At 43.9% G+C, this 144,179-nt stretch overlaps 2 protein-coding genes across 5 annotated transcripts; both read left to right on the top strand.

Moving 5' to 3' along the window:
- Positions 1-17,829: 17,829 nt before the first annotated feature.
- Positions 17,830-118,817, top strand: LOC125351788 (kalirin-like). 4 transcript variants are annotated; one of them, XM_048346796.1, is made up of 26 exons: positions 17,830-17,914; positions 47,337-47,620; positions 48,894-48,998; positions 52,538-52,633; positions 62,277-62,407; positions 66,515-66,581; positions 68,557-68,660; positions 68,830-68,899; positions 70,653-70,739; positions 71,453-71,545; positions 72,472-72,522; positions 73,348-73,425; positions 76,930-77,115; positions 77,496-77,667; positions 79,878-80,116; positions 80,855-81,111; positions 84,392-84,515; positions 98,100-98,127; positions 98,772-98,943; positions 100,830-100,951; positions 101,633-101,764; positions 103,810-103,974; positions 105,629-105,707; positions 109,406-109,606; positions 110,788-110,926; positions 112,036-118,817. In XM_048346796.1, the coding sequence occupies exons 1-26, from the start codon at positions 17,830-17,832 to the stop codon at positions 112,579-112,581; spliced, it is 3,813 nt and encodes a 1,270-aa protein (XP_048202753.1). In that variant the 3' UTR covers positions 112,582-118,817. The 4 variants fall into 4 exon arrangements, with proteins under 4 accessions (XP_048202753.1, XP_048202754.1, XP_048202750.1 ...); XM_048346797.1 differs by lacking the exons at positions 84,392-84,515; positions 98,100-98,127; positions 98,772-98,943; ... (5 more) ...; positions 110,788-110,926; positions 112,036-118,817 and having other exon boundaries at positions 48,897-48,998; positions 80,855-81,115; XM_048346793.1 differs by lacking the exons at positions 52,538-52,633; positions 84,392-84,515; positions 98,100-98,127; ... (6 more) ...; positions 110,788-110,926; positions 112,036-118,817 and having other exon boundaries at positions 80,855-81,115.
- Positions 118,818-125,987: 7,170 nt separating this feature from the next.
- Positions 125,988-139,556, top strand: Umps (uridine monophosphate synthetase). Its single transcript, XM_048346799.1, has 6 exons — positions 125,988-126,196; positions 129,863-130,016; positions 131,564-132,235; positions 134,313-134,488; positions 136,162-136,276; positions 138,504-139,556. Exons 1-6 carry the CDS (start codon positions 126,041-126,043, stop codon positions 138,686-138,688), a joined length of 1,458 nt encoding a protein of 485 aa, XP_048202756.1. The 5' UTR covers positions 125,988-126,040; the 3' UTR covers positions 138,689-139,556.
- Positions 139,557-144,179: the final 4,623 nt, after the last annotated feature.

The raw sequence follows: 144,179 nt of genomic DNA on the forward strand, positions 1-144,179 counted from the left end.
TGGGGGATGAGGTCAGAGACGAATCAGAAACACAGCTGACTTTATGCTGAGACTCAGTGCTAACAACTCAACATTCCCCTGGGTATGAATAAGTGTGGTCTTAGAACCTGGTGGAGAATTGAATTGAAAGAAGGTTAAGCATGCATAGCGGACGGCAAAAATATATATACTATGAAAATAAAAGGGGATCTCTGTGGATGGGCAAAGGGAAGAAAGGACACTTGTCCTGCACAACACCAGTGACAGCAGAGGATGCTTTGGCAATCAGACCATTATGCCTCAGACCAAGGATGCCTGGGATAAGACAAAAACAACAAAATGAGGGGAATGGTAGAGAAAACAGAGTGTTTGCAGTGCAGTGAGTAGAAAGAGTGGTCTCAGTAGGGTTTCCATCTTGAGAATATTTGAAGAGGGCTAATGGCTGGCTTGTAGTTTTTGAGGATCAATGGGACTCGGCTCCATGGTGAGTAGAAGGACATTTAAGATGAGAACAGTCCGCCCCAAAGGTACTTGTGTTTAAAATCTGGGTGGGATAACTTAGAGATGAAACCTACAGGTCAGCTGGGGATGGCTGTGTCCCATATGGTATCTATGGGAAGGGCACTAACACCAGGAGGAAGAGCCGGTGGCTGAAGCATGTCGTGAGGGCTACAACTAGGATGGGAACAGCAACATCCACATGCAGAGCTGCAGAAAGGAGAGGAAGTGTGGGTGGAGGCTGGTGAGAGACCCCGAGAGGAATTAATTGGCTATTAAAAATAACTTATGCCAGTGTCTGGGAGATGGAGAGGAGGTTGGGCTTAGGATGTCTGTGCCACCTGGCTGGAAATGGTTCTACTCTGGAAGGGCTCAAGAGATCCAAACACAAACCAGCCAGGCATTGGTGGCTCATGCCTAAACCCTCACTACTCAGGATGCTGTGATATGAGGACCACAATTCGAAGGCAGCCTGGACAGAAAAGTCCATGAGCCTTATCTCCAGTTAACCTGTAAAGAGCTGGAAGTGGAGGTGTGGCTCAAGTAGGAGACCACCATCCTGAGCCAAGCAAAAGCACAAAGCCCTGACTGAGTTCAAGTCCCAGTACCAGCATAAAAAGCACATACACACAAATCAATGAAGAGATATGGGAAGACATGGGGAGTGGTTTCACAGCTCTTTGTCTCTGTCCAGTGGTGATGAATCAAGAGAAAAAGGAGAGGCAAGCTGTAGGTTATATCAGGCCACATAGGGTAGTTTCGGAAGGAAAGCTGTGCTCATGACCAAGAAAAACTGGAAAGCACAAAGAGATGTCAACTCAAAACGCATCTTGTTCCCAGGAGAATCAGAGCTAGATTATTGCAAGTCAAATATAAGTGGCCATGCACCAAGAATACAGATTCCAGTTGCCCTGAGCAACATGCATGTTTGTGGGCAAGCCCTTATAGTCACAGAACAAGAGAAAGTAGTAGATTAACCCCTTTACAAGTACATTGGTGGGGATATTCCGCCAGTCACAGACAACAAAGACGAGACAGAAAGAGAAAGAACAGTGTGCACTGCTAGGAAATAATGGTATAGCATTTGCGAGGGAAGTTGGATTGGTGTGTGTGTGTGTGTGTGTCTGTGTGTGTCTGTGTGTGTCTGTGTGTCTGTGTGTGTGTGTGTTCTTGGGGCTTGGACTCTTTCCCTGAGCTCCTTTTGTTCAAAGCTAGTGCTCAACCATTTGAACCACAGCTGCACTTCACTTCTGGCTTTTTTTTGGTAGTTCATTGGGGATAAGAGTCTCACAGACTTTCCTGCCTGGCTGGCTTGGAACCTCAGTCCTCAAATCTCAGCCTACTAAGTAGCTAGGATTACAGGTGTGAGCCACTGGTACCAGGCTGGGAATTAAGATTTTATTGACTAATAAAGAGTGCACTCTGGATAATTAACTTTCATTAGGTGTGAGTCCCCACAATAAAGAAGGCTCAAAATGCACAGTAGAACAGAATCACTTTTTGAGATTGAAGGTAAAAGTCTTCTCAGTGTGCCAAGATCTTTACACCTCTCTGCCCTTGACCTCAACCCCAAAGCCTGAGCTGACTTCAGTTCCGAGTTCCCAAGATAATCAAGCTTGAGCTCTGAGTTTCCTGAGCTCTCTTAACGTTTCCTTCTTGCTCTGGGGAGCGGCTAAGGAGGGAGGAAAGGTTGAGGAAGGAGAAGATGAGGAGGGACTATGTGGATGCAGGCCTATCAGCCTAGGTCTGTCCATTTTTCCTAACCCCCTACTAGTATTCTTCTTTGGAATTTTCTTCTCACCTGGGGCAAGACCTGAAGTAGTCAATCTTTTTGACTAAGCCATTGAGGTGAGGCATACCAAGACATTCATTCTGTGTTTAAGTCATCATGGTTTTCTTGGATGGATCTTTTCTTGAATGTGGTTAGGTGTGAGCTGGGAAGAAATTGACCATTGATCCTCTTCCCTTCCCACTGTGTCTGTGTGGAGTGGGCAGTTTGCAGGAGGCAACACTGCCATCTAGTGGTGCTTCTCTCCCGGCTCTGGAGATCTTGGTTTGGTTTTGTGGTACTGGGGTTTGAACTTAGATCCTTGCTTGCTAGCCAAGCCCTGTACTACTTGACCCATGCCTCCAGCTATATATTGTTTCTCCTTTTCTTTTCTTTTTTGTTGTGTTTTGCTTTGAGGGGAGGAGTTGGCTTTGCAATGTTAGGGAAGAACTCAAAAGCCTTGAACATGCTAAGTAAGTGCTCATCCACTCAGTTCAGCCCCAGCCCTTTATCTTGAATTGCTGACACAGCGCCTGGCTTTTTATCCTCTCCTACTCCCTTCCTCCCCAACCTTACCCTTCTCTACCCACCCTGACCAGGGGACTTGGTATAGCTTGCCCTAGGAGGCAAGTTACCTCTGTGGCATGCTTGACTACTTGCAACCAGATCCTCAGGTCCCTTTTCTCTGCCTCAACAGTCACAAAAAGGGTACAGCCATCCCTAGACTCAGATGTTTCTGCCCATATGTATACTTGGCCCCAGGAGAGAACCACATTATCTGGCGTGGAACAGAGAAGCGGCTCCACTGAGACACAGACGCTCAGTGACAGAAAGCCTTCCTCTCAGAAGGAACCTTCATGGTCCTTTAGGCCTGCAGTCTACTCCAGCTCCAATGTAAGCAGCAAAAAGTCAAGCTGAAGGTGTGGCTCAAGTGGTAGAGCGCCAGCCATGAGCAGGCATGCAAATCAAGAGTGCAAGGCCCGGCTACCAGCAATATAACAGTAATAATAACCTTCACTATCAAATGAGGCCAGAGTAATGAAATAGACAAAACTAATAAACATGCTCCCTGCCTCCTCCCCCCACCTGCCCTCCCCACTTCAGTCCCATAAACTTACTTTTCTGATGGATGTGTCCAGGCCCCAGCACTATGCCTGCCCCTGGGATGAACCAGCACAGACTGCTTTTCAGCCCTGCTCTGGGGCTCACAGTGATACAAACAGACAGCATCAATCTGTCTCATCCTTTTAACCCTTTCCAGCCCACTCTGATGGACACTCAGGTCCCTGTAGAGCAAATGTCTCACTGTCCTGAAGGTAGTTTGGGACCCCATAGGACTGTGCAGCTCACTATGGTACCCCCTGTCCTGTGGCCAGCAGAAGCTTCCCATCCCAGGATGAGATGGGTGTGAACTAGCTACAACTGGTTAGGATGAGCTGCTGTGCAAACAGCTGGAGCCCAAAGTCCTAAATCAGAGCAGCAGAGACTAAAGTCCAGAGGCAGCACACACTTTCTTTCTGCACTGCCCTTTGGGATGAAGTTCAAGAGATTAAGTTCTGTGAAGCAGGAAACTCCAAGCTCCTAAATCTGGCTGCCTCCCTCTTCCCTTGCCATTCTTCCCGAGTCCCCCAGCGGCCCAGCCAGCGGAGCAGCTCTCTTCCTCCCACACTTAGGGTTTTGCTTCCATCTTTGAGTGGAAGCCCCATCCTTTTGGGGGATACATGCAGCCTCTGTTTGTTGGCTAGTGGCCCCAGGGAGAGGCCAGGATGGGGCTGGGGCTGGCTTTGGGGGTTAGGGAAATTGGTTGTCTCTTCCTTCATGATGAAGAGCCAGGTGAAGGGAATGGGTTAGAAATCAGTCTGCGCAGCTGGAGTCTGGGCCTGGGTTGTGGGGCTGGGGTGGGGGCGGTGGGTTTGGGGGTGGGGCAGAGCCCTGGGAGGGAGGGAAGGGATGTATGGGGTAGGGCTTCAAGGCACCGCTGGCTGCAAGCCTGGCTGAGGAGTATGGAAAGGACTCTAAAGAGGCCAGAAGGAATTGGAATAACGCCCCAGCTCTGGGCAGGCTCCAGGCTGGCTGGACGTTATGAGGGGCTGAATGGCACAGTGCTAATGACTTCTGTTTCTTTTCTTTCCATTCCCAACTCTCTCTGACCCTCTTTTCTCCCTTCCCCCTCTTTCTTTCCATCGTCTACATTCCCTCCCCTGAAATCCATCGTGGCCCTTTTTTTTCTTCCTTGTCCTTCTCCTCCCCTCCTCGCCCTCCTCCCTGCTTTCTCCCATCCTTTGGCTCCCCTCCCCCACCGCCTCCACACTTCCCCCACCTCCTTCCCCACCCAAGCTCTCTGGCGGCTGCGAGCTGACCGTGGTCCTCCAGGACTTCAGCGCGGGCCACAGCAGCGAGCTGAGCATCCAGGTGGGCCAGACGGTGGAGCTGCTGGAGCGGCCGAGCGAGCGGCCTGGCTGGTGTCTGGTCCGCACCACTGAGCGCAGCCCCCCGCAGGAGGGCCTGGTCCCCAGCAGCGCCCTGTGCATCTCGCATTCCCGCAGCAGCGTGGAGATGGACTGCTTCTTCCCCTTGGTGAAAGGTAGGGAGGATGGAGGGGGAGGACTGCCAGGCAAACGCCGACCTCACTTTGACTGCGAGCAGTTTCTCTGGGACTGCGCAAAGAGAGACGGTTACCAGTTAGCTGTGTGGCTTGGGACACTGTTGAACCTTTCTGGGTCCATCTCATCTTAAATATGAGGGTTAGCGCCATGCATAGTGGCCTTTGCCTGTAACCCCAGCTAAGCAGGTGGCAAAAGTCTGGAGGGCTGTAGTATAAGGCCAACCTGAGCAAAAAGCAGATGACCCCACCTGAAAAATAAAGTATAAAAAGGCCTGGGAGTTGGGCTGGGAATATGACCTAGTGGCAAGAATGCTCGTCTCTATACATGAAGCCTTGGATTCGATTCCTCAGCACCACATATATAGAAAAGGCCAGAAGTGGTGCTGTGGCTCAAGTGGCAGAGTGCCAGCCTTGAGCAAAAAGAAGCCAGGGACAGTGCTCAAACCCTGAGTCCAAGCCCTAGGACTGGAAAAAAAAAAACAAGGTCTGGGAATGTGGCCCAAGTGGTAAAGCACCTACCTAGCAAGAAGCCCTGAGTTCAAGACCCTAGCACCATTAAAAAAAAAGTTGAACTAGGTGATCTCTAAGATTTCTCCCAGCTTTCCCAACATTTCATTCTGTGTTCAGTAAAATCTTTCTACCTATGGCCAAGAATGGCGTGGAGCAAACCAGAGAACCACCAGCAACATGGGAGGAGGGTGGGGGAGCTTGACCCTCCCCTTTTCCACACACCTGAGAGATGGAACTACTACTTAGCATTCTCCAAAGGTGGTTTCCCGATGAGCAGCTTCTTGGGATTTGGTTAGCAATGGATGCTTGGGCTGGAGGCCTAGTGAGTTATGCAAAGCCAGGTCACTTCTAAGCTGCTTTCTTGTACCTCATCAGATTTGTGGTAGACATTTATGAATAGGGAGGAAGATAGGTATCTGGTTCTGTTGGAAGCAAGGACAAAGTGTCACCAGGAGACCCACCCATGCAGACTTCTTAATAGCACTGGCTTGTTAAATGCTCAGGAAGGGTTCTGCTGACATCCCTTCTGGCGGTTCTCCTAAGCTTGGCTTCCTGCTTGTCTCCACTAGATGGCAGTAGCAGCTGCAGTGATGGTGCTGCCTGCTCCCTGCCATAATAACAGACAAAGTGGCTATAGGTGTCATGTGTCCTCCCCTCTTTGGCCTTCTCTGGGGTCAGCATGATTCATGATGGGGCTGGTGAGAAAGATCAGGACTGTGTGGCCAAGTTGGGGTGGGGGTCTGCTTTTCTTGTTACTTTCCTGTCACCCTAACATTTGAGGACTTGGCCTAGGCTGGGGCGGCCCTTTGGAATCTAGTCATTCCTTTTCATGGTTGCCTCTCTCCTCAGCAGCAAGTGTTGGTGGCCTTCCCTCCTGTGGGATAGATTGTTGTGGTTTTCAGCTCTGGATACTTTGCTCATCCACCTCAAGGAGATTTTTTTTTTAAACACAGTCAATCCCAGACCAATTAATTCAGGGCCCATCAATTTCCTTAATGATTCTGATGTCCGATGAGAGTTGAGAACTACTGCTTTATTGGCTCAGCAACCCCAGAAGGTAAAGGATTAATATCTATATCATACACACATGCACACATGTGCGCGTGCACATGCACACACACACAAAAACTTTCACTCAGGAGCAAAAAGTGCAAACAACTGGATTTAAAAGGGTTTTTTTTTCTCTTTTCCTTTTGTCTTGTTTGTTCATTTATTTGTCTTTTGGGGAGAGCAAGGGGTCACAGAAATGGAAGGACAAAGGGTGAACAAATGCAACAGTGGTACTCACAAGACATTATGTTAACTTGTGGGCAGAGACAGGAGGGGAAAACAGAGAGTGATGGAATGAGTGACATTGTCCAAGATGAAATGTATTCTTTACCTGACTTATGAAACAATAACCCCTCTATATATCACCTTTAATAATAATAATAATAAAAGTATTTAATAATAAAAAAGAAAAGTAGATAGACTAGAATAGACATTTCTTCAAAGAAATTACACAAATGACCAATAAGAACATGCAAGGATTTCCACCAACACTCCAACACTGGGAATTAGGGAAATGTAAATAATCAAAATCTCAGTGAGAAACTACTTTACATCCATGGGATGTCTGTTAGTAACATGCATTGCATGGCAACAGAACAGACAGAAATATTGTTTAGGATATAAAGAAACTGGAACCCTGGTACCTTATTGGTGGGAATGTAACATGCTGCAGCTGCTATAGAGCACAGTATAAAACTAGAATTATCATATTATCTACAGTTATCTCTGTGGTGTGTGTGTGTGTGTGTGTGTGTGTGTGTGTGTGTGTGTGTGTGTGTGTGTGTATCCCAAAATCTTGAAAGCAGGAACACAGTTATATCAAACATCCATGGACAGATAAAGGAATAAATAGTGTGGTATGTATATACAGAAGAATAAACTCAGCCTTTAAAATGTACATACTGATGAATGTTTCTTAGCCTTAAAAAGGAAGGAAAACCTAACACCCAGCTACATCATGGACAGCCCTTGGGGGCATGATGTTAAGTGAAATAAACTAGCCACAAAAAAGATAAGTACTTTATTATTGGACTTATATAAGATATCTTGAAGAGACAACTTTACTGAGGTAAAACATAGGTTGGTGAGTCCCGGGGACCAGGGAAAATGGAAGTTATTTCCCAATGAGAAGAGACTTTCAGTTTTGCAAGGTGAAAAAAGTTCTAAAGGTAGATTGTAGGAAGGGTTGCACAACAAAGTGAATGTACTTAATCCCCCAGAGTTTTACACTTTGAAATGGCAAAGATAGTTTAAAACAAAAAGTTAGTCCTAGATCCCTCTCACCCAAGTTCCACAAACAAGTCCAGTTAACTCTCCACATCTAGCACATCTGGGTTCCTTTGCTTTTCCTGCATGCTTTCTTTCCTGGCTGGGGTGTAAGGATGCCCCTGAGTGAAACCAAACCCAGGCTTCCACCCTGAGCCCTGGAGGATGTCCTGAAGACCAGGGGCAATGGCTTTGTGGTCCTGGTTGCTCAATGGTAGTCCTCTCCTGGGGCTTTTTGCTGAGATCACTTGGCTGCCCTGAGGAAAGCTTGTCCAGGCTGTGGAAGGTGCATAGCACAGAGGACAATGCATGGGCTTGGGAGGCAAACACCACTGGCCTGAGGCCGCTGAGCAAGCCTGTGATACTGTTGATTTAGGTTTGTAGTCAGCTTCCAAAAATACCCAACACTGATGGAGCCTTACTGTGGAGTGGGTTCAACTTCAATGCCTTAGTACTACTAAGTTAAATTTTCCTCATTTTGTGGACAAGAAGCTGTCAGAGAGATGAGGTGACTTGCTCAAAGCAAAGGACATGGATTTGCATGAGCTGCCTACCCCAAGGTCTCATTGTGCCAGTGCTCTGCATGCCTTCTGGCAAGGCTCTCTGTACTAGCCAGTCTAGCCCAGGGACGACTTGAAGAACTAGCATGTTATTGTTCTAACATTGCACACACATCACTCTGCCTCTCAGCTCTAGCCCCCCAATACCCCTCTCTCTAGAGCAGTAATCAAAGATAGATTATATCCTGTGTGTGCTCAGCTCAGCAATGAGATCCTGTGGGCAGGAGGCCTCTGCCCAGTGATCTGGACAGCCAGCCAAGCTCTGGAGCTGCTCCTGCCTGTTCAACATACTTTTTACAGGATGGGAGCCCCCAAATGCCATGAAGTTCAGCTCTCTGTTTTTCTTCTTCCCTTTAATCTGAAATCCAGAGATTCAAAGGCACCTCTACCTGCCAGCAGTTTTCTAAACCTCTCTCCCTTTCATCTATCAATCTGTGTGTGTGTGTCTGTCTCACACACATACAAAATTTTTTTAGTGTAATTCTGCATCAAGAGCAGCTAATCTCGGGGTTTTGATGTACTCTACAATGCCTAACACCATAGAAAACTGAAAAAATAGAGGCTGAATCTTCCCAGAGCAAATCCTACCAGGTATGAAGTACCTCGCTGCACACTTCAGAGGGCTGCTCTACAGTCCTCTTCGCCAGTACAGGCTGTGTCTGCAACTGACCAGATGTGAGAGGGCCGCTTTGAAATGTGCAGCTCTCCTCCTCATCAAGGCAAATTACACATAGGAGTATGATGAATGAGAGTGAGAATAGCTTTCTACACAAGCCCACGAAGTTTTAGTTTATAGTGCCCTTGACAAGATATAGTGTTTCACAATGAAAAAATAGTGGCGAGGAATTTTTTTTAAGCTACCACACTACTGAATAAGAGTAAATAAAGCAACTGGGCTCTGGTGACTCACACCTGTAATCCTAGCTACTCATGAGGCTGAGATCCGTAGATTGTGGTTCAAAGCTAGCCCAGGAAGGAAGAGCTGTGATACTCTTATCTTCAGTCAACCAGCAAAGGTTAGAAGTGGAGCTGTGCTCAAGTGATAAAAGCATCAGCCTTAAGCAAAAAAAAAAGAAAAAACAAACAAGCAAGAGCATGAAGCCTTGAGTTCAAGACCCAGTCCCAGCACCAAAGGGGAAAAAAAGTGAAGCAAAAATAATGATGCATTTGAATAAGAAATGTAATTCAACTGAATGCTAACCCTTATTTTGAGTGGAAAATCAATCTTCTTGAGCTGTTTCCACTTTGTACAAAGAAAGCCAGTGAAAATGCTCAAGGGTAACAAGGTTAAATAAAGGTGCATTTTGACCTTTGACATTGGCTTTATGGTGCTGTCTGTACAGAATCATTCTTTTTTTAATTGTTTTTTAAATTACCTTTAAGTACTTGTACAGAGTGCACAGGATTCTCAACAATGCTTTTGAATTGAGCATGGCTTTGTCATAGCATTTAGGAAGCCATAGAAGAGATCATGATGAGGAGTGCTGGACAAACGAAATGTCTTAGAGTAAAAGATCAGAGCCTGGATCCTGGCTCTGCCACCGACTAGCTAATGACCTTGGCCAAGACACTTAGAAATTGATCAAATTGGTTAGTGGGTGCCTACCCCACTTGAGATAGTTCACCTCCCCTATGACAGCCCTCGTGTGTTACACTAACGGTAGAGAATTCATGCTAATTTCCCTGCCTAGCCCTTAGTCTCAGTTCTGAAATCTCTATCAGCTGCATCTAGGCTGTTTGCAACATGATCCTCTCCGGCGGTGTTAGACGGGTCAAGGCCTAGATTCTAGTTAGATTTTTTTTTTTTTTTTGCCAGTCCTGGGCCTTGGACTCAGGGCCTGAGCACTGTCCCTGGCTTCTTTTTTTGCTCAATGCTAGCACTATGCCACTTGAGCCACAGCACCACTTCTGGCTGTTTTCTGTATATGTAGTACTGAGTAATTGAACCCAAGGCTTCATGTATGTGAGGCAAGCACTCTTGCCACTAGGCCATATTCCCATCCCCATCCATAGATTTTTTTAGAGGCACCAATATTGTCTCCTGTCCTTACCCTTTCCCTTCCCTCAGTTTCTCCTCCTGGTCTCAGCTAGGCCCTCCCCCTAGGCAACCAACAACAGGCCCATCTGGCTCCACAATTTCCAAAAGAAATAATGGTTTATTCATCTCTTCTCTTTTTTCACCTTCTACCCAGAAGACTGGGACCATATCTGATGTATTTGAGGTGAAAATTCCAGTTTTCCCCTGGCTTTCCCCTCTGGCATCTCTGAGTAACCTATTCCCTCACCAGTGAATTTAACTCATTGAAGTCCGTTTCTAGACTATGTCCCTACATCTTCATGTGTTGGAGGACAGTGCTGAGACTGTTGAGTGTTGGGGTTCGGTTCAAAAAGGAGTCGAACAAAGAGAAGTCTTGTGAAAACGGCCCTTCATATTTCTTCTTTTTACTGCTTTGTCTGTGTGAGGATGGGCCAAAAGTGACTCCCTGGTCACAGGCCATTAGGTTGGGAGCCCAGGTGGGAATCCTCCCCATATATGAGTCCATAAAGAGGGAGGCAGTTTTGTTTGTCTAAGATCTGAGAGGATGAAGGACAGTAAGTGTGGTCAAAATACTTAATGTACATTGTGAAAATAGAGCAGTGAACCTGGTGGAGCTTGATTTAGGAAGAAGGAGAGAGAGAGGAGGGGGACAGTGTTAGAGCAGATGAGCATATTAAGGTACACAGAATGCAGATACAGACACATCAAAATGTAAATGCCCAGAACAGCTAAGGGATGACAAAAGAAAAAATGAACTCTAATTTTTGTTTGTTTGCTTCTGGTGCTGATACTAGGGCTTAACCTCTTGCTTCCTTGCTCACCTTTTTTGCTTAAGGCTGGTACTTAAGCCACGTCTGGCTTTCTGATGTTTGGAGATAAGCCTTTTAGATTTAGCTACCCAGGCTGGCTTCAAACATCAGTCCACAGATCTCAGCCTCCTGAATAGCATGAGCCACCAATGCCCAGCAAAAAAAAAATTAAACGTATATGTGTATAATATAGAACATATTAATATGAAATATTAATAAAATTGTATAATCATATATATTTTCTAATGTAACAATAAGGGAATGGCAAGGACAGTTCCCTAGACCTTTGCTGCTGTGTGAGATGTGAGATGTGTCACCTGTGGAACATCAAGTCTGATCTCTAAGGTCTGGAGGGACCAAAGACAAGTCAGGCCCTTCCTTCTTGCTACACCTCAGTGTGGTCTGCTTCTCAGCAGACCTCAGTAGCAGGAGGTCTCCAGTTACCCGGGAAGAGAGTTCATCTCTCTGGCGCCCCCTGGGAAGATCTCTCCGTTTTCTTCATAGTTTTCCTGATGGGATTTAGCTATGTCAGCCAAAGGCCAAATTCAGTAGCATATGCCCCTGCCTGCTGGTGCCCACTGTAAGTCTGTGACAGCTACATGCTGGTGATGGTGTTCCTTCGCATTCAGAAGGGAAAGAGAAAGAAGTTCACCTGTGTTCCTTGGCCCTGGAGCCTCAGGAGCCAGCTGATGGAAGCAGAGTAGCACCTGTGGGCACCTGTGGGCACCTGTGGATTTGGTCAGTGGTAGAAAAGCGGCCATTGACTGTGCTTACCGGGAGAGGTGGAGACAATGGAAGGGGAAGTCATCCCAGCCAACAGAATGTCCCTCAAAGAAATGACACAATTTCCCCTTGCTTGGATCTAGTTGAGTGGAAACTGCAGGAGGAATGACATGCACAAATGTGGACTGGGAGAGGAGAAGGCACAGCAGGGGTCTGAGTAGCTGAGGATGGGCCCATGTGCTCTCTGCTCTGGGAAAGTTGGAGGTGACAGTGCTTCAGGCCCTCTGGGGCTCCTGCAGGCCCCACCCTGAGGCGCTCCCAGGGGAGTTTGCTGTTGCTGAGCAGGATAGGGTGAGTGCTGAGGGCTCTTCTCACTGTCTGCCCCCGTGTTGCCTGCACCCCAAGAACTCACTGAGGTCTGTGTAGGACTGATGATGCAGCCTTTATGCAGCCCTTCAAACAGGACTTGTTTTTGGTCCCTCCAGAGCTTAGAGACCAGACTGATGCTCCACAGGTGACATGCCTCACAACTCACAGCAGCAGAGGTCTAGGGAACTGGTCGTGTCATTCCCTTAAGGATACATTAAAATATATTTATCACACATTATATATGATTATACATCATATAATATACTATAAATATATTACATAATTTTATTATTAAACTTGGCCATGCCTGTAATCCTAGCTTCTCAGAAAACTGATCTGAAGATCTTAACTCAAAGCCAAACCAAGCAAGAAAATCTGTGAGACTCTTATCTCCAATTAACCCTCAAAAGGATGGAAGCGGAGTGGTGGCTCAAATGGTAGAGCTTTAGCCTGGAGTTAAAAAAAAAAAAAATCCAAGGAAGAGCTTGAGGCCCTGAGTTTACTCACCAGTATCATTATACACAAGAAAAGAAACTGATTCTGATACTGTATTCTCTGACCTTACTTTCCACATGGCCCCATAGGCCACTGTAGGAAGTATGGGTGTCTAGTTTGAGGTCCTGGTGGGCAAAGAGATGGTTGCATTACCGGTCCCCAGCTGCATGGAGTATGTTGAGCTGAAGACTATTCTGAGCTCAGAACACTTCAAAGTTTTCTGTCTCCCTTTGAATAGAGACAAATTCCTTTCTCTGACTGCAAAGAGAACCAATGCCCATTCTGACGTTATCTCCTATGCATTAGATTGCCGATGCTGTTGTAATAGATTATCACCAACTCGGGTCACTTTAACTGACCACACAAGTTTATTACCTGCAGTTCTGTGTTAGAAGTCCACTATGAATCTCTGTGTATGCACTCAAAGCATTGGAAGGGCTGTGTTCTTTTCCAGAAGGGCTAGGGAAGAAGCACTTTCTCGCTTTTTCCAGCTTCTAAAGGCTAATTACTAGCTTCTTTGGCTTGTCTTCCCTTCCTCCCTTTTCAGAGCCATCAATATGCATCTGTCTGATCTTCCTTCACAATCACATCTCCCTCCCACCACAGCAGAGACAGTCTTCTGATTTTAGGAGGCCTGTGACTGTTCTGTGTCTACATAGACAACCCAGGATAGCCTCCCCATGCCAAGGTCCTTCTCTGAGACTCATCTGCAAAGTCTTTCTGCTGTGTAGGGTGGCATAGACACAGGTTCTGGACTTGGACATATTTGGAGAACTGTTTTCTTTCTACTTCATCCTAACCATTCTCCCAACCAACCTGCCCCACCAACGTGTAATCACCAATCAAACTATGTGTATTCAGACTTAGGGTCCAACATTTTGTTCCCTCTGCCTTGAACACCCCAGATTCTCCCAACCTTACATATCTGCATGACTTGTACCCCACTTCCTTCATGTCTACACAGATGTGACCTGACTAGAGAGGGGTCTCCCTATTCCCACCCTCTCCATCATACTGCAATCTTCTTCATGCTTTGCTTCCTCTTCTTCATCACCCTCTGGCATTTGTTAATGTGTATTGTTCAAGCTCCTCCCCACAGCACAAGGATTTCTTACCCATTTTGATCACTGCTGCATCTAGAACAGTGGCTGACACAGAAGAAATGCTCAGTATGTATTTATGGAAGGAAGGAAGGACCATGCACTGAGGACCCTGAAGGGAGCCTGTGTGAAAGATCAGGCTCAGTGTGTTGGCCATCCCCTAAGACCTATCAAGGAAACTGGCAGAAGCCTTGGCAGAAGAGCCTAAAGATGGAAAGACCTTTCCCTCTGATGGAGGAGTTCTTCAAAATCCTTTTTCCTGGAAAGTCTGCTCTGAGAGCACATGGGCTAAGCAACCCTCATTTATTTGGAATGGTTGAAGACAGAAATACGAGGATAAGCAATGTCTTTCTATTCCTCCTACCATTGGAAATCTTTAGGAAGCTGACCAGAGTTACATCTAGATAAAATCCATTTTCCATTTAATGCATTAGAGCCTCTTCATTGGATCCCAGGAAGCCACGTGCAGCTGCAGCTGCTCCTTCTGCCTGTGGGAGGGAGAGATGGAATTGACAGGCAGAATTAAAATGCCATCCCTAGTAATGGACAGGACAGTCATAGGCCTGCCTAAATTGAAACCCAGTCAAAGTGATAGACTAGCACTTCTTCTTGCTCTCTTTTGGGAACACTTTGTCCTACATAGAGGTAAACATTTTTGGAAAATAGAGCCTGGAGTGGGTTGTTTTTAGCATCACTAGCTATAGCTATCTTTCACTTTGATAAATAGCTCTCTCTTCCTGTGCTCAGGTGAGCTCAGGGGCTGGTTGGCACAGGTCTCTAGGAACCTAATATTCTGCTAGTAGCTCTACCTCTCTGTCCTTGTAGACCATTTGGGGGGCGGGGGGGGGGAGCGGGCGGAGGGGACGGACAGACACACTGAATCCTCAGCATCTTCTCACTCTCTTTACTGATATTCCCCTCCCCAACTTGAGCCTCAGATGAACTGAGGCTTAACACTGCTGGGGGTGGAACAGTCAGAAGAGACAGGCAAGTATCAGGTAGGCATGGTGTAGAGAAACACATTTACAGGGTAGTGGTTGAGCCTGATGTGTGATGCAGTAATCCTAGCACTCATGAGGCTGAGGTAGGAGGATCAAAGCCAACCTGAGCTACATAGCCGGACCTTACCTGAGAGTAGTTACCCATGTAGACATTACACAGTTGTGGAAGAAACATATACTTGGGGTTCAAATTAAATGTAAGAACAGTGTGCATATTGCTCTTTCTGTTTCTAATCTCAAGTATTTGTAGTTGCTGATAATTGTGATCTCAGTTCCTCTACCTTGTGCCCCATCCTGGTCTATTTATGATTCCTTTTGTCTTGTCTATCTGCCACCCAAAACTGAGCCAACTATGTCTCCTAGAATTCACCATATTCTTTTTATCTTTGCCTTGGGAACGTGTTTGACCCAGTTTACATTATATTTACCATAATAACTCACATTCTGACTTTCAGGTAGTAGATATTCTGACACCAGCTACTTGTTGAATAAATGGTCAGGACTTGTCAAGAATTATATAAATTTCAGCCACAAATGGAAGACAGGACTGTGTTACTTGGAGAAAAGTTTGGAATTATTCTGATGTCAGCAATCTAGTGGATCATAGGTCAGAAATATACACCTCAAAGATGAAAATTAAGGAATATGCACTTGTCAACCAAAGAACATAATAGGAGTGAATGTTGGGCATAATGACATGCAACCAGAGCCCCAGTTGAGACCAGAGGACACTTGGAGGAAGTTCAAGGCCATTTGGGACAATGTAATGAGATGTTTAAAAATGGAAGGGAGAGAGAGAAGACAGGAGGAAGGGAGAGAGAGAGAGAGGAAGGGAGAGAGGGAGGGAGGGAGGAAGGGAGGGAGGGAGGGAGGAAAAGAAGGAGAGAGGGAGGGAGGGAAAAAAAGACATGAGCTGAAGAATGGTCAAGGGATCAGATGTTAGAGTTGGAGAAAACAAAGATATTATGTCTGAGTGCTTCCTGAATTCTTCCTACTGAGTCCAATGGATGTTTGTAGTTCTCAGCCCTCTATTCATACAAAAACTGAATTCATATTTCAAAACCATGGCTCTGGCTCAGAATCAAAATCTCTGAGTGGAGTTAGAGGGGAGAATCCCCGTGGAAGAAGAGGCAGTAGAGTGTGCCTGAGAGGCACAGGGCCTTCCCTCCATGCTCACCAGGAGTCAAATTCACAATCTCCACTGGCTATGTTTTGTACTATACTTGGCACAGAAAGAAGTGTGACTCTCTAGACCCAAGTAGAGGCAGGGCTGCTATTCTGTCTCTGGCCTGGTTTCATTAGAGGAAATGTGATCTAGAAAAGTCTTGTGCAGGGCTGGGAATATGGCCTAGTGGCAAAAGTGTTTGCCTCCTATACATGAATCCCTGGGTTCAATTCCCCAGCACCACATATATAGAAAATGGCCAGAGGTGGCACTGTGGCTCAAGTGGCAGAGTGCTTGCCTTGAGCAAAAGGAAGCCAGAGACAGTGCTCAGGCCTGAGTTCAAGGCCCAGGACTGGCAAAAAAAAAAAAAAAAAAAAAACCACAACTCTTGTGCCCTAAATCTGAAGACAACTCACCTAAAGGAAGAAACAGAACATTCATCCATTGATGGAAAGGCCAGATGCTGAGGTCATGGTCTGGTGTGTATGATCTGACAAGGGCAGGGATTGAGGTTGAGGATTAGGGAGAAGGGCAGTCACACAAATGCTTTATGCCATGCCCAACACAGCAATCCCTTGCCTAGCCTAGTATATCTGCAGAATCCAGGGAGTCTTTGGGGTTTGCTCTTGTGAGGAATAGGGCTCAGCTATAAAATGGACTTACAGGTCAGAAGGAACAAAGCCTAATGTGTATAAAATGGATTTAGGCACCTGGCATCTCTGAAGACAAACTATCATAAATAAGAATGAGACTTAGCCATTGTGGAATTTAAGAGCAATCTCAAGATACCACTAGGGGCTGGGGACTTAGCTCAGTGGAAGAGCGCCTGCCTGGCGCGCGCAAGGCCGGGAGTTTGGTCCTCAATTCTGGGGAAAAAACAAACAAATAAAGATACCACTATAGCCCAAATGTTTTTAGCCTAACTTTCTGAAATTAAAGGCTTATCAAAACCAAAGGCATGCATTTTCTTTTGTTAATTCCAGGGATAGATACAGCTTTGGGGAAAAGCACCTCCTTTCTCAGATGATGTCATTAAAATATCATTATCTTGTGCTCTCTGTCTCTCTGTCTCCCTCTCTCTCTCTCTCTCGCTCTCTCTCTGTCTCCCTCAGCTCTCCAATCCCCTTCAAAAGAGTGAAAAGAAGTGAAATTACTAGTTAAGGTCAAATGTCTGTGGGTGGCAACATCCTAACTTTGAACTTTGGTCTTTTGCTTTCCCCCATCCCTCTGGTCCGGAAGCTGATAAAAGAAAGGGGGCACCGTTATCACGATTAGTCGTCAGCTTTAAACGGAAGGAAAGAAAAGGGTTGGGTGTGATATTTTTAATAGAGAGGCGGTGAGGAAAGGGCAAACCTGTTAGGGAGAAAGACGTGACTGAGCTTTTCGAACCATCCAACTCTGCTCCTTTTCCACCTCTTTGACCCCCGCATGTTTGAAGCAGAAGCTGATGCTAGTGAGCTCTCTGTAAAGTTGCCCAGTGTTTTGTGCTGGAGGGGGCTGCGCGGGAGGAGGGGGGCGGTGAGACTCGGGGTGACCATACTCCCAGCGCCTACCCCGGTGCGCACAGCCACACGCAGCATTGCGTAAGGAGGTCCTGCGCGGCTGGGTCCCTAGCAAACAGCTGGACCTTGGAACTCCGCCCTCCGTGGGCCCTCCCCCGCCGCCGCCGCCGCCGCCGCCGGGCCCTCCCCGCCTCCCCTAGGTGGCCCGGAGCTGCGAGGAAGTCGGTCCGTGGCCGACGCGGGGACTGGCGCGCGCTGGCTCCCGCAGCAGCGGCGCTCTGAAGTTTTCTCCGCTGCGCTCGCCCGCTCGCTCGCTCGAGCTCACCTCACCCCGCCACGGCTGGCGCCCGCCCGGGCGGACCATGCGGGAGCGCTGGGGACGCGCAGCAGCATGAAGGGCGGCGAGCGGGCGTACTCCCGAGGTCCCTCTGTGGGGTGGCTCGTGGCTAAGTGCTGCTGTTGCTTCCCTTGCAGAGGTGAGTGGCTATGGGCGCTGGTCCCCTCCGGAGAGACCGTCGGGCGGGGTGGGGAGGCTGTTGGGGGCCCCCCTGGGAGGAAGAGGTGCGGTGGGGAGAGGGCGCATGGTGAGCCGCCTTGGTGGCAGTTCTCCCGGGAAGCAGAACGCGCGCGCGCGATGTCTCTGTCTCAGGGGAGCTGTTGACTTTCGGATCTGCAGTTTGGGGACGCATTTACTTCCTCGCGCCATCGGATGTCGGGGTGCCAGCCTGCTGGGAGTGGGGTGGGGTGAGGTGCAAGGGCGGAGGGTGTGCAGAGGGTCGTGGGCTGAGTGTGGCTGGGGCTCACGGCGAGGCTCCTTCACGTATGGACCTCAGCCGGGACTCCGGTGTGATTCCTGCCTATAGGAATGTGTATGACACTTGTGTCCACACTAGGAACTATTTTTTGCCAAGTGACAATTTTCTTAGGGGACTGGCAGCTGGCTTTTTCTCGGCTGGGGAGTTCATGGGCCAGGGTGGATTTGCAGCTCTGGGCGGGAGTGCTCGGTTCTCATTAATTAACCGAGAAGTCTCTTTGTACCCAATTAGGGCTGTATTTAATTATTCTGCTCGTTGTAATGTCGTTGACGACACTCGCAGGAAGTAACCAGTTTCCCCAAAGCAGCCTGCAAACCCGTAGGGTGAAAAGGATCTGGAGCTCCGAGGAAGGCGGATGGATAGTGTGGCTTCTGAGAAAGAAACTCCGTTGATGTCACTTTACCACTTCAGCGGGGAGCCAGGCGAGAGGGCAGGTTTCTGTGTGCTTGGAAGTGAGAACAGAGCCTCCTTCTGGACGTTCGCCCTTTTTTTTTTTTTTTTTTTTTTTTTTTTACAAAGTTTCACCTCTGGGATGTCTGTCTCCACACCAGGTCTCCACCACAGCATCTATGCAGAATCCTGATGCAACTTCTGCTCAGTGACCCTTCACCATTCTCTAAGCCCCACAACATGACATAACCCTGGCACATCCCCCCTGCTGAGCAGACTTAGGGTTACAAAGACTAATTAATCTCACCCATCTTGTCCCATATCGTTATGGTTCATAAATCCCAGTATTCAGTTTTCTGTCTTTTCATTCATTAGAACATCCTAGAAGTTTGTGCTACCCGCAGGCCCACTTTAGAAGGAGGTGGCTGGGACACTGGGAGCCTGGCTGTGAGAACTGAAGGAGTGTCAAAGAGGAGGAGAAGAAGCAGGAAATGGCCACAGGGAATCTGAGTGGGTGGGTTTGCTCTGAAGGCTGTGCTGCCTTGAATGAAGGGTTTCCAAGCAGAATTTTTTTTTTCTGGATCCCATTTCCGGTCCAGGCAAAAATGTGGGGGTTTGGGCTTCACTTTCCCAAGCCCTTGCAGCTGTCCTCTTTCAGTACACAAGCAGCAGCCCCATTCCCTACAGGGTAATGGTCCCAGGGTCTCCAAGGCCCAGCATTTGTGGATTGCACTGGCCATCCCACAGTCTCCAGCTGTTGGAGGAGCAGTGGGGAGTCAGTGTCACCTGGGGACCAGGAACATGATGGCTGCCGGCTCTGTGGCAGGACTGGGGCTCCTGAGAAGGGGATGATTGCTGGATCAGAGCTGCAATAGATCGTGGACCCGCTGATGAAGATAGGAGGCTGGACAGTGAGAGCAGTTTAAAGGGAAAATCAAAGGGTTACAAGGCTCTATTTTCTCCTAGCCTTGCTCCTTACTCTTCTTTAGGTAAAAAGGGTGAATATGGAAATCTGGGGCTCAAGGCTGACATAAGTAGAGGGGGGGCTGGCAGAGTGATAATGTCTGAGCTGTGAGGGTGCTCATTGGGTTCCCCTGCAGTCCAGATCTAGCAGAAAAAGAAATGAGGCTCACCCCTCAGCCTGAGGGCAGCCATTTTCTGAAGATCAGGTCTGGTATCTGCTCTGCTCTGCTTTGCCCAGAGCACTCTATGTGGTTAGAGCTTGGGCCAGCTGCAGAGAGGGTTGCGGGGAAGTCTTGGAGGTGACCAGAGCTGAAGGTGTTCCCAACAGGGAGCCCTCAGCCTCCCTTCAGTAAAACCAGTTTCTCTGGTCTTTCAGACATACAATTGAGAGGCAGTCTCCTCACTCAAGGGCTTTAAATAAAAGCAGCTAGTTGTTTGGTCTCTATACCTGTGCCTGAGGGAAGTTGGCTTTCTTCTATATTGCCTGAGTAGTTTCCTTCCAAGCTATGGGTCAGAGACCTCTGCTGTGAATCCCGGTTGCTTGGCCTCCAGTCTTTTGTCCTGTCTGGATATAAAGGAACACCTTCCTAAAACCTGGAGAAGCATAAAAGTAAAGAAACCAAGAAACAGAATGTTCTCCTGAGGAGAGGGGGGTTGCCAGTACTGGGTCTTGAACTCAAGGCCTTGCTCTCCCCTTTGGCTTTTTCACTCAAGGGTGACACTCCTAATGCTTGAGCCACAGTCTTTTGCTAGCTAATTGGAGATAAGAGTCTTGGATTTGTCTGATATGTCTGCTCTGTTGTAACTGGGATTACAGGTCACAGTGCCTGGCTATCTGGTTATTTTGCATTCAAAGCTAAAGGATCCATGCTGGAATTTCTCTGGAGAATCCTAATTGGCTATAATGTTATCACTGAGATTGTCAAAGATTCAGGGGCAGTACCTTTGCAGCCTGTAAATATTACGTCTGGTGGAAAACTGTATAATACAGTCCAGCTTGTTTTTTGATTTGCAAAGGTGGCTTTCTTTTCTTTTTTGGTTCTGTTGAATTTGCGAATAGTAAAAGGGTTTAAGAAAAGATAGTCTGTCTTGAAATGGGTGTTGAAGGAGGAGAAACCTGAAAAATAAGAGTAGAAAGTAAATAGAGAGTAGGTGAGAAGGAAGACAGAAGACAAATACTTTTACAACTGCCTCTTTAAAAGTGGGAAAACAAGCTAAAGTGTGATAGATAGTAGCCTGCTTGTGTCTGGAGGAAGATAAATCATTGCCATCACACTCTTTGGGGAGTATGGAGACTGCTTTGGCTTCTCAAACTGTCCTTCAAGCCTGAAGAAGTGAGGCAGTTCTGGAGACTAGTTATCTTAAAGTTAAAAACAAAAAAAGCTTCTTTCAGAGTGACAAAAACTATTTTCAAATCACTTGTGAGTTGCTAAGTTATAAGTCTTGTTGGAATGGGTGATTTCTTAGATCATAGAGTCTAGATGTTTTCTGACCAGTTTTAGAACCCTTCAAGTCAACTTGCTATTTTTCTTTGTCAACTTGTAATTATCTTTGGAAATGTGGAAGTCTTTCCTGCCCACCTTCTTCTTTTCCACTATGTGCATGGGATTCATTTATTCTTGTTTATTGCTCTACCGATGTGCCCTCGTGTTTCTGCATTTACGCATTTACACTGAGAGAGTTCACTAGTCTGAGCAACTCAGGGAATGGAGAAAGGGGCGGGTGGCTTGGCTAAGCTGAATCACTTTACCAGGGAAGGTGCTGGAATCATGTGATCATGGTCCTTTCACAGCAGGGATGGTTGGTTGCTTTCTTGACTATAACTGAAAGAGAGTGCTGACAAGACTGGGGGCGGAGCACAGAGCCCCTAAAATCTTCCTCATCTGTAACTGATTTCTTCTTTACCTTTATCTAACTAGGAGCCTTATGGCTTGATGTGAAGTTTTATCAATACATCTCATTTTATAAACTAAATTTAATGTGTGAAACCAAGACATTATGTACTTTCAGAAAGGTGTTGGTAACCTTGAAGAGGTGCCTTGTAATACTGCTGCATACTTGAACTAAGGGACAAAATACCTACAGGACAAAATCCTTGATACCTAGATGCAAGCCTTTTTGTTTTTATTTCCTAATCTTCTGAGGAGTACCTTGACCGTAGTAGTAACAAATAATAATACTCCTTAATTGGCCATTTGGCATGTATTTGGGGTTTTTTGTTTTGTTTTGTTTTGTTTTGTTTTGCCAGTCTGAACTGTCCTTGAGCTTCTTTTGCTCAAGGCTAGCACTCTGCCACTTGAGCCACAGTGCCACTTCTGGCCTTTTCTGTTTATGTGGTACTGAGGAATTGAACCCAGGGCTTTGTGCATGTGAGGCAAGCACTCTACCACTAAGCCAGTTCCCAACGGTTGGCATGTATTGTTTTACCAGTAGCTCTCTCCACCTTTCTTTGCCTCCCTCCCAAGAATATACCCTAATCTAGGGAGAAGTACCACACATTAAACACATACAAGCAACCACATCCTATGCTGTCTTCCCAGATCTGCCTCTCCTAACTAGTAAGGAGTGTTATCCAGTTATTGTCTGTATAACAGTGTTGACTGCTGGTTAGGGTATTGTATCACCTAATAAAAATGGGACCAGAAAAGGTGTGGGTCTGAAACCTTAGTAGAAGGGGTTTCTCAAGCCGAAAGTACTGCTGGGAATTAGACCAGAAGTAACCTTGGGATTCTTTCATCATATCCTTCTTTTCTAAAGGAGGAAAACAAGGCCCAGCCATTACTCATGAGTGAAAACTAGAATCAAGTCCTCAACTCCATTGTAGTGTGTAGCATGTAGCATCTCTTCACAAAGGCAGAGCTAGCTCTACTGCAAAGGGCAGAGACTATTCCCAAGCAGAAGCTGTAGACTTGACAGTGGAATTATTTGTTGCTCTTAGGAGGTGGTTATGTTACCTGCCTACTCTCCTTTTTGATCTATTTTTCTTTTAAACAAACAGGGTCTCTGTACTGCCCAGGCTGTCCTAGAACCCCCAAGGCTCAAACCATTCTCCTGCCTCTTCAAGTAGCTAGTACCACAGTCATGTGGTCACCTTACCTGGCTTGTCCCTGCTGTTGATGTGTGCCCTGTCAGGTGGAAATGAATCCATGAAATGCATTCCTATCATTCCATCTTTGACTGTCCCTGGTTTTTATGCAGCACATAATGTTTTCATTCATTTGACAAATGTTTATGAGCTGACTGTGTGCCAGCCCAGCCTAAGAGAGGATGGAGATCATAATGGTGCTTACTCCCCTGGCCTGCCAGGAGGATTAGTTAAGGTAATATCTATAAAAGGTTTAGCCAGGCACATAAAGTGCATTTAAAAAGTGCTGCTATTAATGATAACAGTAATTCTAGACTTAGACCCCCATTCCCCAGAGACTCTCAGCTAACTAATTCTTTGTGGGTCCTCTGGGTGGTAATATTGGTAAGTTAATGGTCTGGGCTCCAACTGCTGTCAGTGTTGTGCCTCATTGTGAACTTGTCACTGGAATAGAAGAAAGTTTGCCATTTCCTTTTTTTTTTTTTTTTTTTTTTTTGGTCGGTTGTGGGGCTTGTACTCAGGGCCTGGGCACTAGCCCTGAGCCTCTTTGTGCTCAAGGCTAACACTCTACCACTTGAGCCACAGTACCACTTCCAGGTTTTGAATAGTTAATTGGAATCTCACAGGGACTTTTCTGCCCAGGCTGGCTTTGAACCACAATCCTCAGATCTCAGTCTCCTGAGTAGCTAATATTACAGGCATGAGCCACTGGTGCCCAGAATCCATTTCCTTTTTGTAAAAAAAAGCCAATGATACACACATATGTACAAGCAAACACATACACACACATCACTGCTATTATCATAATCCTTGCATACCATAAAAGAAGATCAAATGGGAGACTGGCAAGAATGGCATGTCCCCAAGTTCCTTCTTCTGTGAGGAAACAGAAAGTATAAGAATCTGAAAATATGCTGAGATTGGTAGATCAAGCTACTTTGGAGGCAGAGAGCTCGATTTGAGGCCACTCTGGGCAAAAAGTTTATGAGACTCCATCTCAACCAACAGGAAGATGTGGTGCTTAAGTGCCTGTTATTCCAACTGTGAGGGTGAGGGGGTGCACGACTGAGCATAGTGCCATGTGCCAGCCATCCCTAGCATTTCCTATCACCCCCAGGGAAGCACAAATAGGACTGCAGCCCAGACAAGCTGGGACAAAAAGAGACCCTACCCAAAAGATAACCAACAGCTGGAGATATGGATCAGGTGGTATAGTGCTTGCCTATCAAGCATCAAACCCTCAATTCAGTCCCCAGTATTGCAAAAAAAAAAAAAAAAAAGTTGGAAAATAGAGCTGAGCAAGTGTTCGACCACCTAGATATACCCCCTGCCAGCTACATCATTTCTGAAGATCTTGAGAACCTGAATTATATGCAAAGGGAAACAAAAGCCAATTCTTTTCTTACCTCCCCCTTGACCTTAACCAGCAATCTGCTTAGGGAACTGGGCATGTGTAGTTAACACTTAGTGTGCAATTCTTTTTTTTTTTTTTGGTCATGAGGGCTTGAACTTTGGGCCTGGACATTGTCCCCAAGTTCTTCAGCTCAAGACACGCTCTACCACTTGAGTCATACGTAGCGCCACTTCCAGTTTTCTAGTGGTTAATAAGAGTCTCACAGCCTTTTCTGCCTGGGCTGGTTTTGAACATGGTCCTCAGATCTCAGCCTCTTGAGTAGCTAGGATTACAGGTGTGACCCACCTGCAGCCAGCTTAGTGTGCATTCTTTATGTGCAAGGCTTTGATGGTTCTTCATCAAGTTGTTTTGTCTGGGTAAAATCTCCCTCCCCTGAATTATCCCTGTCAGAGATCTGGATGTTTTGCCGAAGTTTGGCTAAAGTCTTTTTTTCCCACAAAGACGAGGACAAGGGCAGCTTGGCTCCCTGCCTGGTCTATTCAGTGACTAATGGGGCATACCTTTCCATTTCTTGAGATTGGCACTGCTTGCCGTGTCATGCTTCCTGGAAGGAGGGGAACCCTGATTCCACCAGAGAGGCAACCAGGTGTCTGCCAAGTGGCTTTTGCCAGGTCAAAGAGCAAAGACCAGGGTTTTTGAACAGGTTGCACCACATTCCTCTCACCTTCTTTGTCACTTGCAGTGAGGAAACTGTCAAGTTGAGAGGAAGTTGTGCTGCCAGGGAAACCATCGCTGTTTCCATCTGCCTTGTCCAGGTGGTTGGTGTTGGGAAAATGGAAGAGAACGGAAAAGGAATAGGCCGGACTCAATCATCAACAGGCGAGGACTGTTTATTGAGGAACAGCACAGACCTTCCCACAGGATTGGAGGTTGTGGTAGGGGGTGAATTTGGGACCAGGCTTAGATGGGGTCTGAGCAAGGAGGTAGCTTACTGAAAGGGCCACTAGGTCTAGGAAGTTGGGGCTTTTCTGTTTGGCCCACAAAGGACTGTTTACAACTGGGCCTAGGTGAGATGTCCTGCCTGCATATCAAAGCTGGTTCCCATATTGAGGGTCCTGCCTGGTGTCTGTATGGGCCTGAGGCAGTAGGGTGGGGGGTCAATCTCACCATCCTGGCATACAACAGGATCTCAAGACAATTTCAACCTCTCCCCCTCTTCCTGTTAGAACCTTCCTGTTGCTGCTGTGAATAAAGAGGAATTAATCTTCCCCTATCTAAAAGCAAATTCATACCACCATGAAAACAAGCATCTGCCACAGATCTTGCATCCCTGTCTCACACCTGCTGGATGCCTAGGGGTAGTTTACAGTGTTCACCTGGGCCCATGGTGAACATGCATAGCACAGGCCCAGGACCACACACATGTTCAACCTAGCAACCTTGTCCACATGTGCTTCCCCAAGCATGGAGACCATCAGCTTATTGCTACTGACTTGAGATTTCCTCTCAGGCTTCTCTTTCTTTTTGGCTTGCACTTTTTCTTTCTCCATCTTCTCTCTCTACTCTTCACCTCCTCGCTTTCCCTTCCCCCAGCTCCAGGGAGAAAAATCCTTCTGTATCTGAAGGAAGGCCACTGCTTCCCGGGGGAATTCTTGTTTTGAGAAGTCGTTGTAAGGCCCAGTTGCCAGTCACTTTCTCCCACCCCTGGGTGGGGGATGGGTGGAAGGAGGATGAGCACTTGAGAACCATCTATGACTTCCTTCCTGAGCATGTGGTAAAGGAGGTGGGTGCATTTTTCCCCCTCACTCAAGATTATGCTGCCTCTATTTCCTTTTCTCACTATTCTTAAAAGCAAAACACACACACAGAGAGTTAAAAATTAGACTCCTTAGGCAAACAAAAAATGATAGTAACATAATCTAACCACCTAGAGGCAAGCACTTACATAACCAGTGACTATGTTGTCTTCTATGTGTTTACCACTTTTTACATAAATGATTTCATATTTTACCTATTGCTTTAGAACATGCTTGTTCTTCTTCTTCTGAAAGTCTGTATTAGTGCATTCCAAGTTGTTTTGTAGTTGTTATAGTTTCCAGTGCGAGGGCTGGAACCCAGGGCCATGTACATGCTAAACAAGTATTCTGGTTTAGCAATATCAACAGTCCTCTAGGGTATTTCTCTGTGTGTGTGTGTGTGTGTGTGTGTGTGTGTGTGTGTGTGTGTGTGTGTGTGTGTGTGCTGGGCCTGGGGCTTTGAACTCAGGACCTGAGCACTGTATCTGAGCTTTTGTACTCAAGGCTAGAATGCTCTACCACTGAAGCCAGAGTTCTACTTCTGACTTTTTGGTAGTTAATTGGAGATAAGAATCTCACTAGCTTTCGTGCCTAAGCTGGCTTCAAACTGATCCTCAGACCTCAGCCTCCTGAATAGTTAGGATTACAGGCGTCAGCCACCAGCACCTGGTTCCTTCAGGGTATTGTTGATGGCTACCAAGTGATTCACTGAAGACAAGACTTGGACTTGGTAAGTGTTGATATGAGTTTAGTATGGAGGTGTTTGATGAGGAGGTGTGAGGGAAGAGTCATGACTGAGAAGAACATAGACCTTCCCAGGATCAGATGATGCACACAGATTGCTTCTTGGTCTGGGGCTTCTGAGTCTCCACTCCCCACCTTTCCTTTCTGCATGGTAGGGTTTACACCCTACCATGGAACAGTAGACTTGTTCCTCAGGATATTGAAGCACGGCTACAGTGGAAGGTTTATACCTCTCTTCTTAGTCATACAGTACGTGCTAATTGTGCAGTCTATCTCACAAAGCAGGTATGAGAATTGTTCTTTTCCTTTTCTTTGAGGCAAGCCTCAATAGGTAAGTAGGTTATTAAATTGTTATAACTAGGAAAGAGAATCTATATTTACTTTTCTGTCTAGCAAAATCATACATAAATAGGAAGAATTTTTAAGTATAAGGTAAATGAAGATACAACTCCATTACCTAGAGATAACTATTTTTAACATTTTACAGATATTATTTCAGTCCTTTTTCCCCTCTCTGATTATTTTTTTCTCAGAAATATGATATAGTAATGCTACAAACTCTCTTCCTTTAACGCAGGAAACAGTCTCACTGTAAATACATTCAGTAGTAAATGGGAGCCAGCTCATCTCGGAGAAGACTTGTTCAAACCTCAGGGCTTTGAAAACTGTTGTAAGCTGAGAATGGACCATGGTGTAGTTTTAGGCCATGGAAGTCACCAGACACTATAGGTCAGGGCATTTGTTCCATTTAGAGGGCCAGTTCATCAGCATCCCATTGGATACACATTCCTTCATAAGTAAATAATTTGTTTTTCTTTAATCAACCTCCTATTCCAGATTGCTTCTAATTTTTGCTCTAGTCTGTATTGTAACAGCCTTTCTGATAGTTGTCTTACCCTGTATCCTAGGAACATGTTCTGAATCAAAGGATATCTAGAATTTGAAGACTCATTTGTTGCCAGTTACCCAGTTACCCTCAGTTTCACACCCTTTGAAAGGAAGACACTGTTCTTTGTTTGGGGAGGATTTATGAGAAACATCTTCTGGGACTAGGAATTTCTTGTCTCTCAGACTGTTTACTTCTGTTTATACTTTCTGAATTAACTTAATTCTTTTTACATGCAAAAATACCCTGCCTGAGAGTATAATAAATGAATGCTTTTGATTTTTAGTCTGCATACTGATATGCAAGGTATAAAAATATGTAACTATATTTTGTGGTGGTTCTGGATTATGAGGCAACAGATCATGATGATGAAGAGCTTGGAGCTTGCTTTTTTTCCAAGAACAGCCTGAGTGAATATGAATCCAGCTCTGCTACTTCTCTGTGTGACCATGTGCAAAGCACATAAACTCTTTGCCTTAGTTTCCTCATCTGAAAAACAGAGATCATCATGAAATCTGTTCATGGGGTTTATGCCAGGTTTAGATGAGGTATGTGGCAAGTACTAGAAAAGAGTGGGATTCCTGTTATGGATGAGTACCTAAAAGTCCCAATAACCAATGTATTAGAATCTCATTAAGATCACAGGGGTCCAGCAAGATCCTCTGCTGCTACAGTGCTCCTGACTTTTAGATATCGGTGCCTTCTCTATGGAGTAGGACATAATCAGAAATCAAAATGGAACGAGGCTTTGCCCTCATAAATATACAGTGTACGTGCAGCCATAAATTGAGACTCACTCTGTCTCTGTGTCTGTCTGTCTCTCTCTTTCTCTCTCTTATACACACACACACACACACACACACACACTCAATAGTGCTCTCAAAGAAAAAAAACAAGACAGTGAGAATATATAGTGGAGAGAGGGGAGAAAGGGGGATTTTGTTTGAGCAATAGGGACCTATCTGAGGAAGTACAAGAGTCTTGTTACGACTACTTTTCTGGCCCCAAAGTGGGCACTGTTTATAATATGGACAAAATGTAGAGTCTTTCTAAAAGGTTTTTATTAAATTATACAGTAAAATATGAGGAAGCCTGATGGCTTTGTGTGTGAGTTTATAGTTTTTAGCCCCATGCATGAAGCTAGTTTGTGTCAGGAACTCAGGTGAGCTAGGTACAGCACCACTTGGGAGGTTAAGCTACAAGGATTGCCTGAGCTCAGGAATTTGAGACCAACCTGGGTATCCCTGGAGAGGCCCATTTCATAAAGAAAAGAAATGACTCCATAAACACCTGAGGCACCTGTACTCTGTACATGAGACCATTACTGAGACCTTTCCACATTACTGCCAGAGTCCCTGTGAAGCTATCTCATAACCTTCCTAGATATCTTGATCCTGAGTTCTGAATTAAAAGGCCCCAATTCCCATTCTCTGTCACTCACCTTGGCCCAATACTCCACTCGTGCTCTACCTTTTGCCGCCACACACCACTAAAAATGACCCCATGACAGGTGTCTACTGAGTCTGAGCACTTCTCTGTGGGCAGGTTGTAGGTCTGCTTCTGTGACATGTAGGGTATTGTTCTCAGTCACCTCTGTAACTTTGTCCAGTTCCAGATAGAAACCAAAGAGAATTCTGTTCATTCACTGAGGTTCTGCTTCAAAGCAGACCTCAACTATCTTTTAAGGTTTTTTTTCCAGCCTTTCTACTTTTTCTTTGTGCTCTGGTTTGGAAATTCTAACCTCTTATTTTAACTTTGAGATTGTTATCAGCCAAACACCAGCACAGCCATGGGTCTCCTCACACAGCCACTGTCCCTGCTCAGTCCCAGGGTGGTAGTCAGGTCTAAATTTAACCGTGACCCTTCTGCCAGCGGTGCAAGCCAAGTACTGCAAGAACAAAACCAGAGCTGGATGTTCTCAGGGTATGTGTTTGTGTGGGAGGTAGAAGAGAGAGAAGGTGAGAAAGGCTCCCCAGAGGCCTAGACTAGCCCTGGTAAAGAAGAGGAGTCTAGTCATCCCAAATGACTGTTGGACTTTGTCCTAACTTGGCTGGGTCCTTTGGACCCTCTCAGATTCCTCCCACTACAAATTATCAGTGCTATAACTCATCTGGATTTGTAATTACCATGGCTTCCTGCCAAGCATTATGCCAGAGTTGTGTGCTCACCTTTGTCTCTTATTCCAAAGTCACTGGTCCCAGGTTCATGAATTACAATCTATACATTGTGATATGTTGATTTCAGTTCTTGTTGAGTGTCTGAATTTACTCTTTATGTAGGTGGCTGCCTTTTCTGTATCAATGGTTAGGGAGACAGGACAGACTTCAGAGACAGGACAGGGTTAGTTTCTGAAATCTTGGTTGTGGAATGGCCTTGCCAAGTCAGGTACTGAATAGTTGCAATCACAAAATATTGAAAATGACTTGGTTTGTGAAGTTGAGCTCATTATGATTTAGTCACACTAGATGCACATTATATATATATATATATATATATACATTTGTATGTATAATTGTGATTGGCAGCATATGCCATGAAATTCATAATGTGGTATTTTTAGTAGCATCTGATTATGACTCCAACGAGATAATGTTTTCTTTTCTATTTGTCTCTAGTGGTATGCTGGAGTTAGAGGCAGGTGTAGAGAGGGTACCTTGACAGTGTTTCATTTTAAAACGCCCACACTGGAAGTTGCAAGGAGAGACATACCACTACACTTTTTGAGCTGGGGTTCTACCCAGAAATTTTTCTGGTTAATATCACATATGACCTTGAGGAAGAGAGAAACATGGGCCCAATGGCTCTGTTGTGCTCATCTGTTATTTTTGTCAATCTAAGAATGTTATTTGTGAGCATTTCTCTTTAATTCAGGTAAGAGAGAAAGCATAGGTCAAGGAGAGACATGCTTGACATTAGAGTTCACTAAATGTGTTCCTCTGGTTACCTTACTTCTTTATACTGTTCTCTTCTCCTCTATACTTGAGAGAATACAGGTACTCATCTCCTAGGGTATTGTGAAGACTCAAGTGTCGCGCGTGCACACACACACACCACACGCACGTGCCAGTGCCAGTGCCACTCAGCACAGTTCCTGGCTCTCTAGCATAGAGGATCCATTCAGAAATGGTAGGTTGGAAACATAGTATTCCTTCTGTTGTTGGACATTTCTCTGTCTTATAGGGTCATAGTTTTAGATGAGCCATTAAGTGGGATTGTGGGAGGAGGGAGTTAGTGAATACTTTTCAAAGCTTTCAAGGAAAATAGGTGTGCTAACTTAGGCTTTAAAACTACTGATCTGCTGCCCAATACTTAAGCCCTAGGACTTCCCTTGTTCAAAACTAGTTGCTGATCTGGTAGATCCTAAGGCTGATTCAAGGTGGCAGTTCTTATTAGGAAAGAGATAAAAACTTCTTCTCTCCTCTTGGAGGTCATTGTTAGATTATTGAGTAATTCTTCAGTAGGTCCCTACAAAGCACCTTTATGTTTATTGATTGATGTATTGCATGCCATTTCCCTGTTCCAAGTTCATCATCTTCGATGCATTCCTTTAATTACTACAATTATCTACTGTGCTGTGGTAATTATCTAACCTCCCATTTATTACACAGAAATTTTGTTCTTCATTAGCAACCAATCAGAACTGTTTATAGTCAATAACCACATTTACTACTTTTAGACAAAAATGAGGCTGACAGTTTGGTTAAATGTACTTTTTGTTTCCACTAGGCTTTTAGTAATAGCATAATTCACTTATAGACTTTCATACCTTATTGGAAAAGAAAAAGGCAGAAATCTTCTAAATACATTTTCCTTGGGGCCATCTGCCCTGATTTGTTTCATATTGGTGTCCCTGAATTAATTCTGCATGGCCCAAAGAATGTAATATTCAGGTAGGACTCATCCCCAGGAGTAGAGACTAAGCAGACACAGGATTTCAGCTCACAAAGCTGTGAAGTCTGGTGTACACTTAGGAAACAACATGAATGAATGCCAGGGAGGCAGACAGCCAGCAGGTGTGGTGTGTTCTGCAAGCGAAATCCCTCTGTTCTGTGGTAGTGCTCAGGGACAGAGGACCTGCTTTCCCAAAGGAGGGCAGAGTATGTACTCAGTGAGGCCTGGTGAGATGAGGGGTCTGGGTCTTGACAGTCAGGAGGAATGTGCTTCACCAAAGAATAGCTAGACATAAGAAGTAGCCAAGGACAAGCATCCAGTCTTGGGTGTGACTGGAGTATCTATAGAAATGAATAATAACGATTTATGGTGTGCCAGAGTCTGCTGGCCTTCAGCTTTGGGGATTCGGTGTATACATTTACAGGTAAGAGGATTGAAAACTCCAAGAGATTAAACCATATTCCCAAGAGCCATCCTGACCTCTTAGTAGTCTACTTCCTCTTCCATTTACCCTGCAGCCCAACTCAACTACGGTCCTTGTATCAAGTTCTTTGGGAATTTTATTCCTGCAGTAGAATATATTACAGCTCCATATTGTGTCCCTTTGCCATGGAATAGGATAGCAAGTCCAGAAACAGCTTTTTCTGGGGGATATGTAAACCTTGTGCCGCCAAAGCTCTTAACATAAGCATTGCCTGGCGCACACACACACACACTTTTATACCCTAAATAGCAGAGACCTAGAAATGTTTGTCTACTTTTGCCAACATCTGACTGTGATTATCTTTAACCGCAGTCACACTTGTTTGTCTCTTAAAATAGCGTAGACTCTCCTGACAAGGCGGCTTCAAGCCATCACAGCCTTTCCAGAGTCCTGTCTGTGCTACCTGCCTTTAGGTAGCCTTGGCATCCAGGAGTTGATTTCTCTCTGAGAGTGGGCTGCAGGCCTGGCTGTATCTGATTTGTAAGAATAGATCCATCTAATTTTTCTTTTTCTTTGTGGTGCTGGGGATTAAACCCAAAATTTTATGCATGCCAGGCAAGCACTCTGCCTCTATGCTATATCTAGTCCAGTCAGTTTTTTACCTCCTACCCTCTCCAGAATGGATACTAGATGTTTTCAGGACTGGGCATATATGGAGCTCAGTGGCAGAGTGCTTGTCTGACCTGCTTAAGGTCCTAAATTCAATCTCTAGTACTGCCAAAAAAGAAAAAGATTGTATCTTTGCTTTGGGGTTGAGCTTCAGAGAAAATCTGTTCCCATATAGCAGTCTGTTGGGGTTCCTCTGCTTTAGCAAAAGTGGCTTCATTTTGGCTTTGAACTTGATGAAAGTAAAAGGAAGGAAATAAACAGAAATCTTATAGTTTCTATTTATGCCTCCCCTGAAACACATACACGCGCGCACACACATAACTCTCCAATATATCATCCTAAGTGAGGAACTACCAGACGAAGCCTCGTAGTCTTGTTTGAGAAGATTTTCTCAGAGCCTTCACTAAGATCAAGGAAATGAACATCACCTCTCGTGTGTGATGCTGCTGTAGACTTGAATGCCATCAGCCAGAGGTCCCTTTTCCGAAGCAACCAAGGTCTGCCTTATGGGTAGCAAACTAAAAATACCAGAGCAAGAGCTCTGAACCAAATGATGTCAGACTGCCTTCCCCTGTGTCCGGCTTGCCCCGTCGCTGGGCAGTGTTTCCAGAGTGGGGCATGGAGATCACCGACCTTTGAGTCCTGGCAGGAGACATTGTCAGTGCCACTGTTGGGCTGTTTCTCTTCTAGAACCACAAAGGTTGTTTCTCTATAACCTTGTGATAGCAGATTTCAAAGCCGAAGTACTTAATAGTGGAAACCTTGGGAGATGAAAGTTTCAAATGAGCTCATGAAAGCCCTATAAATATTTTTATGATCCTTAAAATAAATTATCCCATTAAGTAAAGAGAATGAGTGCCATGCAATTTCCATTCTGTTGGGTTAGACATATTTCAGACCTTTCCTAACTCAGATTTTGAACCAGATATTTTTAAATTCTTTGTCTGTATAGAGATAATAGGCACATTTAGATACTTTCACATCCTTGTGGGCTTTCATCCAAATGGGGTCGCAAACTGTGTGAGAGCATAGACTTCAGAGCCCACAGGCCTTCTGTTGAATACTGGCCCTATCATTTCCCGGCTCCATGACCCACCAGAAAGAACTTAACCCTGATTCACAATCACAGTAGTAAAATGGGACGGATATTAGCACCTATAGATCTGCAGTGTTCTAAATATTAGATAAGAATGGCAGTGAAAAGCTCAGCATGCCCAGAATGCTGTGTTCTCCACAAGGGATGGCATGTAGAAGATAACATAGGTAGCCGTGATGGTGACACCGCATTGTGAGGATGGTCACATAACACCATACCACTGAATTGTATACTTAACATTGGTTAAAATGGTGAGCTGTAAGGCATGTATAGTTAAACCACGACTTTTTAAAAATTGTACCCTTCAAAAAAGCTGAGTATGTGAAGGAGTCATTTACTAATGTATAAGAAATGGGAAGGAAGTTCATTGGATATGCTAAATTAAAGGGTTCTGAGATTTTTTTTACTTGCTTCTTTAACATTGTTTGGTTTTCCAAAATTTCTGTACTAAAGATCACTTTCATAAATAGAAAACAGTTATAAAAGCTTAAGTGGACAAGATCATAAAAAAGTAAAATAATAACAGACAACCCCCTACTACTGGGCAATCCTCAGGACTCTGTCCTGCCCCCCTGCGCCCCCACCTGCCCTAGTGTTTCCACCTGCCCTAGCGTTTCTGAGAAATGTTGGGCACAGGTCACAATTACAGCTTTTCTAGTCCTGGCCCCAAACTTACCCCTCCCGTAGTCAGTTAACTATGGCTCCAATGGCTACTTACTGGGAGAACTGGGTGGAACAATGTAGTTGGCTCCTCATGGCCTGCACACAAGGACTGAGGATGCCATTTCAGTTTGACTGGGAGTTTTGCACCGTAATTTGTAGGTGTCATGTGTTTGATAGAGCCCATGCTTTACCCACAGCAGTGTGATTTGTTAGAACTCTCAAGAGCAAAGCTGTTCTTGGATCTGTCTCCATGGCCACCCCTCCCTTCACATAGAAGTGAGGTTATCTCTCTCTTTCTCTCACACACACCTGAGACAGAGAGAGAAAGAGCAAGAGAGAGAGAAGGGTGGGCAAGAGAACTGTGATAAATGTTGTGTATATTGGTAAAGATGATAGTATTACAGAAACTTCATGGTCTCCTGTTTTTTTTTTTTTCCTGCAACGGGTAACTTTCCGAGTCTTTGATTTTTTTTTTCAGGTCACGTAAGTTTTTTATTTATGAGGTTATGAAGTACTTTTCTAATTTTGAAGTAAAAGACATGTGGGAAGTGCTATAAGCCAGATAAATCCTCTTTTCCTTGTGAGACTGGTAATTTTGGGGTGTCCATCTGAGTCCATGGGAATGGAAAGCATGACTTGCAGCTCACCTGTTCACAGTCACCAAACACACCTGTGAGGGTATCTTTGTGTTTGTCCACACATGACTCAGTTGGCATATATACATACACCCCAAAGTCAGGCAAGGAATACAAGGATTTTTACCCAATGCTAAGAGAATGTGCTATTTAAGTTGATTGATGAGAATATGGTACCCGTGACAGACACAACACCTTAACCAGAAGATCAAAGCTAATAACACTAGAAAATAACTCAGCTGACACCCTATGTCTCTGAGGTAATGCCTCATTTTAGGGCTCTTTCGATCTAAAATATATACTAAATCCAAGTATGAGTAAACATCTAGCAATCACAAACAGGGGGACCTCTGACAAAGTAGCATTCTTGTCCTTATTTTTTTAACATACAGGTAATGAAAGCACTGACCATTTTCTCTAAAAGACATTGGAATTGGTGACAGTTGAGTAGACTATCAGTGCTAAAGTTCTTTTTTTTTTTTTTTTTTTTTGGCCCACTGTACTGCGGATATGTAAGAGAATGTCCTCGCTTTAAGGAAACATACAGTGAATTACTTGGGAATCAGGAGGATCTTCTCTGTAACTTACTCTCAATTCAGAGGAAGAGAACAGAGAAAAAGCAAGTGGTCAACCTTAAGCATAAGGGTAGTTTATTATTTTTTTTCCCTTGGTACTGGATTTTGAACTCAGATCCTTAGGCTTGTTGGTAGGTGCTCTACTGCACCTGCCATGCTTCCAGCCCTTTTTATATTGGCTATTTTTGAGATGGGGTATCACTCCAGGCACACAATTGGACCACAGTTCTTCTGTTTCTCCCTTATTGGAGAAACTGGGATGACAGATGCATGCCACCACACCCAGCTTTTTCCAGAAGAAGTCTTGTAGACTTTTCTGCCCATGCTGACCCAAAATGACAATTCTCTGGGTCTCAGCTGCCTATGAAGCTGGATGACAGGAGCACATGTGCTCAGCTATTAGTGGAGATGCAGTGTTGATATACGGCTGTGGCTAGCCTGCAGTCATGATCTTCCTGACCACAGCCTCACAAGTAGCTAGGATTACAGAATCATGAGTGTCAGGCTTATAGGGGGATTCTATGTATTGGTCTTACAACTTTTCTCTAAGTATGAAATTATGTCAAAATAGAAAAATGTTGGAGAACTAATGGGGTTATTTACGATTCAAACCATGATGGGCTAGACAGTGAGGAGAAGCATAGGGGCACCTTCACATGAGGAGCACCAAGCTGAGCAATGCAAGACACTAAGCTCAGCCAGAAGCTCACACTGAGCCCATCTTATTTTTCTGCTACTTTTTCAAGCCAAGGACTGAGGAACTGGAGGATACTCACTTAGCATAGGTGTTTGGGAGAAGCGGAGCAAGGATAAGACTGCAGAGTCTCAAATTAGGTTAAGGTCAGAGACTCTGAACCTTCACATTTTCTTTCCCATCCTTCACAAAAAAATGCAGTTGACCAAAAAAGGACACTGAAAATAGGCACTTGACCTTCAAGCAGCTATTTCTTTCTCCAGATGGGCAGTTTTCCTCTTCTTTTTTCATTCTTCAGGTTCCCTAGGAGAATTTCCATTGCAGCATTTTAGTTAAGCAGCACTTAATTACAGTCTTAAGCTTTCCAGAGTCACCCCACAGCACCCCCATCCACCTCCATAATGAAGCCTGTGGGAGCTACCTTTAGGTAAGGTTACTACTGAAGGGCACATATCCACTAAATCCAGGGCAAGCTTTCCAGCAGCTTCAGGGCAGGCTTTGATGTGATGGCATATTAGCTTAGAATAACTGGACTGGACTGTAACTTATCTCCTGCTTTGACCTTCACAGCAGGTTGAGTTGGACTGACAACCCTGCTTGTCAATACACCATCCCCAGGAGTCTGATTCACCTTTAGCATTCCTGGACTTAGGTGGAATTATAACCAAGGCCATTGCCAACTGCACCATGTCCTAGAACATATCAATAGGAGTTTGGCAAATGCTGCCAAGTCCCCTCTAGGGTCAGCAGCTACATTTGCATATTGAAAATTTGATGAAGCCTTGCAGTAAAGAAACAGTTAACTTTAACTTATCTTTATTAAAAGGATACCACGGGCTGGGGATATGGCCTAGTGGCAAGAGCGCTTGCCTTGTATACATGAAGCCCTCGGTTCGATTCCCCAGCACCACATATACAGAAAATGGCGAGAAGTGGCGCCGTGGCTCAAGTGGCGGAGTGCTAGCCTTGAGCAAAAAGAAGCCAGGGACAGTGCTCAGGCCCTGAGTCCAAGGCCCAGGACTGGCAAAAAAAAAAAAAAAAAAAAAAAAAAAAAAAAAAGGATACCACCTAGCTGGGCACTGGTAGCTCAGGAAGCTGAGATCTGAGGATCTTCATTCAAAGCTAGCCCCGAGCACGAAAGTCCATGGGACTTTTCTCTCCAATTAACACACAAAAAAGCCTCAAGTGGAGGTATGGCTCAAGTGGTAGAGTACCAGCCTTGATCAGAAAAAGCTGAAGGATAGCACCTAAGTCCTGAGTTCAAGCCCCAGTATTGGCACACAACACATACACACAAAGAATAAAACAAACAAATGGATACCACCTAGAACATTGTAAGGAACCCAGGAAATATAGGCTTACACCAGTAGTTACACTTCTAAGTTTAAGAGTTGAGAACTTCACCAGCATTGACTTTTTCTTAGAGGTTTGGGGGCCTAAAAATATTCAGACTCCAATGATTTATCTTTTTTTTTCTCCTTAGCTATTATTCATCACTAGCTATTTAATGAGCAAAGAATATGTATTGGGGATACAAAGAATAAGGATAGCTCTGTCCTCTAGGACTTAGCTTAGAGAGGTAAAAAATAATGACAAGCATTTGTCAATGCCCCAGACTGGTACAAAAAGTACTGTCAGAGAAAAAGAAAACATATTACACTTAGTCATTTAAGAAGTCATAGGAGGGCAAGCAGAGAGCTGAAGGGTAATGTGAGCAATAAGAGATTCAATGTGATTGGTACTGTGACCTGAGCCTTTAGACTAAAGTAAAAGGAACATATAGAATAGGGGTTTTCAAACCATGACATACATCATAATTACCTGAAAAACTTGCTAACTCCAAGTGCTAGGCCAACCCATACCTTCCTCTCTCTCTGTGTGTGTGTGTGTGTGTGTGTGTGTGTGTGTGTGTGTGTGTGTGTGTGTGTGTGTACTGGAGCTCTTTGTGAGACTCTTTTTTTTTTTTTTTTTGCCAGTCCTGGAGCTTGAACTCAGGGTCTGAGCACTGTCTCTGGCCTCTTCGCTCAAGGCTAGCACTCTACTACTTGAGTCACAGCACCACTTCTGGCCTTTTCTATATATGTGGTGCTGAAGAACCAAACCCAGGGCTTCATGTATATGAGGCAAGCACTCTTGCCACTAGGCCATATTCTCAGCCCGTACTGGAGCTTTTTGAACTCTGGGCCTGGATGCTGTCCCTGAGCAGTTTTGCTCAAGGTTGTACCACTTGCTTGAGCCAGAACTCCAATTTCTGCTTTTTGATGGTTTATTGGAGATAAGAGTATAATGGAATTTCCTGACTAGGCTGGCTTAGAACCTGGTCTCCTAAGTAGCTAGGATTGCAGATGTGAGCAACTGGCGCCGGGTCCATAGCTTCTTATTTACTAATTCTGGAATAGGGCCCACGAATTTGCACTTATAACCAGGCTGCTGGTGATTGTAGCATTGCTCTCCTGGATCACTGTTTGAAAACTTTGGATTACCAAAGGAAGGGTGAGTTCTTGTCTGATCATGGAATAGCTACAATTTGCCGGCTGACAAGCTAGTTCTTTTTTTTTTTTTAAGTTTTTATTATAAAACTGATGTACAGAGAGGTTAGTTTCATACGTTAGGCATTGGATACATTACTTGTACTGTTTGTTACCTTGTCCCTCATACCCCCCTCCCCCCTCCCCCTTTCCCCCCTGAGGTGTTCCGTTCACTTACACCAAACAGTTTTGCAAGTATTGCTTTTGTTGTTGTTTCTCTTATTTTACCCTTTGTCTCTCAATTTTGGTATTCCCTTTGAATTTCCTAATTCTAATACCAGTACACACTGTTTCCCATACACTCAGATAAGATTACAGAGATAGTGTAGATACAATCACAAGAAGGTGATACACGAACATCATCAATAGTAGAAACTACAGATACACATGGGATGTTGAAAGTAGTTACAACTGTGATATAACAATCATTTCCATAAAATGGAGTTCATTTCACTTAGCATCATCTTATGTGATCATAAGGGTATAGCTTTTGGGCTCTTGAGATCCTCTGCTGTGACTTTTTTAGACCTGTGCTAATTATTCCCAATAAGGGAGACCATAGAGTCCATGTTTCTTTGGGTCTGGCTCACTTCACTTAGTATAATTTTTTCCAAGTCCTTCCATTTCCTTACAAATGGGGCAATGTCATTCTTTCTGATAGAGGCATAAAATTCCATTGTGTATATGTACCACATTTTCCTGATCCATTCGTCTACGGAGGGGCATCTGGGTTGGTTCCAGATTCTCGCTATGACAAATTGCACTGCAATGAACATTGTTGTGCTGGTGGCTTTACTGTGATTTTGTTTGTGGTTTTTTTGGATAAATACCCAAAAGTGGGGTTGCTGGGTCATAGGGGCGTTCTACATTTAGCCTTCTGAGGAATCTCCATACTGCTTGCCAGAGTGGCTGAACCAGTTGACAAGCTAGTTCTTATTGTCCAAATTTTGAACGGTGACTTGAACAAAAGGATGAGATTGCTCCAGTAGCAGTGTATCAAAAGAGAAGTAAGAAAAAAAAGTCCAGAGATGCTAGTGGCTCATACTCAGGAAGCCGAGATCTGAAGAAAGGGCCCACTAAGTAGAAGTGAACTAGGAAAGGCCAACACAAAGATGGTCTTAAGGTTCAGAGTGGTGTTTGTTTTCATACTCCTAGTTTCATGGGAAAGATCAGACACAAAAGTTCTAAATTCATAGAGTTTAGATGTATAAAAATTATAAAGACATGCAAAGTCTCAGTAAAGTAGTATGGTAAGAAACAATAGTTACTGAAGAGAAGAAACTCTAGAACTAAGCATAAGAGCTTTGGCATAACAAGCAGGAGGCAGGCGCTGGCAATGTGCCTTTATGACTTGGACATGACTAGGAAGTCAGAGAAGGACTATCCCAAGCCAAGGTCTGTGTGCCAAGTTTAGTCTAAAATTGCGGTAGGAGTAATTGCAAGGGCAACAAGTTTCCTAGTGTTAAGAAACTGGGTTTCTCTCCCCTCCCTCTCTCTCTCCTTCCCTCCCTCCCTTCCTCTCTCTCTTTCTCTCTCTCTCTTTCTCTCTTTCTTTCTCTCTCTCTCTTTCCTATTGCTATTACCATAGCAGCGTTCTTCATTCTCCAGCACCAAGTGGCCCAGGCACAAAGATGGCCAACCAGATGGCTGGCTGGGCAGCCAGCCATGCCAGGAACTGGTGGTACACAGCTGTGGAACCTCAGCCGAATATGCAACCAGGAGCTTGGCGTCCACAAACACTCCCCTCAAAGACTCACCAGGCTCATGTCCTCTTATTAATATTTACTCTGGGTCTTGTGCTGTCTGTACTTGCAAACCGACATGGATTTATATATTACTGCCATGAGAATTTTTCTCCCTTTCTCTCCATATATCCTTTGGTATATGTACAATTTCCAGTGTGATCAATACTAACCAAGAAGACAGGAATGTTAGGTCATATAATCTCTGCAGATGGATGTGTTGAAATGCATTTGTCCTACACAGGTCAAGCTATGGAAAGCAATACATGTGTGTTTGCAATTATTTCTATATCATTATAGCTAAAGTAAGACAAAAGAACAGGATTGGTTAAAAGACTGTATGACTATTGTATGGATATTAGGAATCCTTATGGTTTCTTTGATTACAGCCGTTAGAGTCAAACTTTACAATATAGTACTATGATTGAATACCAAGAAGACATAGATGTGTGGTTAATATAGAAAAACTAAGCCCCATATCGTTTAGCAAGTATGTGAAGTGATGTATTATGTAGAAGACATGGTTTGGGGGTTTGGTTAAATATAGTTGCTAAATTTTAGAAGAATGGATTGAAAATGAGTTTGTGTGTGTGTGTGTGTGTGTGTGTGTGTGCATGTATCTGTATTTATGTGTATACATGTGTGCACAATACTGGGGCTTGAATTCAGGGCCTGGATGCTGTCCCTGAGCTTTTTTGCTCAAGCCTAGCAGTCTACTACTTGAGCCATAGCTCTACTTCCAATTTTTTTCTTTTTTAAAAATTATTTTTAATTTAATTTTATTGTCAAGGTGATGTACAGAGAGGGGTTACAGTTATATATGTAAGGTAGTGAGTACATTTTTTGTCAAACTTGTTATCCCATACTTCCAGATTTTTGGTGATGATGATACGACTCTCATAAACTTTCTTGCCCTGACCATCTTTAAAGTGTGATCCTCATATCTGAGCCTCCTGAATGTCGAGGATTATAGGTATAAGCCATTGGCACCCAGGAAGTTTTCTGTTTCGAGTTGTGCCATTTAAACCAGTTTAGAAAACAGAAGAACAGCTTATCATGAATCTAGAGCTACCCTGCACATGGCCTGCTGACATATTAGCTTCCATATTGGCCTTTACCTGTTTTTCCCTGTGTATATCTCTTAAAATCCTTGGGATCTCCAAAGTGATAAGTGGCCTCCAAATAGTGGCTGGGAAGCCTTACAAGTTAGGGACTTCCAGTTCATCCCCAGACATCATTGGAAAGAGAGGTTAAAGTTGAATTGGCCATTGATCTGGTCAGTCATGCCTATGTCATAAAGCTCTATAAAATCTCCAAAGGGAGGCAGGATTCAGAGAGCATACACATGGCCAAATACAAACAAATTCTGGAAACTTCCAGCCCTTTCCCTCACATGTCCTATGCATCTCTTCATCTTTATCCTTTGTGATATCCTTTATAACAAACTGGCAAATGTGAAGTAAGTGTTCCTCTGAGTTCTTTAAACCATACTAGCAAACCCAGAGAGAGGATGAACTTGGGAGATTGTTTTCAGCACTGAAAATTTTATGTTATATGAATGATACATAAGCTTATATTTGAAACACTGAATAGACTAGATACACCTTCTTACAATAATTGTAAGAAGGAGGCTAAAGGAACACATTAGATGAGCACAGAGAAGTAAGATAAAATATATGTGCAAGGGAGTCTCTTGTTTGTTTTTTTTTTTTGCCTCTGCCACTATGTGCCTCAATTTGCTACAACACTCACTTTCTACTTCCTAAGATGAGAATCGTAATAAATACATCCTCCCTCCACTCAGAATGACTGAGTTACAAATCAGTCACTGAACTGTTCTTCTGGGAGAGATAATAGAACAAGCATTCAGAGAACTAATAGGAGCAATTTTCAAAGGATGGAATGTGCATTAGATTCCACTCTTTCTCCTAAGAAGCAGTTAACTTGGTAGATATTTCGAGTCTAAACATGTTGCATTGTTTTGGAAGGTTGGGAATTGGAACTCAGGCAGACACTTTATTTGAGCTATGCCCTATCCTGTTTTTTTTATAGCTATTTGTGAGATAAGGTCTTGCATTTTTGCCCAAGCTGCTTTTCCCTAGGCTGGTCTGAATCGTGGTCCTTCTAGATATACCTCCTATGTGGCTGGGGTGGCAGACCATGCCACCATACCCAGATTATTGGTCAGAAAGGGAGCTTATGAATCTTTTGCCCAGGCTGGTTTCAAACTGTGATCCTTCTAATCTCTGCCTCCCAAGTAGCTAGCATCACAGATGAGCCTCTGCACTGAGCATTCTTTTATAACCAGGTTCCATCTCAAGACAGAACACTAATTAGAGGGTGAATCAAAGGTCACTACCAACACTTAGATTCCCATTACCCATTCCCATTAAATGGCTCCAATTGTTTACCTAGAATAAACTGGAAACGACAATGTTGAGAATACTCTTGATTTTTAATTTTCTACTCTTGTGCTCTTACCATTAATTTACACAGAAAGCACAAAAGCAGAACCAGATGACAACATGGCAGGGGAAATAGTCATTCCAAATTTACATTTGTGAATCTCAATGCCAGGCTATAGAATAGAAAGCTTGGCCGTGCTTTGTTTGGTAGTGCAAGGCACAGCTAATGTGGCTAGGCCTCAGTTCTGCTGACACATGTGTGCTGATAAATCTACCTTTTAATGGCTCTGAGTCAGTAGAGCCTGGTGCATCCCAGGGGCCTGGTGAGTGAAAAATGTCGGCCACTTATCAGCAGACAGATAGCAGAGAGGCCTGCTTTTACTACCAGTGCTCCTGGAGATGTTTATCACTGGGCTCAGAGGACAAGAGTCCGACCCATACCAAACACTTCAGAAATAATATCAACATACCCCAGACCACAGCCAGCAAGGAATTTTCTGAGATAAGGTTACAACTTTGTCCTTAAAGGGATGCCAACCAAGGCAGCTGACCTCCAGCTATTCCCTGAGCAGAGCAACCCAGTAGGTTATTCTTCATACCAGGGAATTGGGGGAACTGAATTTTTATACTTCTAAAGGTAAATGTGCTTCTGTTGTTTTCCAGAGTTTCCACAAAGCGCTGACCCTCTCTGAGAAAGTCCCAGCAGGGTCAAGTCTGGCAACCCTGAGGCTGGTGCCTTCTAAGTCAGCCAGTGGGGAAGCTGGAGATCACTGCCTTGGCAGGCACATTTGTTCACTTAATTTCAGAATTCCCTTTCTTCTCTATTGGCCTTGTCTAAGCCCGAAGGCTAGACTGGAGCTCTTCAGTCAAAGTCTAGGGCAAAGTTATGTTAGGAAAAAGTGACTCAGTCTTTGAGTAGGTGTGAAAAGGCACTGAAATCTTTGTTTAAATACCTAGTCATGTGTTCGGTTTAAATATGGGTGTGCAAAGCGGCACTGTCCAGCCCCATTGGGGGTGTATGTTTGAGGTACCATTGGTCAGGGATTGTCCTGAGACCAAGGTGGCCATGAGAAGCATCATGAAGACATTCTCACCCAGACACTAGTGAAATTATTCGCTTTCAACTGTTCCACATTCGATGTGTTGTATTTGCTAAGCACAGCCCTCATGCAACCACGATTCCAAGCTTCTTCCCAGTAGTCAGCTGTGTACAGTTGCCAATTTGACTTACAAAATTAAAGAAAACACCTTCTTTGGGGCTGGGAATGAGGCCTAGTGGTAAAGTGCTGGCCTCATATACATGAAGCCCTGGGTTCAATTCCTCAGCACCACATATATAGGAAAAGACAGAAGTGGCGCTGTGGGTCAAGTGGTAGAGTGCTAGCCTTGAGCAAAAAGAAGCCATGGACAGTACTCAGGCCCTGAGTTTAAGCCCCAGGACTGGCCAAAAAAAAAAAAAAAAAAAGAAGGAAAGAAGAAAGAAAGAAAGAAAGAAAGAGAGAGAGAGAGAGAAAGAAAGAAAGAAAGAAAGAAAGAAAGAAAGAAAGAAAGAAAGAAAGAAAGAAAGAAAGAAAGAAAGAAAAAGAAAACACCTTCTTTTCATATCATTTCCCAGCAGACTCTCAACAGTTTATATTTCTCCAGTTTGTTATAAAAATTCTTACAAATCTCTCATTGTTCTTCCCATTAATTTTTATTTCATTCCAAAGGATCTGTCATGGGGCTGTTTAGCTTCTTTTTCAATTTCCCTGACTTTATGCTTTTGTTCCTGCTGACCCTCCCTTTGGGAATGCCTTCCCTCCTTTTCTGTTCAGCTACATATCTAATATTAAAGCTTTTCAGACCAGCCCTGCCCACTCTGAGCTGACCGTCCGCTGAACTCAGCTTACTTATCAGCCAGTCCTTACCAGTCTGTGGCTATTAATCACACATTACCTTATGAATTTATCTTATTGGTATGCTATCTTGCTATTTTGTTCTTTTTCTCTCCTTCTCCCTGCCTCTCTACTATTGTTTGTATGTGTGTGTCTAGACAGGGGTTTATGAAAGTAGGGTCCACATCTATACGTCTTTAGGACACCCTGCCTAGTAGGTGGCTCTATGACATTGTTTTTGGTCAGTAGTTCTTACCCAGTGTCTTGGTTTGTGTGGTGATGCCACTGTTTACTATGCAATTTCTGGAATTCTTAAGACCTTAACTTCCTTAACACTATTAGAATCAAGAACTGCACCCTCGAGCAACAAGAAAAAACATCTAACAGGGGTTTAATGAACTTCTTTCTGAATAACTCAAAGCTGTTTTTGTAAGCCAAAGTAGGCAGAGTCTAATTCTGGGTTCTGCAGAGTCTAATGGGTATTCAGATGTTAAAGATTTGGGAGAAATTTAATGAGGTTTGGCTTGGGTGCTGTTCTTGCATGCCCAGATCTGCCTCATGGCTTTCCTAGCCCCCTTGTGCCACCAGAACAGTGTGTCTTCCCTGTACTTGTTTGCTTTCAGTGCTATCCGTCACCCTACAATCAGAGAACTGAGCATAGACACAGAAATGAAAGGCCCAAAAGCAAGTCTTTCTGACTTGTATGTAGATCTCCTCATCCTTGGAGCTGCGTGTCCCTGGACAAATTTACTGGCTTCTCTAAGTCTGCATTTTCTCCCTGCCTACTACACTTCTTAATGGTGCTAGGGCTTGAACTCAGGCCTTGTGCTTGGTAGACTGGTAATCAAACACTTGAGCCACACTCCAGCTCTGCTTTTTGCTAGTTACTTTGGAGATGGAGTCTAGCAAACTTTTCTGCCTGGACTGGCCTTACATCACAGTCCTCCAGATCTCAACCTTCTGAGTAGCTAGTATTACAGGCATGAGCCAACAGCACTGCAGTTTCCTCTTTTAGATTAGCATAATAGACTCTCTTCATGGAGTTGTAGTGAGAGTGAAATAAAATGGTTCATGTAAAATGCTTAGCTTATTGTAAGCACATTACAGCATTGAAAATAGACAATAAATGGCATAACATCTTACAAACAATATGCTGATTTCTGCCATTTAAAAAAACAAAACAAACTCTCTTGATCTCTAATCACTATCCCTTTAAAACAAAACAAGAGTTCTCCATCTCCTTCCTCTCTCCCATTCTCTGAAACTCTGTCTAATCAGGCTTGGCCTACTCCATTCCACTACAGCTGCTTTTGTGCAAAGTCATCAGTGACTTCCATGTTGTTAAAGTTTAAGGCTTTATTCTTGGGTCAACCCTCTTGACCTATCAAGCATCATTTGACACAGCTGACCTCTCCATAAAACACTTCCCTTTATACAGCCTCCAGTACCCCTACTCATTACTTCTCCTACATTTCTGGCTGTTCCCTTGTCCTCCCATCTCCCTTAGAATCCTTGGATGTCTTCCTTTTCCCTCTTCATGTCCCTTGATGATGTTACCCAGCTTCTCAGCTCCCAACACCACTGCTACACTGCCATCCTTCCAGTTCCCTCCAGCTCACCATCTTTCCCCTCTGAGCTCCAGACTTAATAATAAGCTGATATGCACTTACATCTAATAGGACTCTCAAAGATGTCTGAAACTGAACTCCTATCTTCTCTCTCCAAAACTTGCTCCTCCTTATCTCAGGTATCTCATCCAAATATTGTTCAGGGTTAAAGCCAAATCTTCCTGGTTCTGCTTTATTCATAGCCCATGCACAGCCCGCGAGAAAACCCTATTGAGTCTGCTGTCAAAACACCCAAAATTTGATCTCTTAGCAGTTCCTGGGACTTCTCTCCTTCCAGCCACCGATCTTTACCTGGATTAGTATGATAGCTTCCTAGGCTATTTCTACTGGCCTCCATTCAAAACCAGAATGTTCTTGTTAGTTGTAAGGCAGATTGTTTACCTCTGGCACATCTTCCAGTGGGTTTCTGTCCAGATAAAAGCCGAAGGCATAATGCAAAAGCCGAAGGCATAATGCTGGCCACCTAGATCCAGTCCCAACTGCGTCTTGAACTTTCCTCCCTTACCACTGTTCACCTTGATCCCTCCACTGAAGCCACCCCTGTCATACCCTGGTCCTGCCCTGGGATCTTTGTGTTTGCTCTTCTTTTGCCTTCCTGCAATGCCATCTGCAAGATGGACACCTGGTTTCTTCTTCACCATTCAATCTATGCTCAAATATCAAGTTGTGAGACATTCCCTGATCTACTTAACTTGCACCCTCTATTCCTACTGCCTTGCCCCACTTTATTTTTTAGCTAGCTTTTTTGTTTTGTAACACTTACCATTTTAGTTATGTTGTTACTCTAGTCTGTTATACATGTTTTCCACCAGAATATAAACTCTGTGGAAGCAGGAGGTCTCCCACCCCCTCCTTTATCCCCATAGTTCCTGGAATGGTTCCTCATTTGTTAAAAGTTGACTGAGCATCAGCTATTATCGGTCTATATATCGGCATACTTGTCCTCCTTATTACCTGTGTGCTGGCTTCTGGGGATGGAGCTGTCTGACTCCTTGCCAGTTGCCTCTGACATGGCTGTGTTTGTCTGTGCTTCCTCCTCAGATGCATATTCTCATTCTTCTAATGAAAATGGAGGCAAATCAGAGTCCGTGGCCAACTTGCAGACTCAGTCCTCCCTGAACTCCATCCACAGTTCCCCGGGTCCGAAGCGCTCCACCAACACCCTTAAAAAGTGGCTGACGAGTCCCGTGCGTCGGCTCAACAGCGGGAAAGCAGATGGAAACATCAAAAAGCAGAAGAAAGTGCGTGATGGTCGGAAGAGCTTCGACTTGGGATCTCCCAAACCTGGGGATGAGACAACCCCACAGGGAGACAGTGCTGATGAGGTACTTGCCACAGTCCCAGAGGGCCCCTCCATCCAGAGGGGACCCTTGACATGCCTGTCACAGTCAGTCTGTAGTCTTCAGTAATCTGTCATCTTGAGCCTCAGTGATTTGAGTTCTTTTTACTCGAGATTTTGGCTGGTTTGATATGTGACCAATTCAGAGACTGACCGACACCTAGAATATCCAGCAGGTAGAAACCCACGTTACCAGATTTGGAGATAGTGGGCTGACCTGAGAGGAGGCAGGTGGTCACTGGCCTCTACTAAAGACTACAGCAAAACCAGCCAGACCTGCTCAGACTGAAAATCAGAGAATGGAGACCATTTCACTCTGAAAACAGAAAACTGAGCTGGGTTCAACTGTCTGGAACAGTGCTGCATGTAGGACTCTGTAGCTGGGTGCTAGTGGTTCAGGCTTGTAATCCTAACTACCCAGGAATCTGAGATCTAAGGATTGTACTTTGAAGCCACCCAGAATGGGAAAGTCCATGAGACTCTTTCCTCCAATTAACTAGCAAAAAGAAACAAAACAAGAAGTAAAGGTGTGGCTCAAGTAGTAGAGCACCAGCCTTCAAGGAAAAAAAGCTCCAGGATAGTGTTCAGGGTTTGAGTTCAAACCCTAGTACTGGCACAAAAAGGGAAAACAAAAGTGCTACAGAAGGGACAACTATGAAGAACGGACAAAGATCACTTTAGGCAAGGACTCAGCTCAGTGCGGAACTTTAGTGGAGTATCCAGTGGTAAACTAGCCCATACTCATACTGAAAGGGTCTGGGCATCTGCTCTCACATCAGAGACCTAGTGTTAGCCGCCACGTTAAGCTGGACGATCTTATGAAGCTGAGATTCTATAATCAAAATATAGGGGGTACATTCAGAGGAATGAGATAAATCTTTTATTTACATAACTTACCTACTCGAATCACCGAAGCTGACCAACATTCCCATTTATGTAACCAGATTCACTCTTTTTGGAATGTTATGCCACCAGTCATTCCTGCCTCTGGGACTGACATAAGAGTCTGGTGTCATTTGCATTGTGGTTTAACAGCCATTCAGAAAATTTAAGAGGAATGACTACCCTTTTAGCTTTCTCTCTTTTTATCAGTAAGATAAATGTTTTGTTTTTTATTTTTACAGAGGGTATTTGCCACCATTTGGTTCCCATTGTCCTTTGATAAGCAGGCATACCCATATTACAAAGAAACCAAAGCTGAAAAGATAGCACCTCTCTTACTATATGAAACAGTAACTAATGCCATTCTTTTGTTCCAGAAGAGCAAGAAAGGTTGGGGTGAAGATGAGCCAGATGAAGAATCTCACACACCTCTCCCTCCGCCCATGAAGATCTTTGACAATGACCCCACACAGGACGAGATGGTAGGGCCTCTGCAATGTATAAAGCCTGCTGTTTCATTTTTTGTATGTGAGATGGGGGTTGGAGACACTCTCTCCCTCACTACCTTACCCCTATGTTACTCCACAGTCATGTAGAGTTTGTGTTTGGTAGGTCTTCTCCTTCAATTCTGGAGCTCAATTCTGGAGTTCTGGGCAGTGTACGGTCATGTGTAGAATTTTTTTTTTTTTTTGGCCAGTCCTGGGGCTTGAACTCAGGGCCTGGGTGCCGTTCCAGAGCTTCTTTTGCTCCAGGCCAGCACTATACCACTTGAGCCACAGCGCCACTTTCAGCGTTTTCTGTTTATGTGGTACTGAGGATTCAAACCCAGGGATTCATGCATGCTAGGCAAGCCCTCTACCATTAAGCCACAGTCCCAGCCCATGTGGAATTCTTAAAATAAGACTCTGCCCACTTTAAGAATTAACTTTTCCTGTTGATAAAGGGAAATGGTTCTTTCTTGGGAGGCGGCAGATCTTGAAAGGAACTGTCTCAAAAAGAAATTTGTGATGGTTCCAGGCAGCAATGATTTTGTTATACTTCACTGTAAAACTGGATTTTAGTTGTCTCTGTCTTCTTAACTCTAAAATGTCATCACTGTGATTTCCAGTCAAGCCCCATGCTGTTAAAACCTGGTGAATCCCAGCATGTGGCCCAGGCGCCAATAGGAGGAGGTTATTGTCAAGGATGGGCAAGTGTAACATGTAGCAGAAAACACACTGCAGAGCTCAGTGCCTTGCATCTCCTGGTGATCCTCAGGACTGCTCACATGCAGCAGCAGCTCAGGTTGGATCGCACTGCCCAATAGTCCTGACTCCCAACACACTGACTGGAAGCCTCCACCTGCTGACGCGGTATTGTCCATCCCTTGCCTTCCTTGCAGTCATGCCCTGTCCTCTTGTTGTTCTTGCCTTCTTACAGTGTGGTCAGAACTCTTAGACTCTGGACATGGAGTATTCGGTTATCCTTCGCGCTTTGTTTCAGAGTGTCATTTGTGGTGGTGACAGTGGCTTGCCCTGCCATCTGTTGGACTCCCCCAGTGCCCTGAGACCTTGCAGTGGGCAGGGGAGCCTCCTTCCACCACATGAAGGCAGGCATTGAGCCTTCATAATGCCACCTACATGCCAAGTCCAAGGCACTGTCTGCGCAAGACTCTGCCATTTGGGGTTTCTTCTCATTATTCTAATTCTGTCTGCTTTGCATTTAATTTTTAACCCACAGCTATTTTTCAAGGTCATCTTCTGTCCAAGTTAGAGGGTCAGTCCAGGGTAGGACAGTGACTAAGATGTGGCAACTTCCTCCACCATGCATTTTAGCCATATGAAATACATGATTGGGGCCTTTTCCTAAGGTGATGTTGGAGCCCAGGTCGCTCCATGTCCAGATCTCTAGCTCTTGGGGCAGAGAAGAAAAGCAGTAGAAAGTGTGACATTATGCTCATCCTGGATTCCCAAAGGCAGACATGCCCACACTGCCACCTTGATGGGAATGCAAACCAGCCTGCTGAATTCCCCAAGGCCTTCCTGGTGAAACATGTCAACAGTGAGCATGCGTGTGGAAACTCTTCTGTCCCACAGTCTGCTGCGCCACATAGCAGAGAGACCAGCTTTTATAAGATAGGAAAGGTCATGGCCCTCTCCTGTGAGGTCCCTCAAACACAGCTTGTTTGGGGAAAATGGGTGCTGTATTACATCTGGGTAATTTTGAACTTTTTTTGCCAGCCAGAAATAGGAGAGTGGCAGTACTCTTTTGTTGAACACATGAACTCTCTTTCCTCAGACCAGCTTGTTTGATATGGGTACACTTGCTACTTCAGAATATTTGGGGTTAGGATGAGCCTCAGAACATCTAACAAATGGAGGTGGTATTATAAAAAACTATTTTACGACAGTGTGAAATGAACTTGTTAAAAAGGTCATCCGTTGTAATGTCACGTGGTTGTCTTAGTTCTCTGTGTTTGCTACTAATCTCTGTTAATGTGTATAGATATTTTACAACTACTATATGCATATAATGTGTTCAATGCTCTACTACCATTTCCTAGAATCCCAGTGATTTTACATTTGTAACTATCATTCTAATGGCTAGAGAACATTTTACTGGATGTTTTGTTGTTTGGCCTGCCCCTTCGTGGGACATCTTAGTAGACTGTTCCCAGTCTTTGCTCCTCTGAATAATAACTCTGTAGATCACTGTGTACATACATTTGTTCTTTTGATGTGAGTTCTTGGAATGTGTTCCCAGGAATAACATTACTAGATCGAAAAGGGTCATTTAGTGTTCCAAATTAGGAATTTTTTTCCTCTATCCTCCAGGAGGAAAAAGATATTGTTATCTCTTTCTTAATTGCATTTATTTGGTTTTCCCCCATCTTAGACCTAAAAAAAAAAAGGTATTTTATAGCCAAGTCTTAAAAACAAGACAAAACAAAAAAACCCTTAGGTTTCCCTTTTGAAACTCTTCTAATCTAAGGGAGAAAGTTGAAGTCAGGACAAGGCCAGGGCATTGGGCTTTCACTTGCACCCAGAGTAGTTACACCTGTGCCCCAGCCTGGGAACACTGCTGCCCTGCCCTGTTCTGACTCTTTGGGGTCAAAGCACACCCAAGTGCTTGCAGGGTTAGCCCTTCCCTCCCTGCCACTTCTCAGGTGGGAAGAGACAGGAACAAACAAATGAACAGAGAAACAATTTCCTCCAGTGAATGGGGATCCCCAAACCATTAAACCGTGATATGAACAAGTCCTACTGCTGGCACAAGGGGAAGAGGGACACAGGGAGACTGTCTGTACCTGAGCCTCCTTTTACTGTGAGCAGGGTAGCCCTGGGTACCACAGTATGTGCTGTGCAGCTCCTGCCAAAGCCTTTTATTGCCTTCCAGAGTTCCAACTGGAGGACCTTAGCTATGTTTTGTGGAGGGGTGTGTATGTGTGTGTGTGTGTGTGTGTGTGTGTGTGTGCATGCGTGTGTGTGCATGCGTGCGTTTGTGTATGTGTGTGTAAGACAGTGAGAGGGAGGAAGTAAGGAGATGGGGTATCTAGCTTGCTGGGCTCTAAGTGTTATACCTCCAGCCTTTTTGCTTGACACACAGGAAAGACCCGTATCTAAGGCTACAAGGACTTCTTTGAACACTCCTGAAGCTATTCCACCCCCTGGAATAGCAGTGGGCATCCCATGGTGACTGCAACCATATTCATCTACAGAGTAGTCAGTCACTATCCTTCAGTCATTAGGTGCAGCCCTTGCCTATTGGCCTCCAGAGACTGAAGGCCCCTCCCCAGAGGTCTACCTAAGAAGATCCCAGGCCCATCCACGCTTTGCTGCTGGCCAAAATTTCTGACAAGGGATCTGGCAGGCTTGTCCACACCTCCTACCCTCCATCTTCCTCTGTTGTCTCTTCCCTTTAAATACAGAGCTGCATGCACTTCCCTGGTCTGCCTTCAGCTTTGGACTTTCGTTTTGCTTCCTCATGGCTGTTCCTCACTCCTGGCTAATCTGCTTTTCCTTTGCTGTCCAATGTCTTACAGTCCTCCTCTTTGCTAGCAGCCCGGCAGGCTACCACAGAAGTACCGACTGCTGCAGACCTTGTCAGTGCAATAGAAAAGTTGGTCAAAAGCAAGCTGGTAAGTGGGGGTCCTGGAGACAGTGCTCTATGTGTCTCACCTCCATACGCCTCTCAGGACTCTGCCATGTTCTCACTTTCACCTATTCCTTCTGTACAACTATTTCTAGTAATGGTGGTTTCTAAAGAGTTGTGACCCAAAGTCCTTTATGGCTTTGAAAATCATCATGAGGAATTCATAGCCCTATTGGGAAGCTGTGTTATTGATTTAAAAAATGGAGGGGAGTATCCAAGATAAACTAGCCCCAACATAAGCCCAGTCCACCAGTCCCCAGACAAGTGACATTTGGTCAGTGAGTGTGTCTGATTGCTCCAAAGCTAGTACCCTGTGCTACTGACCAACACCTGGATTGGATCTTTGAATCATTTGGTGATTTTTGGAGGTCATCTTCTAGCTGGTACAGTCCTACAAAATTAGACTGATGACTGTCAAAAGGAATGGGCAAAAAACATGTGGATACTTAAACACAAGAAATCAAGGAGCACAGGATATGTCTCCATCACAGGAGGAAAAAGTAAACATAAGTCATCCATATCCGCTCTGTACTATAACTGTCTCATCAGTGAATCACCCCATTGGAGGGGAGAGCAGTAAGTCGAGCTGGCTCAGAACTGTGACATAGTACTGATAAGAGAGCTCCTGATTGGACAGCTCATCTGGATAGAAAGGCCCCACTAGTCCTATGTCTTTGTATCTAAGTGTATCGCTCTAAGATGACAATATGAAACTTTTCTTTTCTTTCTCATCCATGTCACCAGTTGAGAAGCACAGCCATTTATCCTAACGAGAACATTAGGATTTGTCCTAATGTCTATGCTTCTTCTGCCAGACTTCCATGGGAAGTCTTGTTAACACATTGCCATTTCAGTCCTTCTCCCCTGGCTGGGGGCTATGGCTCAAGTGGTAGCTGCTAAGCCCAAGGCCTGAGTTCAAACCCCAGTACTAATAGAGAGAAAGAGAGAGAGTGCCCACTCTTTCCACTTGGCACAGCAATTAGAGGTAAATTATAGGCCGTCTCTAGGACAAGCTGCCTGATCATTTAGATTCCAGTAACTCCTTTTTAGAAATTCCAGCTTATAATGTAATACATATGCAGTTGTTATTTTCCTTCCCAATTGAAAAACAAAAAAAAACTGAGCCAGGTGCCCATGTTCACACCTGTAATCCTAGCTACTCAGGAGGCTGAGATCTGAACACTGTGGTTTGAAGCCAGAGCAGAAAGTCCATGAAACTCTATCTTCAATTAACAGCAATAACAACAAAAGCCAGAAATTGAGCTATGGCTCAAGTAATAAGAGTGCCAATATTGAGCAAAAGAGCTAAGAGACAGCTCCCATGTCCTGAGATCAAGCCTCAGTACTGGCACTAAAAACAAACCGATGAGTTTAGTAACTAATGTCTTGGAGGCTGTCCATTTTTCTGCCATCTCTCTCTGCCTTCCTAGCAGGAGTTTAAGTGCTCTTGTGGATACTTACAGTAACTTTACAAAGGATCACATTTGCCTTTCCTCCCGTTCAGCTTGCCACCCCATTTCTCTGGGACATTCTGCCTTTTATTTTTGTTTATCTAGTATACAATGGTCCTTCAATGTCCCTCTTAAATCTCATCTCTCCACAAGGGCTTCCTGGCTAACCCAGGCCAAATTTTCTCTGAAAACCTCAATTACTAAAGTAACGTGCTATCTGGGACAGCTCTTAGGTGTCTCTCTTGTGATGGACTTTGAACTTAGGGCCTCACACTTCTTAGGCCTACACTTCTACTTACTTGAGTTTTACCTCCAACCCTGTGTCTCAGTGTTTATTTCTGACATAGGATCTGTTTCCGCCTGCTGGGATCACAAGCACATCCATCATAGCTTCCCTCCAGGGAGGGGAGTCTCATAAATGTTTCTGCCCATGTTGGCCTGGGAACTTGATACTCCCAATCTCAACCATCTCCCATGTAGTTTGGGATAACAGGCATGTGCCACTTCATCCAGCTATGGATTGAGAAGGGGGTCTCTTGAACTTTTCTGCTCAGACTGGCCTTAAACTACAATCCCCCTGCTTTCAGCCTCTCAAGTAGTTAGGATACAGGCATGAGCCACTAGCACCCAGCCTCTTACAGTATCTTCATGTTTTCACTTACAATCTTGTCTCCCCAGATATACACCCAGATGTGTGTATATGTATATCTATATGTACATATATATGTGTGTGTGCCAATTAGGACATTATTGTTTCCTCCATTCATATATAGGAACCTATTACACTTAATGGGCTGCTCATAGACATTTGTTTTCTAAAGTCCGTATTTGTTTATATTGTAGGTTACCTTTCTCCTACTACTATTGCTGGCCTTTGTGCTGTTAAAAATCTCTTTCACCCTTTGTGTGACCAGTGGTTTGGGTGATCAATGGATCTAGCATTAAATGTGTGAGCAAGGATGTTAAGACAATCCCTAAGAGTGAATTTCCCAGAGAAGAGGGTGTGGGAAGGAGCACTAGATCCCAACAGGCTCTCAGTAAATGGGTAGGGAAAGACTCTCCTTTCTTGGTGAGTTTACCATAATAAGGGCTATCACTTCTCCCACCAATAATTACTTCTTGAGGACATACTGTGAGCCTAGAATTATAGAGATTTCTTTGGCTTAAAATATAAAACCAAGTTCATATGAAGAAAAAAAATGTAAGGGAACAGTGGTTTGGTTTCTTAGAATTTTCTCACCAAAATTCAATTCCTTTTCCTTGTCTCTTCTTTCCCGTCCCTCCCACCCCACCGTAGGACAGCAATAAACAACAGTAAACTGGGACTGTGTCAGAAATGTTTGAGAACACTAAGTTGCATATTTTTTCCTCAAAGCTCTTACTCCTTATTCTTCATCAGCTTTTTGGCTGAGGAGAAAAGAGCTAAACCCCATAAAAAGTTCTGGAATATTTATTTGACCAAGTACAACAGTAGGATGTTGTCATATAGCCAGTAGCATCATAGACTGTTTTAATGGAGTACAATGTACAGGTCAAGAGCAGTAATGGCTCTATTGTACTAAAGCTGTTCAGACCATACCTGCCATGAGTTGTGTGTGAGTAACACATTTATTCTCCATGTGCTGTAATAGAACATTCTTGAAAGAACTAGAAGAGCCCCATAGAAAGTAACCAGTACCATGTGATCTTTGTCACTTGAGTGAAAGTTGAAGGAAAGCATAGGAGAGCTATCTTCTGATAACTGAAGTCGTGCAATGGGAATATAGGATTGGTCTGACTCTTGCTCCAGAGGGCAGAATCTAGACCTGTGAGCAAGGAGTTCTCATAGTGTAGAATAAGGAAGAACTAACAAGAGTCCTTTTATATAGAATTTGATTCTATTTTACAGAAACAACCAGTATGCTTGGGATTTTGTCTAAATTCTTTCTGCTTTCTCTGTTGGTTGCTCATCAAATTCTGAACGCAGAATCCGTTTGGTCTTTGATCTTCACCCACGTTCACATGTGTCCCCAGCACTATCTAGCTATATGTCTATTGTGGAACCAAGGTCTCAGCCGCGGTGGTGTCTTCCCCAACCCCTCAAGAGTTGCTATTGGAGAATAAAATTAGGGTCCTTAGGCTCACCTTCAGTGCAGCTAAAGCGCTGGAGACCTTCCACTTCATTGAGTAAGTCCTTTTCTGGACATAATTTAATGGACCTTTGCATTCTCACCTGCTGGCCTTGATCTTTAACCAGTGCATTTGTTTACTAAGGGAAGATGCTTTAAAAAATTAAGCCTAACACCAGTGGCTCACACCTTATAATCCTGCCTACTCAAGACACTGAGATCTGAGGACCACAGTTCAAAACCAGCCCAGAAACGAAAATCCGTGAGACTCTTATCTCCAATAAACTACTCAGAAAAAGCTGGAAGTGGTGCTGTGGCTCAAATGGTAGAGCACTAGCTTTGAGCACAAAGAGGCTCAAAGATAGCACCCAGGTCCTGAGTTCAAGACCAGCCCTCCCTCCAAAAAAAACCCCTCAAACCCTGATGGGTATAGTGGCTCATATCTGTAATCCTAGCTATTCAGGGGACAGATCATGGTTCAAAGCCAGCCTGGGCAAAAAAGTTCATAAGACTTTTATCACCAATTAACTAGCAAAAAGCCAAGAGTAGAGCTGTGGCTCAAGTGACAGAGTGCTAGCCTTGAGTGAAAAAGCCCAAGGACAGTGTCAAGGCTATGAGTTCAGGCCCCCACCACCCCCCAAAAAAGAAGATGCTCTCAGAAAGCTAACTTAGTTTTCCTTGTCTTTCTATTAAGGTATTGGCTTTAACAATGGGCCAGAAAAAAGGGCTCCCTCTGATTTCCCCCATGTGACTTGGTTTTTGTTTGTTTGTGTTTATTTTTTACTTGGGGTTGCTTTTGGATTTGTATATGTATATATGTTTGTTTGAGACAGGATCTCACTGTATAGTCCAGGCAGACCTAAGCTTACTGTTTCTCCCTCAGCCTCTTGAATGTGGAAATCACAAGTGTGCACCACCACACCTGTATAAATTTAAATAAAGCTTTTTCTAGACCTGTATATGGCTTTTACTGACAGTGAACTTGGAAAGAATCCAAAGGCCTGGGTTTCAATTCTTCTGCTGCTGCTAACAATCCTGGGAAAGTGACTTGGTCTACAGGTTATGTATAGATATAGATAGATAGATAAATAGATAGATAGATAGATAGATAGATAGATAGATAGATAGATAGATACTTATAAATGAAGATGGTTCTGCCCACCATTACTGATGCTGGCTGGATAGGTGTGAAGGTGCTTTGTAAACAGGACTGGCAACCTCATCTACCTTGTGGAGGGCAGGAAAAAAAGAACTGTATTGTATTTATCTTCCAGAACCCAGTATGGTACTGAACATGTAGAAATCTCTTTGCCTGCAGTAGATTGGCATGGATATAGTTTTGCAGACCATAAGATCTAATTTTTCTCCTCAGGTTTAATGAACAAGAGCTTCGTGTCCATATGAGAACCTCGTGTGTCTTTAATCTGTGGGCATGTGTCTTCCTTTATCCATTCATCCATTAACAGACATCAGACACTGTTGTTTCATATCTTGATTATTGTAAATAATGTCACAGCGAATGTGATTGTACATGTATGTTTATAGGGAGCTGGTTTCATTGCCTTTGGGTATAGACCTGGTGTTGAAGGCTGTATCATATCTCCTGCAATGGCTGTGCACCACCAACAATAAGAGTTCCCTTTTCTCCACACCCTAACCAGCACCCTTGCCTTTCCTCCCTCCCTCTTGTTCTCTCTCTGTTCCTTCTTCCCTCTTTCCCTTCCTCCCTTGCTTTCTCTCTTAATTTCTATTTCTACCTCCTCTCTCTAGTACATACTAGCTTCCTAATGGAATGATATGGAAAATATTATAGCAGAAGAAGTAGTTAAAAGGTAATGGTAGGCTGCTCTGATGAATGGTGCTGGGCCAGCTGACTTACCTATTGTCTCATCAGACAGTGCCTGTTCTTTCCTCAGGAGTTCCATGTTCAATAAATTCCAAGATCCTTATTCTGCATCAGGCTTTGAGATCAAGCACAGAATCTTTTCTCTTAAGAGTTCCCAACCCAGTTCCCAACCTCCTCCCTGGACTGTTGACACATACAAGTTTGACATCTCTTCTACATGACTACTAGACAGATGCCTTCCCTTTAAAACAAAAACAAAAAATAACAGCTTTTAAGTAGTTCTTTTCTGACTAATAAAAATAATTATGCAAGCTAGTTCCAAATCTGCAGATTCAACCAAATGGAGATCAAAAATATTTGAGAAGATGCATCTTATACTGAATATGTACAGATTATTGCTTTCTTGACATTATTTCCTAAATAATACAGTATAAAAATGGCATACATGGGCTGGGAATGTGGCTTAGTGATAGAGTGCTTGCCTAGCATGCATGAAGCCCTGGGTTCAATTCCTCAGCACCACATTAACAGAAAAATCTAGAAGTTGTGCTGTAGCCCAAGTGATAGAGTGCTAGCCTTGAGCAAAAAGAAGCCAGGGACAGTGCCCCAGGCCCTGAGTTTAAGCCCCAGGACTGGCCAAAAAAATGGCATTCATAACATTTACATTGTATTAGATATAGTAAGAAATGAGCGGGTTTGGGGCGCGGAATATGGCTTAATGGTAGAGTGCTTGCCTTGCATGCATGAAGCCCTGGGTTCAATTCCTCAGTAGCACCAGAAAAGGCCAGAAGTGGCACTGTTGCTCGAGTGGTAGAGTCCTAGCCTTGTGCAAAAGAAGCCCAGGGACAGTGCCCAAGCCCCGAGTTCAAGCCCCAGAACTGGAGGGGAAAGAAAAAGGAAAAAAAAAAAAGAATTGAAGTGATTTGGAGTAGATAGAAGGATGGACAAAGATTATATGCTAATACTAAGCTGTTTTATAGAAGAGACCCAAGCATCCCTGGATTTTGGTATCATGGGGGTCCTGGACCAATCCCCCAGGATACCAAGGGATAACCCATATTCAATTCAAGCTTTGCCTTTTTCATGAAATCTTTCCCTTCTCTCTTTAACCCACCATGGAGCTTCCTTCTTCTTTTCTTCATCCTCCTGGTACCCTTCTGTCTAGTGGAGCACCCACTGTGGCATAGATAATGGAGAGCATGTCTCACTCATCCTTGTTCCTATAGCACTTTCTAATATTCAGCATGTTGTGGATGCTTGATGAGGTTTTGTTGAGCACAATTGATGGTGCCATGCAATGAATGCCATGCAGAAGGTATGAAGAGTGCTTATAGGAGTCCTAAGAAAGCGGGCATCTTATTGGGGCATTTTATTGAACCAAGATCTAATGACTAAGAAATGTACTCTTTTTTTTTTCAAATTTTTATTATCAAACTGATGTACAGAGAGGTTACAGTTTCATACGTTAGGCATTGGATACATTTCTTGTACTGTTTGTTACCTTGTCCCTCATGCCCCCCTCCTTTTTTTTTTTTTTTTTTTTTGGCGGGGGTCGGTCATGGAGTTTGAACTCAGGGCCCAGGCTCTGTCCTTGAGCTTCTCTGCTCAAGGCTAGTACTCTACCACTTGGAGCCACGGGCTCCACTTCCAGTTTTCTGGTGGTTAGTTGGAGATAAGAGTCTCACAGACTTTCCTGCCTGGGCTAGCTTGGAGCTGTGATCCTCAGCTCTCGGCCTCCTGAGTAGCTAGGATTACAGGCGTGAGTCACTGGTGCCCAACAAGAAATGTATTCCTTTTAATGTAGAATTGGTTTTCCTCCATACTTCACCACCTATTCGAACTGCATTTAAATTTCTGTTCCCTGCCTTGAACCAATTAGAAGAACTTCTGTTACTCCTTCCTCATTGACTTTGTCTACTGATACTCTTTGAACCCTGAACCCCAGGTGGAGCAGAAGTCTTTGTTCACTGTGGCCAGAAACTAGCCACCACTGCTTTTTTTTCCAGAAGCAGCACCCACAATTGCAGGTCACCCCTAGTCACTCTGGGTTGGCTCTTAGTATCCTAGCTCTAGCCTAGGCATCTGGGTGCTCAGAGAGGGTTATCTGGAATTACCACAAGTAGTGTAACCAGCCTCACCATTGCAGGCAGATTGTACAACACACTGCTTAGCCAAGCCCTTCAGTTCCCTCTTCCCCCTCACCGTACCCGCTTCTGATAGTGTCCTGGAGACACCCCCCCCCCCCCCCGTAGACTTATCTTGCTCCTCTTTGCTTGAAGAACATTTGCTTGTAGAACATTTTATATCAGGCAAGATGATGTAGGACTGATTTCTAGCATGACACTGTGGACTCCTCTGAGGTCCTTTATTCTGAAAATATTTGGGGGGTGGGACACACCAACCTCCATTTGCCTCAGTTAGGCCCTATAAGCAGAGATTAGGCTTGTTTTCTGGGTCATCCAGTAGAACCACAGACCAAAGGCCACAACAGGACCATGGGGGCGGGAGGAGAAGTAAAATGCACTAATCAAACCCATCACCAGCTGGGGCCATCTGCCAGGGAGCCTGCTCTGGTGATGGCACTGGGGGACATGTCACTGGAAAGCTGCTTGTCCGCTGTCTTGTCAAGCTTTCACACCAGACAGTCTAATTTCCTTAATAACAGGTTACAGATCCTGTATCTATAAATGTGGCTAAACCCTTCTCAACCTTTCTTTATTTTTAGCTTATATGCTTCTCTGGCTATAGCAGCTTCCATGGTTGATTACTTGTTCTGTAAATACCTTTATAGGCAAGTGGAAATTTCCTCTCTCAAACTGCAAGACCCTGTTGTCTCAGCGTTAGTGTTGGTACCACATTCATGTTTGGATGTACTACATCAAATGGAATGGGAGAGGGAAAATGATAATCACACTTCTCAGTGCTAAGTGCTGGAGATTCAAGTCTTAGTGTTCTTCATCTTTTCTCAGAAGATAGCCTCGTTTGCCTTACACTTCCTTCCCTTGCAATGTCTTTCCTGCTTCTGCCTGGCCTAGGTTGAATGACAACAGGTAAGAGAGCTTGTGACAGATACTCCCAAGTATATCTCATTCAAGACTAAGCCTTTGTGTTCCTACTATTTAGAGGCACTTTTAGACCTTTGTGACTTTGATATCAGGATCATGTGTTCAAAGACTACTAAGCAAAGCCTTTCCCTTTAGCTGCAGTGCTGCTGTAGTGAAGACTTTGGGATAATTTGGCTTGTCTCCCTTATTTGTCCCACAGTTACCTGCCTTGACGTTGCTCCCTAGTCTTACTTTTTGTCCACATTGCCTCTGTTCACATAACCAAATGTCATCACTATTCCTTTCATCCAGAGAACTTGAAAAAATGTTAGACTGGGCTCATAGTGAGTATGCTTATTGTTACTAGTGCCAACCACAGAGGGAAAACAGCTCACTATTGTAGAGCACATTTTTAACTTTGCACAGTGGTTGTATAACTATCAATTATATCTCATTCCTTAGAAATCTATAAATAGGATCTTAAAGCTGAAATAAAACTGAATCATGAAACAATTTTGTCTCCTGTAAGATCCCAAGTGATTGGCAGAACTGGAATTAGAATTCAGGGAACTCTTGGCACCTTCTGGAGTACTGTGTTAATAATCTATCTAATTTTTTTCTCAGTCCTGAAGCACCTTAACTAGAAGAAATTAAGATTAATAAATAAAAGACTGCCTCTAGTGAATAATCTTGGCTAACTCTACTGACTATTTTTGGTTTGTTTGTTTTTTGCTATTTCCTGACTACATCTCAGTGTCCTCTTCAAAAGAATTGTAGCTCATTTAACAAAGCATTATTTTACCTGGCCCTACTCTACCTTTACCCTTACCAGTTTGCATTTAATGGTCCTAAAACTGATTTTTTTCTAACTCCTATCAGCTGTAGAATTGCAATTACTAGCTTTCCCTCCTGAGCCTTTACCCAGAGATAAACTACTGTGACAAACTCATGTCTAGGCAGTCAGCTGCACATAGACGCCCAGCATGCCCTGATTCCCTTATCTGGCATCGGTTCATGGCTCAGCTGCAGGAGGGTGGACATCTCTGGTCTCCTGTGGTTCATGAGAGCAATCTGCGCTGCTGATTTCTACAGGGAGCTGTGGCTAGGCAGGTGGGACACAAGGCTTCCAAGTGATTTTCCAGCATGCATTCGCTAAGGCTATTTATTCTTCTCTTTCTAGACTTTAGAAGGAGGCTCCTACAGGGGGAGCTTGAAGGACCCCACAGGCTGCCTAAATGAGGGGATGACCCCACCCACACCTCCTAGAAACCTGGAAGAAGAACAGAAAGCCAAAGCCCTTAGAGGCAGGATGTAAGTGACTCCTTGGATCCCATCGTGGTGCAGAGGTGCATGTGTGTGTGTGTGTGTATGTGTGTGTGTGTGTGTGCGCGCGCGCATGTGCATCTATGAGAGAGAGAGACAGAGACAGAGAAAGAGAGAATGGATGGGGTTGGGAGAGAATTAAAAACTTTTTTGAACTATATTTCCACAAATCTCATCCTTTACAAGTAAAAGGTGAACCAGATCTGTACAGTGTAACACTGACATACAGATCACAGACATTAAAATCAGGAAAAATAGGGCTGGGGATATAGCCTAGTGGCAAGAGTGCCTGCCTCGGATACACGAGGCCCTAGGTTCGATTCCCCAGCACCACATATACAGAAAACGGCCAGAAGCGGCGCTGTGGCTCAAGAGGCAGAGTGCTAGCCTTGAGCGGGAAGAAGCCAGGGACAGTGCTCAGGCCCTGAGTCCAAGGCCCAGGACTGGCCAAAAAAAAAAAAAAAAAAAAAAAAAATCAGGAAAAATAAGCAAGACCAAGTCCTTTTGTTGCTGGGAAATATGCAAACTAAGCACTTAGGGCTGTGTTTCCTAGAAAGTAGAAGTGGAAACACCATGGCAAGAGCCTAGCATCAAAGCAGGACAAATTCCTCCTAGAGGAGAGGAGCAGTATCCTGTAAATTGTACTACCTCATATTTGTCCCCAGAATGTTGCAAGTTCAGGAGGAACCCACATAAGTTGATGAATATAATCAGAGGTTAAAAAATACATCCCCAAGGGGAAGTTTCATAGGTCTTCCACAGAGCTGATTCAATGCCAGGTGCCAGTAGCTCATGCCTATAACCCAGCTACTTAGTCCAAAAGCCAGTCCAGGTAGACAAATCCAAGACTCACTTCTAATTAACTAGCAAAAAGCTGGAAGTAGTGACGTGGCTCAAGTGGTAGAGTACAAGAGCACAAGGCCCTGAGTTCAAGCTCCAATATAGTCACACAAAAGAAAAAAAAAGAAAAAAAAGTATTCTCTTTATCTTCTCTAGTGGTTATTAGTTACACTGAGGTGGAGCCAGAACTGGTGTCCCAGCTCTTAGTCAAGCCAAACTAAGTTTCCTATCAGAGAGGTGAATGTGTTTATCAGGGAACTGACCTATAAGGTAGCAGGAGGTCCTCAGAAAAGCCAGTCACTGCCCTTGCCACTTAGATTGAATGGACTTACAAGAAGTATTTCAGCCATTCTAACAAGATCAAATCTGATTTTGCTACAGCAAGCATCAAAAGTTTGCTGCCTTTCTTTATTTGCTATACCCATCTGGTCTCTCTCATTTGATTGATACCAAACCCTATACTTCTCCACTTCTTGAGCTATCCTGAAAACCCACCTATAGAATTTTTCATTCACCTAACCCTACCTTATTATTTTAACCTGTTGTACTTTATGCCATGATAAAAGTATAGATGTCTGATTATAAGTTCTATGTAAGGTCAAGGACTCAGTGGTATAGAGAACTGAGACTCAATCAGGAAATGGCAATAGGTCACAAAATGGCTAAATTTAAAGAGTTGAATCTTTTCCCCCTGGAGAAAAGATGAAAGTAAATAGCCATTGGTCCAAAGAAAGAAAACTGTTGAGAATGGACTTGTTTTCACGTTGTATTGTTTAGCAACTAGTATGTCCCATCAATGGATAAGACTGACAACAACAAAAGGTAGTCTCCAGTCAGGGCAGATTTACATTCTGGTGGGAGAAAGCACACAAACAAAATAGATAAGCTGAGATCAGAAGTATGGATAAGGCCATGATGCCATTTGAAATGATTCTGACATTTGCACAAAGATCAGAAGAAATTAGCCATGAAGGAAAAGTGTTCTCTCAGAGGGAACAGCCAGTACTGAGTTTCTAAGGGATTTTCTGTGGGAGACCAACCATTCCCTACCATTGTAAAAGAGAGCTATTAGAAGGGGGGTGGGGGGGAATTAGAAGTGGGCCCAGCCTGATAGCTCAAAGAATTTCAGTTGAACCAAAGAATTACATATTTCTAAGTAACTTTGATAAGAAGCAAACATGGAAAAGAATTGCTCTATTATCAGTCCATTGGCAAGTAATTCTGTACCACCTTGAGATGTGTGTATTTAAATCTTTGGTGTAACTTTTTACCTCAGCTTTTGGTGTATCCTCATCTCCCCAGACAGTTCATCAGCCCTTAAATGGAAACAATGTAATAAGGTCAATTAGAAGCACCCAGTACAATTCCCTCCCCTAAAGTCTGAAAATCCTAGGCAGCCCCCATCCTCCAGCAAGTAGGTGAGGATAAAAATACTACCTAGAGGGCTGGGGATATGGCCTAGTGGCAAGAGTGCCTGCCTCATATACATGAGGCCCTGGGTTCGATTCCCCAGAACCACATATACAGAAAATGGCCAGAAGTGGCGCTGTGGCTCAAGTGGCAGAAAGAAGCCAGGGACAGTGCTCAGGCCCAGAGTCCAAGCCCCAGGACTGGCCAAAAAAAACAAAAAAAAAATACTACCTAGAGACAGAGGGCCCTCCCAGTTCCAAATTCCCACTCTCATTTTCCTGTGGGTTTTCTTTTACCACTCTCTTCCAAGCAGTAACTTGGGCCATGCTAAAGATATATCAAAATGCTTCTCATTGGCCTTGCCAGTTCCTTCCTGTGGCCTGAGAACACATGATTGTGTGTTAGAGGGAGGGAGCCAGTTGGAAACACTGGGCATGCTGATAAAGAAGCATGTGTTCCTTTGCTTCCTCCCCCATGCCCAGAGGCCCCAGACCCCTGGGATTTGTTGGCTTCTGAGGGCTGGACAGAACAGGAATTTTAGATGAATTGTTTCCTGGGTTCAAAACAGTTCTAACCCCCGAGCCGCCGCCCTTTGACAGCTCAGAACTTTATCCCTTCTGCTTTTTGGTCCAAAAATGTACTGTGTGGCTCCAGGCAAAGCCCTTTCAAATTAGATAATAAGAGTCAGACTGAAGGAGACCACACAGTACTCTCTGCCCTGTGTATAACTATAGCATTTTATGCCTGTCCAGACGGAAGGGAGCTGAGGCTTCAGAAACTTCAGAAAACCCATTGAACCATTCCCCGCGCAGTAGGCTACAGTGAATGGCACGGTCTTTAGTCTCTTAACAGCTGGGTTCAAGTCCTGACTTCACTTCTCACTTTGTGATCTTGGACAAGTCACCTCCTCTCTTCATTTCACTAGTTTTTTCTGTGCGTGAACTCAGGGCCTGGCTGTTCTCCCTTAACTTTTTCACTCAGGACTGGCACTCTACCACTTGACCCACAGCGCTACTTTTAGATTTTTGCTTGTTAATTAGAGTCTTATAGACTTTCCTGCCCTGGATAATCTGAACAGCCATCCTCTGACCTCAGCCTCCTGAGTAGCTAGAATTACAACTATGAGCCATAAGCGCTCAGCACCATCTAACTATTTTCATTTAGATAAAATAGAGCTTTACAATACCTACCTTGCTGTAAGCATGTGAAAACGCAGATGAAGTAACTAACACGTACTCCAATGCCCATAACAGGTAGGAATAATTAACAAAGAAACAAAGAAAGCCAGTGTCCACTTTCAATCCCACATCCTTAGTAGGTGGTGCTCCATTCATATCTGCAGTCAACCTTTCTGGCCTCGAATGGGGATTTTCCAGGCTGATTACCATGGGTAATCTATCTGAATAACTGCAAATTCTATCACGTGAAAGCTTCACTTCATAGCTGCATGTATAAGGACTTAGAGACTTAAATGTCTTTCTCCTGTTGTTAAGTGAAAAATGGAGCCCAAATGAAGGAATTGAAATCTCCTGCTAATCTCTTGACCTCAAAGTACATGTCATTGTTTCTGCCCGGTATTTGTGTGGTCTTTAAGGGGAGAAAGTTCATAAAGATTAGAAAGAGATCTCAAGGCAAAGAGAGCCCTTCTCTCAGTGTCATTCAGGAAAGACATCTCTGGGATCTACCATCCGGAGTACCACAAAGCACCTTTCTGGGTATTAAATGAGGGGTTTGGGGGCTGGTCTTTTCATAAGATGTCTAAGCAATTTTCCTGTATTCCTGAGTATAAAGATTTCTTAGCTGATGGTGGAGAGGGGACCTCACTGCCCTTAATCTCCTGTGCAGGTTTGTCCTGAATGAACTGGTGCAGACAGAGAAGGACTATGTCAAGGACCTGGGGATTGTAGTGGAGGTAAGTGAATGGTTTAGGGTAAGTCTGTGCTCATCCAACTAGAAGCAGATCGGACCCTACCTGAGCTGGGGTGCTTTGCCTTAGTGCCTATGGTATTCTACCCTGTCAGAGTATTTGCAGAAATGAAAACAAAGATGATATAACTTGAATAAGATATGTAAGTTAAGGATGTAAGCACTTTTTTGTCTTTTCCTCCAGAAACATTTAAAGATATTGAAAAGGATGTAGGGACCCAAATGTTACAGCAGGCTCTTGGTTAGAGTCAACACCACTTCCTTTTGTTTTTAGAGACTAAGTTACCCTCATAAGTGACTGTTTGGTATTTTACCATAGAGACATGTACTCTTCAGTGCTGTGACCCATCATGGATGCAATCCAGGTTACTTCTAGTGAAATCTTGGGCCTTGTTCATTTCTTTAGGCCTTAAGGAGATGTTACCACTACCAAGAAGACAAAGCCTAGCACTGGTGGTTCATGCCTGTAATCCTAGTTACTCAGGAAGCTAAGAGCTAAGGATTATGGTTTGAAGTCACCCCAGCAGGAAATTCCCTGAAACTCCAATCTCCCTCAAGTGGTAGAGTACTAGCCTTGAGCACAAAAGCTCAGGGACAGTACCAAGGCCCTGAGTCCAAAACTTGTCCAAAAAAAAAAAAGCACCCCCTATTTAATAACAGTATTTACTATAATAGTATTTACTATTTAATAATAGTAAGAATAAAGTCACAATAAGCAGGAGTAGCTGGTCTGCAGTTAGGAGTCACTTGGTATATCTCCACAGAATTCACTTTAGAGGGACTTCAACATTTGGGTGAAAAAAGCCTCACAAAGTAAATGGATAATTTAAGTGGCATAGAGCCCTGTTGTTGGTCATTTGTGGTTTTTTTGTGTTGTTTTTTTTTTTTTTTGTTTTTTTTTTTTTTTTTTGCTGGTCCTGGGGTTTGAACTCTGGGCTTGGGCTCTGTCCCTGAGCTCCTTTTGCCCAAGGCTAGTGCTCTACCACTTGAGCCACAATGCCACTTCTGACATTTTCTGTGATGAGTTGGAAATAAGAGTCTCACGGACTTTCCTGCTCAGGCTGGCTTCGAACCACGATCCTCAGATTTCAGCATACTGAGTAGCTAGGATTACAGGTGGCGTCCAGTTTGTTGGTCATTTTTAAAGAAAGAATATACTCAGTATAAAAATTGAACTCCTAATGTCTAAATTGCCACCAGTTCCATTTGCCCCTAAGTCCAGCCTATGAAATCTGCTGACTTGGGGTTTTATAGTTGCCTATCTTGAACTTTGGATGAAGAAAGTAAACTGGCCCACCAAGGACCTGAATTTCAGCTTATGGATGGAAACACTCAGCCCCTGGAGGATAGGGGGCTGGGGAATCCGGAGACTGAGAGACTGCCATCCCAGGAAGTCAGACATCAGCGTGATGAGTTCTGTGCAGCCTGTTCCCTCAACATTCTCCTTGGCTGCACACAGATGCCTGCTGCCTGTGCAGCCTGGAAACCTGATTCAAAAGCTGAAATGAAATTACAAATTAGTGTAATAGCCAAAAGTATTAATGTATTACCACTTAACACATGTGAGTCTTTAACCATATGACTAATTGGGATTAGGAGAAAGAAGCACAGATGATTGATTCTCTTATTTTTCTCTCTCTTCCTTTCAGATATATACATACATGTATATGTATTTGCATATATTTGCAGTATTGAGGATGGAGCCCAGACCTTTTACACATAGTAAACAAGTTTTCTCCCAGAACTACACCCTGTTTTGCTTTCTTAAGGGGCTTGGAGACAAAGATAGGAACCTAGAAACTTCTTAGAAGTTTCATCCCTCACTCTGCACAAGGTGGAAGTCCTAGTTGAAGAGTAGAAACCACAATGGCACTTGCCCTTGGTGTTTGGTGTAGGGAGGGTGTGGGCCAGAATACTTTCTCCTGAAAAGCCTCTTCTGACCATTGCCTTTGCTGCTGCAGGGTTTCATGAAGAGAATAGAAGAGAAGGGGGTCCCGGAGGATATGCGAGGGAAGGATAAAATCGTGTTTGGAAATATCCACCAGATTTATGACTGGCATAAAGAGTAAGTATTCATGCTTCCCTAAGGTCCAGGGCTCTGCGACTATGAATCCTTTCCCTTTATTGTACCTAAAGGACAGGGCTTTAGGGGAACTTCCTCAGTGTCTCAGCGTTGAAATGATAACAGTTATGAACAGCATGCCTTCCTTCTCTTGTCCCCTCTCTCCTTTCAGTTTCTTCCTGGCTGAACTGGAAAAATGTATCCAAGAGCAAGACCGATTGGCCCAGCTGTTTATTAAACACGTGAGTGACACCCTGGTTCTCCCCTCTCCTGCTCTCCAGCCTCCCACATACATTTTTTTCCTCTTTTTTATTTGCATGCCTCAGTTATGCAGAAGGGGATTTCACTATATTTCTACTCTTGTATACTTACGTATACAGTGTATTCCAATCCATCTCACCCCTTCTATCATCCTCCCTTCCTAAAACAATTTTGACAGGTTTTGTTTTTTCTATTTCTATACTCGCAAACTATCTGCTTTGATTATATTTCTTGGGTGCATTTTTTTTTTTTTTTTTTGGCCAGTCCTGGGGCTTTGACTCAGTGCCTGGGCATTGTCCCTGGCTTCTTTTTGCTCAAGGCTAGCACTCTGCCACTTGAGCCACAGGACCACTTATGGCCATTTTCTGTATATGTGGTACTGGGGAATTGAACCCAGGGCCTCATGTATACGAGGCAAGCACTCTTTCCACTAGGCCATATCCCCAGCCCACATTCTTTTTTTTCTTTCTTACTCTTGTTTTTTTTTTGTTGTTGTTGTTGTTGTTGTACAGTGCTGGCACTCTACCACTTGAGCCAGACCTCCAAATCTAGCTTTTTACTGGTTAATTGGAGATAAGAATTTCATGGCTTCTGTCTGCTGAGGCTGGTCTTGAACCATGATCCTCAGATATCAGCCTCCTGAGTAGTTTAGGATTACAAGCATGAGCTACCAGTGCTCTACTTCTCATGTACATTCTTTTTCCTTTTTCTTTTTTTTTTAAGTAATTCAGTATTTTATTGAATGGAAGGTAGGCACAAGGATATACTGCTGAACAAGATAAAGACCTCATATTTATTAAGATAATAGTCTTTTATTTTTAGTGTGGGAAGAGAGGGGTTGGAGAGCAGGAAGGTAAGGATTTTAAGGAAACCCAAACAATAAAGGAACTCTCAGACAAGAATTATTACAATGCAACAAAAAGCAGGAGGAGAAAGTAAGGGGTTCATTTGAGAGGTGAAAAGGAGTCTGAAGTGACATCTGAAGTGAGACTGGAAGGAAGCCAGCAATATAATGGCAGAGTGGTCCAGACAGTGTGCTAACACATTAGAACAGCTGAAAGTCTTCACTACCTGGACTTCACTTAATCCATCAGTAGCTACAGTTGTACTTGTCACATAACAGTAAAACTAAGCAACAATAATCTTGTGGACATATCTACAGGTTCGTTATGGGATCCACAGACTGACATTCACAAAATACCTAGTTTGATGAGGTGCAGGAGCTGCTTGGAGGGGGCACACACGGACTGAGGCTTGACTTCATTGATGAGGCCATTGGCAATGCTGATGTAACCATCATAGAGCAGCTGGCTGATGATCAGCTTGTAGAGTTGCTGGCAGTCCTTCAGGCCCACTTTGGTTCTATACATTTTGGAGAAGAGGACAACTTGCCTGCCGCTGATCGCAATCGCGATCACGGCCTCCGGCTCTCCGGCTCTCTTCCAGAAAAATGGAGGGGCGAATCCGCCCCCTCATGTACATTCTTAAGTCCCTTCTCCCTTCTGCTCCTCCTGGACTGTCCTGCCTTCTCACTTCTCTCTGAAGATTTTTTTTAACCTCTGTGACAGTCTGAAAAGTGGGCTCTTGCCTAGTACACTTACTTTATGTCTTTACTGTTTAATTGCCTTGGAAGATGATTCCTTGGTCCTGTACAGCCAGCTTAGCAGTCTGAGGATGGGCAAACGGTCCCAATGCACCTGACTATCTGCTGTCTTCCTTCTCTGTCTGTGTCAGGAGCGGAAGCTGCACATCTACGTATGGTACTGCCAGAACAAGCCACGCTCCGAGTACATAGTGGCCGAGTATGATGCCTACTTTGAGGTAAGCCGCTCAGGCTTTGCTGAATCATTGGGGGAAATGTAGGCCAGGACAGCCACATTCAGACATATGCAAGATTCGTATCTGTGCATAGGTGCCTGCCACCCAGCACCATTGCCCCTTAGGGACAGAATTCCCTGCCTGGACAGAGCTATTAGTCTCTTGGCTTAATACCCATTCGCAGCTCTGGTCCTTTACAGAACAGACTTGGGCCCACACTCTTTCTCACCAGCCCCCTAGGACTGTTTGCTGAGGGTCTTTCCCTTGCTTGAGGGACTCTAGTCACCTGTAGTCTCTGCTTTCCTTCCCAGAGGTTTTGTCCAACACCTCCAAGTATGGGTGATTGTTCCAGCCTTGAAGGATTGACTTGGTTCCTTAGAGAAGTGACACCCTCCCTTCTAGGTGACTTTAGGGCCCAGCCTTGTAGACCTGTTTTATCCGAGGGGAACACCTTCTTTCCTGACCCTTCCCTAGAGCAAAAGAAAGAACAAAGTGCTAGTTCCAGATTATCTCCCAGGAGCAGGCTCTGATAGCACTTGTCGGGAAAGAAGGCCACGGCCGGTCATGCACTGTTCACAACAAATGAGCAGTGTTGTACTCAGTGGTGTGTTTTGTGTAGTTTGAGGATTCTCAGACTTTTGTGGAAAACATGAAGACCAGTCATTCCAGCCCTTAATTCTTAGCTTCATTTCTAACAGAGCTCCTTTATGTTTTAGGAGGTAAAACAGGAGATAAATCAAAGGCTGACACTTAGCGATTTCCTTATCAAGCCTATTCAGAGAATAACAAAGTACCAGTTGCTCCTCAAGGTAAGAAGCTAAGAGCCTCTGCTGGGGCTGGAGGAGTATCTCATTAGGCCAGAGCCAGCGAGCTTGTGCTCTGATTCTGCCTCCACCCTAGTTCTGAGGGGCCTCAAACTGGCAAGGCAGGAATGGCATTCATCTCTGCTAGTCCCTCTGTCAACTGTGTGCCCAGAAAACTTGCATGACTCTCATTTCTTCCCTTCAGGTTGCTACTTGATTTTCTTCCTTTCATTAAGTTCTTACTTTATTATAGTTACTGAGTTGATACCTTTAAAAACTAAAACATAGTAATAACATAGAATCAGAGCAGAAAAGAAGGGAGAAAAGAAGGGAAAGCGAAGCCCTAGAAACATTAGATGAGGACTACCTAAAAGTTTTATTTCTTTATGTATTTGTTTATTGGTGCTGGAATTTAACTCAAGACCATGCACGTGCTAGGCAAGTGCTCTACCCCTTGAGCCAAGCCCCAGTCTAGTTTATTTTCTAGATTATTTTCCAGATGGGGTTTCACACTGGGTTTTCCCAGCTGGCTTGAAACTGTGTTCATCCTCCCTCCTAACCAGGATGACAGCCATGAGCCAATACTCCTGATTATATTTTAAACAATAGCTTAATTTTATATTTCTTCTGGAAACATGAGACCAAATGGAAGAGATTCACTTGAATTTTCTTTTCCCATCCTGTCTTACCTTACTCCCCATTTCCCTTGTACCCTTTCTCACCTATCTTTGAACTTTTGAGTTTTCTGTGTTTTTTCTCTATGTCATTATGTCTACCACAACTCATAATTTTATTTCTCAACGACTACAAACAATTGCCACCTCTACTGGGAAGGGAAGTCTTTTGGGGTATTGTTGCATTTTTATGGTAAGATTTTTCTTCTAGCTCTGTGGCTAGTTTACTCACTGATTTTGCCCTTCTCTGCTCCCCAGGACTTCCTGAGATACAGTGAGAAGGCTGGTTTGGAGTGTGCAGATATTGAAGTAAGTTTTCTGCTTGTGATGCTTGCTGTTCTTAGGGAACTAGGCCAATATGATTTTGTGACTAGTTGAGTGCTAATTGGCACAGAGTATTTTCTAGAATTTGGTTAGAATTGGAGAGTCCTGTCCTTGGCTAGCCATGAGCCTCACCCCACTAGAGTTCTCCTGATGACAGTGCATGGCCTATAGTAAAAAGGGTGGTATTTGACCCCTTTACATCCTTCAAGGATTGGGTGAAATTGCAGAGATTCCACTTGCATTTTTACCTGTGACTCCAAGTGTTATTTGACTCTTAACATAAAAAGGGTTCAATTTTCACTCCCCCACCCCCGAGGATTACCCCCTAAGTGAAACAGTCTTTGTACCACCATAGGGATTACTTTAAGCCAAAGAGGTTGCAGCCATTCCAGCAGGTTATTTTAGGTCAAAACCTCTAACATTTCATAAGGTCAGGCAAGGCTATTGCTTGGGCAGACCAGAAACAAGGAAAGAAAGAAAATAAAAAGAAAAGGAAATAAACAAAATAGAAGAAAGGAAAATAAGCAAAAGCCTGGTGGTAGGAAAACAATGGGATGGGCAACATCCCCCCCCCCCCCCGAACCGGGGGATCACTGGTGAACATGGAGACCTTGGTGATGGCCACCAGCCCTGGCCCCCACTCCCTCCTATTAAAAAACAAACCTCTCCCAATCCTCTGAGAGTAGGCTGGCATCTGATATCTTCTCCTAGAATAAGGGAGGTGAGGTCCCTGTCTTCCAGCCCTGCTTGCCATGAGTTTCCTGCTGACTGTCGCTCCCCCTTCTGAGCAACTATTGTCTTTCCTCACAGAAAGCTGTGGAGTTAATGTGCCTTGTTCCCAAACGCTGCAATGACATGATGAATTTAGGGCGCCTGCAGGGCTTCGAGGTGAGTCCTTAGGAATGTTTCCGAGCCCTCTTTCTTCTTAGAAGTGGGAGTCCAGGCTAGTGAGGCTTTTTCCTTTGAAGCTCTGTGTCTTGTCTACTCTGTCCAACCCTTCGGGTTTGTAGGCCTGGAACCTGCATCTATTTAGAAAGCCCACTGATAGGACAGAAACAGAGCTCTTGGCCAAACTGAAACTAGAATTCCAAGGAGGTTGGAAAGTCCATAGTTCTTTATGCCTGTTTGAGTCCAGCAATGACCTCTTCCTTCTTCAATATTGATCGAGAAATGGGGAAATGTGAGGCATAGCAGAATTGGACAGGTATTCAAATGGGAAAATAAACAACTTTTTTCATAGGCTAGTTCTGTTGGCCAGGTTTTCATAGCGACTAAATTTTTAAGGTACTGAACATCTGAAACTCTAAAACATCATAGGACAGATTCTGTCACTTGAAGAGAGGAATAAAATCTTAATAGAGGGGCTGGGAATGTGGCATAGCAGTAGAGTGTTTGCCTAGCATGCGTGAAGCCCTGGGTTCAATTCCTCAGCACCACATAAACAGAAAAGGCCGGAAGCAGGGCTGTGGCTCAAGTGGTAGGATTGCTAGCCTTGAGCAAAAAGAAGACAGGGACAGTGCTCAGGCCCTGAGTTCAAGTCCCAGGACTGGCAAAAAAAAAGTCTTAATAGAAATAGCTAGATGTCCTAAGGATTTTGGCTTAAGTGGATATACGAGTTCCCAGGGCTGCAATACCAAAGTACCATAAATTGGACAATTTAAGCTACAGACGTGTATCTTCAGTTCAGAAAACTAGAAGTCTGAAATCAAAGTATTGTTGGGAATGGTTCTTCCTGAGGCCTGGGAGAGGAAGACCTATTCCTGGCCTTGCCCCTTGACTTATCTATGACATCTTCCTGTTCTCATGGTGTTCTCCCTCTGTCTTCACATCACCTTCCTTCTGGATGAATCAGTATCAAAATCATCCATGTTTTTAATAAGAATATCAGTCATAGTTTGTTAAGGCCCAGCCTAATGACCTCCATCTTCCAGTGAGGTCACATTCTTGGAGTGGGGAAGGAAGGAGGTCACTCTTCACTTCATAACTGTGAAACTTGGGAGAACAAATTCACTTTCCTGATTTATACTTACTAAGTGACTGTCATTAGTTCATGTCATAAATTAATTGAACATTGCATTTTGAATATTAGTATGATAAAACTGCAGCTGATGCTGTTAATAGACAGGAAGATAATCCTATTTCCCAGTAATCCTGCAACCTACCATTTCATGTTTTTGGAGAGATGGGATTCCTAAAAGTTGAAATAATTAAGAAATAATTAACACACACATGCATACACACCACTAGAAATAAACTCATAAAGATTTAAGTAGGTAGTGAGCAATTTTAGAAGATGTTGTATTCATTCTTCCCATGCTTTGTTGTGACAGTTAGGGAGGATCAGGGAGGATGGGAGCAGTGTGTTCATTGCTGTTGGTTTTCATAGATTCCTGCCTCCCCAAGAGAGATCTGAAGCATTAGCATAAACAGTTACTTCCAATTAATAAATTTCGAGCTCATGTGTGATTTCTCCTTAGTCATACTGAAGGGATGTTTATAGGTTTTCTTTTGTCATTATCCAAGTCTGAGACTATTGTGAGAAAGCCAAGTATTCCCTCTCGCCCTTCAGCCTTGAAGGCCCTATGGTTTGAGTCTGGCTTGGCTTTCTCTGTGTCTCTGCGGGAACTGACTGCTGACAGGAGGAAGGGTATTGGTTTGTGCTCTCCGACTCAAGAGACTTCAAGTGCATGTGTGTGTCAACACAAGGCAACACCCAGGGGTGTGCAGTTCTTTTCTCTTTTTTTTTTTTCTCTTTTTGCCAGTCCTGCGCCTTGAACTCAGGGCCTGGGCACTGTACCTGAGCCTCTTTGTGCTAGAGGCTAGCACTCTACTACTTGGGCTACAGTGCCACTTCTAGCTGTTTATGAGTAGTTTATTGGAGATAAGAGTCTTATGGGCTTTTCCTGCCCTGGGCTGGCTTCGAACCATGATCCTCAGATCTTAGCCTCCTGAGTAGTTAGAATTACAGGTGTGAGCCACCCATGCTTGCCTTCTTTTCTCTTTTATATCAAACCATTGTTTTCTTTTTGGTTTTTTTGTTTGTTTGTTTTTTTCCACAAAGACACAGAGAATCTGCTAATTGGGAAGGTCGCTTCCGTAAATGCATGGGTTTGGACCAGGAGAAGTTCTCATTTCCCCTATTCCCAAATCCTCTGGCTTTCCCTGCAGCACTGGCTGCCTATGCCCCATGATCAGGTTCCTGTGTAATATTAATAGAACTTGTAGAGCCTTCCTGCCTAGCTGGTCACTGGCTTAATATTAACTTTGGACCAGAGTAGAGATAAGCCTGTTTGGCTCCTGACCTTGGCTATAAGGAGCTCTGATGTAAGCAGAGGGCAGGTACTTCTCAAGAACACACAAAAGAAAAATGACCTCTCAACCAGGGAATGTTTGGGATTAGGTATCACATGCAGGAATGTTTGCACTAAAGACCTAAAGTCATCACCCACGAAAGAATGCATTTCAGAGGAGGCCCTCTGATTGTTCTCCTCAGGTGTCAGGGTCTTTTTTTTATTGTAAAACAATAGGGAAAAAAAAGGCAAGGCATTCTAATAGCTTCTGTGAAGATTTGCTAGATGTGGCATGTTTATTCCCTTTAAAGATGTCTCTGAAAGTCTTATTGGAAACCGGCAAAGCAAATATGCTCTTCCACCCACACCGGATAGTGTGTAACACGTGGTACCAGGGTAGCTGGAGTCATTTTTAGAAGGATCACAGGACTCAGAAAAATATCTACCAGTTTATAAAATAGGCAAGCCTGCCTGTAGTGTCCCTAACTTCACCTGTTGATCTTAGCAGAAGACAAAGACTTCAAACTATCCCCATCCTAAACAATAAAAAAGGGAGAGAGGGTCGAGACTCATCAGCTTATTTGAGAGCCTCCCTGCATTATTGCCCTTGACTTAGGGGTGGGTTCCAGGTTCTTGGCCATGAGGGCACCCCAAGTCCTTGGCTCATGCCCCTAGGGAGCCAAATAGGTACTGTGCACAGAGCTACCAGGGCTGAAAGGCTACTTCTAGCTCCAAGTATCACCTACTTTCTGTTTATTTGGGGTTTTTTTTACTTAAAAAAAAACATGAATGTCCAGGGTAATTTGCAATTCCTTATTAGGTAGTCATCCTACCTGCCTCTGGATTTTTCTGGAGCTGTTTTTCAGTGGTTCTGGCTCCTCCTTTCTGCTTCCTTCCAGAGCCCTTACACGAATAGGAAAATGTCTGCCATGTCCCTAGACACATGGATGGACCTCAATTCAGTATCTTACTAGCATCCCAAGGCTTTTGGTGTGTCATATCTGTTGCTCGCATCCCCAGAGGGGTAGGTCATAGGGCCTAAGAAGGGTGAAGCCATCCCCACAGCTTCTCACTGACTTTTCTGGGCCTCTGTCTCTGCCAGGGCACCCTAACTGCCCAGGGCAAGCTACTACAGCAAGACACATTCTATGTGATCGAGCTGGATGCTGGCATGCAGTCCCGGACCAAGGAGCGACGTGTCTTCCTCTTTGAGCAGATTGTCATCTTCAGTGAACTGCTCAGGAAGGGCTCCCTCACCCCGGGCTACATGTTCAAGAGGAGCATTAAGGTGAGAGCCTTATGGGAAGAGCCAGTCTCTCAGAGCTGCTTCTCTCGGATGGGGCAGGGAGGACCCAGAACCTTGGCATCTTTCAGCCTAAATGACTGGCCATTGTGAAAGCTGAAGGAGCAGCTGTGGTCTAAGATCTGAAGACCACAGTTCAAAGTCATCCTGGACAGAAAAGTCCATGAGACTCTTATCTCCTGTTAACCAGCAAAAAGCCAGCAGTGGAGGTATGTCTCAAGTGGTAGAATACCATCTTTGAGCAAAAGAGCCCCAGTACCAGCACAACTTTTGTTTATAAAAATTTTTTGAGGTACAGTAATTTGTTGCAGACTTTTTTAAACTACATAAATATGGGGGGGGGAAATCAATTCACTTTCTTTCAGATGAATTACTTGGTCCTGGAGGAGAATGTGGACAATGACCCCTGCAAATTTGCACTCATGAACAGAGAGACTTCTGAGAGGGTCATTCTGCAAGCTGCCAACTCAGACATCCAGCAGGCATGGGTGCAGGACATCAACCAAGTCTTAGAAACACAGAGGGACTTCTTAAATGGTACGCACGGGACTGTGTCTCTCACAGGGTCATTTCAGGGGACTCCACACCATTCTTAAGCCTCATGGGGACTAAAGAGACTAGATCACACTTTGTGTGGGCTCCATCCTTACAGTTTTCAGAAGCATATTAGATCTTCTAAACCTAAATACATAAATGGAACAGATAAAAATGGGTGTGAGAAAGAAGTCCTATCTTTCTGATAGAAGAGAATGCTGTGGGCAAAGGTAAGAGATGACTTCCTAATCCGGGTTCTTTGGCAAAGGACTCACTACACAGCAATGTCAGCTTTATCCAGAGTAAGGAATTTGACACAATGTTTTATTTTTTTACTTATGTATTTATCAATTTTTATGCTAGTAAAAAAAGGGAGGGGAGGAGAGAGGAAAAGAAAGGGAGGAAGAGAGGAGAGGGAGAAAGAGGAAAAAGGAGAGAGGGAGAGGAGAAGAGCATACTATTTTCAATGCTTGAGCACAATTATTTCATGCAACCAGGTTGTACCAAAATCCTAGCGATAGATATTGAGTCATAAATTCAGTTTGATGAGCCTAATTATCAACTACGTACACTTACATACCTCTGCAGTATACTTGAAACATGGAACTGTATTGCTTTGGGCATAGTCAATGATCCAGACCTGAATGGTCCCAGAAGACCTTTCTCCTAATTATACTGAAGTACGGTTATCATTACCTAAATATTTAATGTCCACAGAAAGCTCCCCAGGGCAGGGGCTATGTTCTGGCAGACCCGTTAAATACTTTGACACACTCAAGTGAACAGGATGTGGTAATAGAACATGGCGAGGCTTTTACTTACACGTGTGCAGAGTCTCAGGCAATCTCTCTCCAGAGACCTCAAAGAGAAAGGAGTATGCCCCCTGTTGAGACCTACTGAAATGTGGGTCTATGGCTGTGAACAAAATCCATGTAATTGGAAGTCTGTAGGCTCCAGCTGCTAACCCACTTAAATATGTGCTACAGTGAACACTGGTAAAAATGCCATAATCAGGACAGCACTGGAAGTACTTTGCACAGAGGGACCGGGTAGTGTTTGCCTGGCTGCATGCACCTCTGTCGTGCTCAGCCCTGGAACTTTGTATCTTAAACACAGCAAAGCAAAACTCACACCTCTCTACTCAGATCAGCTTTTCCTGCTTGTGGGTTGCTCTCTCTCCTCCCAGCATCCAACCTGAGTCCCTTCCACTCCTACTGATGTTTCCCAGCTAGGCTGTCGGCCCCCACGTTCTCTTGCTTATTACTATCTCATGACTTTGAATGAGACAAGAATCCTTTATTTCTTCTTCTCCAGTCCATCAGTGCTAACTGCTGTAAAGTTAATGTTCTAAAGTGTGGTTCTGATGATACAGTTTGATTTTAAATTTAGCCAGGCAGGTGGTGAATGCTTATAATCCCAGACTTCAAGAGGCTGAGGCAAGAGGATTGTAAGTTCAAGGCCAACCTGGACTGCATAGATAGTTCAAGGCCACCCTCAACTACTTAGCCCTACCTTGTCTCAAAAATTCAAGGACTGGGGATGTCTCTCAGCAGTCTACTACTTTCCTAGCATGCTCAAGACCCCTAAGTTCAATCTCCGGGTCTGCAAAAAGACAAGAAAAAGCAAAAACAGATTTTAAAGTTAATTTAATCTGCCTTTTATAATCTGCAGAGGTACGTCCAGCCTTGCCAGCCTGGCTTTCTGGATCTTCCATATCATGGGCCCCTACCTTCCCTGATCCTTCCAGTCCCCTTTCCTTCAATCAGGATGCATAACCTTAGGCTCTAGATTATTAGGTTGTAGCCTTGTTCTCTTCCTGCAGAGTCGAATTGTCAGGGTGACAGTCAGCCCTTCCTGAAGCTTTTATCACACTCTCCATTCCTAGACATGTATACCTGTGCAAATGTACACAAACTACATAACCTAATCTCTTCCAAAAGGGCCGAGATTTACCCTTCAAATGTGGCATGATTTGGGATTTTTATTTTCATTTAAGTAGTAATCTGATTTTCCCAGCTCCTTAAAAACAAGTATCCATTATAAATTGACATGTTGAATGGAAACCCTTTTGCACAACTACTTAAAGACAATCTTTTTTTAAGTATCTTCCTCATGTGTCCATGCTATGTCTAACACAAAGCCCAGCACCTAGTAGCCCTCTGTGTACTTATGGGATTCCCAAGGCTGAGGACAACTCTCTCCTTACCCTGCAGCACTCCAGTCTCCCATCGAGTATCAGCGGAAAGAAAGGAGCTCAGCCGTCATGCGGTCCCAGCCTGCCAGGGCTCCCCAGGCCAGCCCCAGGCCCTACTCCTCTGTCCCCATGGGCTCAGAGAAGCCTCCGAAGGGCTCCAGCTACAACCCACCTCTTCCACCTCTGAAGATATCTACCTCCAATGGCAGTCCAGGGTTCGACTACCACCAGTCTGGGGACAAGTTTGAGGCCAGCAAGGTAAGGACAGCTTGTTGTCCTGCCCTGTCACCAGTAAGGCATGGAGAAGGTGATGTAACTGTGTGCATACAGAAAGTCGGGTTCCATAATCCCAGGTTCTGTCACCATCATGACGATCAATTTACTTCACCATAGACCTAATCTACACAGCTGGTTTGACCCTAAAACATAGTTGGAACAGGAGAGAAGTAGGAAAATCCTAAGTTAGGAATTAGATGATCTGATGTTCACTCCAAACTCTTCACTTGTTTTTAGTATTCTTTTAGTATGATTGCCAAGCTCTGCTGGCTCACTCCTGTAATCCTAGCTTCTCAGGAGGCTGAGATCTGAGAGGTCGAGTTTTGGAGTCTGGCACCTCACTCTGCCCAGGTACTTACATGTCCATGTGCTGATGCCAGGTTCCTTCTGCCCTTATAATGCAAGAGAATGCTGGGCCGGGGAGGTTGCATGCTAAGGCAGGGCTTCAAGGTCAAAGGTATATTCATACCTTTGCCTGCACTGTCTCTAGACAGTATCCGTATCTATTTACCTTGATTTTAATATTACTAGAAGCATTGCTCTAAAAATACACTTTCAGAGCATGTTTGTGAACATAATGTCATCACTCAAGGAGTGTCCCACCTATTGGACCATCCCTTTAGTGGGAGCTTCAGCCTTTGACCCCGCCACAGGGTGCAGCGTCCTCGAACATGAACCCTCTCCTAGCATTAGGCTCCCTCTCTCCCTGTCTCCTCGCAGAACGACCTCGGAGGCTGCAACGGGACCTCATCCATGGCGGTGATCAAAGATTACTATGCACTGAAGGAGAACGAGATTTGTGTGAGCCAAGGTGAGGTGGTGCAGGTCCTCGCCGTCAACCAGCAGAACATGTGCCTGGTATACCAGCCTGCCAGCGACCATTCCCCAGCCGCTGAGGGCTGGGTTCCAGGCAGCATCCTGGCACCCCTCACCAAAGCCACGGCGGCAGCGGCAGAAAATAGTGACGGGAGCATCAAGTAAGTGCCTTGTTGGCTTCCCTGGGAAAGTGTGTGGATTAAAAAAACCAACATAAACACGTGCACACACACACAGTAGGGAGTCACTGCTGCTTATTCCGGACAGTGCCACGGAACCCCCCGCAGTTTGGGGTATCCAGGCTGGATTATCCCAGGGTGGTTTTGGTGGTGGTTGTGGTGGTTTTTCTTTCCTTTTTGTTTATAATTTTCTGTTTATTCCCCCCCCTTTTTCCCCCTACTCCTTAAGAAAAGAACCCTACTGAAATCCTAGGTGACAAAAGATAGACCTTCCGTTGCTACATTTGACCCACCACGGGACTCACTGGACTGGACTTCTATTTATATTGTATGAAGTTATTGATATATATATATTTTTTTGATTGACACCCAAAAACAACCTTAGCACACACTGCCAGACCTGGCCAGGTCAGAGGCCTGCTGCTTCTCCCAGAAGAGAGGGAAACTTTTTGGTTGTCGATGGCAAATCCTCTGTACAGAATGTAACTTTTTTTTTAATGTCCTCCATCCCCTGTCATTTTAATATATGTTCATGGTCATTTGTAAGATAATTTCTTCTTCCTTGTTTTGGTTGCGAAGACCCTTCCAAACACATTCCTGTATAAAGTATTTTGCACTATTTAAAGAAACCCATATGGATGAAGTCAGGTTGTGCAATATAATGGAGAGACACAATGTTCATCATTGTACCTGTAATGTAACTAATAATTTTAAATGTACTATTTTAAATATGTAAAATAAATTTTCACCATGAGCATGTTTTAATGAGGTTAAAGACTAGTGGACCCTTTTTCCCCCTATTTCATCTTTCTCGGACTTTTACATTTGCAAACAATTCTCTTCTCTCTGTCTTTTTTTTTTTTAATCTTGTCTCCAGAGTTGGTTGGATACATTAACAGGGTTGGGGTTTTTTTTGGTACATAACAAGTGTTTTTGTTGCTAAAGCGCCGACCCGGGGCCTCCTTGCGCACAGCCCCTGTGGGTTTCCTCTGACTTCCAAGATGAGGAATGCTGCCGGCCGGCAGCTAGGCGGTCTTGCTGTGCGGCTGTGAATGGACGGCTAGCACAGACGGCAAGCGTTGGCTTGCTTTCCCCCCACTCTGCACGCCCATGGAAGGGGCACATGGCATCTAAGCATGTGCTACTTTGGCCCTTCCTCTAGGTCACAGGACAGAAACTAATAGAAAGAGTAACCTTCTTCTAGGTCACTGATAGACACTCCTGTCGCCCTGGATTCACCAGGGAACTGCAGGAAATCAGCAGCGGCCCCTAAGATGAACTAGGCCTCATCCATTTTCGTCTCAAAATATTTGGTTTGGGTACCCTTGGGGGACCTTGCGAGTCAAGGCCCCTGGAACCTATCTACATTGTTAATACTTCATGCACAGCTAATTCTTAATGGTTTCCTCTCTCCTTACCCAGGCACTAAGTACATCTTCCTCCTCACCTGTGGGTCTGTTGGTCCCATATTCCCACTTGCCATGAGCGGGCAGGGAGGAGGCTGGGAAATGGGAACAGATTGAAATGCACACTGGTCACTTGAGCCCTGGCCAGCTGCTCTTACACAGGGGTGGCCGTGGAGGTGAGCAACTGACTAAACGTAATGTCAGTGTTTATCAGCAAAGGCCGCTCACCGCCCCCTCTCCGGGGCCTGCTGTGACCACAGGGTCAGCGCTGGTTATATTGCCCACGGGATAAATGTCACAGAAACCCTGTGTCCACATCAGTCCCTGGGCTTTCAGCCAAGAGATGGAAACTCCCCAAACCATGCTGACGTGTTCTTCTGGGAAGAAGCATCTGAAATTGAGCCTGTCTTGCCACTCGTGCTGTTCTGGTTTTCCTTCTGAACGTTATATTTAACACTCCTCATTTATCATCAAGCATCCTGAGGAACATGGAGTTTGTCAGTAGCATAGGAACACACCCCCATGAGCACACACATAGTATCCTCTGCCCAAAGAGCCTTTTTGATAAGATATTCATTGACTCAAGATACTCTCAGAGGAGCCAGGGATTTGGCTTTGGAGATGAAGCTATGAGCCAAAAGTCTGTGGTCAGTACCACTGGAGGTCAGTACCTCTTCCATTCCTGGTTCTCACTGAGGCAGAGCCATTGGGGCATGGAGCCTGCAGAGCCTGCCAATTGGAAGGTACAAGATAAAAGCTGGCCTAAAGAAGCCCATTTCCCCAAAGACTGAAAAACAGGCCTGGTATTGCCTCTTCCTCCCAGGGTTACTTTGGGGCCTGTGTAGTGGATAACTAGTATTTCTGACAAGGCTCCTGATGTATATGGTGTATTGTGGAGAAGGACTAGCCATTTTGTTTCACATATATTCCTTCCGCCTACATCCCACTTGCTTCTCTCCCCACATAAAAAAGTTTCCCTTCCTGAAACCCTGTCTACCAAGCCCCACATTTAACCAGAAGACACAGAAGGGCAAGTCACACAGTGGCTGCGGTTCTGTCCACACCTGAAATGATGATGCCCGTCCAGTCCCCCAGTGCTGTGTGCCTTGGATTTTGAGTTGGATGGATGTGGAACTTAAGAGCACTGCTCTGAGATTCTCTTTCTATGTCTGTGAAGAAGTATCTCCCAACCTCTGGTGGGAGGGAATCAGGATGGTGGAAAGGGCTCAGCCATCGTCACCTCCCTGGGGTTCCCCACAAGGGAACTCTTGGACCTCTTAGTGGCTGCCAAACACAAACACTAAGTGAAGTGGAGCACATACGTGAAACAGTTTGCCTTAAAGTATCCAGATACACAAGTAGTACTCAGCTAGTTAACTCCTCCAGAAAACATTTGGGAGTGGCAAGCCCAAGTACAAAGAATGAAGCATCCTTTTGGGTTTATATCTGGGCCTTGGGAGATGCCAGTGGCTTGTGCCCAATAGAATACATTCTGTTCCTATCCCTCCACTCTCTGTCCTTCCCCATTTACCATGCACTCATGAACCCTTCAGCCCTAAAAGGCTCCACCAAATGATCTAGAGACCTCACTGGGTAGTGACCTGGTACTCGTATTGTTCCCAATTGCTGTAGTCAACCTGTGCATCTCTTGGGAGGAGTCGGAATTGCTCCTCACTTCCAGGTGAAGGTGAGGTCAGCTACGGCCTACCACAGGAGCTGGCATTGCAGATTTGGGGACTGTGAAGCCAGCAGCTTGACTGGAACACCTCGGTTGACTCACTCAAAGGTGGTGAGCCTGTCCAGCCTCACTCTGCCTCAACCTGCCATTTTGATTGGTGCATTTTTTGGTACAACAGGAAGTCATGTTCATGGCATACTCTACGCATGAGAAAGCGGGCGGAAGTGGAGAACACGGGTAAAAATGAAGCCACAGGGTCTCGTAAACCCAAGGATATTCTGGGCACCAAAGTCTCTGTTAAAGTGAGTAAGGTATTTGGAGATGGGTCCCTCTCATCCACTCCCTGCGACATTCTCACAAGGCAATTTGGGTGGATGGGGATTTTTATTTTTATTTTTTCTTTGCCCAGTTCGGGGACCAAAAGGGAAGTAGTTTAGCAGGATTTTGCATGCGAGATCAATTTGTTTTTTATTTCTTATTTCTCCTGGCAACTTCAATTCAAGTAAGTACCTCTTTAATTTTTCCTTTTATACCTTTCTTTTAGACTGCAGATATTTTACAGCAAAATTACCTGCAGCATTATTCTCTTAGAAATGCAAGATGCTTGATTTCACATTAAACTTCTCAAAGCTGCCCACACAGTATCCTAGGTTTGGGAACACCTGCAGGTTACAGGAATTAGGAAAGTGTTCCAAACCCCTCACCATAGGCAGACTGGAGTTTGAAGTTCAAGGATCATCATATATCCTTGGTAAAGTTTCATTTCTTTTCCCCAGAGTTCAGACCATACCAACTTTAAATAATTTCCACGTTGGCATGGGCAGTGTAGAAAGACATGTTAGAGAAGGAACTCAAGTCATTATTTTGCTTTAATCTTGATCCTGGCAGGCCCCTTTTTCTCCATCTTAAAACAACATGATCTGCCTTGTTTAAGCCAAGCTTTGTGAGAAGATGTACATCTGGACAATGGAAATGAATTACTGAATTTTGTGACAATGTATCATTATGTCCTTGGCCTTCCAAAAAGTGTTAGAAACCCATTCTAACATCCTTTGTTCTTGGGGAAAAGAAATTGTATGCTGTCCTTTGCCCTGGTTTGGGAAGTCCAGCTTTACCACTCAAGAGGACAGTTTAATTTTGTAGTGCTCATGCTTCATTTGGTCGCTTCCATTGCTCTTTCCTGTGAGATCCACAGCTGTCCACAGACCCAGCCTCCTCTCCCTGAAAAGAGCATGCTACTGCCCTCGGTGATTCACATCCCTACCTGAAAGCACCTGGTTGCTCCTCTGCCCGGTTTCCCATTGCCCCTGCTTCTCTGAAGTTCTCTTCCTTTGCTAACCAAAGCTACTTGCATTCTAACTGTGTTTTCTCTCTTCCCCCTTCCTCATGCTGCCAACCAAGGAGACGAACAGTTCCGAGGAGTCAGAGTATGATGATCTTGACCCTAATACTAGCATGGAGGTAGAAGCAGCTATTGTTGTCCTATTTCCTACAGTGATTGCCTTTAAAAAAAATATAATGTGTTGTGTAACATGGCCTTGCTAAGGTGACCAGCCATTCAAGGATAAATTCTGATGTTAGGGCATCTCTGGCTATGCTATCCCAAGTAAAACAAACAGATTTAGTTCAGCCTTATTTTGGTAAGAAACTCTACCTCGATACCTTCTTAAATAATCAAAATTTGTGGTTATTTTCTTGAATTCTTGCTTCATGTTTTCTGCTTTGGCAGGTTTGGATTTATGTAGAAAGTACTTGACAATATTAGTTGAGATTTAGGACACATTTTTCATGGAGCATTGGGCTATAAAATAGTGGTTGGTTCCCAGGTGAAGGACAAGCTCTTCATGTGGCATTTTGTTCTGCTTTCTTTTATTTTTTTTTCCTGCACCTCCGTTTCCTTTTCATCTCTTCCCTTTTATCTTCGTTGGCTGGGATCTGCTCTTTCCTCAGTGCCCCACAAAGCCAGGGGTTAAGTATGAGTTTGTGGTAACCTGGCACAGTCCTTGTGTATAGCTGATGGAGAACAAATGTGGTGTGACCGAACAACTCCAGAGCATACCTTTGCTTGTCCCAGGGCCCAGGGGTGAGGATGAGATGCAGCAGGTGAAGGAAAAGAGCGGCCCTCCCTGTAGTCTTGGAGGAGGCCTTTCTGGGGATGGTGAGGCTGTAACTCTGCAAAGGAAACCTTGCCCACCCTCTAGGTTTACAGAAGCATGGAGACACCAGGTACGAATGGCTCAAGCCTATTATAATCCTAGCTACTCAAGAGGCTGCAATCTGAGGATCGTGATCCAAAGCCAGCCCAGGCAGAAAAGTCCACGAGACTCTTATCTCCCATTAACTAGCAAAAAGCCAGAAGTGGAGGTGTGGCTCAAGTGACAGAGTGCCAACTTTGAATGAAAAAGCCAAGCAAGAGGCCCTGAGTTAAAAAGTGGAGGGGAGTGTAGGAGATGACTCTATCCCTCTACCAACACAAACACCACTTCTGATCCTAGTCCATCAGGCTTGTGGTTGGGACTGAGAAAACCATCATAAATTCACAAGCCCCGGAGAATTAGAGCAAGCAGGGAGCCCACTTTCCTGCCATTTTGTCTTTCATAGTAGATGGTAATGTTTTTCTCTCATCCTCAATAACCACTAAAAGTTGAGATTTCCTCTAAATGCAAAATAGAGAACTTTGAAATTTTTTTCTTTGTATAGCCCTACATTTTCACTCATTTAGCATTTTACCATTCTTATTTCAATTTGACTTAATAACAAAGAAATCCACGACCATATTGTAAAAAACCATCACAAAATTCAAGAAAGACCACGATGCCTAGGAATAGAAAGGCCAGCTGTGGAAAAAGCTAACTGAGTTGAATCGGGCTAGAGGCAAGCGGTTGAAAATGGTTATGGATTCGGGTATTACCACAGAGCTAAATCTGACAGGTATGGGTCAATAGAATGCAGTCGTGGAAAGAGGAAGTAGATGTAACATTTGTAGCCTAAATGTACAAAGTGAGGAAACCAGAAGAAATCCCTGGCTCTGCTTTCCAGGCTCTGCTCTTCTTTCATAGGCCAGGCACCTGTGTCCAGTGGGACCACTATCTATCAGTTCTAGATGTCAGGTGGCCCCTTCCCTCTGAGCCTGAGTTGCTGGCATGTATTGAAAATGCCAGCTACAAGTAGAGGAAGGCCAGACAGAGGGAGAGGGAGAGCCAAGTATCTGTGTTCCAGAAAGCTGTTTGGGACCTTATCCAGCCCTAGTGGGCCAGGGAGAGCAATGTCTTTGCATGTTTTAAAGGGAGAGGTAGGTACAGAGGGATGTGGGACCACTGGGAAAGTGAACTGATGCCCCCTTTCTACATTTAGATAAGAAAGGTGCACACACACACACAGAGGGACTTTGCTTTCCAAATTGAGTGCATTTGTAAGGCTTTGACTCACCCAAGGCTGATAGCTTTTTGTGGATTAAGTGGGTCTTCAAGAGGTGCTATGGGGTGCATAAGCAGACGTTAGGATGTTTGTGCTAGGTCAGGAGAGTCCAAAATAGTGTTGCTGCATGTTCAAACCCTCAAGGAAGCATGTGGCCGGAAGCTGTAAATATTCTGATTGATCTAGAGTTTCCACGGTAAGGTGTCTGTGCAGCCTTTGTTCATTCCACATGGGCCCTTCTGACCATCCATGAGTTCTGAACATGTTACTATCTTGATAGTCTCACTCTGGGCACATGAGGCAAATGCCAGCATCTTGGCCCTGCTGGCTTCATTTCTTCCTGACACAAGTAATGAGTGAGCTATGCAAAGTCATCCTGTTCAATGCAAGTTGAGAATTGTCTCAAGGGACTTGAAGTAGGGCTTCGTTGCAACAAACATGGGAGAAGAACATGGCCATGTGTGCATACTGAAGGCCCAACTTGCGATACAGGTGAGTGAGCCACCTCTTGACGGCCTTTCATCACTACATTTATCACTGGGGGCTATTCCCAGAGCCAGCCTGCCCTCACCTCATGCTTGTCTTCTGAATGTGATGCTGTGGTAGGTGTTATCTCTGGAACTGTGTCCTGTGCACTTGGTGAGCTGAGCTACATTCAGGCTTCCTGGCCTGTGCTGAGCCTGTGTTCCTGGAGCCCCAGCTACCACCATTCACCCCTGTGAAGCCCACCCTGATGACTGATCTAACCTGAAGGTTCATGACCAAACACGCCAGCATAATCATTCCAGTGCTCTCGATGCAGTTCATTTGCCTCCATTAGGATCATATCACCAAAGCATCTCATATTCTATCGATGACTAGATTAAGAGTTCCTTTAAGGGCTACTTTCCTGGGGTTTTTTCCCTATACATTTGTCATTGACCCACCATTACATTTTTTTAACCAGTCCTGGGGCTTGAACTCAGGGCCTGAGCACTGTCCCTGGCTTCTTTCTGCTCAAGGCTACCACTTGAGCCACAGTGCCACTTCTGGCTTTTTCTGTATAGGTGGTACTGAGGAATCGAACCCAGGGCTTCATGCATACAAGGCAAGAACTCTACCACTAAGCAACATTCTCAGCCCTCACCATTACATTTTGTTATTATTAAGCAGTTGTACAAAGGGGCTACAAGGCCATAGTCAGGTTATGAGTATAATGCCTTTGGTCAGTGTCACCCCTCCTTTGTTCCCTCCCCCATTTCCCCATTTCCCCAGCACCTTCTCCCATCCCTACCCTGAAGTTACACAGTTCATTTTTTGCATCATGTGCATTACCACCATAGCATTTTGAGAGACATAGGCGTATGTCATAAAGCATCTTGAAGCCTAGGGGTCTAACAAAGAATGCCCAGTCATGTAAAGACAGGCAATTGACCTGATTATCTCCTTCCCTCCCCTTATAAAGATGGGTGCAGAGGGGCTGGGGATATGGCCTAGTGGCAAGAGTGCTTGCCTCGTATACACGAGGCCCTGGGTTCAATTCCCCAGCACCACATATACAGAAAAAAACGGCCAGAAGTGGCGCTGTGGCTCAAGTGGCAGAGTGCTAGCCTTGAGCAAAAAGAAGCCAGGGACAGTGCTCAGGCCCTGAGTCCAAGACCCAGGACTGGCCAAAAAAAAAAAAAAAAAGATGGGTGCAGATATTATCAGACCTCACCACCAGCCACAGCTGGATAGGTGTGCACGATCGACCTCCCTGTGGCCAGGATTTCTGCCCATCAGTAGATCTCCTCACGAATATCAGTTGTAAAAAAAAAAAAAATGAGTAGATGTCCATAGTGCAGCTTTTCCTTGTACAGGTTAAACTTTGGGGATGAGAGTGACAGGGATGGTTTATGTGAGAGACATTTTCCATGCGGAAGAAGAGCCAGATCAGGATGAAAATGCAGAGCAAGGGTGCCTTGGAACAAGTGAATTCCTTTTTTTCCTACGGACTACTATCGCTGGGTGGGGACCACATGCTGACCTGCCCACTTCTTCCGTCATACCCTGTCCCCGTGTCTGCCTTCACACTCCAGCTGGAGCAGGGCTCAGGTATCTGGGCTGAGCTGGCTTTCCAGGGCCTGAGCTGGGTGGATGTTCACACCCATACCTTGTCCAGAGAGCGGCCTGAGACTATATCATTCTTGCAGTTTTACACCTACACCTCACGCCCAGTATTGGCACTTGCCTGCATCACACGATGGGGTTGAAAAGCCTGAACCAGTCTTTCAGCTTCAGGTCTTCCTTCCAAAGATGAGAATTCCAGCTAGCCAGTGCCTCACGCCTGTAATCCTGGCTCCTCAGGAGACTGGGATCTGAGAGTCTTGCTTCAAAACCAGATGGGCATGAAAGTCATTGAGACTCTTTTATCTCCAAGTAACCAGGCAGAGATGCATTACTCTCTGAGACATAACTAAAGCAAAGAAAGGGCTGGAGGTGTGATTTTGAGTACAAAGAGTCTGCCTAACAAACACGAGGCCCCCGTATTTAAACCCCAGTAACTCCATAACGGGGGCAGGTGGGGAAACGGGACACCTAAAAGATGCCCTGAGCCAGTTTCCGGTTTGCTTTGGCCATGGTTGTTATCACACACCATCCTGTAGCAGCTCGGAACACCCCATCTGCAGGGTTGGTTTTCAACTAAAAGACAGATCCTGGCAGCTGAAGAGACCTATCTTCCATCGCCAATTTTTTTCTGTGAATGTGCTATTCAGAGGAATATTGTTTCTCCCGATCCTGCTTTTTCAAGACGGAAGAATGATTTAAAAACCATACAAAGGTAGTGTGTCCAAGAAAGAACACAAGTTGGGAGGCCTGAATACTAAGCATGGACACTGTCAGCTGCGAGACCTTGGGAAACTTAGCTCTCCTGAGCCCTCAGCTTTTCAGCAGGTGGCTGCCTGCACAGCTCCAAGTGTACAGGTGTGAATTCGGTGGCATGCAGCCCTCTGTACACCTCTTAGATCCAAGGTGTGATGTCAAAGGACTTTGCTCAGGAACATATCTGTCTCCAAAAGCAATGCGCCCTCACCAGAAAAGGGAGCCCAAAATTCTGTGCCTGGGCAGATTTCCTCCTAGGACCAGACTGGAGTGTTCAGTAGGTCCTAGGAAGGGAGTGAGTGGCCGAGCTGCCCTTCTTTCCTTCCCCCAAACCCACAATTCCCTGGCCCCAGGTTCCCAAGCTTCCAGAAGCTCGCCTGATGCTCCCACCGCAGCTGCTTGAGCCTCTTTTGTCCCAGATTCAGGGCTCCAAAATAACCCAGCCAGACAGAAGGAAGGAAACTGTGACACCCTCATCACGTGACTGACCTTCTAGCATTGCTAGTGTGTTTCCACTGGCTGCCTGCTTCTAGATTTTATTTAAATAAAAAAAAAGACTTTCTTAAAATGAAAAGAACCCTTTGGAGGGAAAGAAAGTAAAGCATTTCATTCCTCTCATGTTGACAAAATATTTTCTTTGTAATACATCTGATGAGTTTGGCTCTTTCTTCCTGCCTCACTTTGTTCCGACTGGTTGATTGATATTCCAAGCCCAAGGAGGGAGGCTGGCTGCCACAGGCTGGGCCCACTGGGAAGGATTAGGAAGAGGTAGCCCTCCCCCACCCCCAAATGTCCACCCCTCTCATGCTTTCTGCTCCTTCCAGCCACCCTGTGAAGATGTAGAATGTGGTGTCTTTGTTACTTTTATTCCTCTGGGAGACATGCCTGAGAGAAACAACTGAGAAGGAACAATTACTTATTATGGTTTATGGCTTCAGAGGTTTCAATCCCTGGTCTCGGGGCCCCAGGTCCCTGGGGCTGAGATAGAAGCATGAGGTAGAGGATGCTGGTCACCTCATGGTGTCTAAGGAAATAGAGAGCGAACACCTGCCACAGGGATTTCTCCTTTTTATTCCACTCAGGCCCCTAGCTCATAGGTATGGCTCCACCCACATTCAGGGCTGGTCTTCTCCCTTCATTAATCATCTCTGGAACCACCCTGCAGACACACCCCGCAGTGGACTTTACTGACCTCTGAGATACCACTCCATCAGACTGATAATGAAGATTTAGCATCACATGCACCAAAAGGAATCAGGGCCAGGGAGTCCAAGGTCTACCCAGTGCTGCACAAGCAGGTCGTACTGAAGGTGCAGAGGCCTGGCCTGTGTGAAGAGGAAGAAGAGGAGGACGTGTACACACTGTTGCCACGTGCATGCAGGAGACATTCTTCAATGTCAATCTCTTGACTGCACCTGACACACACACACACACACACACACACACACACACACACACACACACACCCTTTCCCAGTGACTCAGGTGCCCAGCCTGAGCAGCCAGGAAATGAAATCTGGTTAAGAAGGTTGGAGGTGTCTGAACTGACTCCTCAGGCCAGCGCAGTCACTCAGCCTGCTGGGTCATACGTGCCCCGCAGCACCTCACCCATCGGGAGACCTGGCTCACTTCATTTCCATGGTGCATGAAGAAAAACAGGAGGAGCCATTCATCAAGGGGGAGTTCTGAGAGCCTGCTATTGGGGGAGAAAAGGCCACCACGCCCATCTCCTCACACCCAAATGCTATCCAAGTTCACTTTCAGGCTCACTCAGTGCGATTTCCTTAGTGTAACACAAGGCACAGAGTGAGTACCTCGAAGGACCAGCCAGTCCTGTTAGATGAAGTCCCCTGCTTAAGAAGCATTTAGTAGGGAGAGTCCGGATTGCTCATGTGTTGTAAAGCAAACTGTAGAGTTGCTGAGAGGGAATGGTTAGGTTTCTGGAAGCTTTCATTTATTCAGTGGATGTTTACACACACTCTCAAGTGCTAAGGCTCACAGTAGTAGCCTCTGTGTAGCAGTCTTTCCTGTAACTGGCTCTCTCCTGAGTCCTTTCAGAGCCCAAATCATCATGCTATAGGGAGCATGACCATTGTTCCCATCTTTCAGATGGGAAGCGGAATACAGTAAGGCTCCATGACCTCCCCTAAGGTGACTTGTCTCTCCCTTGAACCGCATCGAGCATGGTCATTGATGAGTGCAATGGCAGCATACAAATTGGATGGACTGATAAGTCATGCATGGTCTTAGAGAAGGGGGGTTGACACATGCAATATGGAGATACCTATATACAACCAGGGATTATGCTTTGCAAAAACACCTGCAACTTGACTGGGTGCTCCTAAATAAAATCTCAACAGATTTTTTAAAAATCAAGGAATCAATAGCATGTAGATGAACCAAGTTCTCTAATCATAATATAATTAAGTATGAAATAATCACTTAGAAACTTAGCAGTATGTCCAGTAGAATTGTATCAAAAAAAAAAAAAAAAACAGAGAGGGGGGGGACCCGGCACCGGTGGCTCACGCCTATAGTCAAGCTACTCGGGAGATTGAGATCTGAGGATCACAGTTCAAAGTCAGCCAGGGTAGGAAAGTCCATGAGACTCTTAACTCCAATTAACTACCCAAAAGGCCAGATGTGAAATTGTGGCTCAAGTGGTAGAGCATTGGCATTCAGAACAAAAGCGCAGAGACAGAACCCATGCCCTGAGTTCAGGTCTCTACTGGCACAAAAAAGAAAAAAAGATAACTAGGAGTAAATGCTGATAAAAAATGTTTTTGAGTAAGGCACTAGTTCAAACATACTGTGGCCTTTGTATTATGTTGTATTTACATTTTTAACCCTAGCTTCCTTTAGGTTCATTTAAAAATGGACAAACACGGGAATATTTTCTAAAACTTTAGAAAATTGTGTCCGGCCAAGTGCCGCTGGCTCACACCTGTAAGTTTAGCTACTCACAAGGCTGAGATCAGGCAGGAAAGTCTGAGATTCTTATCTCCAATTAACCAGCAAAAAGCCAGAGGTAGAGCTGCAGCACAAATGGTAGAGCAGCAACCTTGAGCAAAAAAACTAAGAGACAGTGCCTGGGCCCTGAGTTAAAGCCCTAGTATCAGATAAGAAAGAAAAGAAAAGGAAGGAAGAAAGAGAAAGAATGAACAAAAGAAAGAAACAGAGAGAAAGAAAAAGAATAAACAGAAAGAAAGGAAGGAAGATTGATTCTGTCTGATAGCCAGATTGAAACCAAGAAGGATTAAATTTCCAAGTCAGAAATCATACCATACCCTAGCACCATAAAAGAAAAAGGTCACACAAAGTTGTTAGAATTTTTTTTCTGAGGCTCTTGAACTCAGAGCCTTGAGCATGGTAGGTGAGCACTCTGCACTGAGCTACATCACCCACCCAGAATGATTTTATTCATATTTTTGTGCATTTTTGTTTATTTTCTTGGCAAAGCTTGTCACTTAAAACCCCATTTCCTCCCTCTCTGCACAGATTCTCATGAAACAAGCTTTAAAGGACTAGAAGAGGCAGAGCATACAAGCTCTGGTTCATTCAAAGTAACTTTGATCTAGTTTAGGACATTTTGTTTGAGTTTCTTTAAACCATTTTTAAGACTTCAACATTTTTCAGTATGTATTTTGAACTATGTTTATGATTGGATGATAAGGGATTTAGCAAAAATGGAGTCCGAAGATTTTTCTTCTTCTTTTCTTATCAGTTGACAACTGGCTTTCTAGATAGAATGTCCATAGTGCTTTATTCTTATGTTTAAAGACAAGGTTTCACGCGGCAGCCCACCCTGCCCTTTGCCCAGTCTTGGGCATTGACTGGCAAGAAAAATAGACTCAAGATTGTCTCAAACTTGGTTTTTGTTATTCAATGCCAATTGATTTTACTTGTAAGATTTTTTTCTTACTCCACTGCCATCTCAGCTTGGAGAAAAATCAAGAAAACAGTTGGATTTATCGCCAAAAGAAACTATTGATGTTGGTTAGTTCGCAGAGGAAGCCCAACTGCATAGTGCCCTCTGCTGTTCAAATAAAACCAGAATCCTAGCTGGGTGCTAGTGGCTCACGCCTGTAATCCTCTCAAGAGGCTGCCATCTGAAGAACGAGGTTCAAAGCCAGCCCTGGCAAGAAAGTCTTTGAGAATCATATCCCCAATTGGCCACCAAAAGGCTGGAAGTGGAGCTGTGACTCAAGTGGGAGAATGCTAACCTTAAGAGGAAAAAAAAACTCAGACACAGCATCCAGGCCCTGAGTTCGAGCCCCAGGACTACACACACACACAAAAATAAATAAATAAAATCAAGCAATCCATTAGCACTCCTCACAGTCCATCCCATCTCTTGTTCTTCTGTGTCTCTAGGGAAAGAACATGTGTGTTTTGTATGAACAACATCATTTCCTCCAGCGCTGTGTGTAGTTCAGATGATAGATTTCTTCTGCTCCCTATTTTCACCAGTATATAAGGAAAAAGAAATATATGACATATGTAACAAATGCCCTCTGTCCTTGAATATAACAACAACTACCACTGGACAAAGTGACCACAAGATTGAATTCTAGTCCATTAAATGAATGGCCTTAGTTTATTTGATTTAACAAAAATCTGCTATGTGTAAAATGCTTTCTTAAACCCCATGAGTGATCAGGTTGATGGTCCTAATAGTTCGTGAAAGGATTAGTATCTTTAAAGGGTGCCCACGTCTGCTAGGGCATATGTAATATAAGTAAGATGTTATGATACTTGGCAGCTTGTGAAGAGCCCTCAGCATCCTGACTTCTGAACGAGCACACCAGAAGAAGAATCACTATTGGCTGAATCTCAGACAGTGACTGCCCAATGGGATTTCAGAGAAAATCGCATTCCCAATTCATGGAAATGAACAGTTCAAGTTCCAAGTCATGGCATGACATTTTCTCAACTCCCTCCTCCAAATTAGAATCCTACTACCATTTTAATTTTTCACTATTTTGAAAATGGAGCACTTGTAATCCAGGTTTGTACTAGGCTTGGGAACAAAGCCACTATGTTCTGTCTTGATGGTCCATAAACATGCATGGTACCCAGATTACTGTGGGAAGAGGACTTCATGATTCCCTCCCACCTGTGCCTTGATTTGCCTCAAAGTAGAAAAAAAGAATCCACAGTCAGAAAAACATTCCCATGACTCTTACCCAGGCTCTTGGTCCTTGCAGGAAGAGTTTAAAGAGAAGCTGGAAGATTTCATGTGGGATGGAGAGAAAGTAGGAAATGAAGCATTTGACATTAACCAGGGCTTTGCAAGCCCCCCTCCCCCAGCTATACTAACTGCTATGATAGAGAGCACAGGGGTGCCCAGGTCCTGTCCTCTGTCTCTCTAGGATCTCACAACTCACTTCTCAGCCTGGTCTAGGAAGTAGGGATAATTAACTGGCTCAGGACTCCGTACACTCTCCAGAGGTTTAGAGGATCAGATGATGGTGTTTGTGAGCTGATGCGCTTTTATAATGCTGCATAGATCAGTGGTGTCAGTTGTTAAAAATAACGAGGGGCCAGCCAAGAGGCAGACTGATGTTTTCCATAAGTGTATTTTAGAGGTAAAACCCGTAGCTAAACCTATTAGACATCTGTCTCCCCAGCACCCACACTAACTAGGACCTCTCACTTGGCTATTTTGCTCAAAGCTGGTGCTCTATCACTTCCAGCTTTTTGAGGTTTAGTCAGAGATAAGAGTTTCTCAGAAATATATATATATATATATATATATATATATATATAATCTTGAAAAAAAAAGAAACTAGTTTCTTGGATTTGTCTGCCTAGGCTGGTTTCAAATGGAAATCTTCAAATCTCAGCCTCCTGAGTAGTTTAGTTTATAGGTGTGAGCCACAGCACCTGGGGAAAAGTTGCTTCTTAAATACTGCACGCATACAGTGAAGGTTTTTGAAGCCCCACCTAAAATTTTATGATAATAGGACTTTAAGTTGGTGGTGTAGCACTTACCTAGCATGGATGTAGTTCTGGATTTTAAACTAGTAACACACATGCACACACAAACACAAATCATGGAATCTATGTGTAGAACTAGCATACAGTGAAGGATAATAGGACTTTAAGTTGGTGGTGTAGCACTTACCTAGCATGGATGTAGTTCTGGATTTTAAACTAGTAACACACACACACACACACACACACACACACACGTGGAATCTATGAACCTGCTACTTGTCCCTCTGTCATTTGTGTCCTCCGTGAGACTCCTGACATGAGTCTGCGTCTTGTGGATCCACACCATGATGGGAAACTCAGAGTTGGGACACGTGGCCAGGGTTTGTTCAGCCCACTTCATGAAAAGCCTAAGTGGTATAAGGGGGCAGGTGGTCAACCAAGGGGAACCCAAAGAAGGAAACGCTCCAAACACACCGAGACTGTGCTCATGGGTCAGGAACTGGTATGTGGGGGGAGAGTGTCGATGTGAGGGCCTCACCAGCACTATTCCCTAAGGCATGCGAGTTTGGGAAGGAAAGAATTTTTCTAGATAAACTCACAGAGATGAGCCACTTGAATAGTAGGCTGTTAGCAGATGGGAGATGATTAGAATAAGATTATCTTTATTTGAGTGCAAATTTGATCACACACTATTTGGCAAGATTTGTACACTCAACACATGAGTTCATGGAATCTTTGTGATAACACATTGATTATAGAGGGGGAAATTGTCGTTAATTGATGGTAAGTAATGAACATGTGATCACATTAAACAAACAGATGCCCCAGCCTCTTGACTCCAAAGCAACATTTCCACCTTGCCAGGCTTTATGACCTAGACCTGCACTTGCCTAAGTAGAAGTAGTACAAAAGATGGAGAGTCAAAGTGACCCTCCTCTCAGGAAGGGTACTTCCCAGAATGGCTACTGGTCAGTGGAAGATCTGGGATGTCCTGGGCACGACAATATATCCAGAGAGCTTCAGCCACTCCTGGAAGCAACCGTGGTAACAGGAAGTTACCTTGCGTAGCCAAGTCTCTTAAGTCAGTACAATGGGTGAAAAAGGTAAGGAAGGCCTGGGCCACAGAGGTTGAGCTGACATTGAATGAACAGATAGGGCCTCTCTTTTCTCTTCAGCCAGAGAAGCTCTGCATTTAGCTGCTCCAAGGGAAGTTTCCCCTGCTTGGAAACTGGGAAGGGTGGAGGGAGGACATCTGGAAGGCACTGGCCATGTTCACTTCAGTGACTGTTTGACAGGTCTCAGATCCTCTGTTTCTAAAAGTCTGTGCCTGTGAAGAACTGGTGTCTTGACCTTGCTTGAGAGCAGGAGGGGTGGGGGGTTGTGCGTGTGAAGGGAGGAAGGGCAACTGAGAGGAGGGATGTGGGAATGGCCACTGTGGTGACTATTAATCCTGGCAGCTATAAGCCTGTCCAGGTGGCTAGATTAGACAGGAAAGGAGCAGGTGCCCTTTGGTGTTGCAGGGTAGCTTCATGCCTCTGTTAGCTAACCACAGAAAAAGAACAGGGTGGTCTCTGTTGTCACTCTCCCTGAGATTTTCTTTTTAATTCTTTTTCAGTAGAGCAGAAATCTCTTGTTCTCTCTTAGTAGCTTAGGATTCAAGCCATCTTTCTGTTTCTTTGTGTTTTTCAGATCTTAAATCCAAATTTCATTCAAGAAGGTAAGTGAAAAAGAGATACAATCGGGAACACTGGGATTGGCTAAGTTATATTATAGCTAGAGTTAAGGGAGAGACTGAGCAATGGTGATGTACTTCTATGTTTGTGGATAAGGAAAGATGTTCATGATAAACTATTAGGTGAAAATGACTACAACTTCGGTATATATAAGGGGCTACTCATGTTCCTATAAAGACTGAAGACAACTTTCACATTGGTTTTTTCTCTCTCTCCCTCCTCCCCCCCCCCCCCACTCTCTCTTGGCTAGTGTTCTACCATTTAATCCACTTCTGGCTTTTTGGTGGTTAACTGCAGATAAGAGTCTCACTGACTTTTCTGCCTGGGTTGACTTCGAACCATGATCCTCAGATCTCAGTCTCCTGAACAGCTAGGATTACAGGCCTGAGTCACTGGCACCAGGCTTGTAATCCCTTTTTTGTTTAGAGGGGTTTTTCCCCTAATTTTTAAACAACAATGATTACTTAAAAGGACACAGAATGGGGGGGGGGGGCAGGGGAGAAGGACACAGATGGTACTACAGCGTTAGGCTGAAGAGTACCTGAATTACTCTACACATGGGTAAGGATGCCAATACTTTATTCTAAGCTTGTTGTGATTCATGTCAATTATGTCGTTTTGATCACAGTGGCCCCAGAATTCCTTGTGCCCTTAGTGGACGTGACCTGCTTGCTTGGAGACACAGTGGTCCTGCAGTGCAAAGTGTGTGGGCGGCCAAAGCCCACTATAACATGGAAGGGTCCAGACCAGAACATCCTTGACTCTGAGAACAGCTCAGCCACATACACCGTCTCCTCCTGGTAAGCAGTCACCCCAGCCTGCTCCTGTAGTGTCCAGAGGCTTCTGTTTGGGTCACTAGTCTCTCAAGAGAGGAGCTGCCTGATTCCTGAATTCTAGACCAAACCCTGGGCCCTGATGAGGAGAGAGATGTGAGTCAAAAGCCGTGGGCAGTTCAGCCCCACACAGTAGAACACTGGACGCATGCGCAGTAGACACGGCCACAGCTGCCCACTCCAAGGCCTCTCGGCCCAGACCCCTGAGTTACACACTAGTCACATTGCTCAGCCCCAGCAGCACATCATCATACCTGAGGCCAAAAGGAACTGCAGGGAAGATGACGTGTGAGACCCACAGTAAACAAAGGAAAACATAAACCTTTGTACCACAAGTCAAGCCAGAACCATATGTTAAAAGATCTTCTAACCATCCCTAGAGGAACGGAATCTAAGTCATAAGTAGTGGAGGCTCTAGACCTAGTAGGAGTAGAGTCCTCAGTCGACATCCTGCTGGGCCCTGGGCCCTTTAGAATGCTTTGAGACAGTTAAAAAGAACACTGCATCCTTTACCTGAAAACTATGTTGTAAGAAATGGACAATAGAAAAGCTGGGCCCTGGGCACAGTGGCTTACATCCATCACCCCAGATACTTAGGAGGCTGAGACCAGAAGGATCATAGTTGAATGCCAATGAATAAAAAAGAAAGTGGTGACTGTTAGGTCTGCCTAAGTGTGTGACTGTGACATAAACCTGCCATAGTCAATTTGGAGGATTACTGGCTAGCTTGGCACAGTTATAACCCTGAAACCTTATTCAAAAAATAACTAAAGTAAAAAGGGCTATGGGCATGACTCCAGTATGCAGCAAAGACAAGGCCTAGTTCAAACCCCAGTACTATCCTCCCACCAAACAAACAGGGGAGGGGGGAACTGGGAATGTGGTATAGTAGTAGAGCACTAGTCTTAAACAAAATACACTCAGGGGCAGTGCCCAGAACCTGAGTTCAAGCCCCAGGATTGGCACACACACACACACACACACACACACACACACACACACACACACACACACACAGAAAACCCTCCCTGGGCCCAAGGTGTTGTGAGTGATTGTGAGTGCTTAGTGGGGATCATGAGCAGCTCAGAATGTGGGTGATGCTAGACTTCCAATTTAACCCTTCCAGAGCAGTTCCTCCCTTGGGGTGCTCCTAGACCCCATGCTGGGGCCAGGGAGGGTGAGTGCTTTCATTTAGGTATAGGAGTGTACTTTTTCTTAATTCATTTTCTTATTGTGAAGACCTCTCGTGAGGATATAAAATACTTGGATAATTTCACTAATTATTATCTGCCATTTGTCATTGATGTATAAGACAGAAAAAAAGGCGCTGGGAATGTGGCTTAGTGGTAGAGTACTTGCCTAGCATGCATGAAGCCCTGGGTTTGATTCTTTAGTACCACATAAACAGGAAAAATCAGAAGTGGTAGAGTGCTAGCCTTGAGCTAAAAGAAGTCAGGGACAGTGCTCAGGCCCTGAGTTCAAGCCCCAGGACTGGCAAAGAGAGAAAAAGAAAAAAAAAGACCTGAACTGGTAGTTTTAAAGGACCCTATCAATTTTAAACCATTCTCTAATTTTTCTCTCCGTTTTTCCATACCTTATCCCTCATTTACAAAAATTTGGAAGGCAGACACAGCCAGAAATCTGTCCCCTTCATACAAGGAAATGAGGGTGTAGAGGCAAGGTGTTGACTCCAGGTATGAGGGAGATTGCAGAGCAGGCTAAGCCGTGGGCCTGCAGACGCTCAGCACACCATGAGCCAATGCTGCGGGGTTTGACAACACTCCCCCCCCCCCCAGCCCCGAGTCCATTGTCTCATTCCTGGCATCTGAAGGACATGCCTTTGCTGTGCCTAGTGATTCTGGGGAGATCACCCTGAAGATCTGCAACCTGATGCCCCAGGACAGCGGCATTTACACCTGCATAGCCACAAATGACCACGGCACTGCGTCCACGTCTGCCACAGTGAAGGTGCAAGGTATGGCTTCTTTCTGTTTTATATGGACTCTTTTTCAAGCACATTTTTAAAAACTTGTAGCAAAACACAACATTAAAAGATAACACATAAAAGTTATAGTAAAAGGCAAGTAAAACTTAACCATGAGGAGTTTGGTGATACCGAGGGCATCCGGTGTTGGTGCTTCCATCACCAGCCCCCATGCATAAATGGATCTCCTCATCATCCCCACCCACTAAACCACCAGGCCTCGTTCCTCCCTCCCCCTGCCCGGGCTAGGACCATTGTCTGCCTCGAGAAATGTGCTAGACACACATTTTCAGTGAGCATGTCAAGAGTTCCCTGAGAGATAGAAAAACAGGTCGTAAGATATCACAAGAAATGTACACACTGCCCTACTATGTAACTGCACCCTCTTTGCACAACACCTTGTAAAAAAATCTATGTTCAATTAATAAAAAAAAAAAGAGTTCCCTGAGAAGAACAGAGCCCACCTGAAATGCCCTCTCAGAGATGCATCTTGGCTGAGGGCTGTGCACTTCCTACCATGGGCTCCCTGACCAGGAAGTGCATGCGCTTAGCTTGAGGAAGGCAGGCAGCTCCTGGGGATGAACCTGTGCCTCTCCAAGGAGGTCCTGGGCAACCAGGGAGACAGGTTAGGTCACTTATATAGCAGAGGCTAAATTCTGTCTGTCTCCGCAGGTGTTCCGGCAGCCCCCAACCGCCCCATCGCCCAAGAGAGGAGCTGCACGTCGGTCATTCTGCGCTGGCTGCCCCCGGCCAGCACGGGGAACTGCACTATTTCCGGCTACACCGTGGAGTACCGGGAGGAAGGTGTGCAGCCCGACTCTCTAGCCTTGCTTCCTCTCGGGGTGGGGGTGGGGGGACAGTCTTTAGGGTTATGCACCTGAGCCTGCGCAGCTTTTCACAGCTCTGCTTGCTGTGTCCACCAACTCCACATCCACATAGTGCTTCGGGGTCAGCCTGCAACCACCTGCTGATTGCAGATGTCTGAACAGCTGCTGCAAACCTCCACGACACCATCAAGACCCAGGGCTGGTTTCAAAGGGCCTTCTCTGCATTGTACTGCTCAGTTACCCAGACAGGAACCTCAGGCCCATTTCACAGATGAAAGGGCTGAAAAGAAAGTTTAAAAACATAAAGTTGTGGGGCTGGGAATGCGGCTTAGCAGTAGAGTGCTTGCCTAGCATGCATGAAGCCCTGGGTTTGATTCCTCGACACCACATACACAGAAAAGCTGGAAATGGTGCTGTGGCTCAAGTGGTAGAGTGCTAGCCTTGAGCAAGACAAAAAAAAAAAAAAAAAGCCAGGGATAGTGCTCTGGCCCTGTGTCCAAGCCACAGGACTGGCAAAAAGCAAAACAACAACAACAAAAACCCCACAAAGTTGCAACTAGTAAAAGACAGAGCTAACACTAGCACCCAGCTGTCGAGTCTATCTTATGATCTTTTTTCCAGAGCAATAACTATGGGGCTATGACCAAAGATCTATTCCCTTTGTTCCCAAATAAAATGTATATATATATACATATATATATTTTTTTTTAATTGTGTGTGCATATATACATGTATAGTATATATATGTATATCTTAATTACACAATTTAAATTTTTAATTCACTACATTTACAACATAAAGTACATTTATTGGGCATTTACAAATGGAACACACCATCTAGTTATTAAAAAGCAACTTCTAAAGCCAGGTGCCTGTAATCCTAGCTGCTTAAGAGGCTAAGAACTGAGATTCAGGGTTTGAAGCCAGCCTAACTGGAAAGTTCATGAGATTCTTATCTTCATTTAGCCACCAAAAAGCCAGAAGTGGTGCTGTAGCTCAAATGGTGGACTCCTAGCTTTGAGCACAAAAGTTCAGGGACAGTACCCAGACCCTGAGTTCAAGCCCCAGAACCAGCATTTTTAATAAAGTGAAAAAAAGCTAAAAAACAAACCTCTTCTAGGTAGTTTCTGTTGTGGCTAACGCATCTCTGGACTGCATTTAGAATTTCATGACTGAATGAAAAGCAACTTCTACCCCGAGTCAAATTTATTTATTTTATTCTATTTTCCATTGCTCCTAGGATTTCTTTTCTGCTTTTGTTTCTCTTTATTAAGCAAACTTTGTGCAGTTATTTTTTTTTATTTATTTATTTGTTTTTTGCCATTCCTGGGCCTTGGACTCAGGTCCTGAGCACTGTCCCTGGCTTCTTTTTACTCAAGGCTAGCACTCTGCCACTTGAGCCACAGCGCCACTTCTGGCCGTTTTCTGTATATGTGGTGCTGGGGAATCGAACCCAGGGCTTCATGTATATGAGGTAAGCACTTTTGCCACTAGGCCATATCCCCAGCCCCTGTGCAGTTACTTTTTAAACACTTTATTTTGGCATCTTTCTTAAGCAATTAGCTCTTGAGCTCCCAGATGAGCACAAAGTTTCTTACAGTTTTCAGTCCAAGGTTCATCCTAGTGACTAAATGAGTCAGTATTTATGAAGCTCACTTCCTTCACCCACAAAGTAAAACTAGTGTTCCTCTTCCCATTTCTGTGAAGTAAGTGACTTTAATTATCATGAAGAGACCTTCCACATCTCATTTTCACATGTACACCAGTGCTCAACATATGTTAATTTCCACTTTATTTCAGGGCTTATTTTCTCTCATTTCATTATTTACTTACATGTTTTTCCAGCCTAATCTCATGTGCACAGTCAGGATTAACTGCATGTATTTGCTCTCACACCTACTTGTTTGAGAGAAGACAGAACCCCAAGGCTCCCTTCTCACACAAATGCTAATCAATTCTGTGAATGCTGTGTATATAAAATGCTGTATCTTTGGCTTTGTCTCTCCCTGCACTGTGCACTAGGTTCCCAGGTCTGGCAGCAGTCCATAGCTTCTACCTTGGACACATACCTCGTCATTGAAGACCTTAGTCCCGGCTGTCCTTATCAGTTCAGAGTCAGCGCCAGCAACCCATGGGGAATCAGCCTTCCCAGCGAACCCTCGGAGTTCGTGCGACTTCCGGAGTACGGTGAGTCCCAGCCCACCCAGGCCCCCCAGGCCTCTGCTCAGTGGTCACACCCCCAGAAGTGGTCAGACATCAGAACCTCTGTCATATCCCATCCCCAAGAAGAGGCATCCACAGCTGCTCGGTATCCTCTTTCAAGTCATCTTTTAGGGGCCTGTTGGTGTTTGCAGTGAGGTGTAGCTCCAAGTGTCTCCGTGAAAGGTTAGGCTGGCCATCCTCACAGGCTGTGATCCTGAGACGCATGGTGTGTCTCCAGGAACAGAGAGGGACAGGAAGACACATGCGGGACAGGGCTGCTGGCTGCCCCTGTCCTGAGACCAGAATACCAAGCCTGCTGTCCGCTGGTTGTGCCTGCTGGGTTGTCGGCATTCACACAGCACCAGGACAGCTCTGCTAGCCAACCTCACAGGTAGAGAGAAAAGCAACCTGCTGGCGGATTTCACTACAAAATGAATGTGGTATTTTCCTACCCTTCCAGGGGAAAAAAATGAGTATGATATATGCTATGCAGATGTGTTGGAAAATTCACTGAAATATATGTACAATTAGCAAAACATGAATATTTTACAAATAAGGCTTTTATCTTGCCCACCTTGCTTACTACCCCATCTTGGTACCAGGGATAGTTGCAAAGAGGAAACTTGCTAGCCTAAAAAATAAGTCTGCAGACAGTGACACTGTAGGCAGTGCAAGGAGGTGGGGACAGGAGAAATTGGGTATTGCAAGAAGTTTATAGCAGTTTACTAAAGAAAATGTGGAACACACATACACACACACACACACACACTCCTCAAGAAATCTTCTAGAGCCTGTGCTACACCCACTTCCCCAGCAGATGCAGAAATGACTCTCAAATCCCTCTCCCATAGCCAGTCCAGTCAGTTCCCACCCAGAGACTTGGGCTTGTCCCCACAGGCCTGTGACTCACTGGGAAATCTCAACCCTGAGTCTCTGTGTTCTTGGGATCCAAACTGAACAAGGCACCAGGTCATGTTCCGGATAGGCCCAGGTGACTTTGGGGTCAGAAACGTTACTTGTAGACAACATAACTATATATTGGCATGAATGTGTGTGTGTGTGTGTGTGTCTGTGTGTGTGTGTCTGTGTGTGTGTGTAAAAGTCATTGCCAGAAAATTAACACATCATACAAGAGAAAACTAGCTGCGAAAGAGTCTATTCAGGCATAGGTTGTGGGCCAACTGAATCACTCAGTATACTAGATAATCTCACACAAGTCTAAGGGTGGAAGGGAGTCAAGTCTGTTAACAGCATACACCTTTCCTTGTCTCTTTCCTTGAACTTGTAGCTTTGCCCCTCCCTTCTCTGCATCTTTCTACAGCCCTGAATCTTACTAGTGTTTTTCCTTAGAGCCTTCTTCTTTATGACTTCTCCCAAATTTCTATTTTAAAACATCTGGGAGCTACATTTCTGATTGTCCCACATTTTCCCTTTGTCTAAATAGACGACAGAGAGCCTGACATCCCTGGGATGATATTTTTAAAATAACATTCCAAAGAGTCGTGGCATTTTCCCACTGAGTATCCTCCATATTTAGTCATGAGAATAGCCTTGGGGTTCATGCTGGAGCTTCTCTGTCAACCTTTTCTTGATTCTCAAGTGGCATCTCAGTGTCCTAAATGAACTCTCTCTCCCAAAGATTCAGCTGCGGATGGGGCCACCATTTCTTGGAAGGAAAATTTTGATTCTGCTTATACTGAGCTGAATGAGATTGGCAGGTAAGGTCACCTAGCAAGACCACTCCTGAGGAATGGCCTGTGATTGTCTTTCTCCTTCCGTCTTTCCTTCTTTCCTTCCTTCCTTCCTTCCTTCCTTCCTTCCTTCCTTCCTTCCTTCCTTCCCTCCTTCCCTTCTCTTTCCTATCCTTTCCTTTCCTTTCCAAATGCATACTCTATAATAAGAAAGTAACTAGAACATTTATGTGTATCTCTATAGTTCTTTTTCTTACTTCAGGTGGATTTTTTAAAAGCAACTCTCAGCCTTTATTCTTGTCTAATGTAAGAAGTTAAGCCTCAGCCTGGTGCTAGTGGCTCATGCCTGTAATCCTAGCTACTCAGGAGGCTGAGCTCTGAGGATTGCTTGTCAACAACAGCCTGGGCAGAAAAGTCCATGAGAATTTCATCTCCAGTTAACAACTAAAAATTGGAAGTGGAGTTGTGGTTCACATGGTAGAGACAGCACCCAGGCCCTGAATTCAAGTCCCATGACTGACCAAAAAAAGAAAAAGTTTACCCTAAAATTTTTCTTCAAAATGTAACTATAGCTACATATCTCAATTTTTGATAAGTGGTATTTCCATTATCATTCAGTTCTAAGTATTTTTCTTCAACTGTGATTTTTTCTCTTTTACCTAGTAATAATGAGAAACTATTTTGAAATATCTGATATTTTTCAATATTTGAATTTGAGGTTGTTTCTGTTTGTTTGTTTGGTTGGTTTGGTTTGGTTTTTATACTGGGCATGGAGCTCAGGGCTTCATACATACTAGGCAACTGCTCTCTTCTAGGATATTTTCAAAATTTTCTTTTGTTACTGACCTCTAACTTAATAGCATTATGGTCAGAGAGTTTTGTTTATAATATTGACTCCTTCATTTGCCCTTCCTCCATGATTTTTCTGCTTGCCATAGGCTGAGAAGCAATGGAACCAGTCAACCATGAAACCTCTGAAACTATGAGTCAAAATAACTCTTTAAGTTGTTTGTCTCGGGCATTTTTGTTAGTATTAACAAACTAACACACCTTGTCTTCACAAGAGTTGAAGAAAATAAAGGAAAAAATGAGGTCCTTGATCTCAGGTGGCCTGAGGGAGAAACTATAGGTAGCCCCTAAAAGTCTCTGCCCATCCAGATGTGTAAAGCAGTCCCTGTCACCTCCATCGCTGACCAACATCTCTCCACGAAGCATGGAGATTTGTAACTGAGGTGGTGGTGACAGACGTCATGGAGGGAGACAACATGTTCATTGCTTCTGTTCCTTGGGTAAGAGTTACAATGTAATCCACTGCCTCTCACTACAGCACCTTGCCTCAAAGACAGACAGACACATGACCCCAAGAGACTGGCCTGAGAAAACTCAGACCAAGTCAGTTGCAGGGTCACATGACAGCCCATGTGATTGTTGCAATAGACTCCCTAATGGCTCAGGCAGCAGCAGTACAATTGGAATTAGGTATAAAGAGAATCCTGAAATGGGAAAAGCTGGTGGAAACCATACAAGAATGACTGTGTCTCAGGAAGGAGTGACCAGAGATGTCTGCATCCAGCCTGCCAGCCTTAACTTGGGGCCTGGCACTACTGCTCCCTGTTTGGATCCTACCCAGGCAGCCCGTCCTCACTCCCAAGGGGAGCTGTGGCTGCAGCTCTCTCCCAGGCTTCAGGCATCTGTATAATTGTCCTTCGCCATCCAGAGAAGACGGTTCACCTTCTGCAAAGGGGATGACAGAGCACCTCTGTTCTCAGCGATGCCAGGCACGGTTAGGTATGCTGTAACCACACTGAGAACCAGAACATTTTGAGAATATGTAGCCTCTGGAACTCCAGCTCTACCCTCCACCAGGCCTTCAGAACCAGACAGCCAGGCTTCCCTCACTGAACAGGAAGGTTCTGTGGAAAGTCCTCCTGTGGAGAAGCTGACCAGCCCTAGAAGGACTAATTGCTGACCGTGGAGGGAACTTTTCCAACTTGGCAGTCTAGCCAGAGCTCCCTACAGCAAAGTAAAAGTGCAGGCTCCACCCAGACACGCAGCTTCCGAATAGCTTTCCAGCCCCCAATTTCTTAAATAGCCAACTCCCAATGCCAGCCAAGGTAGAAAGTAAGCTGACGCTCACTGTACCCTTTGCTTCCTACTGATGACAACCAGAGGCTGCACCTGATTCTAAAAGCAGTGGCCAGATGCTTATGAAAAGCAATAGACTGGAGAGGCTGAAAAATGACAAGGAGGACAGCAAGAGGTCCCGCCCTTTCTCCCTTCCTCCCTTTCTCCCTTCCTCGCTTCCCCCTTTATCTCCTTAGCCTTGTCCAAATGGTAAGCCAACTCAGAAGTATGCAGCATTCCCAGAGAAAACACACACACACACACACACACACATACACACACACACACACAGAGAGAGAGAGAGAGAGAGCGCCCGTCTTTCTGGCTACAACCCAGGGAAAAGGGATCCCTTTGGCCGGAGATAACAGAGAAGGCTTGAGCCTTCTCTCCTCTAAGAACAGTCATGTGAAGCTGCATTACAATGCAGGAAGCTAAACTGGCATTTTCCCCATCTTTCTAGCTAGATAGGCACACAGGGAGGCCTTGTGAGCCAAAGTGGGAGCTCTCAGAAAAGAGAAAGAAAAAAGAAAGCGATCTCCTACTTCTGCATATGAAATACACAAACTCAAGGCTACTACAAGTTCTGAGATTCCTCACAGCTTTGAAGACAATTGCTACATAAACCACTGCTCAGTCACCCTGCACAGAGGAACTAGCTGCAAGTCAGTCTTTCAGGAATGCTGACGAGAGCCAGACCTAAACATGCAAGCAATACTTTGAAAACTGCCCTAGCAATAGAATCACCTCCCATAGAGGTGAGAGAGATCCTGTAGCCTGAACCTAAACACCCTGATTACTGATGAAAACATACAAACAAACAGAGTCAGTCTTCTCCGGATGGCTTTAACAGAACCCAGAATCTCACAGCATAATAAAAATGTTCAGGATGCAATTAAAAATTACTCAATATAAGAAAATTTAGGAAAAATTCTTAGGAGAGAAAAAAACCCAACAGATTCCAGTCCCTTGTCCAAAATCCTTAGAATTGGAGAGTCTTGCAGTTAGGAATTTTTTAATTTGGGGATATTTGCATATGCATGAGATATCTCAGGGAAATATATCAGTGCGGGGGCTTGAACTCAGGACTTTACACTCTTGTTTAGCTTTTCTCTTAAGGCTGGCACTGTACCACTTGAGCCACAGCTCTATTTCTAGCTTTTTGCTGGTTAATTGGAGAGAACAGTCTCTCACAGTTGTCTGCCCGAGCTGGCTTCAAACTGTGATCCACAAATCTCAGCCTCCTGAGTAGCTAGGTGTGCGCACTGGCGCCCTGCAGGACTCCCAAGTGTAAATACACAATTTATTTGTATTTCATGCACAGCTTATCCATATAGCCTGACGGCCATTTGGTACGATATTTTCAGTATACCTGCATGGTGTCCATGACCCCTCCCATGAAGACAGGTGCAGGTGGGGCTTTCCACCTGGAATGTCATGGAAGTGCTCAAGAGCTTTCAGATTTGGGTGCATTTTAGATTTGAGACTTTTGGGTTCAGGATGCTCTACCTGTAAGCTGGTACTGTCTAATGTGTCACACAAAACCCTGCATACATCTAGCTCGCAGATAAATCTTGGGAAATTTCCTCCCTTTGACTTCGCAGGGGTCGGTTTTCTATCGTAAAGAAATGCATTCACAAAGCGACCCGCAAAGATGTGGCTGTGAAATTCGTGAGCAAAAAAATGAAGAAGAAGGAGCAGGCTGCCCACGAGGCGGCCCTGCTGCAGCACCTGCAACACCCCCAATACGTGACTCTCCACGACACCTACGAGTCCCCCACTTCCTACATCCTAATTCTGGAGCTGTAAGTACAGGCGTCATCTCTCTAGCGCGACTCCATCTGCTTGCGTTACTCATTACCTGCAATTCACAGATAAGACAGGTACATGTTCCGCAGTGTTTTGTAGTTTATAAAATATGCATATCACATGCATTTTATCTAAATGTTATACACATTACCAAGATTAGCAAATCAAGGATCGGGAAGGTCCTTAATGAAAGCTAGCTCTTGAAAGCTAGGAAGTAAAGAAATGGGGCTTGAACCCATATTGTTTTCACTCTAATTTTCTTTTGCTTTGTTTTTCTTTTTGCTTAATACAATGCTGCATAACTGGAGGGGTGTAAGATGTGATTTCTCAATGCATATATATATTATGTATATATCAGGATATTGAAATATCCAGTGCTCTAAACAATAGGTTTTTTTTTGTAGTAAGTATATATGATTTTTAAATTTTCCCTTCTAACTAGAATCCATCTCCAAAACCAGCAAAGAGCAGGGCTCAGGCAATAGAGGGCCTGCTGAGCCAGCAAGCCAAGCAAATGGGAAGCTCTGAGTTCGAACCCTAGTGCTAAAAATAAAAAATGACAAAAGCAATATGCTAAATTCATATAAGACTGCTTGTAGGCAAAGGGCTCTAATTGATCAGAATGTGGCTGATGTCCTTCTTGATGAAGGGTTGTTTTGTTTCCCAATCTAATCTGTTAAAGTGGAGCCACATTTTTTTCCTTATGAGTACTGAAAGTTACAAGTCAACAAAACAGTGTTACTTAAACAAGACAATAAAGGAGCCAAGTGCTGATGGTTCACTGCTGTAATCCTAGCAACACAGGAGACTGAGATCTGAGGATTGTGGTTCCAAGGCAGGCAAGGCAGAAAAGTCTGTGAGATTCTTATCTCCAATTAACCACCAGAAAACAGGAAGTGTTGCTGTGTCTCAAAATGGTAGAGTGCTACCCTTAATCAAAGGAGCTCAGGGACAGCGCCCAAGCCCTGAGTTCAAGCCCCATGACCACCCTTCCCCCTCACCCCCCACCCCCAAAAAAAGACTAAAAGTTTCTTCCCTGAAACTAACCACCTTTGTAGCTTTGTTTATTTTGGTTTCATTTATAACTAAGAGAGATCTTGGAGCTTTTAAAACTTTGTGCATGTGTTTCTTTTCTGTTTCTTCACAACATTTCTTTGCTGCTTCCTCCCATTTTCAGGATGGATGACGGCCGACTTTTAGATTACCTTATGAATCATGATGAACTGATGGAGGAAAAAGTGGCTTTCTACATCCGAGACATCATGGAGGCATTACAGTACCTTCACAACTGCAGGGTTGCACATTTGGACATAAAGGTAATAAAATGTGGCAGTGAACCAGCTGAATCTAACTTACCAGTCATTGTCCTCAGAAACAAAACTTTGAATTCATTGTATTTACTATGACCAGAATCTATATGGATATCAAAGAGAAACCAGGTTGTCACACAATGTCATGCCTTATTCATGAATGAATGAGAACACACTAGACATCGGGGTGAGAGAAAGTGATGTGCTCTACCTTGTCTGAATTCCTAGAGGAAGCCAATTAATAGCCCCTCCTCTTTCAGCTCAGACAGCTTTTTGTGCTCCAAAAGAACACTTCCGTCTTTTCTTGAATTGATTCAGGGTTGGGGGTGTAGCTCAGTGGTAGAGCATATCTACTTAAGATGCACAAGGCCTTGCATTTGAGCCCTGCACCCAAAACAGAAGAAAAGACATCTAAAACCAAAACAAAACCCAGAAGACCCAATTTTCAATGCCAAATGATTTCTCAGAAATACATGCAAGTTTGAAGTTTAATGGGTTCACATTCATAGTTTGAAGCTCCTATTCACTTTGTTGAGGGCATTTCCCATATGTTATAGGGGTCATCAGAGGAAAGCAGTCTGTGTGTGTGTGTGTGTGTGTGTGTGTGTGTGTGTGTGTGTGTGTGTGTGTGTATTGGTACTGGGATTTGAACTCAAAGCCTCTTGCTCTCACTTGGCTGAGTCACATCTCCACTTCCAGCCTTTTGATGATTAACTGGAGATAAGAGTCTTTTGGAATTGGCTGGCTTTGAACTGTAATCTTCATAGCTCAGCTTCCTGGGTACTTAAGATTACAGGTATGAGCCATCAGTGCCTGGCTATACAGCCATGTTGAACTAACAATTTTCTGCTGGTAGTAAAAACAGACTTGTAAGAGAGATTTCAAATTGCCCCTTTGTAAGGACTTGCCATACTCTTTCCCTATTTCAAGCCAAGTGTAGACATGAAAACAATCCATGGGACTGGACGTGGACTTACTTCCTGGCAGGTGAACTCTGAGCTGCCAGTGAATCCAGGGGCAGGCAGGATGTATGTCAGCTACCAAACCCCATCTTAACTGAATATCCCATGCCCTCTCTTCCCCTCTCTTCTCCCTGCCTCCCTTGGTCCCCGCAGCCAGAAAACTTGCTCATTGATCTCCGGATTCCAGTGCCTCGGGTGAAGCTTATCGACTTGGAGGATGCTGTCCAGATCTCAGGCCACTTCCACATCCACCACTTGCTGGGGAACCCTGAGTTTGCTGCCCCAGAAGTGATCCAAGGTGTCCCCGTCTCTCTGGGCACAGACATCTGGAGCATCGGGGTTCTCACCTACGTCATGCTGAGTGGGGTGTCCCCCTTCTTAGATGAGAGCAAAGAGGAGACATGTATCAATGTCTGCAGAGTGGATTTCAGCTTCCCCCAGGAATACTTCTGCGGTGTGAGCAATGCTGCCCGGGACTTCATCAACGTGATCTTACAGGAGGACTTCCGGAGACGGCCGACAGCAGCCACCTGCTTGCAGCACCCATGGCTACAGCCCCACAACGGCAGCTACTCCAAGATCCCCCTAGACACCTCCCGCCTAGCATGCTTCATCGAACGCCGCAAGCACCAGAACGACGTGCGGCCCGTCCCCAACGTCAAGAGCTACATTGTCAACCGGGTCAACCAAGGGACATAGCCTGCTCCCCGCCCCTGAGGTTTCACATGGAAGCGCGGTATGAATCACAGGAAGACTGAATGTGTGTACAGAACTCTCTCCCTTCCCTTCCTCCATGTGGTTCTCTGGATGGAGCAGTGGCGAGTCAGGGTCTGAGCAGAGAGGTCAGAGTCACCCCAAAGCCAGGGGCTTTCTAGAAGTGTGAAGAAATAAACACAGAGTTACAGCAAGTATTAGAAGAAAGGGAAATGGTAATAAGATTATTAGCTGTTACAAAATTTTAATTATACATTCCAAAATGAGTGGCTAAGTAGGAAAAAAAAAACCTTATGCTCACTATGGGGGGTGGGGACATAAAATGTTTCTGACTTTGCTGAAAATTTAAGCAAAAAAAAAGTTCTATTTAACAAAGATGTCAACTATTCTGGTTTCGATGACTTAGATATAGTTTCTTAATAGGATGCATAAACACATACAGTATAATAGGTCTCATTCAGGTTTCAGAGTTTTATAATATAGAGTTATATATGAAACCTATCCTAAATAACTTCGAGTGCTCTAGTTAAGACAGTAATTTATTTACTGAAACATTACATTGTTTTGACTAAGCACAATTAGATGAAAACTTTTTTAGAACCTTTTATAAATCTTGTATAGAAATCTTTTACCAGAACCTGTGCATTAAGAGAAAGCAATGTTACCCTTTTGCAATCTGTGAATAAGAACCCCTCTCCTCCCCTACTCTGGGTCATGGGTTATTTGATTATGATAAGTTTATATAGAAAATGCTGCCCCCGATTCACTGGCAGCTCAGAGTTCATCTGGCACAAAAGCCTGCCAGGAAATAAGTCCAAATCTAGTGAGAGCTGTGAGTTATTTTGATGTCTACATCTGGCTTGAAGTAGGGAAATGAATACTACAGGTTCTTACAAGAGGGCACATAGAAACCTTTCCTATCGTTCCTATGAACAAGGTATCAACACTTTCCGATGCCTTCTGCACTGGAGACTGCAGTCTTCAGAAAGTTGGCTTGCTTTATTTCTAACCCTTCATGAAGTGATGGGGTGCTTATTAAAAGGAGGCAGCCATATAAGCCTTTTAAAGGCCTGGTCCTAAGTCCTTTTTCGAAGCCATGGAGAAACCTGATCCATCAGCCTAGTAGAGTCTTAACTGAGACTGCAATAGTTGTCACCACTCAGCCACCCAGACTTCTTTGGACAGAAAGGACTAAGTGTATCTTAAGACCAATGCTGCTTTCTGGTGTATATTCTCCTTGTATGATTGTGAACTGCCCTTCCTTGGGTGGGAAAAAGGTTAAATCTGGGCATTTCATGTTTTGTTTTTGTTATTGTTTTGGGGTTTGGGGGAGTGGTAGGGGAGGGTTTAGGCAAGAGAGGAGTTCTTCGGTGTTTCTACATGATCCATCCTTTGTTTTCTAGAATGTGTTTTGTAGGTTGCTTTGATGCAAATGATACTCCAAAACTCGAGTGTTTATTCAGATCAGGTTTAATGGTGTTGCTTTTCTCCTATGAAGGGAATTGGGAAAATTAACATCATGCAGCACCGAGGTGCATGCAGAGTATTCATGGAAGTAGAACTGCAAACTTATTTAAATGAAAGAGAAAATGGTGGAAACAAAGCCTGAACTGTAGCCAAGAAAAACACTCAGTTCCACAGTGGAAATGGAAAATTGAAAATGCTCATCCTTCTTTTCCTTTGATTTCAACGTCAGATTTCTCACCCATCTCCCATTTCATCCTGTCCAAGATTATAAATGAATAATTTATTAGAAAGTACAAGCAATAAGACTAGATAGCACTTAGTACTTTCGGGATTAACCAAATATGTAGAGACTGACTTTGTGTCTTTTCCTAGTTTTCAAATGGCCCTGGATCGTCAAGCCTCCCTCCCTCAGGGTTCTCTAACCCTGACACCATCATATGTATATAAACAGAATACTATACGATGCTTACTAAAAATCCTTTCAGTGAGCATATCTTTGTTATGTCCTATAGCATAAAAGCAGAAAGTCCCGTACATAGGGCTTGTCATGGGCTAGACTGGCGGCTCTGAGGAGCCTAAATACCTACAGTGTGTGACTTGGCAAGTTCTCTTCTGTCCATTGTGGCTGACTTGACTCAACAGCTTCCTGTGGTTTTATTCTGAATAGTTCTGCCAGGCTGCATTTCAGCTGGATCTGGACAGGATCTAGTACTGTGGTTCCCAGATGTGGAAGGAAGGTGGTGTTGAAATCAGGCTGTGGGGGAGATGGATGACACAATGTAAGACAGAGCCAAAGTTTTCACATCAGCTTGGACATCAGGGTTAGGGTGATCCAGCTGTGGGTGATGACCCAGATGTGGAGTGCATGGAATTCCCCCCAAGGACCTACATTGGGGAAGACAGGAAAAGAGAGATATAAAAAGGAGAAGTAGTCGGATGTTCACTGGAGCCAAAGTACAATTGTTAGACTAGCAGGAACTTAAGAGAAACCCTAAAAGACAGAGAGTATATTTTATATAGTTTGATAACAAAGAAATTGAATAGGGAAGCTCTCTATCTGCAAAACTTCTGGTCCCTCCCAACAAGGACAAGATAATGGTATTCGTTCCAGAATTATTCATAAAAAACTGAGGATAACCAGAAATGCTTGGAAATGGGTGTGGGATAGGTAGTTGAGGTTGCTGTATGGGCAGCTGTGGTGGGATCTGGGGCATGGGGAGAGAGAATAGGGGATCCATCACTCCCTTGGACCTGCCTGTTTTTATAAGAGATTTTCTCTTATTAGGAGAGAAAAGGGGAAAGCAAAGAGAGTTCACTTCTACTGTAGTTATGGTAGCTCTTAGTGGGACTGAATTTCCAGCTGAAATGGAAAAACAACAACAACAAAACAATATCTGGCTAAAGTGACAGGTGTCCTGGCTCATACCCCTTGCATAGGGTTTAGAGTTGTTCTATCTTGTGTTGTCAGATTGAGTAAAGACAGAGAAGATCAGGGACAGCCCAGGATCCCTGGTTAGAAGTATAATCATTTCTTGCATCTTTTATGTTTGTTCCAGATTAAATAGATTTATATCCACTTACAGATGAATGTGGTTAAAAATATTTAAGAAAATAAATTGTAATGTTGGAGGTGCCCTTCACGTCCCCCCAGCCATAGACAATGTAAGGGGGAGGGGAGGGGCAGGGGAGAGAGCTGGCCTCATGCTTTGTGCTTCACAAAGCCTTTATAAATAGCAGTGCCTTTCAGAGGGGAGGATGGGAGATGAAGACGTTCTTACATTTAGATTTACGGATATGGCAGTATTTTTTTTATTTTAATGTATCTTTTAAACCAGAACATCTGACTGTAGGGTGGGAGCAGGAATTCTTGAGTTTCAACCTCAGCTGTTCCAGATTCATCCTTTCTTACAGAAAGTCTTCCTTTTTTTATTCCTGCCCTAAATGTCACCATTGATAAAATGGGAGTTGGGGGGAAGGAGGGAGGGCATTAATCTCAGAAGAACCATGAGAAACGTTCTTTGTTGTTGAGAAACATATATGATGCTTTGTTTTCCTTAAAGTGCTACACACTTCCAGTGCTAAGAATTTTATTGATAGTAACTTTGAACATTCCAGGTTTTCAATATTTGTCTTTAGATATCATTTACAAACCCGTGGGGTTAAATTGTGTAAATTGCTTTTAATAGAAGTGCCAGGTAGGTGCTTTTTGTCTATATGTTACTTAGTCTTACTCTATTTTTTGATCCTTTAATGGCTTGTCTGCAGAAAAGAGTTTGGAGAGCTGAATGGGTCTTGAATGTTCATAAACTGTTCTACCCAGTATTTCTTATGGCAGACATGAAGTGTAAGATGCCTTCCAAACAACTGTCATCTCTGTTTCTGTAACAATGGACAGAGAAAAACCTAAATAGCCTCTTTCCACATTGGGAGGGCAGAAGTAAATAAAACATCCTTCAGTGTCACAATTATTTCTTTAGAATCCCACAAGACACTATGAGAAGAGGCAAACTAAATGCACAGGTGTAGAAATGAATTGAATAGCTGGTTTGGGGAGGGAACATTTTGGTTCTGCTTTTTGGATGGTGAGGTCTTTCAAGAATAACATACAAATTGTCTCATAGCCTCAGTGATTTAGTGCCTATGAGTTAGCCATTGCTTTTCACTTGCCTATGTGGAAGAACACAGAAATTTCTCTATTTTGTGGGAATATGAGAGACCAGATATGATATAAACCAAATGATGGTTATTTGTGTACATTAACTAAAACTTTCTCTCTCATGCATTTGATAGAGGAGGAAACATTTGGAATACCAATATCTCTGAAGTAGGACATCCTTATTCAGAGTAAGTAATGTATTCTACTGAATGCATTGTGAGGAATGTTGATCATAGTCCTTTCTCTCCTTCGCACCTCTGTAGAATCTGGATAGACAAGTATTGGAATTTTCAGTGGATTTATTTGTGAAGCTGTATCATGATTTTTCTTAGTTATTTAATAAATCTAAGGATCTTTTGGGAGTGACTGATGAGCCCAGGTTAGGCTAAAGAAAGAACTCACACATATTCCATCAAGAAAAAAAAAAGAAGCTACCATGTGAATATTTATTCTCTGGAAGCAGCAAGGTTCTTAAATTCTTTCATTTACTCTAGAGGGTTCAAAAGGGCTAAATCTGTCCATAACACTCAACGTTTTAATAGAAATTGTTGCTCACATGAAAAATCTATACAGAAACAACACTGAAATATACAGCCATCTGTTTAGGAAAGGCATTGCTCCCTTTGAATAGATTTTGAAGTTAAAGAAAGAAAAGAAAAAGTCACCCTAAGGCAACATTTCATCCTTGATGGGGTATTGAAGTTAATGTTCACAGGATATTATAATGTTTTCTTGTCATCCTGTTGCTGAGAAATTCTAAAATGTGATCAGATTTAATTTTCATTTATTTGATCAAAATCATGGTTTAGTCATGTAACTTATTTCATTAAAGCTAGCTGAGAAAAGGAAGAGTGGTAGGAAAGTGCAAATAACAATTCTGGGAATACCATCTCCTGAATTTTAATTTAACCAAGTCAATATACTAGCCCAGGAATAGCCAAGCAAGGGGAATTCCATCCAAAACTAAGCCCACATTGCGGAGAATATGGAGACATTTACTGTGTGTGACCTCAAGGACTGTGGCTATGAATTAGAAGTTCATAAAACATATACCATCCCTTACTAACTTAAGCCATATCTTTCATCTGTATTTGATTTTTTTTTTTACCCTGGTGCTTTTGCTTCTGTTTATGCCAAACCAGCCTACTCTCTGTGGGAGGTGAGTCAAACTAGCGGCAAGACAAATACAAAGACTGTGAAAAACTAAACACACTCTTCTGAATGCAATCTCTTCAGAGAACAATAGTGATCAAAGTGCAAATTGTTGGAAAATATAGATATATGTACATCTGTACATGTATATAGTGTATATTATCTATGTATATGTTATTGCCCATATACAGAAATCTATCCATTTGCAGACAGTTTAGGTGGGTCAATTTTTCTATTGGAAAACCATCAAGGGCCATTCAAAGCCATTAGGGATAATATGTGGCAAATAATATGGGAAATCATTTGCTGTCTTTAGAAGTCCATTAGCCAAACTGACAAAGCGTGAAACACACTGGGAACACCATTTGTACTATCCTCTTTACCTAGCCTCAGAAAAAGCTCTATATTTGCGTTATTAGTAGCGGATTTGAAAACCACATTAACGCCTCTTGGTTTTGAGTGCCCCCCCTCTTCTTTCCCTCCCCTCAAGTCTTTTGAGAGTGTGTGGTGGGCTTCTCTGGCTATTCAGATAGAGGGCCTCACCCATGGGTGGACAGGTTTCCCCATAGGAACCATGACACATATACATATAATTACATATTTCCATCCAGCTTGTAACAATTGACTGAGAATCACTCCACAGTATTGATAAATAGTTCTATATTTTCAAGGTGCAGAAGAATTCCACAGCCTTAATTATTTCAGTGTCTTGCTGGTCTGCCTTAAGTGTATCTTTTGGGTTTTTGGTTGTTTCATGATTTAAAAATTTTTCTGCAGTTGTTCATTTTGTATGTACACAATGTCATTTTGTAAAGGTAGGTTTGTAAATATTTTATTTGTAAGTCAAAATCATTCCTGTGTAATGTTGTAAAGTGATAACCTGCTGTCTTGTTATTATTACTATGGTAAATGTTATGTTATAGATGAAACTTCAAATTGTACATCTCACATGTTATGCATTCCTATAAATATACTATACTAAAGTTGCTGTTGTTGTTTGGCTTTTTCCTAATTAAAATCTTTGTTTAAAAAAAGGAGTATTTTTTCTCACCCCCAAAATATGCTGAAGCCTCTAACAAAGAAAATCACATTATTGTAACAGTTTCTGCCCAGAATTTTAGAAAGAAATTTTGTCCCCAGCATTTTAGAGAGAAATTTCCTGCTCAGAGAAGTACTGTAAGGCAGTTGGCATTCCAAAAATGCTGGGGTGTGTTATGGCCCTGGTTCTGCTATTCCATGCTGACAGGCCATTGGGCTAGATCACACAGGTTTATGCATCCTGGAATGGGTTTCAGGCATGAGCCTATGCAAACCGTCAGCTGTGAAAACACCTTGATTAGACTCTTGCTTCAGTGGGTGCAGGCTGTGGTGAACTGGGAACACTGCTTGGCCTAGCCTGTCAGAAGGGGTGTCCTCAGATGTGTGTGTGTGTGTGTGTGTGTGTCCATTTCAGGGGACTACTATACTCCACTCACATTTTCTTTCCTCCCTTGAATTCCCCAAGCTCCAGTCCCCCGTCCACCCCCACCGCCCCCCCCCCCCGGCCAGGAAATCTGTGGCACAGTCCCCAGGGCTTTTTCAGGTCTCTGGGGGCACCAACGCCAGGCACTGATGAAGACGAGTCGTCACTGGAACTCATGCCTCACCGCATTCCCTCTGGAGGCCCACACCCACCTCCCCAGGAGCTTCCCAAGCTGCCTTTAAAGTCTGCAATGACGTGGAGTATGATGAAAGTTGTTATGAATCTTCAGAAAAACTGGACATTGGCCAATGCTCAAGTAAGTGACAGCTGGCTTTCAGGAACTCACAAATGTTCACCTTAACAATGGGCCCACAGCAAGAATGGAAGAGATGGCAGAGGTCACTGACCTGTGGTGCCCAGCTGTGGTCAGTAAGCCACAGAAAGTACAGCAACATGCAGAGGGTATGCAGAGGGTGAGGAACTTCCAGTTGGAAAGCTGCAGTTCCACAGGAGGATCCTAGTGGGAACTTGGTGGCTGAAGAACTGGGAGGTCGTCCTCTGCAAACAAAATGCCCCACCGTGTTCTTGTTTAAAACTGTTCCTAATTTTTGTCAGTGTCATTATTCAACAATGTACTTTCAATTTTATTTCTTTTTATTATCTTTGAAGCAGTTTATGAATGTAATATATCCTGATCAATGCCACCCCTTTCAACATTCTCACCCATCTCTTTTCCTGGCTACCAACCCTATCCCTCGCGCTTCTTAATTTTGTAGGTTGCATATTGGATTCTTGTCTGCATTTCCCCCCTCTTCTCTTCATTTGTCTACCTCTTTCCTCTTGACTCCACTCTACCCCCTTCAAATACCTGCTGCCAGGTGTTTTATTTTGCTGAACTTAGATTTTGGACTTCTAAGGAATTACACTGAGATCTCCCTTGAATCTACCATGTTTTAATTAATACATTCGTATAAACTTGCATACCACCCAACGTATTTACTTATAAATTGATGCTTGAATATTTTCAAAATGAAAACCAGTGATTTTACATCACTGATTGGATTAAATTTGAATTTATGGATTGTTTTGATGTAGCTCAATTGTCATCAGTTTTTGTGCTTTAATATATTGTATTTCTAAGGGAAAGTTCTTTATCTGCCTTCCCTCTCCTTCTAACTTCCAAGTGTGGTCCTAGTTGATCCTACTCAATCTTTAGATTTCTGGCAAATTACTAAATTTGTCATAAAAAAATTTCAGAGAGGCTGGGTGCTGGTGGCTCACTCCTGGAATCCTAGCTACTCAGGAGGCTAAGATCTCAGATCATGGTTCAGAGCCAGCCCAGGCAGGAAAGTCCATGAGACTCTTATCTCCAATTATCCACCAGAAACCAGAAGTAGTGCTGTAGCTCAAGTGGTAGAGCCCTAGCCTTGAGCTGAAGAGCTCAAGGACAGTGCCCAGGCTCAGAGTTCATGCCCCATAACCAAAAAATAAAATAAAATAAAATCAGAGAACTATGTTTCTTCCCTTCAGAACTGTATACTCAAATCTATAATTTACATGCTTAATTGCAATTCTGTGATTAATAGCTGCCTCTCATCAGTGAGATAAACTCTTGTTTGTTCTCACCATATTCTCACAGTGTCCATGTAATAACTAGTACATAGAAAGTGCAAGGAATATCACCCTGGTTCCTTTTCTCTTAAAAGCCAAGGACTGAAAGGTAGGAGGGGACATGTGATCTGTTGTAATACCATTAGATTCCCCAAAGTCAGATTGCTCTACTTTGGATTATAAAAACCTAGACTGTTTTTAATGGAATTAAAACATAAGGAGTTGTCTATTTCACATAAACAGATTATGACTTTAGTTTCTTGTTTTATATTCCAGGCTCTCTAAATGCTCTATTTCTCTTTATTGCTCTATAGAGGGAAAAGACAAACACAGCATATAACACGGGTAGTTAATTTTGAGTTTTATATCCTACTTTCAAAAATATACATTGAATAAGTTTGGCAGTATTTTATTAAATGCGTTGAGATGTTTATAACATCATTATTATATTCGGATGATGACTAAGAATGATCATAGAATGATGTAATAGACTATTCCTTTTTGTGCCTGAAAATGCTAGTTAAAATTTCAGTCTGGTATGTGTTTCAAAGTATCCCATTTATATTTAGCTGCCTTAGCTTTGCTATTAAGATAATTTATTGGGCTGGGAATATGGCCTAGTGGCAAGAATGCTTGCCTCATATACATGAAGCCCTGGGTTCGATTCCCCAGCACCACATATATAGAAAATGGCCAGAAGTGGTGCTGTGGCTCAAGTGGCAGAGTGCTAGCCTTGAGCAAAAAGCCAGGGACAGTGCTCAGGCCCTGAGTCCAAGGCCCAGGACTGGCCAAAAAAAAAAAAAAAAAAGATAATTTATTTACTTAGATAAAATCATAACTGGCATTACCTTTTATCTGAAGACTTAACACTGCTAAAGACTTAAGCGGTTGCTTTACTTCTTGGTATTGTCTTTGTATCCTTCATTCCTCTTTAACTTGCAATTATGTGTGGTTAAAACCTCTTTTTTTTTTTTTTCTGGCCAGTCCTGGGCCTTGGACTCAGGGCCTGAGCACTGTCCCTGGCTTCTTCCCGCTCAAGGCTAGCACTCTGCCACTTGAGCCACAGCGCCGCTTCTGGCCGTTTTCTGTATATGTGGTGCTGGGGAATCGAACCTAGGGCCTCGTGTATATGAGGCAGGCACTCTTGCCACTAGGCTATATCCCCAGCCCAAAACCTCTTTTGTTGACCTAATTTCTAGCATTATAAGAGGGAAGGGAAAGTGATTACATAAAATAACTATCTTGAAAACATCACAAAGAAAGGACACTATAAATCACTGGCTCCAGATGTGCCTTTTCACCTTGATAAGCTTCTTTCTGGCAAAACCTGTACTTCCTTTTGGCTCAGTAGTTGAACCAAGACTATTTGAGTACTATATCATTTTTCTCACATATTTAGTGTTGGGCCCAAATTCTTACTTAAAACCTTTGATGTGAAGAAAATTATTTTTGTGTGTATCCCCCACTACATACAATATATTTTGCATATGTGAATTACTAACTAAATGCTATTTAACTGAATTGTAGTAGGAGTGCCCAAAAAGGTTGACATGAGACAATACTGAGGGTTTTTTTTTAACCCATTTTGGTTAATTTTACTATCTTGTACCTTATATAGACCATTTAAAGTTAATACAGATTTGAATTGTGTATTATATTTACCATTCTTATGCTAGTAAAGCCTCAATTCCTTGTTCTTACTATTTGCAATTTATAAATAACGCTGTGCTCCTAAAAAGTAACTGCTGAACCTGAAGTGAACGTTACCTGACTATTATTCCCTAATGGGCCTTTAATTTCTTCCTGTAGACTTCTTAAGCTTTAGGACATATAGGAAATCTTGGAAGTTTTGTGTAAGATAAATTCTATGAGGCCAGCATAAACCTGAGGGGTTAGGTGCCCAGAGGAGGAAGAGTGACAAGAATGTGTGGGCCAGATGGGTCTTGTACAACCCTAGGACTTAGAGCTTAGGGAAGGTGCCAAGGCTCCAGCCCATTAGGCAACATAATTTCTTGAGGCCTGTGGACACAGTGTTAATCCCCACCCCAGACACTAGTTCCCTAGGGCCTCCAAACCCCTCCACTCCAGCCAGCTCCATTGTGTCAACAGCCTGCCTTACTCCCTTCCTCAACCTCCCCCAGCCTCCCCCAGTGTGGTTCAGTCCAGCTGGACTCCATCTCCATCTGCCTCCTCCATCTCTGAAGTGGTTTGCTCTGGACACAAGGTGCTTGTTAGGATTCTGGAAGGAACTCTGAATGCTTTGTGTTGTTCTCGGAGGCTCAGCCCGACCCTGGCAACAACCAGAACAGCTCAGAGCTATGGCACAGCCCAGCGCTGTCCCTCAGCGGTTTTGGGGCTGATCTTAACAGAAGTCTTCAGGATTGAGAAACTCATTTTAGGCTCAAAACGCTACAGTTTTCTAGGGGAACTCACAGGGTATGCAGCTGTCTTTGGACTCCTGATCTGTTAGTTTTGTGGGTAAGCTTTCAATCAATCAGAGATTGGATTTGAAAAGAGAGAAAAAAAAAGCTTGCACTAATATTGTCTGGACCAATTGAAGAAAAATGTAAACTACCTCAAAAAGATAGTCATGTTCCAGAAGAACATGAAGGCTCAGAGTCATCCTTAAAGGATGCCAGCTCTGAGACAGACTCCACAGAATTACAGAGTTTGATGGCAGCATGCAAATTGCTGGTCAGATCCAAATCTAAATTTGAAGCAGAAATACTCTTCTAGAGAAGACTGTAGAAGAGAAATCGAAGAATTCTGAAAAGATACAATGGTGACAGAATTATCTGAAGCAAAACAGCATCTAGAAGATATGTCAGAATTCCTCAACTCACAAGTAGATGAGGCCAAAACCACCTTGGAGATGCTTCAGATCAATAATGCACAACTTAAGGATCCCGTCACACTCTGAATGAAAATTCCCAACTTTGGGAAAGCCTACAAGAGCTTTCACAAAGCGGAAATATGAAAACAACAGGGGAGTGAACTTCATAAAGAGAAAATGGCAGTTGAAAACCGCAAAGTCAATGCAGTTGTGATAAAGAAAATGAAACCAGAGCTCTTGCTGAAAGCTTGCTAAAGGTGAATGATTGGGATGCGCCGCTAGGAGATGCTACTTGACATTGAAGACTGAAGCAGAACACGGTGCTTCCTTAGATAATCAGCGCAAAGGTGCTTTGCAGAAACTGGGTCATGCTGTTAATTTTAAGTGTTTTCTTACAAACCTTAGAAAGAGAAAGCAAATTTATACTTAGTTGTCTAAAGTAGATAAAACAAAAACATTTCTGAGCATATTAAACATTTCCAGATTGAAAAAGCAACTTTATAGTCTGCAAATGACTGTTTTGAAAGATAGAACCCATTGTTTCAGCAGAGATTTAAAACAATGGCTGAAGTGTATCAAGAGAAAGGAACAAAACTTTACAGGAGATTCATAGTTGAGGGAAAGTATCGAGCAGAGATAGAGAGAAAATTTTCCAAAGTAGAAAAAAGGGCTCTGTTGTGAATCTGTAGAAAGTTAGCTGGAGGGGTTGAAGAAAAAGTGACAAGAACTGTTCTTTATTATCAAAGGCAACTAATTTTCTATGAGAAAAAAAAAGTACATGCCAAGTGGTTGGCAGCTGAGACTCCTGAAAAAACAAAACCCTCAGATACTTTAGAAAAGTAAATGCCTACAAGAGACAAAAATTAGTAAAACTGAAGTTTCAAAATGAACTTTTAGGAAAAGATCCTATGCATTTGACATTCCAAGTCCATTTACGTTCTCTAACGGTCCCATAGCAATAGGACCACTTCCACCTGAGAGGAAGGCTTGTCTGAATCCCACAGTTTTGTCAGAAGGCCAGTCAGATCCCCACTTCTGCTTCCACACAACAGATGAAGAGGCTTAAGAGGTCAGGAGAATCCTCCAGGACATCAGCTGAACAATACAGAGAAGACTCAAATGGCCAATGACTGCACATACAAAACCTTCCAACCCAGAGTCCCTGTATAAACTGTAGTTGCAAACACCTGTGAAAGGAACTTCATACTTAAATTTTAAATTCTTGCTTGGCATTAGTAATAACAAAGCTAATTTTCCATTAAGAAAAAAATACTTTGATTAGGTTGCTTTGACAAGTAAGAACAAATATGTTCTAACATTTCGCTCCTATTGCATTAAGATTGCATTTATTTGTAATAAGAAACAACTTTTCCCATTGGCTGTGCAGCATGATCTCGTCAGGAAAAAAAACAACACATTAATAATATAGTAATAAGCCAGGGGCCGGTGGCTCACGCCTGTAATCCTAGCTGATACTCAGGAGGCTGAGATCTGAGGATCGCAGTTCGAAGCCAGCCTGGGCAGGAAAGTCTGTGAAATCCTCTCATCTCCAATTAAGCACTAAAAAAGCTGGAAGTGGAGCCTGGCAGAGTGATAGCTCAGGGACAGTACCCAGGCCCTGAGTTCAAGCCCTAGGACTGGGACCAACACAACAAAAAACAAACAACAAAACAAAAATCCACCTAGGTGAGGCTAATCTGGGTTCGTGGGCTTACATCAAACTTGCTTGAATTGTAGGCTGGCTGGTGACATTCCTTCAGATGGCCCTGAGGCCCACCGACCCACCCTCCCTCAGCTCCTCTCTACCGGAAGGAGGTCTCTCCCCTTATCCCAGGGCAGCACGCAGAGGGGGCAATGCACAAGCATCTGACAGACCTTTCTACACCTGTGTGCAAATTGCTATTAAGCTCTCAGGCGCCAGATGCTGTCAGTTAATGAAAGAAGCCACGGGTGGGTCTCGGAGAACTTCTGGGCGGGGGCTGGAAAGGATGGCTAGGGACCAGCATGGTAGTGGAGGTCATGAGGTACAAACAGTAGTCTGCATCTAGACAGATTCCCTGAGAGTCTGAGCTGGGCCTCACCGACCCTGGAGTCAGTGGAATCTTATAGAGACTCCCCAGAGGTCCAGAGCGCCGTGGCAGCCGGGCTGCGCTGCACAAACCGGAAGTGGCTGCGGAAGGGGCGGGGCTTCATGCGTGACGTCACGGGGGCGCCAGAGCCGGCGCGTAGCTTGGTATTCGGAGAGCGGAGCGCGCGCGCGAGGATGGCGGCTCCGGGCTCGGCTTTGGGACCCTTGGTTGCGGAGCTGTACGACGAGCAGGCTTTCAAGTTTGGGGATTTCGTGCTGAAGAGCGGGCTCTCCTCTCCCATCTACGTCGACCTGCGGGGCATCGTGTCCCGACCGCGCCTTCTCCGTCAGGTAACCGCCGGGAGGGAAGGCGGGACAGCGCCGGGGGACGGAGGGGGCGGCGGGGCTGGGCCGGGCCCCGGGGGCGGCCACCCCGCGGGCCCACCCCACCGGAGCCCGCGACCCCGCAGGCGCACCCCGCGGGAGCCGGCTCGGGATGCGCAGCGCGCGTGGGGACCTGGACTGTAACCGGTTCTCGAGCGCCCGCCTCTGGCACGTGCTGTTGGGAAACCCTGCGACCGGGAAGCCCTTGAGGGAGTTCTAGGTAGTCAGTCCCCCCCATCCCCCAAAGTAATATTGGAGAAGAACGGAAAAGATGAATGAGCAGAGAATTTAGTAGCTGGTCACATACTTTGGAAAAAGTCAGGCACCAGCGGCTCACGCCTGTAAATCTAGCTACCCAGGAGGCTGAGATCTAGCAGGAAAGTCAACTCAGACAGCAAAGTCTCTGAGACCAGTTATTCCCGAGCACTGGCTTAAGTAATAAGAGTGCTGGCCTAAAGAAGAAGAAAAAAAAAGGTAAGGGACAGAAGCCAAGCCCCAAGTTCAAGCCCTGGGACTGGCACAAAAAGGGGAGCGGGGACGTAGTTTTTGTTGAGCAAGAATTAAGACCCGGTGGTGGATGGGGCTGGGAATATGGCCTAGTGGCAAGAGTGCTTGCCTCGTATACATGAAGCCCATGGTTCGATTCCCCAGCACCACATATATGGAAAACGGCCAGAGGTGGCGCTGTGGCTCAGGTGGCAGAGTGCTAGCCTTGAGCGGGAAGAAGCCAGGGACAGTGCTCAGGCCCTGAGTCCAAGGCCCAGGGCTGGCCAAAAAAAAAAAAAAAAAAAAGACCCGGTGGTGGGCATAGTCTGGGTGACAGGTATTTGGTCTAGGTGAGCGGTTTCTCAGCTTCCCATATAGGAATCACCTGGGAATGACTTTATTTACACTGCCCAGTCAACTTCTGGGTCTCCATAGGCTCTACCTCTGGCCTTTGGCTGGTTAATTGGAGATAAAACTTTCAGGGACTCTACTGTCTGGGCTGGCTCAGAGCTCAACCACCGACCGGCCACTGGTTCCCTGCAGCACTATGCTTATTTATTTATTTATTTATTTATGCCAGTCCTGGGCCTTGGACTCAGGGCCTATGCTTATTTATTTATTTAGGCCAGTCCTGGGCCTTGGACTCAGGGCCTGAGCACTGCCCCTGGCTTCTGGCACTATGCATTTTTAATGTGGTAGTAGCTACCATATTAGGTGGTATAAATATTTCCATCATCACAAAAAGTTCTATCAAGAAGACACGTAGCCAAGCATAGTGGTGCAACACCCTTAATTCCAGTAAGGCAGAAAGTACAAAGCCTTAGAAGTTCCCTACAGTTTAGAGTTCACTGGACACCTATGTGTTTGGTTATTGTAAACATGAATGAAAAAAGCTGGGAATGTGGCTTAGTGGTAGAGTACTTGCCTAGCATGCAGGAAGCCCTGGGTTCAAATCCTCAGTACCAAATAAACAGAGCTGGAAGTGGTGCTGTGGCTCAAGTGGTAGTGTGCTAGCCTTGAGCAAAAGAAGTTAGGCCCTGAGTTCAAGCCCCCACGACTGCTCTCCCCCCTCCCCCCCCCCCAAAAAAAAGACTGAAGCATTGATTGAAGTGGGTTTAACTTGTTAACTTCCTACCATCTGGAATCTTGCTATTATATAGTATCCTGCTATGTGTGTCATCACTATAGAGAAGGTGTGGGATGCATGGAAACATTTTTCTATTGAAGAGATGGTTTAAAAGTCATCTCTTGGTAGAAAGTTAAAAACATTTTTGGTGCTAGGTCATGGTGTGTATGTCCAACTTTTGGCAGTTAACTGGGGAGGAGAAAGATCTGATTATAATATAGCTTTTCACATCTGTTGCTTTATGTACAGATTCTCAGTATTTACATTCCCAAAAGCAATAGAGTGGACTGGGAATGTGGCTTAGTGGTAGAGTGCTTGCCTAACATGCATGCAGCCCTGGATTTGATTCCTCAGTACCACATAAACAGAAAAAGCTGGAAGTGGCACTGTGGCTCAATAGAATGCCAGCTTTGAGCAAAACAAAGCTCAGGGGCAGTGTCTAGGCTCTAAGTTCAAGCCTCAGGACTGCCAAAACAAAAAAAAAGCAATTCAGTTTATGCTCACTGAACCTCCTAGTATAAGTAATATTTGACTACAGTTTTATGTGAGCATTAATTGTAAGGGGGAGCTACTATTTATGTCACTAAGAAATGCATTTCCAAAAAATGTTCTCATGCTGCCATCAATATTTATAAATTTTATTTCTGTGCTCAAAAAATTGTAATGCAGAAGACTTAAGATTTGGAGGCATGATCATAATTTACAATTTTAAATGTAAGTTAACATACATCTCAGTTTATATACATGAAGAGAAGCACTATACCAGAATCTTTTCAAACAAATTTGTATTATGTTGGAGGTAAATTCTGTGGAAATAGTGAAGTGAAAATATAAGATTGAAATAACATGAAAAATTTCCCAATTTCATAGTCTTCTGTGTGTTATGTTTTGCTGAGGATTCAACCTAGAGCTTTGCTCACTCTAAGGCAAATTCTTTCCACTATGCTAGATATAGCCCTGTCTAGTCCCCCGCCCTCTGAGATGTAGACAGCAAATCAAATCACTTAACATTTGTATTCCAAAATGTATCCACTGAAACTAGTGATAAACAGCTGGAGGATATATTAACATTTTTAGTATGAGAAATAGTTACAAATTAAAAATACCCAAAGATCTTTAAAAGTACAGAAGCAAAAATTATTTTAAAAGGCCTCTAGCATGCGGGGGTGGCTCACACCAGTCCCTCATGAGGATTGTGGTTCAAAGCCAGCCCAGCAGGAAAACCCATGAGACTCTTATGGAAAATTAACCACCAGAAAGCCAGACATAGAACTATGGCTCAAGAAGTATAGTAGTGCTAGCCTGGAGCATAAAATAAAAAGCTCAGGAAGAGTTCAAGTCCCAGGAGCATCACAAACACACACACACAGAGAAAAACCAAAGACTTCCAGTTTATGAAGTAGCTATGAATAATTTCTTTCTTTTTTTTTTTTTTTTGGTAACTGTAGAGTGGAAATACAGCTTTTGGCATGAAAATTCTATTTATGTGGAAAGTATAACGTATATGTCACACAATAGGCTCTGTTTATGAAACTTCTTAATTGAAGACTTTCTGAAGAAACTTGAGCCAAGTGGCATAAATACTGAAAGCATAACATTGCTAAGAGGTACTAGGAAGTCTGGGGACTGTTCTTTATCTTTAGGATCAATGTCATGACCCTTAGAGTACCCTAAGAGTGTGTCCTGAGTCAGGTTGAGTGGGTTCTTTCTTGCATTTATATTATGTTTGATTAGTAGGATTTCACAATAGTAATGTGACCAGATCGTTTTTAATCTTTTCCCTTGTGAGTTTATGTCTTCAGAAAACCAACTGTTGGGCTAATCTTGAGTAATTCATTTGTAACCATATGAATTTATGGATATAAATACCCTGAAATTTAATACAAGGCATTTATTCCTCTTCTCTTCCACCATTAGGTTTGTGATCATCCTCTAACAAGTTATCTATCTTTAAGGTTGTCACATGATTTGTGTCATTTAAAAATAATAACAACGAGGTATATGTATTCATTTGTTTACAGGTTGCAGATATTTTATTCCAAACTGCCCAAAATGCAGAGATCAGTTTTGACACTGTGTGTGGGGTACCTTACACTGCATTGCCGCTGGCTACAGTTATCTGTTCGACCAATCAAATTCCAATGCTCATTAGAAGGAAAGAAACAAAGGATTACGGTAAGATAAAAGTAGCTCTGCCTGGGGAAAGGGGGTGGGGGGAAGACTGGGAGAAAATGAGGGGAAGGGATGACTATTCAAAAAGAAATGTACTCAGTACCTCAGTAACTGTAACCCCCTCTCTACATCACCTTTATAGTTTGGGGTTTGTTTTTTTTTGCCAGTCTTGGAGCTTGAACTCAGGGCCTGAGTACTGTCCCTGGCCTCTTTTTGTTCAAGGCTAGCTAGCGCTCTACCACTTGTGCCACAGCTCCACTTCCTACTTTTTCTGTTTATGTGGTGCTGAGGAATCAAACCCAGGGATTCATGCATACTAGGCAAGCACTCTACCGCTAAGCGACACTTCCAGTCCTACAATAAATTTTTTTAAGTAGCATAAAACTTTAAGCTAATGTGTAACCTGTTAGAATTTTTTCCTGCACTATTATTTTCCTAGTATTTGAATTTTCTTCCTAAGTCCTTTAAGTTACTGTCACCTGTGGAATTGGTTAACAACTGATTTAAATCACCTTCATTTCCATTAGCTTTCAGGCCTGAAATGTTTTGTGTTGATTGGGCAGTTGAAACATCAACTTGTGTATTGATCTTCTCTCTAGCAGGATGTCCTAGGAGCATATGCTTTTCTTTTCCCCCCTAGGGCTTTAATTGGTGGCCTGCACACTGTTCCTGATTTTTTTCTTTCTCTCAAACCTAATACTTTACCTCTTGAGCCACAGTCTACTGTTGGCTTTGGAGATAAAGACTTTCCTGCCTGGGCTGGCTTTGAATCACAATCCTCAGATCTTAGCCTCTTAGTTAGCTAGAATTACAGGCTTGAGCCACTGGCGCCTAGCAGGTTTGTCAATTCTTGAAAGAAAGGAGTTGAAAGAAATGAGAACACTCAGAGATGACTCAAGAAATGGATGGATAAAATACCCACCTATTTTAAAACAAGATTAATTAGTGGTGGAAAATAAAAAGATGACTCTCTAGCAAATGAGTCTATGAAGTCTACAGCCTGAGTCATTGACAGCTTATAGATTATATGAAAATAATGGGATGTGGGGTTAAAGTAGTATATTTAGTCACATAAAGTTGTAATGGGTCTAAAAAGGTTGCAAAAATGTTTTCCTTCTGAATTTATTTTCAAAAATAAATTGTATAGACATCTGAGTGATGAACTTTTAATAGTTGATAGAAAAAGGAATTTAGTTGAGAATTTTATTTTGTAACTGCTAAATCTAGGGTATTGTGCTTTGAGAAATTCCATATTTGATCCTACATACTCATTAATTTATATTGGAAAACAAATTTCTAAATTTCTTATAGTTATTTTATATACAATGGCAATTTGGAGATACAGAAATACTGAACAAAACAGTTAATGTGGCACATTGAAGAGTGATCAGAAAACAAAATAGCTCCAAAGTAGATGTTCAGAATATAAGATTTAGAACATCTCATTCTTCATAACTCTCCACTAAATGCATTCTGTGGTATGTATCTTGAGTTGGCTGAAGTGTGTGTGTGTGTGTACATTGTAATTAGTTTAAATTTTTTATTCTTAGGTACTAAGCGTCTTGTAGAGGGAACAATCAACCCTGGAGAAACCTGTCTGATTATTGAAGATGTTGTCACCAGTGGATCTAGCGTTTTGGAAACTGTTGAGGTTCTTCAGAAGGAGGGCCTGAGGGTCACTGACGCCATCGTGCTGTTGGACAGAGAGCAGGGGGGCAAGGACAAGTTGGAAGCATACGGGATCCGTCTCCACTCAGTGTGCACACTGTCCAAAATGCTTGAGATTCTTGAGCAGCAGAAAAAAATTGATTCTGAGATGGTTGGGAGAGTGAAGAGATTCATTCAGGAGAATGTTTTCGTGGCAGCTAATCATAATGGCTTTCTTCCTTCTCTAAAGGATGCACCCAAGGAACTCAGCTTTGGTGCACGTGCAGAGCTGCCTCGGACCCACCCTGTTGCATCAAAGCTTCTGCAGCTTATGCAGAAGAAAGAGACCAATCTGTGTCTGTCTGCTGATGTCTCAGATGCCACTGAGCTTTTGCAGCTAGCAGATAACTTAGGACCCAGCATCTGCATGCTCAAAACTCATGTTGACATTTTGGATGATTTTACTCTGGATGTGATGAAGGAGTTGACAGCTCTGGCAAAACGTCATGAGTTCTTAATATTTGAAGACCGAAAATTTGCAGATATAGGAAGCACAGTCAAAAAACAGTATGAAGGTAAGGGTATTTTTGAGAAATCCCCAAGAATCAGAGATCCAGCCTGAACTGGCAAAAGGGAAAAAGTTGATGATGTATTTGCAAACATAACTGGAAGTACAACCATAGAGCTAGGCTGTCCAGCGTGGTTGGATCCAGGAGCTCAAGTGATATCTTCTGAAATTGTTCTCTTCCCCTCTCTCAGCTCTTTCTTCTGTTGACTTCTTACCTCTGGTAGGCAAACCCCGCGTACTCACTACAAACCATTATGATCTGTGCAGGATCCTTTCATTAGCTCACCAGGGGAAGTATCTGTTCCTGCAAATGTAAAGCAGTGAGCTCCAGGCATCTTGTATTGATTGAGAGCCCTGCAGGGTTAATTCCTAGAGTATGGATATGTACTTACCGTGAGGGTGCAGGGGATAGGGATGGGGAGGCAAAGTGATTAGATGCTGGCCCTAGCAGAAATAGTAGATAGAAGAAACAGTGAAAAGGCAAGGTATAATGATTGGATTTGTTTTTAACAGAAAAAGATCAGTTAAGACATTTTTATCTCAAAGTTTTTAAATAGCAAATAGGAAGTCAAGTTCTATTTATTAGAAAAAATGCTTAGTTCTACTTATTCTGTGCAAATGTCTGATGTTCTTATAAATGGACACAGTTGGCTCATTACTGTAATTCTACCTACTCAAGATACTGAGATCTGAGGATCGTGGTTGGAGGCCAGCCTGGAAGGAAAGTCTGTGAAACAATTCAGTAACCTACTTTAAAAAAGCCAGATGTGGAGCTGTGGCTCAAGAGGTAGAGTGCTAACATTGAGCAAAAGAAGCTTAGGGACAGCACCTAGGCCCCGAGTTCAAGTCCCATGATTAGCACCTTGCCCCCTAAAAAAAGGATGTGAACATACTATATATAGCAAACTTTTTTTTCCTGACTTTATAGTAGATATTTGGCCATATTACTACTTATCTTAGGTATCTTTGAGGTAACTTTTTCTTAAAGTAACATATGCATATTCCCAAGCTGTTTTTAATAGAAATGTCTATATGTGACTGGCTTCATGTGCAGATGCCCTAATACTGTCCTTCCCCTTAGCTTAGTTACTGAATGTCATAAGAATTGTACAACCTTTATTCGGGTTTGCATGTCTGCCCCCCGCCCCTTTTCGTGCGCGTGTGTGTGCGTGTGTGTTTGTGTGTTAGTACTAGGGCTTGAACTCAGAGTCTCAGCTTATTGGGGGAGTTTTGCTCAAGAATGGTGCTCTACCACTTGAGTCCCAGCTCTACTTCTGATGTTTTGCTGGTTAATTAGCGATACGAGTCTCACTGACTCTTTTGCCCAGGCTAGCTTTGAACCTTGGTCCTCAGATCTCAACCTCCTGGGTAGCTACGATTATAGGCATGAACCATTAGCACCCAGATTCGCATATAGTTTTGTTGGTTTTAATCATTACTGCCTGGTGCTGGTGGCTCACACCTGTAGTCCTAGCTACTCAGAAGGCTGAGATTGGATTGCAGTTTGAAGCCAGTCCAGGCAAGAAAGTCTGTGAGACTTTTATCTCCATTTGAGCCATAGTGCCACTTTCTGTTCTTGGGTAGCTAAGTGGTAGAGTACTGGCCTTGAGTATAAAAGCTCGGGGACAGTGCCCAGACCTGAGTTTAAGCCCCAGGACCAACCCCCGCCCCCCCCCCCCCAAAAAAAAAATCATGACCACTAGTTTTTAAAATGTGTAAAGTTCCTCTTTTGAAATTAAAGTAGTTAAGAAGAGCTAATTAAATAACATTGAGTTGTTGGGTGGAAATTGGTTGTCTTTAAGTGTAAGGATATCATTGTCTTTGATTTCAGTAAATGCTTCTCTTCATTGGAGCCCATTTCTAATTGCATCAGCTTTAGCAGTAGTTCCAAGCTTCAGTCTGCAAAAATAAATCAGTATTCCTGACAAAGTAGAGCTCCTAAGAATTTCTTCTCACTGCTTTCTCACCTAGCTGCCAGGTAGATGATCACTGAAGTTTTTGAAATGTTTGACTTTCATCAACATGTTGGTAAAACCAAAGAGGTTTTTGTTTGAAAATTGGCATGTATCTTTTTCCTCCCTTAGGTGGTGTCTTTAAAATAGCTTCCTGGGCAGACCTAGTAAATGCTCACGTGGTTCCAGGTGCAGGGGTTGTGAAAGGCCTACAGGAAGTTGGCCTGCCTTTGCACAGGGGGTGCCTACTCATTGCAGAAATGAGCTCTGCTGGCTCCCTGGCCACTGGGAACTACACTAAAGCAGCGGTGAGTGACAGAGGGATTGGTGGGAGAGAAGGCAAGGGCTGTTATGCTACATGCACCAGGGCAAGAAAATGTCACTGGGGTCTGTGGGAATCCCTGTTTCACCCTGCAAATAGCTGCTGTTGCTGTGGTAGCAAGCTAACAAGAGTTTGATACAGTTCCTTGATACTCAGTAGTGTTTAATATCTCCTAGTGGACTCTTAAGGAATTTGAATCACACTCTGAAAGAAACACTAAGACACAGATAGTTAAATAAGGGTCTGTCTTCAGCTGTGTATGTGTGTGTGAAGGGGCTTGAACTCAGAGCCTGGGTGCTGTCCCTGAGTTCTTTCCCCCAAGGCTGGTGCTCTGCCACTTCAAACCATAGCTCTACTTCCAGTTTTCTGATGGTTGATGGGTGATAAGAGTCTCATAGACTTTACTACCTGGCTGGCTTTGAACCACAATCCTCAGCATCCTGAGTTACTAGGATTACAGGTGTGAGCCACCAGCAACACCCAGCTAAGCTATCTTTCTTATAACTGCTGTTTTCCTCTCAGCTGGTTGAAAAGAATTTTCCAGATGTGCAGTTTATTCTGGTTTCCACAGTGCTGTAGTCTCATGACAGCAGTTCCCATTAAGTGGCAGCTTCTTACTCTGTCTCTGATGGTGATTGGTATGGGTGGGAAAAGCTAAGGGGGTCAAGTTACATTGTTTCTTCCAGTATTAAAAGTTTTTTCTGTACATATGTGTTAGTGCAGCCCTGAACCCCACCCTGAGCCAGGCATATCACATTTCCTACTTACAGTGTCTCTTCTGCTGGGCATCAGTGTTTCATGCCTGTAACCCTAGCTACTCAGGAAGCTAAGATCTGAGGATCTTGGCTTGAAGCCAGCCTGGGCAGAAAAGTCTATGAGACTCTTCACTAAAGTACACACACACAAAAAAAAGCCAGAAGTAGAGCTGTGGCTCAAGGGCTAGCCGTGAGCAAAAACTCAGGGACAGTGCCTAGGCCTTGAGTTGAAGCCAGGACCAGCATACACACACACAAAGTGCCTTTTCACGTTTTCCTGGTATAATTCATAGTTAAAGACTGTATGTGAAGCTGTTAAGAACTTGCTTGGCTATAGGGTCAGGTTCTGGCTCCTCCCCTAAATGTTCCATAATACCTGATTTTGCACCTCACAAGTGGGGGGCTAAGAAGTCATTGCTAATATTAATATCCTGGGAGTCTAAGTCTGATTCCAGGACAGGAAGTGACTTATTCCTGGTGATAGCTGGTGGCCAGAGTGGAACAGAATCAGGGAAGAGCAAAGCAGAAAGGCAGACTTGGTGTGCACGTGAGACAGTAGTGTAAAAAGTAGACAGCTCATAGCTGGGGTGGAAGAAGAAGGAAAGAGACGGAGATGAACCTTAGCTCTTGGTATTTGAGAATGGATAATTACAGATAAATACTTGGGCAACACCTTGAGTTTTAGATACAGAAGTACAGGGATTTTGTTGAGCTACAAGGGGGAAGAGGTTATCTTGGGGTCTAAGGCAGCAAACACTTGTTTGGTCATTCATATCTAAAATGACATGTTTTAGGTAATGAGCTTATGTTTAACATGAAAGGAGAAAAGGCATATGCGTAGCAAGTTATAACTACTTAATCAGGATAATTATTTTTTTCTTATAATATGGCATGTTTTCTATAGGTTGGAATGGCTGAAGAGCATTGCGAATTTGTGATTGGTTTTATTTCTGGTTCTCGAGTTAGTATGAAACCAGAATTTCTTCACTTGACCCCAGGAGTTCAGTTACAAGCAGGAGGTAAGTCTGTCTGTTTTCAAAACCGCATTTTTACTCATGTTATAAAGAATACGAACAAAACTGTTGCTAAAGAAAGGCATTCTTTTTTTTTTTTTTTTTTGGCCAGCCCTGGGCCTTGGACTCAGGGCCTGAGGACTGTCCCTGGCTTCTTTTTGCTCAAGGCTAGCACTCTGCCACTTGAGCCACAGCGCCACTTCGGGCCATTTTCTATATATGTGGTGCTGGGGAATTGAACCCAGGGCCTCATGTATATGAGGCAGGCACTCTTGCCACTAGGCCATATCCCCAAGCCCAAGAAAGGCATTCTTGATCTATATACTAGTCTGATATTGGTCTGTATTTGCAAAACAGCTTGTAATCTAATTTTAGGATTAAATTTTAGAGTCTTTGATATATGCCACAACCTTATACTTAAGATTCGTGTTTTCCAATTGGTATTCTGAATATACTGCCAAAAGAAAGTATTGTGTGCTCCAGAGTTTGGAATCTAGAGAAGCTTACAGAATTAAGCCTTTGTTTCTCTGTGCAAATATACACCATGAATCTCCAGCATGGAGGGCTTCACTTCTGCCACGATTCCCAAGCCTATTGGAACATGAAATACTAAGCGGTCTGAAAAATGTAGTGCAGTCTTTCCTTCAACCAAGGGGTAATATAGAGATATGTTTGATTTAAATGTTCTGTAGGAATCTGATCATCGACTTGATTTCAATGAATGAGGGAAGAATGACTTAAAATATGGCTGGAAAGGTGTCCATCACAATTACTGGTGTGGACATAGCTTGCTTCCTATTTCTTTCCCTTGTAGACTTAAGAGGTTGGAGTAGTAATTTGGTCATTAGGGTTCTCACTTAATGGCTATGTAAATAACTCACCTCTCAGTGGAATTTGTCAGCTTAGATTTTACTTTTATCATTGCAAAGTTTCAGAGAAAGTAAATCGATTTACCTTGGTCATTAACTCATCCCCAAGGGAGACACTGGCTCTACTTACCCGTGGTGTGGAAAGAGTGCGTTTCTTTTACAGCCAGTGTTTCCCAGTTACTTTGGCTATATTACGAACAGGGACCATTTTGCTTTTTTGATTATGTGGCATGTGTATGGAATACTGTAGACTAGCAGGTCCAAGGAGAGGAGCACTCTGTGGAACAACTTGGATGTTAAAGGAATGGGCAGTGTGCTGATCAGATGACCAGATTAGTGTTTGAGACTAGGAAGGAAGGTTGATATATAACCACTTTTTATTTTTTGCCAGTTGGAGGGCTTGAACTCTGGGCCTGGGCGCTGTCCCTGAGCTCTTCAGCTCAAGACTAGTGCTCTACCATTTGAGCCACAGTGCCACTTCCAGTTTTCTGGTGGTTAATTGGAGATAAGAGTCTCATGGACTTTCCTGCCTGGGGTGGGTTTGAACTGCGATCCTCAGATCTCATCCTCCTGAGTAGCTAGGATTACAGGCACTTTGGTTATAACCACATTTTTAACTGTGAAGAACAGGCTAGTGAGAATTGAATTGATTAAAAACAGTAAGGTCATTGGATGCTTCCTGCCCTTTCCTGTCATAGTGCAGGCCTCCACGGAAAGGCCTACGTAAGGCTTCATAAATTCATAAAACTTTGCATCGGTTTGCAAAAACTCTGGACAATTTTTAAGTTCCACATTTGTGCCAAACATTCTGAATCAGATTTGGTTCTTGGCCTATCCATTTGGTAACTTTAAACAGACAGTAGATACGATAGTGAGAAATATCATGGGTGCCTGTTTCAGGAGTGCCTTAGCCCCACAGCTTTTGACTAGTTAGTGCAGTTAGAGGTGGGCTGGTAGAGATAAAGCTTCCCATGCCATTTATCAGAATGCCCTTTCTTAACTAAAAGTGTCCGTGAAGGATTAGGGTGTAAATGCTTCCGAGGCCTCTCAGAAAGGGTCATGCAAATGGTGGTCATCAGGCTAGATGCCTTGAAGGAAGGTTCTACTGAATCTTTTCTTGGAAATAGTAGATTAACCATATTAAAAACAAAAACAAACCCAAAACTGTAAATATACTAGAATTACCTACATTGACAAGAGTTGGTTATCATCTTCCTTCAGGTGCTCTGGCAGATCAGTGAATCTCATCACCTGGCACTAGAAAGCAGGAACATTTTTAAAGTTACTGTTTCAGAGGAGATGTGGCAGGTTTTCAGATACTTGTATTATGGGTTTTTAGGTTTGTTTGTTTATTTTGTCTACAGGGGATCATCTTGGCCAACAGTACAACAGTCCACAAGAAGTTATTGGTAAACGAGGTTCTGATGTCATCATTGTGGGCCGGGGAATACTCTCAGCTGCTAACCGCATAGAAGCAGCTGAGATGTACCGAAAGGCTGCCTGGGAAGCTTATTTAAGTAGACTTGCAGATTCATCGCTACACTCATAAAAATGCACTGAAACTTACTGGCCTCCTCCTAAATCGCTGTCTTGAAATGATTAGCCTTTCCTGCTGGGTGGATTCTTGTATAGGGCCTGTGTGGGAGGGACTTGAGTTAAAAACATCGACTGGAAAATGTTGAGTGGCTGATAATCACTGCATTGAAACTATATAGCACACTCATTTTCAGACCTGCTTTTATTGAGACTGCTTTGTTTGGCAGCCATAACAAGACAATTTTAGAAATGGAGTGTAAAACCAGTATAGCACGTGTTCTTGTTACATGTTGCCCAAATAATGTCTATGAACTCATAAAAGTGGCAGTCCAGGTATTCAAATGTTGCTGGATCAAGAACTACCCTTCCTCTTCCCGAGTGCAGATGGGAAAGGAGAATGACTGTCTGTGAGCCTCTAGTTCACTTCTCAGCAGCAGGAATCCTTCACAGCTGCCTCCTACCTTATTTGAAAAAGCTACTTCTTTCCTGTCAGCCACCAGCCTCAGGTTCTACCTGGGGGATGGCTTAAGGATCCCACTTAAATATCCCAGCTGTCATTACAGTGGGAAGCCAGCCTTCACTACTGTTAAAAGGCAATTCTTTTTGTCCAGTTTGGATCAGAATCTGAATAAAGGCAAAACTGTTTACAAAGCAGGCAGCCCCCAGACCAGCTTGCTGTGCTATTACACCCTCCTGCCCGCTGTTTACACTCTCCTGGTTCGTTGGTTGCAGTACTTCCTGCAACCACCCAGTTAAATCTGTATTGGTTTACTGGGCTCAGTCCAAATCCATGGCCTCCCACAAGTTTTCCCATTTCCCACTTTTGTTCAGGCTGTCATCTAGATTGTCACTATGGTCCTGGGATTCAGGTCCCCACACATGACCCACGTTTTAAGTTCTTTTTCTAGCCCAAGAGGTGAGTTAGCATTCAGCAGGTACCTGCCCATTAGAAGACTTGAGGACCCAGTATACAGGGGAGACAAGTACCAGGGGATTTGACCAAGGTTCACCACATTCAGGATCCTATACAAGTATTAGCAACTGCAGCCTTTTCTGTTAAGTCATCGTACCAACCCATTAATTACATCAGCGTTTTCCCCTAATTCACCTCATGCTTATTCTTTCATGAGTAATGTAATACATACCTTGCAAAAATGGAATCTTTTTTGTTTTGTTTTTGTTGCCAGTCCTGGGGCATGGACTCGGGGCCTGAGCATTGTCCCTGGCTTCTTTTTGCTCAAGGCTAGCACTCTACCTCTTGAGCCACAGCACCACTTCTGGCTTTTTTCTATATGTATGGTGCTAAGGAATCAAACCCAGGGCTTCATGTATATAAGGCAAGTGCTTTACAATTAGGCCATATTCCCAGCCCCCAAAAATGGAATCTTCAAAGCTGGGAAAGACCATGTCATAGTATCCATGACCAAATTAAGGAGTAAGAACAAGGGCTAGAAGTGTCTGGTTACAGCCTAATTCCATCAAGTCAAAGGGGAGGGCATAACCAGGGGAAAATAGAGGGTTAGGGTCTCGTCAGGATGTGGAACCTTGTTCTGATACATCTGGAAAACTCCGTGTCAGAGGTGTTACCTGTTTCTGGGGAAACATCTCTTGTTTGGTGGAACAAGTGCGTTTAAGAGCAGTTTGATCTCGTCTGTGAGAGCCCATTTCAGGTTGTCAGTGTGGAATGGCGGGCTTCTACTGGAGACACAGATTTCCTGGTGAAAATAACGCCTTGAAGCAACACTTTTAACACCTCACAGCATTATTCCTGTCACTTTTGCAGCATTAGAAACATGTTAGGTTCTGTTGAGGAAGTTGGCTCTGCCAATTAATTTCAAAACACTAACCTAGAAGACACACTTCCCAGTAGTCTTCTAACCACATTGGTCTTCCTGCAGGCAAAGCTGTAAAACCAGAAAACAGACTCAGCAGTAGATGTGCCACTGAAATAGCAGTATGATGAAATCCCTTTGGAAAATATTGAAATAGTCCATCTGCTGCCATTTCTTGTAGCAGAAATACAACCACTTGAAGTTTGGTGGTCTCAGAATTATGGGTTTTACAAACTAAACATTGGTCTTCCTTAAAAAGCAGCAATTTTAGGCCAGTTCCCAGTTTACTATGCCTACTCTGAGTACTGGAATGCAGAATATCCAACATTGGAAGCTTAAAACACTAGGAAAAGACCAGGTGGCTATCCATGGGCTCATTTAACACCAAATTTGCTTACTCTGGCCCATAGCACAATCCATTAAATAGACTGCCATAGACAGTTTGATTTGGGTCAGTATGGTGGCTCACAGCCCATAACTTCAGCTACTCAGGAGGCCCACCCCTGGGATTTGTGATCCCAGCTATGCAGGAGCCCTAAGTTAGGATGATCAGAAGTAAGTCCGCTCGGGCAAAAAAAAAAATTGAGGCCTTATCTGGAAACCTAAAGGCTGAAAGATCTGGGAAGGTGGTTCAAGCAATGTCCTGAAGTCAAAGCTGATCACCACCACCCCCATCCCCAACACACAAACACCTCCCAGCTGTCCAACTGAAGTAACTCATCCTTCTTAATTAAACAAAAGCTTTATTAAAGCTAATTACTATTAAGAACAGGTTGGGTAAGTAGTGGTATATTCCTATCATCCCAGCTTGGAGACTAAGAAACACCCAAGTTTGTGGCAGCTGGGGCTACATAATGAAAGCCTGAAAAACAGGGCTGGATGCACTTGCCTGGAGTGCACTAAGCCCTGGGTTTGGCTCTCCAACACTGCAAAAGAAAAAAACTGAAACCTCTCTGTATACTACTTTACAATGATGTTAAAATTTAAAACAAAACAAAACTCTTGACACAGTGGCTCATGTCTACAACCTCTATACTCAGGAGCGGGAAGCAGGATTGCAAGTCAGGTATGCCTGGGCTAAGTATAAAAACCCTTTCTAAATACATAAAGAAACAAAATTAAAATTGTTTTGTATTATAAGCAAAAAAGAAAACTAACATAGGAAACAAGTCCTAATTTTGCTTAGGTAGAACAGTTTCCCTTATCAGAAGCATGGCTTACACATTTTTCACAAGTTACTGTACTAGTACTAAATACCATACATTAGAAATGGTTTAAAACTAGTAACCTGGCCTACTGCCAATGGCCACACTTGTAATCTTAGCTACTCAGAAGAGGTTGAGATCTGAGGATAAAGGTTTGAAGCCAGCTGGGAAAGAAAATTCATGAGATCTTTATCTTCAGTTAACCACCAAAGGCCAGAGGTAAGTCCGTGGCTCAAGTGGTAGAGCACTAGCCATGAGCAAAAAAGCTAAGGGACAGCACCCAGGCTCTAAGTGCATGGCGCATGCACATGCACACACAGTAACTTTAGTAATCGCTATAGCAATCTGGGAAGCAAGCAATTTTGTTTTTTATGTCAGTTTTATGTTTATCAGTTTTTATCAGGTAACAATTTTTAGAAACCTCGTTTATATAATTGTTTTTCATATCTGCTAACAAGAAAGACATCTAAAGCCCTTCCCTATAGTACCTGAGAATGAAGAAGTTCCACTTTAACAGAATCATCAGACATTCAGCAAGGAGACCTGCACTTCATGTTATGAAAGAAACGGCGAGATCTGAGGGTTGCAGTTAGAAGCCAGCCTGGGCAGAAAAGTCCAAGAGATTCTATCTCCAAGTAAGCAACAAAAAGTCCTGGCTCAAGTGATAGAGCGCTAGCCAAAAAAGCCAAATCCCATACCACTACAAAAAACACATGGCAACAGTCAACCTTAGTTGTCAGTTCCCCAACAGTAACACGCGCCTGCATGGACAGTCCCCCTTTTCATATGCTCTGTTTGGGTCAGTTTCTCCTGTGACACCTCCTGAGGAAGGAAAATTGCCTTCTGGCCCTAGCCCAGTGCATTATACAGTGGACCGTCAAATACTGTGACTGGAAGCATTTCATGACTCACGGCTTTCCAATTAGTCACAGCCATGTTTTCTCCAAATTAGAAAACAGCTTCTTTCTCTTCAGAATTTATTAAGCTTTTTCAATCAACAAAACTGGAAAATCTCCACTAGTTATAATCCCACCTGTCTTCACTCTCCAACACACAATACAATCACAGTGATAAAAAAAAAACAAGTTCCAAGGGCAATACCAATAGAGGGAGCTACTGACTGGTATAACTGTTCCCATATTGCTGGTGATAACAATCCACTGGCTGTGAAAAGAGCAGCAAATAACATCTCATCTTTATTGACCAAGAGCCAAATTAAAGAAGGGAAACCATCCTGGGGCTTGCCCATGGATGCTGTTCAGTGGGATATCTGTAATCGCCCACTGAGAACTGGCTCTGTGGATATCATTGTAACAGACATGCCATTTGGAAAAAAGATGGGCTCCAAGAAGAGAAACTGGAATCTTTACCCATATTGCCTGCAGGAGATGAGCTGTGTCTGTAGACCAGGGCCGGGCCAGGCTAGGCAGTACTACTTACTCAGGACAAGAAATGCTTTACCCCAAGGCATTATGTGGAATGGGACGTGTGGCGAAAGGTTCATACAATGTGGGTCAGCATAGGAGGTCTTCATGCTGTGGTTTATTTTCTGAAATGTACACCTCAGGCTTTTGTCCATCCTTCAGAAAACAAGAAAAAGGAACTTCTTAGTAAAGAAATGAAGGTGATTAATACATTTGTACGTCAGAACACTGAAAATGTCAACGTGAAGTGCTTCTTTGAAAGAAAAATAACAGAAGAGCAGTCTATGCTATTTAAACTACTCCAGAGTTCCTCACTTTGGTTAACAGGAGATGTGAATGTAACATGACACAATTTTTTAAAAAGCATAACTTTTTCTTGCAATTCTTTGGAAGGGGTAGCTAAGCAGTATTTTGTTGTTGTGTTGTTTTTTTTTTTAAAATACTTGGGACTCTAGGTTTTAGAACATTTTTCTTAAGGCTTCCTCTGGTGGTGGGAAAGACAGAGAAAGAGCATGTAGTCCCAGTATCTTATGCTACATTTCATTGCCTGTGTAACTTTGCTACTCAGCAGCTCAGGTTCTTTACCTCAACATCAAAATGAAGCATTATTTCATCTTTTTAAGTTTATAAGATGAAATCTCTTAAGATCTATAGGAAGGTTTATTATCATTTGCCTTAAAAATTAAAATATGCCTCTATTCATACAAGAACTAAAAGGGCTACAATTTATTAAAGAAATTACAAAAATATCTTATAGGATAATTCTATTTGTAAATACTAGCAGAAATACTGGTAGATGAGTATAGAACCAACAAGTTAACAGTTTTTTCCTTCAGCAAAGTATGTTGTATTTCAGACCGAATGGATAGATGGAAAAAGATATCTTTGGGAACTTAAATTGGGGGTTGTTAAAAACATGTTAAAAAAAAATGCTCGGGGCATGGCTGAACTGAGAGCTCTTCTCTAGGAAGTCTTGCACTTAAGTTCAGCATAACAAAAATAAAATCTTAATTTGGGAACCATAAAAAAAAGCTCCAATATTT

The sequence above is a fragment of the Perognathus longimembris genome, chromosome 5 (genome assembly GCF_023159225.1).
Source record: "Perognathus longimembris pacificus isolate PPM17 chromosome 5, ASM2315922v1, whole genome shotgun sequence".
NCBI classification, from domain to species: domain Eukaryota; kingdom Metazoa; phylum Chordata; class Mammalia; order Rodentia; family Heteromyidae; genus Perognathus; species Perognathus longimembris.

Coding starts and splice junctions, on each gene's coding strand:
- Umps (XM_048346799.1), top strand. CDS start 126,041: ATGGCGGCTCCGGGCTCGGCTTTGGGACCCTTGGTTGCGGAGCTGTAC. Junction 130,017..131,563: donor GAAAGAAACAAAGGATTACG/GTAAGATAAAAG, acceptor TTTTATTCTTAG/GTACTAAGCGTCTTGTAGAG. Junction 136,277..138,503: donor AGTTCAGTTACAAGCAGGAG/GTAAGTCTGTCT, acceptor TTTTGTCTACAG/GGGATCATCTTGGCCAACAG.
- LOC125351788 (XM_048346796.1), top strand. CDS start 17,830: ATGAAGGGCGGCGAGCGGGCGTACTCCCGAGGTCCCTCTGTGGGGTGG. Junction 68,661..68,829: donor ATTTATGACTGGCATAAAGA/GTAAGTATTCAT, acceptor CTCTCCTTTCAG/TTTCTTCCTGGCTGAACTGG. Junction 109,607..110,787: donor TACATCCTAATTCTGGAGCT/GTAAGTACAGGC, acceptor TCCCATTTTCAG/GATGGATGACGGCCGACTTT.